This window comes from Podarcis pityusensis (assembly GCF_964106645.2).
Source record: "Podarcis pityusensis genome assembly, chromosome: 1".
NCBI lineage: Eukaryota > Metazoa > Chordata > Lepidosauria > Squamata > Lacertidae > Podarcis > Podarcis pityusensis.
In genome coordinates, this window is record NC_138028.1 from 132723684 (window position 1) to 132867072 (window position 143389).

The 143389-nt window shown below is 44.3% G+C and overlaps 2 protein-coding genes across 8 annotated transcripts in view; both read left to right on the plus strand.

Annotated features, from left to right (window-relative positions):
- The first annotated feature begins 677 nt into the window (after nt 1–677).
- Nucleotides 678–93350, plus strand: PIKFYVE (phosphoinositide kinase, FYVE-type zinc finger containing). Of its 5 annotated transcripts, XM_081015145.1 has the most exons (45): nt 679–927; nt 1311–1471; nt 6706–6882; nt 7592–7773; nt 10355–10540; nt 22918–23033; nt 24055–24226; nt 25733–25940; nt 27718–27807; nt 29786–29921; nt 31844–32001; nt 35169–35280; nt 35507–35554; nt 41713–41860; nt 42302–42469; nt 45241–45303; nt 47301–47430; nt 48215–48395; nt 50012–50086; nt 50960–51067; nt 52885–53025; nt 53869–53995; nt 55172–56349; nt 57459–57559; nt 59774–59845; nt 61591–61762; nt 63725–63903; nt 65859–65972; nt 67127–67235; nt 69373–69527; nt 70428–70518; nt 72478–72538; nt 73908–74063; nt 74599–74719; nt 75742–75837; nt 77194–77277; nt 78798–78889; nt 80136–80300; nt 80724–80783; nt 82833–83009; nt 83872–83975; nt 84254–84382; nt 86179–86440; nt 87648–87722; nt 88980–93350. In XM_081015145.1, the coding sequence occupies exons 4-45, from the start codon at nt 7602–7604 to the stop codon at nt 89093–89095; spliced, it is 6408 nt and encodes a 2135-aa protein (XP_080871271.1). In that variant the 5' UTR covers nt 679–927; nt 1311–1471; nt 6706–6882; nt 7592–7601; the 3' UTR covers nt 89096–93350. The 5 variants fall into 5 exon arrangements, with proteins under 5 accessions (XP_080871272.1, XP_080871271.1, XP_080871270.1 ...); XM_081015146.1 differs by lacking the exon at nt 1311–1471 and having other exon boundaries at nt 678–927; nt 80178–80300; XM_081015144.1 differs by lacking the exon at nt 1311–1471.
- Nucleotides 93351–98489: 5139 nt separating this feature from the next.
- PTH2R (parathyroid hormone 2 receptor) overlaps nt 98490–143389 on the plus strand; it is a 46350-nt gene continuing 1450 nt past the window's right edge. The window contains exons 1-13 of one of the 3 annotated variants that reach the window (XM_081017428.1): nt 98490–99418; nt 104713–104818; nt 107202–107312; nt 107404–107525; nt 108480–108577; nt 109858–110044; nt 113868–114021; nt 119448–119508; nt 129164–129230; nt 131204–131298; nt 133965–134103; nt 138875–138916; nt 140471–143389. The exon at nt 140471–143389 is cut by the window's right edge and continues 1450 nt beyond it. In XM_081017428.1, the coding sequence (XP_080873554.1) occupies nt 99353–99418; nt 104713–104818; nt 107202–107312; nt 107404–107525; nt 108480–108577; nt 109858–110044; nt 113868–114021; nt 119448–119508; nt 129164–129230; nt 131204–131298; nt 133965–134103; nt 138875–138916; nt 140471–140890 (1668 nt within the window). In that variant the 5' untranslated portion in view covers nt 98490–99352 and the 3' untranslated portion in view covers nt 140891–143389. The remainder of the gene's footprint in view (nt 99419–104712; nt 104819–107201; nt 107313–107403; nt 107526–108479; nt 108578–109857; nt 110045–113867; nt 114022–119447; nt 119509–129163; nt 129231–131203; nt 131299–133964; nt 134104–138874; nt 138917–140470) is intronic. The other 2 variants (XM_081017429.1, XM_081017430.1) reach the window with 2 other exon arrangements.

Here is a 143389-nt window from a genome sequence, read left to right on the forward strand (position 1 = left end):
AGATGGAGCTGACAGACAGCCGCCCTGGATACAGAATTGACCTGCGCCTCCATGGACAGCTGTGAGTCCAAAATGACTCCCAGGCTGCACACCTGGTCCTTCAGGGGCACAGTTACCCCATTCAGGACCAGGGAGTCCTCCACACCCGCCCGACCCCTGTCCCCCAAGAACAGTACTTCTGTCTTGTCAGGATTCAACCTCAGCCTGTTAGTCGCTGAGACAGGAGTGCGAAATGGGATGGGGGAAACCAAGTGTCGAGATCTCTGCTGTGTTGCAAGGGGCTGGACTGGATGACCCACGGGGTCCCTTCCCACCTATGACACCCCCCCCCCCGCCCCGCCACTTGAGAACTCTGTCCCATAGCTGTCAACTTGTCCCTTTCCTTGCGAGGAATCCTATTCGGAATAAGGGAATCTCCCTTTAGAAAAGGCAAACGTTGACGGCTATGCTCTGTCCATCGAAGCAACTGCACTCGAACCGACGGCCTGCGTGGACGACGACGATCGCGGGGCTCGTTTGCTCGCGCCTGCGCCGCTCGCCGCATTTTGCGTCGATTGCGTTGCCTGCGGCGGCGGCGGCGGCCCCCCCCCTCCTCCTGGCTCTGTCTCTCGGGGGCCGATTGCGTTGCCTGCGCCGACGGTAGCTCCGCCTCCTCCTCCTCCTCTTGCCCGTGGCCGGCCCAGGAGTGGAGGCCGGAAGTTCATGCAAAGGCGGAAGCGCCTCCAAGTCGAGTCAGGTGCTGCCTTTGCCGGGCGTCCCGCGCTCCCTCTGTCGCTGTTATTGTTATTATTATTGTTGTTGTTGTTGTTGTCGTCCCGCTGGCGGTGTTGGTGTCGCCTCCCGAGTGGGAAGCGCAGCCTGCTAAGGGAGGCGGAAGGCAGGGGCTGCCTGGCTGGGAGACAGGGAAGGAGAGAGCGGCAAGGGCAGGTAAGATGCTCGCCGCCCCCATCCTCATTAAATAGCATTAATGAGTATTAATAGCATTAATATCCTTCCTATTCCCGGCAGCGGGGTCTGGAGGGCGTTTCGTTTCTGAGCCAAGGCGAGGCTGCCAGTTTGCCCTCCTGCCTGCGTGGAGTCAAGCAAAGAAACCCCACTTGTCCACCGTTTTCTAAAGTGGCGTTTGTTTGCTTTTAAAGTATGCAGGTGGCTTATTTTGTATGTGTGAATACTTTTTTTTTGGGGGGGAACATTTTGATTCTCACAATGTAGCTTTTTTTTGGGGGGGGAAAGGTTTGATAGAACACCAAACTAAGGCTAAGAAAGGAAACGAATGAACCCAACGGCTTGTTTTTACTTGTTTTATGCAGCCTACATACGCAACTCGGGTGTGTAGGACGTGGTGTTCGAATCCTGGCACCTCTGCCTGGGTCCTCCGGAGGGGAAAGTTGCAGTGTGTGTGGTAGTGATGTACCTTGCTGCCTCGTGAAAATGAAGAAGGCAGGGGGCTGCCCGACACTCCTGCGTTAAGGTGGACAGGTGCAAAGGAAGAGAGGGCTGTGATAACCTTTGAGTATTGAGTAGTACCGGGAATGTTTGGTTATCATGTGGGATCCTTCACCCTTGTAATGAGCTGCACCTGGCATTCCCCCTATTAAAGGTGCAGGAACACACTTTTGTCACGCTTTTTATACAGAAAGTGCTGTGTAAATGACTATCTTGTACCTCTGGTAGTATATAATTTATGGGTGGGGAACTGATGCTGAGAGATGACTTGTACAAGGTCACCTCGTAGGATGATTGGGAGAGGATCTGAGTCTGGATCCAACACTCGTTAACTTGACCGCAATGACTACAGCACATTTTGTAGTGGGGGCACTCTGTTATAAAACTTGGGGTGGCCAGTGTGAGAACTCCACCCTTTAAAGCTGAAAGTAGGGCAGCAATTTCAGGAAAACTCTTGCTTTGGTTAAAAAAGAAAGAAAAAGAGGTGTTGCTACTCATATATTGATATAGGTGCCATGGGTGCCAGCAGAAAGTGGCTGGGCAGTAAGAAAAAGAGGTGTTGGTACTTTGTACTATTGAGTATTGTCACAAAAAGAGCCCCAAGGTCGGATAATTGTTGGAACCTGTCTTCAAGAGAGTAGCTGGTCTTAAGATGCAAGCCTGGAACAGTTTGTGTAGAGAAGTGTAAAATATGCATGTGTTTTTTCTCCTTTGAAGAAATATATCCAAGTGACCCACTAGTAGGGCAAACTGTAGCAGGAAAGGAGGAAGTGGCTGTTGCTTGAATCAAAACCTGCTACAATCTTTGCTTTGTTGAGCTTGTAAAAAAAAATTCTCATGACTATATTAGACAGCATCAATTGCTTGGACTAACAATGAATGGAATCTTTATTTTTAAGGTTGCTGAGAGTGTGATGAAATATTATCACCCTGTTGTGTTTGCGTGTGAGAGAGAGGTGGAGAGAACATTACTTTGGTATATGTGTTGGAAATCAACAGGATTTATCCAGTGAATGTCCTTAAATTTGCTAGGAATTGTTCTGTGTTACATCTTTATTTTTTGGTGAGTGTTTACCTCTGTGTTAAAGCCTAACATGCCAGCAATGATTAGCAACATGCGGGAATTTATTGGGAGGTACAGTATAGCGTACCCTTCGGTTTCTAGAGACAGATGTCAGCTGTCTCAAGTTAAGTATGTTGAATAGCTCTAAGCATCTAATAATCTAAGCGTCTAATAGATATTAATTAATATCTTGAAGTGGTCTTGAATTAAACTGAGAATTAAATTAAAATCCAGACAAAAATGGAATCCCCTTCTCCCCTGGCTTGAGCAGCGCACATACTTTTTCATTCCTGGTAAAGCAGTTACTGCAGTTTAATTGAATGCATTTTTGAACTATTGACCAGAGCAACCATAAATCTCATTAATCCTTTCAGCTTTGATAAGCTATTGTTGAGAGTAATGAGAGATTTAACAGGGGTCCCTCTGCAATTTACTTAATTGTCATATAACTTCTTTATGATGACCTGCATTTGCTGAAACTGCCACATCTGCATAACAAGTAACTTCATGTGGCAAGCAAGAGGGTTGGCAGAGGAGGGTAGTTCTTAAATGTAGGACTAAATTAGTGTGTATAAAAATATGGGCTAGTGTTTAATACTTTGGCTTTTGATGCTTGGGATGTATATTTTTAAGACCCATTTTATTTCTGTGATTGTAAGTTGTTTTAAGCAGTTATTAATACTGCGTTTTAATTATTGTGTAACCTTCCTTGGTACCTTAAGGGGGAAGGGCAAGTAATTAATAATAATTAATAATTGCAAGGCTTTGTTGAGCTGACTTTTAAGAAGTGGCATTCAAATGATTATTCCTAGTGAGCGGGGTGAGACTGATGTAACTTCACACTATAAGAAAAATGGAGTTTCTGGCTCCTCCAAGATCTCACTTGTCCTGAAATCATTACATTGTGTAGTTTACCTCCCATTCCCATATCAGCAGGCAGTGATGTGGAGCAGGGCTGAGAGATGTTCAGCGTAATGCCGGCCCACGAGTTAAGCTCTTCTATTCATAACCTGTTGTAAAACTTATCACAAAGTTATGGTTTGGGGCTGCAGCTGTGTGCATCTTAAGTGGGCAAAACTGACCCCAGTTTTGCATGGATAGCTTTGTTCTGTTTCTTTTTTTCTGAAGAGTCGGACACGACTAAACAACAACAATTCATAACCTGTTGTAAAACTTACTACAAAGTTATGGTTTGGGGCTGCAGCTGTGTGCATCTTAAGACGGCAAAACTGACCCCAGTTTTGCATGGATAGCTTTGTTCTGTTTCTTTTCCTTAGAGTCTCTTGGGCAGGACAGAATATTCCCATGCTACACTTAACTATTGGACGCAGGTGGCGCTGTGGTCTAAACCACTGAGCCTAGGGCTTGCCAATCAGAAGGTTGGTGGTTTGAATCCCCGCGACGGGGTGAGCTCCCGTTGCTCGGTCCCTGCTCCTGCCAACCTAGCAGTTTGAAAGCACGTCAAAGTGCAAGTAGATAAATAGGTACCACTCCGGCGGGAAGGTAAACAGCTTTTCCGTGTGCTGCTCTGGTTCACTAGAAATGGCTTTGTCATGCTGGCCACATGTCCTGGAAGCTGTCTGTGGACAAATGCTGGCTCCCTCGGCCAATAAAGCGAGATGAGCGCCGCAATCCCAGAGTCATCCGTGACTGGAATTAATGGTCAGGGGTCCCTTAACCTTTACCTTTTTACACTTAGCTATGTTTTCCTGACCTATGCTAGCTGGCACATGAATTTCCGACCTTGCACTAGCAGTCCTACGCTGCCTCGCTTGATGAAATTGTTCTGGGCCTGCTCTAGAATTATGGTGAAAGGAAGCTATACTGGTGTTTCGGGAAGAGCTTACACAGCACAAAACAGTTCTAGAGTTTGCACGAGTTTGGTAGGACTCTGGTTCATCTGCAGTTTACTAATGCAGAAGTCACTTCTGACTAAGTGATCCAGTTTGCCCTGTCATCCTCTATCGGGGAAAACAACCGGCTTAAAACAGTAACTATGGAAATTGTGATGTAAATTGTGTTGGTGGTTGCTCCATATTTAGGTGTTTTGTTTTGTTTTCCGGATGGCTGTCTTGTCAGCTAAGCCTGATGGTGAGTTAAGCCATAGCTGTTCCCAATATGAATCTGCAATTGTATAGGAATATTCAGTTGAATAGGAGAACAAATGAGGAATTTGTTGCAGCTGCCCCACCTGTCTTCCCCCAACCTGCACTTGTGTGCCCTTCTATGCACTCACATCTTCTTCCGACCTCCTTGTGCCTGACCCTGCTTCTCCCTGCTTCTCTTTTCCTTCCCCCTTCCCCCTTCCCTTTCCTGTGTCAGCAGCTGACAGAATGCTGTAAGGGGTGCTATCCTGTGAGCTGTTACACAGCCTGACAGCTTGGTGGTGAGGGCACTTGAAGGGATGAGGAACTGATCCTGCTCAACTTCCCCAATTCCTGAAGATAGAGGAAGGCAGGGGGAGGAAACTGGGATCAGAGTTCCCTGCTCTGGCAGGCTGAGTGAGGACTTGTGCCTCTCTTCCATCCTCTGTTCCTGAGCACACAAAGGAGCAGCACAACTTCACAGACAACTTGTGTGCTGGGTTTTTCTTGGGGGTGGGGCAGGCGTTAGAGGAGCCGACCCTTTATCTTTGTCTAAAGAGAGCTTGAAACTTTACCATCTTGTAGCTTGCAGAACTTCCCTTTTATGTGTGCATCTGAACTTCAGAGAGATTTATATAGGCTATCTTAATAGGATTATTTAGATTTATTTGAGGTACATACATGCTGCCTTTCAGGGGAAGCCCTCATAGCCCACCTCCCAAATAGCTTATTCAAAAGTTCCAGGAGGAACGCCCACATCTCTCTTGGTGCTTCGGGCCACTGCAAAGTATGTGGGTACTTTCAGTTGTTTCAGGAGGCTTTGAAGACCTGCCTGTTTCAGGTGGGCCTATGCACACGAGCGGCATTCTTGGCTGAGTTGCATGCTTGGTTTTTAGCTGTTTATTATACTGGATAATTAATTAATTAATTAATTAATTGTGGAGGGATTGCAGTAGTGTTTGTCTTCTGTATTATTGATAATTGTATTAGCACTTTTAGAATCATAGAATCATAGAGTTGGAAGAGACCACAAGGGCCATCGAGTCCAACCCCCTGCCAAGCAGGAAACACCATCAGAGCACTCCTGACATATGGTTGTCAAGCCTCTGCTTAAAGACCTCCAAAGAAGGAGACTCCACCACACTCCTTGGCAGCAAATTCCACTGTCGAACAGCTCTTACTGTCAGGAAGTTCTTCCTAATGTTTAGGTGGAATCTTCTTTCTTGTAGTTTGGATCCATTGCTCCGTGTCCGCTTCTCTGGAGCAGCAGAAAACAACCTTTCTCCCTCCTCTATGTGACATCCTTTTATATATTTGAACATGGCTATCATATCACCCCTTAACCTCCTCTTCTCCAGGCTAAACATACCCAGCTCCCTTAGCCGTTCCTCATAAGGCATCGTTTCCAGGCCTTTGACCATTTTGGTTGCCCTCCTCTGGACACGTTCCAGTTTGTCAGTGTCCTTCTTGAACTGTGGTGCCCAGAACTGGACACAGTACTCCAGGTGAGGTCTGACCAGAGCAGAATACAGTGGCACTATTACTTCCCTTGATCTAGATGCTATACTCCTATTGATGTATATATTTTTAAATGCCATGTTGAAAGAGTACCCAGAAAGGTAGCTCATAACTATTTCACCATAAGCAACTAAACTTCTATAATAAATAATTCCACCATTTGGGGCATAGTTAAGGAAAAGAACTCACACCATGTCCAAAATGGAGGGGGGAGACCTTTTTTTTGGAGCAAAAGATGTATGTATGTGCATGTGGGGAGCTGAACCCATCCCAAGTTATGCCTTAACTCCTCGCAGTTTCCCCCCGGTGCTTTTTCCTTCAGCTGAGTTTTTGTACCCAAAGGAACTCACATGTGTGAAAAACACTGAAAGAGAGGACCTGGGGGGTGTTTTCTTCTGCATGCCTCCTTTGCTCTGAAACAGCAGTGAGCAGCCTGCAGAACTGATGGTGCCCACCAAGTCTCCCCATTTGGTCTGTGGCACCACCAACCTGTCAATCCCCTGACACCATACAGTGTTGGGCATGGACCAGCTAAACCAAACAGGAAGACTTGGGAGCACACTCTGATATATGCTATGTATTCTTCCCTTCTAGCCCCCGGTAGAATTCAGGGCTTTTGGAATTTGGTGCCCTTTTCTGTCTTCTGGGAAGAATCTTCCTTTGCCACTGCGGCTTGAAGTCACGATGGAGCTGTGAAGGAGGAAGGGAAAGAACTGGGAGTGCACTTGCAATGCACTCCTGAGTCTTCATTTGCAAGCCTCAGGTTTAAAGGTGAGTTGCATGGCATCACATGATGTCAAGTGATAGACAGGTGTGCAGCCCCACCTTTCTGACAGTGGTGCACAGAGTGAAGGGGAGTTCTGGATCTGGCTGGCCGTTCCTGTAACAGGAGACTATAGCCTAAGGTAACTCAGATTGATAGATCAATCCTTGCTAACTTAAGCTACAGTTCTCTTTTGTCAGCAACTGGGCACTATGGTCTGAATTAATCAGGATCAGGCCCACTGCCCCTGTGTCTAATTTGCGCCCAACTTGAAACACAAACTGGTTTCTCTGGACAGTTTTACTATGTTGTTCAAATAATGGACAAACTTCACTTCCTTATTGCTATGAGACAGAGTCTTACTTTTCTTCTGAATCATCTGGTTTTAGTACTTCCTCTAAAGTCATGAATGTGCTTTTTCAAAAGTGAATAATTGTTTAGCTACTCTGTTCCAATTTCTTCCCTATTTCTGAATTCACTTCTGACTGCATCATATTTGATGCCTGTTCTAAGCTGACTACCTGTTGCTCCTCCTAAACTGGATCTCGTTTGGAATTTATATCCCACCCTTCAGTGTTACCATACCGGGGACACTTTAAATAATATAAAAGTCATCAGAATAAACTCTGAAAAGCGGAATTTTAAAGCAGCAGGACAGTAACATGCAGTGGCTTATGTTTCATTGGGGCATTACATGTGCATCTTCAATTTTCTTAGGATCCATGAAATGGCCACAGATGACAAAGCATCTCCGACGTTGGACACTCTGAACGACCTGCCCTACTCTCCTGGCAGCCCGTCTCACCTTACGCACTTCAAACCTTTGACTCCTGACCAGGATGAACCGCCATTTAAATCTGCCTATAGTTCTTTCGTGAATCTCTTTCGTTTCAGTAGAGGTAAGTACTAACTTCCTTCCATGGCTGTACGTTGATTGATTAATAGTTATGAGTGAAGACTTGCTGCCCAAAGTGGGAACAGCCTACACAAAAGCATGCAAAAACCACATGCCATTGGGCTCATTAACATGTAACACTAAACTAACTGCTTTATTGAAACAAGCCAACTTCACACTAGCCACAGTTCCTGGTTAGCATGTAACACGAAACTGTGGTTAGATGAAAATTGAGTGAAAACTTCCAATCTCTTCACAGCAGCACCAGAGGAAGAGGGAGAGCCCATGAGCACACACAACCCTAGTATTAAGCGCAATGCAGTCATTTTAGTGCAATGTAACATGGACTGCACATTGTTGTTGTACACACAACCCTAGTATTAAGCGCAATGCAGTCATTTTAGTGCAATGTAACATGGACTGCACATTGTTGTTGTAACCAGCCTTGTGCAGATGCCCATTTTGTGAAATGAGTGTGTTCTAGGATGGATTGATCTTGTTCCCACTGCCGCTGCCCTCTACTTCCAAGCATTCAAGCCAAAGTGGGTGACTTGTTTGCCAAGGTGGATAATCGTATCCAGTGTCTGGCTTGCATGTGCAGGTCTGGGTGCACAAATATAGGTCCCCATGTTACTGAGTGCTGGAACTCTGAGCACGCCCCAAGACTGTGTTTGCTCTGAGCAATGGCTGTGTCATTGTGGTAGACCATCAAGAGCCCCTATGGTGGCAGATGACATTGATCCCAGGCACGAGGTTGTAATTGCCTAGTTGATCTCCAGTCCCAGGGCCATATCTAATACAAACAATGCCTGTAACTGTGTCATTAATCATCCATTGTGAGTTAATGGGTACCAGTCAGTCAGCATATCTTTCCTTGAGTCGAACAAGTGTCTGTTCTTCTATATTTATGAAGAGGCTCACATGCGTCCTCTTTCAGGAGAGAAATGAGCATGTCACTAAAGTAAGACCTGACAGTCAGGGGTGCCCCTGTGTCTTGCTTTAAGTCCTCAGGCAGAAGACATAACTCTTATGACTCTGGCTGATCTAGGAAAACTCATCAACTGTGTCTTTTGTTTAAAAAACAACACTCATGTGTAGCCTGGACCTTTTCAGATTCACGTTGAGGTTCACTCATGAAGTATTCTCTAATCAAGTGTATGTTGCACCCACAATTTGTTTAACTTTGGGGGATTTTCACCCAAAGGTACTCCACACTGCCTTTTTTTGCCTCCTCAGATGTCGGACCCCCCAGTGATTGACTGTGGAGCTGGAATCTCTGTTTAACTTTAGCTAGAGCTTCTCCTTGTCACCTCTTTCCTCATTCCCCTGATTTCTAAACTGTGTTGGTTATTTCGCTCAGCCAGTGCTGTTCTAAAGAGAAAAGTTTTTTCTATAGGAATAAGGAGGTTCAATGGAACCCAAAATAAGATTAAAAGTGGAGTAACTTGAAGAAGTAGGTGAAGTAGCTCATCCTTTTTGAGAGTATTGGTGGATGAAAAGAATCATGGTTTGGGAAGGCAGCGAATGAACATCTCCTTTGGTTAAGAGACCTGGTCTCGCCTGACAACGCAAAAGAAATTCTCACTGTCCTAATTTTTTGTTTAATAAAGTGAGTCACAAGTTGTGCTTTTTCCTCCAAGTATGACCAGCCCCAGTCAACAGTAAGCTTCCAGGTTGTGATGGTAATTCTTGTAGGCATGAGAAACAAGTGGCCAAAGAAGGAGGGCCTCCCAGACCAAAGGAACTGGGAGGTACTGAAGCCAAGAACTAGTTCCTCATTGCTTCGTAACTTGTGGGTTGCGATCCCCCAACACCTGAATTTATAGCTATAAGCTGCCTAGAATGCCATTGGCCTGGAACTTCCTGCTGGAAAGTCTGATGTGTCTTTGCACCCTCTGGAGGTTTGGCTCTGAAACTGGGGCTTGGTACTAGCAGTTATGAGAGGCAGGGTGCAGACCTACTGCTCTTGCTCGATGCAGTTTGTAGTTCCATGATTCCTTTCCCCTGTTACTTAAAGTGATGGACAGTGGTAATTGTTGGGATCAGAGTGAGGGGACTGTTTCCTTGGAACTGTCTTTGAAGAACCATAAATAAGGTTTGGTCCTGATTTTCTTCTCTCTTTTGCTAATAAGAGTTGTAGGTGAGCGCTGGCAGCCTAAGCACTGTTTGTGCTGGCAATATATAACAGGCTGCTGGCCTATGATAAGTTTTTAAAGAGGTAAGCCCAGTGGGACTTATTTCGGGAGGTGGGAAATGCCGAAGATTGGGCTGCCAAAGAATTCTTTCTTTAGATCTAAGTCTTTCACTATGACTCAGTGTGGGAACTGTGGTTCTAGAGAGATTTATGAGAAATCTGGTAAACACTGGTATACTTGAGAAGAGGCTGTAAAATAACGACATTTCTGCTTTGCGTATATTTTGTACACACACCTATTCACCAGGTGGGACGATCTTTCTCAGGTTCATAAGTCATGTCTTATGAGTGAACAAACGCTAGTGTCTGATTTATTTGAGAATAATATAAAAAGGTACTTTTCCAGTTCACGTATCTCAACATTGATTAGACTAACACTTCCTCTTTCTAGACGATGGTCGTCTTGCTTCCTCCGTGGAGAGAGCAGAGGCAGGACAGGGTGATCAGCAGACGCTGAATGCAAGTTGGTCAAGTCCGCAACATACTTTGAGGTCGCAGTCGCTAAGGTCATCACCTGTACCTTACAAAAAAACCCAGCCCTCTGGGGAGTTGCAGAGAAGATCTTCAGCATCTTTAGGTAAGAGATCAGAGTTTGAAAAGAGGTGGTCTGTGCTTTATAGGGCTTTGAAATTTTCCAAGCCACATTCAGCTCAAGAGATGCTTCCAAGGAATCTTCTAACGCTGTTCTTGCTTTAAAAAACTATACACTCCTAGATTTGGCAATGTGAAAACTCAGTTTTTCTGTGTGTGTGTTTGGGTGGTTTTTTTTAAATTCATCTAAGCAAGAAGGAAAACCTGCATGTGTTTCCTGCTGCTTTTTTTTGTTACCCTACGTGGGATTTCTAATGTATACATTTATGGAATTTCTAATGCCATCTTTTTTGTTGGGAATGTGGAAAACAGGAGGGAAGTACGTATGTGAGAGCAGATGGATGAATGTCTGTCCATGGTGACTTGCTTACCTTTGTGCCCACTGAAAAGTCCTACTTTCCAGACCTCTTTTCCATTCTTGGTGTAAAGCCAGAAGAACACATGAAGACTTGCATTTTTCCACCTTATTATAACTTCCAATGATCTGCAGAGTGGGGGATGGTGCAATTTGAGTCTGGGGCCATGAACACTTAAAAGTGTTAGCAAATGATACGTAAATCGCTGGCTCCTATGCGCGGTCCTGAAGCCCTGATGTGGGCATGCAGATTTGCCATTCCTTGTTGCTGCCTCCAGTAGATGTGAACAAAACCCTGGTGTACAAGATTCAGCTGGCATTCCAAGGTCGCATAACAGGGCCGTGACCTAAGTAGATTAGATTTCAACTGTGCCCAAGTCTAAAAGTCCAAACAGTTATTTGAAGTGAAATGCCCTCTGTTCTGTTAGGAATCCTGATTTCCACCATGGGCTTCATTTTCAGGGAGAGAATTGAGAGCTGAGCCAAAACTACACGTTACACTGAGAGATTTGTGATTAACGCTCTGACTTCTGTTGAATCAGATGGTCCCACAGGAGTAGGGTAGTGCGTGGGACTGCTCATTTGTTGGGGGCAATAGCATGGGGCCATTTAACCCTGGTCTTATGCCATTTCCTGTTATAGAATGCGCCCCCCCCCCCCGATAAGTTGCTCTTTGCTCTGGAAGGAGGAATACAAGCACCTCTCCCCTACTGCAAAGCAAATATCCCCTGGGAGAGCATTTACATTGGGGGAACTGGTCGATGTGGGACGGGGTTAAATCCTGCTTTCCCGATCCTAGTAGCAATGGGAAGCCGGCTAAACTCAGTACAAAAAATATCAGGCAATTAGTTTTTGTTTAACTTAGCCACAGAAAGCTGGAGTTGTTAGCTTTTCCAGCATTTCAGATAATCAGGCCTAGACTTATAACTAACTGCTGAAAAATATTGAAGAGCAGAATCAGGGTGTGCTTCTCTTGTGACAGATAGCCTCCAGGGGGCACTCGTGTCAATTGGATGCGCTGGTTTCTTTTCCTTGTCTCCAATAGCGTTTACAGAGATCAACATTAGCCTGTCTTGGATGAAAAGTGCTTAACCCCAGTAGGAAATAATGAAGATCATCATTCTACATACATAGACCAGGTTTCTCTGATTCCAGAACAGAGAAAGCAATAAGGGGAAAGTTATTTTAAGCCTACTGAGACTTCGCTTTAATACAAGATGCATTTGCATAGGCTACAGCTACTTTGGCAGACTTTAGATGTTCAAGTGCAAGGAGCAAGGAGCACAAGAAACGCTTAACGCTATTCTTATTCTCAAAGGGGCAGCAAGGGCCAAGATTCTGAGGGCACTCCTGTGTCCATCTACGTTGCTAGAGGGCCAGGTGACTCCAATGGCTAGGAGTGCCTTTTGCCAGCTTTGGTTGGCAAGACAGCTGCGACTGTTTCTGGATCAGAAAATCCAGACCATTGTTCTCTATTTGCTGGCACCCTCCAGAATGGATTGCAATGCTGTCCTCGTGGCTGACCTGGAAGGTGCAGCTAGCAGAAAATGCAGCATCTCAACTGCTCCCTTGGGCAGACTATCACTGTCATAGTAGGTCACCGCTGAGAAAATTGCACTGGCTGCCCGTTAGCTTCTAGATAACATTCATGTTGCACATATTGGTGTACAAAGTCCCATACAATTGGAGACCAGAAAACACGTAATGGATAGGCCACAGATAGTGGTGGAGTTTTCTAGAAATCTTTCTGTCAAGCTTATGCCTGCAGTTTCCCCCTCTTAATTACTGTCTCAATCCTTAATTTCTATGAGATGGAAGTTGTCCCCTTTTCCCCCTGTTTCACTAAAAACGTAAGCGATTGCTATGTTACCGTTCACATAAATTATACACATACTTCAGGATTTCTAAAGTAAACAGCACATATTATATTATAGTGTATGTAACTGTATAAAAAACAAATGTATTAATATAAAACTTCACTGTGAGAATAGCACAGCATGCGGCTTGACTCTCTTATATCTATAATACGGAGTGGGTGTATTTTGCATATAATTTTAATATAATTAGTTGGGCTTTTAAAACTCCCCGATGATGCACGAGTGGCTTAGACACAAGCAGGCGCTTGATACAAGAGGAAGTCTAATGCAAGCAAAGCTCAGTCAGTTTTGGACAGTCAAGTTCTGTGTATAAATCTGGTTAAAATGGATTCCTCACCCCCAGCCATAAGTTTCCCAGCCCTATTAGTGTTGTGCCGATATTTTGCTTGCTTTTAAAAAAATCCATCCATGTGAGGGATCAGCAAAAGTAAATAATATGTGACCTTTGGGGGGGGGATTGTGTGTGAATGGTCATGAGAGGTTTTGCCTATTGTTCTTCCTCTAAAATCATTGACCTTAAATAGCCTCTTCGCTTCTTTAATAAAACAGTCTCTGGAGACCTTCAGTGCTGGTCTCCTTGGGGAAACCTCTGGAGATGATCTTGCAGGCAAGCATTCCAAGAAGCTGGGAATGGGAGAAGCTGGCTCAGAAGCTGATGCAAAGTTGCTGTGATTTTTTCCAAATAATAATATAATATATGCATCAATCACCCACCTTGTAGTGATTTTGAGGTCAGAGCAGCAAGCAAGCTTTTCTCTCCCATACACATGAACAAGAAAGTTGAAGTGTGTGTGTGTGTGTGTGTGTGTGTGTGTGTGTGTTGTGGAGGGACCTCTTTTGCCAGTAGCAAATACATTGGTGAAATGCAGGGACAGGGAGACAAGGATTTGGCACCCTACAATCTGAAATCTGTCTCTTGCTGCATTTGAATCACCAGTGTTGTTAAATACTTCAGGTAGGATTCCCCTGATCTGTCTCTGAACAACTCTTGAGAACTCTGCTCAAGTTCTCCAGGAGGATTGGGGTGTGCAAAACAAATGATAAGTTCCACAGAGTGGGAGCCAGATGGGTTTGCGCTATAGCATAAAGGCAGTTTTGTGAAAGCTCAGTTACATGGCGGGAGAGATCTGCTTCCGGGCTCTGCCACTTCAGACTGCAGACGAAGGCCCACAGGACTGGATGCTCCTTCATGCAAAAAGTATTTGTTGGTCACTGAAAACTGACATGTTGTGGCAGCAGGAGGCTAGCCCTCTCTGGCATACTCAAAGCTCAGGGATTTAGCGTGCAGAGATTTGTTTTAAATGGAGCCATCCAGTCATGCAAGCCCCAACAGTCCAGGAACAGTGGTCCGCCCCCCCCCCCCCCAGTCCAAACTAGGTGATGGGGAGCAGAACTTTTCAGTGCAATGCTTGGCTGTAATAAGAGCCTAGAGGCAGAGTAGCTGCATTCAAGCTTAACCACAGGCTTGTTGAGCAAGCCAGGATGCAGCTTGCAATTTCTTTGCTCATCTGTGGTTTGCTTCACTTGGTTTGTCTCTTCCCACCCCCTTCTCTGTGAATACTTGGACTGCTACCCAAATGCCTGTGTGGCACTTGAAGACTGGCACGGCCACCTCATGTCACCAGTTCTCATGCTATTGGTTGGCTGCAGACATGGGGCGGGGGAACATCAGTGATCTCCTCCTCTGAACTCTTCATTTGTTCTCAGCAAGCCCAAGCCAACCACAGTCCTAAAGCTTCCCCCCCCTCCGTATTTCTAAATGTGGTGGGTAGAGACTTGCTGGCTTTGTTTCTTAACCCCTTGATCCCAAACTTCCTGAACAAAAGGATCTCTCGCTGCAAGACTCTGCCTGCAATTTCATGGTGTGTTTTTTTCTAGTATCCCCCAAAGGCGAAGGGAGTTGTGAAAGCTCTCTGTTAGATTCTCAAATCTCTGAGACAAATCCCCCCCTTCCTGTCTTCAGCCCTCACTGCCTCCCAGCCTCCAGCCCAAGCCTAAATGGATTTTGTCATCTCTTCCTATCAGTTCACCCAGCAAACCCATATGACTGGCACGAATCCCTAACCTGGTTATCATCTCCCTAGCTGTAAGAGGTGTAAAATGCACTCCTTTCCACAGAGGCTTGACAACCATATGTCAGGAGTGCTCTGATGGTGTTTCCTGCTTGGCAGGGGGTTGGACTCGATGGCCCTTGTGGTCTCTTCCAACTCTATGATTCTATGATATGTTTGCACCTACAAGCCCTAGTGCCTCCAATGCATCTGGGCACAATTGAGGTCAGCATTCAGCTACCTGAGAATTCACCCCGGACTCCCATTCCTTGCATACCCTTACCTCGCCAGCTGTACCCACCCATCCAATAAAGACACAAGTTTTAGCTGCACTCGTACCTGTGGTACGAAAAGGTGAAAGTACATAGAGGCTTTTTAAACCATATTTTTAGAGGGCCAATATTCCAAGTATGGGAAAGAAATAAAAACCTATTGGAAAGGAAGACACCCTGGTGGATCTCACCAACAGAGGTGTTAACGGTCAAAAAAGTTAATATGGAAGGGAAGAATCCTACCTATGAAGAACTGACTAGGAAAACGGATCAAGGTATAAAACTTAGACCCTATGAAGAGATTAAAAACTCATTTACTGGGTGGCTGCAATACCACCAGGTAAATGACCTGTTAAAAGAAGATAAAAAGAAAATAGGATTCGAAGATAAAAAATCTAAATTCAATGTGGAAGTTGTTGAAGGAAAGAACAAAATACTGTCTAGAATATACGATATTTTATTGGAGTGGTATACAAAAGACGAGGAGGTGAAGGAGGTTATGACTAAGTGGGCAATAGACATCGGCTATAACATTGATTTTGAGAGATGGCTAGAATTATGGAATATTAACATGAAGTTCACGGCATGTATGGCATTAAGGGAAAATATGTGGAAAATGATATTTAGGTGGTACCTCACACCAGTGAAACTGGCTAAGATCTATAGGTTAAAGAACAAAAGATGTTGGAAATGTGGAGAAGTAGATGGTGACTTCTACCATATGTGGTGGTTATGCAGCAAAGTGAAAGGCTTTTGGGAATCGATTTATAATGAGTTTAAAAAAATTTTTAAATACACGTTTCCCAAAAAACCCGAAGCCTTTCTGCTAGGAATGACAGGTAAAGAAATTAAAAAAGAAGATAAGGTACTATTTTTATATGCCACAACAGCCGCAAGAATCATGTTAGCACAAAATTGGAAAACGGACGCCATACCTAATATAAATGATTGGCAGATCAAATTAACAAACTATGCCGAGCTCGCTAGAATAACAGGAAGAATAAGAGATCAAGATGAACAGAAATTTCATGACAATTGGATTAAATATTGGATATATATTGGGATCAAACTTTAAACGACACTGGCGGGATTGGAATAACTCTAACAGTAAAAGGTTATTATGCAAAAAGAGATAAAATACGTGAATATAAAGTCTATTTGATACTTACCAAAGGAGTGGAAGGAAGTTCAAGGCTTGGCAGAGCCTAAAATTAATGTATTTATGATTTATGGAATGAATATATTATGTGTAATTTAAGTATTGGACTTTGTATAAGTTCATATGTATATATGTACAATACCAATAAAAATTTATCAGCAAAAAAAAAAAAAAAAAAAAAAAAAAAAGACACAAGTTTTAGCTAATTACAGATTTTTACTGGTTAGCCCAGAGAACTACAGGAGAAGCTATAACAGGGGCTCGGAAACAGTCGTTCTGGCTCGTGCTGATGGGAGTTGTAGTGTGAAAATATTTGGAATGCACTAGGGATGGCTATCCTTCATGTGCAGAAACAGGCTGTGGTCCAAATCTGGGAAACGTCGGGGTGATTGTCCCCAAGGAATTGGCCTGAAGTTCTTCTGATGGCCTGTGCCTGCCTGACAAAGGTTGGCTGTTTCAGAACAAGCTTTAGGAAAAGCCACAGAAATGCTGTTTACCTGCGGCAGGCAGGTAGCCAGCCTAGGTAGATAGGGGTCGTCCCCCCTGGAGGATGTCCTCATGTACCCACAGGTGAATAGGTTGCAACGTGCCACAATCACATCAGCAACAGGGTCTTTCTGAACATTTAGCAGAAAGACTAGGGACATGTAGACATCCTGGCCTGGCTTCAGGAGTAAGATTAAGTTCATTTTTCGTACGCCCCAAAGTTGTATGTGAACTACAGCTGTAGATGATATGCCCAGGTGGGATTTGAAATGTTCAAAGCGGGAGTTATGATTCCTGTGCTACTTAATACTAAAGCTTTTTGTATGGTTGGGTAGGGAGGTGGGGCAGGGGGCACTGCAGAACAGACCCTTTCGTGCATGTTCTTGATTTTAGCAGATTTGTAAGAGATTGCAAAAAGGCTTGAGGCTTGGTGCCTCTGGACTGCTGGTTTTGGGCACAGTGCGCATTCCTTCATGCTCTATGAGTTCATAATGAAAAATTGCGTAAGTGCAACAGTGTATTGAGCTAGTCTCCCCACCCCCCAGCTTCCGTTCTCCTCAACGCCAAGTATAATTGCAGAGTTAGCATTTTAAATATTAACAGGATTACTACACATGCACAAGTATTCTGTGTAAAAGGAAAATCAGAATGGGGAAGCTACAGAAATTTGATACTGGTACTTAAGCGTTTATCAAGGATGGCCAAGTGATTTTAATTAAATTAGACAAAATGGTAGGAGTTCTAGTTCCTCATAATTCATCTGATGATTAGCAGATTTTTATCTGTATAGTATGTGTTTGTGTGTGTGTGTGTGTGTGTGAGAGAGAGAGAGAGAGAGAGAGAGAGAGACCTTCTATTTTTTCTTATTTATTTCATAAAAAATTAAACATCACTTAATTGTGTGTTTTTTTAAAAAAAATCTGTTTTTTAAAGTACCTCCACAATCACGTTTGTTGTTGTTGTTTAGTCGTTTAGTCGTGTCCGACTCTTCGTGACCCCCTCGACCAGAGCACGCCAGGCACTCCTGTCTTCCACTGCCTCCCACAGTTTGGTCAAACTCATGTTGGTAGCTTCAACAACACTGTCCAACCATCTCATCCTCTGTCATCCCCTTCTCCTTGTGCCCTCCTTCTTTCCCAACATCAGGGTCTTTTCCAGGGAGTCTTCTCTTCTCATGAGGTGGCCAAAGTATTGGAGACTCAGCTTCAGGATCTGTCCTTCCAGTGAGCACTCAGGGCTGATTTCCTTAAGAATGGTGCTACTGGAAGGATTTTTTTTATTTTGACTATGGCAGACCAACACGGCTACCTATCTGTTCCTTAAGAATGGATAGGTTTGATCTTCTTGCAGTCCGTGGGACTCTCAAGAGTCTCCTCCAGCACTATCACGTTTGTAGGCTTGCTTATTATAGTTCAGCATTTTTATATGTTTTTATATGTTTTTGGGGTTCTCTGCATACAGAGGATGCAAGCAAGAAAGGATGCAGAGGAAAGGGACAAAAATCTGGAGCATGTGGCCTCCCTCAGCATGGTGGCCTCCTGGTGTTTTGGACTCCCAACCTGTAAATGTACTAAATAATCAGGGGTGATGAGAACTGAAGGGCAACAGGTTGGGGAAAGCTGATTAAAGCATGTCTAAAAGATGAAGCAAAGATCTTGAGCTGCCACAACATGTCTGTAAAGGACAACTCCATTTGTACAATCTTTTGTGTGTATGTGTTAAAGAGCCATTGCTACATGTGTGTACCAAACGCTCACTTGTGTTTTCTACATAGGGAAAAACCTTAATGCATAACAGTTGCACTGCGTATTCCCATATACACCAACTCACAGATTAGCATATTAAGTGGGCAATCTCTTGCAGGTTCCCGCACCATATTAGGTTAGACAGGTGGACAACAGACTTAGAGGACCACACTGCTGGTGGCATAACATCCCAGTCGTGGAACGCTCTCCATGTTCACCTGGCATGTACCATAAAAAAGGTAAAGGTAAAGGACTCCTGACAGTTAAGTTCAGTCACAGACGACTCTGAGGTTGCGGCGTTCATCTCGCTAAGCTGCTGCTTCCAGAGCAGCGCACAGAAACGCCATTTACCTTCCCGCCAGAGCGGTACCTGTTTATCTACTTGCACTGGCGTGCTTTCAAACTGCTAGGTTGGCAGGAGCTGGGACAGAGCAATGGGAGCTCACCCCGTCGGAGGGATTCGAACTGCCGACCTTCCGATTAGCAAGTCCTAGGCTCTGTGGTTTAACCCACAGCGCCACCCATGTCCTGGCATGTACCATAGTGCCAGGCAAAGACCAAGTGCTTTAGATATAATACTGCTCCCTGCTTAATGCCGCTATTGTGACGTTGGTGGTCTTTTAACTATATTTTGATGACATTTATATTGTACTTGTTCTTAGCCAGTTTTGCAGATCACCCTGGGAATAAAAAATGGCCTGTGTAGGTAGGCAAGGTATATACTAAATAAACAGACATGGTGGCCTAGGGCCCTTATATTTACGGGACCGCCTCTCCTGGTATGCCCCGCAGAGGATCTTAAGGTCCATGAATAACCATAGTTTAGAGGTCCTGGGCCCTAAGGAAGTCAGACTGTCCTCCACCAGGGCCAGGGCCTTTTCAGTGATGGCTCTGACCTGGTGGAATGCTCTGTCCCATGAGACTAGGGCCCTTCTGGATTTAACCACCTTCCATTGGGCCTGTAAGACAGAGCTATTCTGTCTGGCCTTTAATTTGAATTCAGCCTGATCTTTTATTTCCCTTCTCTTCCCTCCCCCTCCCCTTTTATGAAGATTACCCACTCTGAGACCCCACAGATAATTCTCCCCTGGCCTCCTTGCTGGCCCAAGTAGGACTAATTCAGCCAGCTAGCCCTGGTGACTTATCTAATGCTTTATTAGATGGATTTTCCCCAAATTGATTTCTGAACTTTGAATTTTATTCTTATTCATGTTTTTATACTGTATTTTATGCTGCTTCTACAATTACCGTATTTTTCGCTCCATAGGGCGCACCGGACCATAGGGTGCACCTAGTTTTTAGGGGGGGAAATAAAGGGAAAAAAATAAATCCCCCCCCAGCCCCAAAGAGCAAAGAAGCCAAGACAGCGAGCGGGATCCATCTCGCTGGCTGTCTTGGCTTCCTCTTTAGCCACGCACAACCTCTCCAGCTGGGAGAGGCTGCGCGCGGCTTTGGCAGAAGCCAAGACAGCGAGCGGGATGGATCCTGCTCGCTGTCTTGGCTTCGTTTTTAGCTGCGGGGCTGGGGCGGGGGAAGCCCGAGCTTCCCCTGACCCCAGCCCCCAGAACAGGACCGGGAGCGGCGGCAAGCTGCTATCTGCAAGCCTTCGGAGCCCGGCGGGAAGTCCCGCTGCACTCCGAAGGCTTGCGGATAGCTACCTGAAGCCTGGAGAGCGAGAGGGGTCGGTGCGTACCGACCCCTCTCGCTTTCCAGGCTTCAGCGAAAGCCTGCATTCTCCCCATAGTACGCACACACATTTCCCCTTCATTTTTGGAGGGGGAAAAGTGCATCCTATAGAGCGAAAAATATGGTAAGTGTTTTAAATTTGTTGTTGAGCCCAGTTTTCTGAACTGGGAAGAGCAGGGTATAAATAAAAAATTGTTGTTGTTGTTAATATTAATGTGGGGAGTTGCTTGAAGTGGACCTAAGATGATGTTAGGTATCATTCGTCACGAAACAGGAAAAGGGTGCAGATAACTTTAAGGATGTTTTCTATGAGTTCTGGGTGTGGTTTTCCAGGCTAATTAGGCACAGCTGGTGATGTGTATAAAGATAGAAGAAGTTGCATTTTGCAACTGCCTGCAGAAAGAGAACACCCACATTGCTTTGTGTTTGTTGTTTGTATAGCCATAATAAAACTCTTGTTTGAGTATTTTACATCAGTCTCGTGTTTCTGTCGTCTGCCGCCAGGGAAAAATCACCTCCAACAGATGATACATGGTTCCTCATTTGAAATCCGGGGTCAACGCTTTGATCTACCATGAATGCATCTGAAAACTGAAATACAGTGGTGCCTCGCAAGACGAAATTAATTCGTTCCGCGAGTTTTGTCGTCTTGCGATTTTTTTCGTCTTGCGAAGCACGGTGTCGGGAAAGTTTTGGAAAAGCTTCAAAAATCACCAAAGTCTTTAAAAACCTCAAAAAAGGCTACCACACCGCGTTCTATGTGTTGCTCCTCGAAGTCAAGTCGCAACTGTATTAACGGTGTTAAGAAAAAGGAAACAAACTTGCAAGACGTTTCCGTCTTGCAAAGCAAGCCCATAGGGAAAATCGTCTTGCGAAGCAGCTCAAAAAACAAAAAACCCTTTCGTCTAGCGAGTTTTTTTGTCTTGCGAGGCATTCGTCTTGCGAGGTACCACTGTATGCTTGGACTTTCCCCAACACTTGTGGTTGAAAGCCATGATACAGGAATTTTAGTACCTGGTAGAAATGGTCACGGTCAATTGCAGAACATCTCATCTCCATCCCATACCACAACCCCTTGCCTCAAATTTCCTTAGGAAATGAATTGTGTTGCCAGGCAGTTAGATACTTGCTAGAAAACGACCCGTAGCCGCAGAGTGTTTCAGAGGTCCTGCTATTACAAAGGCAAGCTGTTTCCTCGTCCCTCCGAAACTGGGAGGTTGGCTGTTGCACAGCAACAGTTAACTTGCTTGCTTCTGGTCTCAGCTGCCAGCATTCCTGCTGACATCAGTGATATATAAAGCAGTACGTACAAAAGGAGCCATGTTTGTTCCTCTTCATCCAGGGAGCGCCAATTAAAATGCATGTCCAATGGAGAGCGATGCGCTTGGTGAGAAACTTGATGTTATTGTTATTATTTTAAAAAGGTTTTACAAAGCACCTGTTTAAAAAGGAATGCCATGAAAGGAGCACAGTTAGCAAATCTGGGGCGCGTACTGTTTCCAAGCGTGTTAGAATGGGAAACTTCGTATAGTGATATTAAGAAACTTTGCTAAAGTGTACACACCCTTTTATTCTATAGTTAGCAAATGTTGCTTTGCAATGGATTGCAGCTTTTTAAAGTGTGGGTTTCTCTTCAGATCGTATAAACCTTTTGCTTTTTAAAATGTGGGTGAGTAGTTTTAGTGCGTTTTATCCACAAATGTTGACCTGTTGGGTTTCGTATGAATGAAATTGTTGTATGTGAAGCTACTTTTGAGTTCAGCAAACATAGAAAAGGGGCATGTAAAATAAGCTTGACTTACTAAAATGAATGCAAGTTAGTACTTTGGTCATGTAACTGTTCTCAGCTCCTGTTGAACACTTCTAACAGTGAATTCCTGTGATTTTTATGGATAACCATGCAGCTGAAGCAGAGGGTTGTAGTGAACCGCTGAAAAATTATCCAGTAAATTTGTTAAGATGTGTGCTTTATAAATCTGTTTTTGAACAAATTTCCAAATGTTGATAAAAACACAATATGGTCAAAACTCCTATTACTGTATTCTGTTTGTGGTGTATGCTATTATACCGTGAGGAGGACTTTTTGCTAAATACCTCAATATGAATGTTGCAGTAACAGTTCCAGTGAAAGCGACAAAAGGAAGCTTATTCATATACATAGATTTGGTTTTTAATTCCTCAAGGTGTGTATGTTGAGGAATGTAATACAGGCAAGTTTTTAATATGCTTCTTTCAAGTTACTTATCCTAACACTCAAAATAAACCGAGAAGCGCTACCTATATTTCTGAACTTCTTTAAAAAAATCCCTGCTGATCTCATGGAAGCCAGCCATACCGTTAACAGAATAATGGTTCATGGCTGAATGTGAGGGCTGTTTTCCTAACTTATGCTTTCTTGAAGTTAATTTTTTTGTTAAAATCAGTCAGGCTTTCTTCTGAGTAAGTGGGTTCAGATTCTGTACTATTAGAACTTCCATGTTGGAAGCATGTTTTGATGGATGCCAAATTTTATACCTTTTGGATCATTGCAAAATGCCCATTTCTCATGCAAGGAAGCAACTCGGCTCTGAAAGAGCTCCTCCAATTGTTCAGTATTTACTGTAAAAAGTTTGCATCAATGTCTCTTTAAGAGAGTTGAAGTTATATCTTCTGCATTCTTAAGAGATGTCCATCGATAGGCAACACAAAGAGAATACCTATCTCAAATGGTAACTCATGTCTCTTGTCCTCAGACAATCGAAGAAAAGAACCTCCCCTTGGCGGTCATGATCCTCGAACGGCTGTTCAGCTTCGAAGCCTCAGTACTGTTCTAAAACGTCTAAAAGAAATCATGGAAGGAAAAAGCCAGGTAACGCTTGAGGAGGAGGGAGAGGTGTTAATATGATGGAGCTGCTACGAAACACATGTCGTGTTTGGTGTTTACGAAAGACTGTCCTGTTCTTCGAGTCAATACAGAGATCGAAACAGCACTACCTGCTGCTGCAAGAAGTTCCCACAAGCCCTTAAGGCAAGATTAAGCCTCACTAATTTCAGCAGCTTCTGGATGAAACAAATTTCTTACGAAGTATTGATGAAAATGAGCTTTTATTTAAGGCTTTCAGCCTAATGAGACGTGCTTCTTACAAAATGGTGGGTTAAAACAAGGTTGAGAAACCCTTTTGGCCTAGTGGTCCATACTTTTCCACCAACTTGGACAGGTGGGCGATGCCACTCACCTGTCCGTCATCTGATGTCAGTTGACTGGTGGGTGGTCTTGCTCACTTGTCAGAGTCAACCCTTGGGGGTGGGGGAAGGGGTCTGCCTTGCCAGTGTATTTTGCACTGGAAATGCTCTGGTGAAACACCACCCAGCAGGAGTAAACTCTCTGTTCACTTGGCTTACAGGCAAAATTTGTCTTCCTGAGATGGTAGGAATCCTTTACTGGATCAAATTGTATAGCTTTAATAATAACACCTGGAAAATTATTTTGGCTTGAATAAACCATGCCTGCATATTAAAGAAGAAGGCTGCCTTTTAAAGGTTCGGTTGAATGGAGGGAGGAGTCCCCTGCTTAATGCCTTTAACATTACATATTTCTGCTAGGATGCTCTGGAGGAATTGCCTGAGTGTGATCAGAACTTGTTGAACGGCTGGGCCATTGTCTACTGGACTTAAACTTTTACTTGATAATCTAGAGACTGTGCTATCGGGCAATGTGTCTAAGAAGGACTTGCCTTGGGAAATCTAATTAGCCAGTTACTGAGGAAATGTAATCTCATCACGGCCTTGTGACTTCCCATGGTATTGTTTTAGCTTCGGAGATAGAAATTTCCTACATAAATCTGTTGCCTTGTGTTGTGACCAGGCTAAATACTTAATTCCCTCCCCAGGACAGTGATCTGAAGCAATACTGGATGCCGGACAGCCAGTGCAAGGAGTGCTATGACTGCAGTGAAAAATTTACCACCTTTCGCCGCAGGCACCACTGCCGGCTGTGCGGGCAGATTTTCTGCAGCCGCTGCTGCAACCAGGAAATCCCTGGGAAATTCATGGGTTACACAGGTAAGGCATGAAGCGTTCAAAGTCTCAGCCTTTTTAGGGGAGGGGAGAAAGTTGCCTTTGTTTAAGGGCTGAGCATGGAGCCTTTCCACATGGGAAGTGTGCTATGATGGGCTCCTTCATCTGCTTCATTCACAGTTCCATGCAAAGTTAAAGGTAGGACACTGTTAGTTGTGTTTGCAGGTCTTTCCCTGCTTCATACCTACCTCTGAAAGAATTTGCTGCCTTGCATTCATAAATGTACATTATGCAGTTATTTTGGTGGGGATGTAGTTGACTTCACAGCATGAGGGATGGCACCTTGAGCAGAGCAGTGGCATAAGGCGAAGGAAGACTTCCTCATACACACATTAATGTGCCCTTCCTTTGTGCTCTGCCTTCCCTTTCTTTCAAAAAAAATCACACTATAGCTTCTTGTGATGTTTCTGGGGTTACTGCACCAGGATAGCAGCCCACCTTGCTTTTAAGCATGAAGAAGTCCCACCAGGAGGCTTTACTCCCCATTTTTATGCCCAACCTGAAGAATCTGTGGCAAGAGCTGTGGGGAAGCCAGGTCAATAAGCTTCCGTAGTTGAAATCACTGCTCCTTAAGATCAAGGAAGGAATTTGTCCTGGTTTAGTTATGTATTGTGCACAGGAATCAGTGAGGTGAAGGGACCCCTGACCATTAGGTCCAGTCGTGACCGACTCTGGGGTTGCGGCGCTCATCTCGCTTTATTGCCCAAGGGAGCCGGCATACAGCTTCCAGGTCATGTGGCCAGCATGACTAAGCCGCTTCTGGCGAACCAGAGCAGCGCACGGAAATGCCGTTTACCTTCCCGCCGGAGCAGTACCTATTTATCTACTTGCACTTTGAGGTGCTTTCGAACTGCTAGGTTGGCAGGAGCAGGGACCGAGCAACGGGAGCTCACACCGTTGCGGGGATTCGAACCGCCGACCTTCTGATTGGCAAGTCCTAGGCTCTGCGGTTTAACCCACGGCCTGCCAGTAAATTTTCTGGCTGGTGGGCTAGATTGTTATCACCCTTCTTCTTGGCAGGCCAAACTTGATGGGTGGGGCATGATGTCACGATGGTGTCAGGTGATGTTGTGCTTTGAAGTCCCAGTTGCTGGGACTTCAAAGGGCAATGTTGCTTGAAAGCTCTTTTGCTGTTTGTAAAAGGCTTTCAGACAGCAGCACCCCCCTTTTCTGTTAGAGCCTTTGAGGCTGAAACTGGAGCGAGGAGGCAATGTCTGAAGCACTTCACCAAAGAAACTGTTTTTCTTTCTTCCCGATCACCTGATGGGGAGGCGGGGGGGGAGTGCTTTTTGGAAGCAGCGGCTGCTCGCGGAGGAAGCCTCATGTACAGTGAATGCTTCCCGGAGGAGGGAGCTCCTTTCAACTCCCAGCTTCTCAAATCGTAGAAAAGCCTGGCAAGAAAAACAATCTCAGAAAGTAGACTTTCTTTCGGATCCTTAGTTTCCCTGCTGTAGAGGGCAAGGCTGTTCAATCTTTCTTGTTTTTCGACAGGTGACCTCCGAGCTTGCACTTACTGCCGTAAGATAGCCTTAAGCTACGCTCACTCCACAGAGAGTAACTCCATCGGGGAAGACTTGAATGCTTTGTCTGACTCTGCCAACTGTGTGTCAGTACTGGATCCTGGGGAACCGCGGACTCCGGTTGGCAGCAGAAAAGCCAGCCGCAACATATTCCTCGAAGAAGACCTTACCTGGCAAAGGTATCAATATATCTGGTTTGGCGGGGAATCCACTTAGTTTTAAGTGTTTGGAATATCTTTTGTCCATCCAGCCACACAATTTGTCTGCAATATTCTGCTTGAATGCAGTGGTTCAATCACACTGGCTGTTGCTATGGTATTGTGTTGATTTTGCACACCAGGTTTTGATAAGCCATGGCTTCTGTCAGTAGCGGAATGGCTTAACTGACTTTGCCATATTGTCTTCTCGCCATAACTTTTGTTCCGGGAACCCTAACATTAGCAAGACAGAGCAGGCAGAGAGCCTTGTTTGTGTATCTGAATAACTTTGTGTGTGAGAGAGACTAAGAGTTCTGCAAAAGATACACAACTGGGGCAGCTGGGGGCTGGATGCCACCTCCCATCTTTCCTGCCGTGTTGCATCTTCCTCTGCAGTTAGGTTGTTAAAGCCTTCTATTGTGTCTGTCTCTCCCAGCAGATGCAGTCTCTCTCTACACCCAAAGGCTTAAACATTAATTGTGGCGTAAGCTTCCTTGAATGAGAGTCCACTTCATCAAATGCCTACAAAACCAGACGCCACAATAAACCCATTAGTCTGCAAGGTGCCATTGAGACACTTTCATCTTCTGACCCCAAAGGGCTTCCAATCTTATGATAGACACAAGGAAACAACAGCGGAAGGGGACAAGTGGAAGTGGGCAGAGAACATGCTGCAACTAAGAGAACCCTCAGCAACATCTGTAGGCAAACACTGAAGTTGCTCATCAGTGATAAGCTGTAGTAAAACATCTGACCTGTGGTGTGAGGGATAAATCCTGCCTTGTTTCTTTTTCACTTTCTAAATTTGAATGTAGCACCCTCTGCTGTCTGTGAGTTGAAAATGATTATTTTCAGTAGTGTCGAAACATTGAGAGATTGGCGTATGCATTCCCCAGCCAGCATACTTCTGGAACTGAACTCTCAGTATAGAGGAATGTCTCTGAGCATGTACAGACTGCTTTTCCTTAGCAGCATTGGCCACTGTAAACAACTTCTGTTCTCCTGGAGGGCATTTTGATGTAGGTGGCACCTCCTTCCACATCCCTAACCAAAAGAAACTTGGCTTGCAGAAATAATTGAGAGCAATTCTGGGTGGCCAACAAAACAGATTTCATATTTCACAGCCCTGGATTACTGGGATTTGTAACCTGCCCTATTCTTTTCAGACTCAAATTTGTAAAAAGACTTTAAAACCTCATATTCCCGACTGCAAAATTCTAATGATATTATACTGTAGAGTGGGCAACAGTGATGCATAGAGAAGATTCTTGTTATAGTCGTACCTTGGAAATCAAATTGAATCTGTTCCAGAAGTCCGTTCGACTTGCGAAATGTTCGACTTCCAAAGCGTGGCTTCTGATTGGCTGCAGGAAGCTCCTGCAGCCAATCAGAAGCCCCGTCGGATGTTTTGATCAGGGGTTTGGATCTTTCAGGAGCCGGAACGTTCAACTCCCAAGGTGTTCAGGAGCCGAGGTATGACTGTACTTTTAAATGACTTTGTTTTTCTTATCCTTAGTTCTGCCTCCCACTTGCAGAATTGCAATGTTGCACAGCATTTGAGAACTTGTTGCTTGCTACAGCTTTTAAGGAAGCACTTTAAAACCTTTCTCCTTTCAAAGAACAATTGTAAAGAATATAAATCCGCTGCTTTTTAAGTCCTGGGAGAACTCACTGAGTTGTAGCGTAATCATGATGGCTTGCTTTAATTGCAGTAATTTGGTGCTAATTGCTGCTTCAAAACAGTGTCATTTACTTGCAGCTTGATTCACCCAGACTCTTCATCCTCCACGTTATCGACACGTCTTGGATCAGTTCAGGAGGAAGCAGGGAAGTCTCCTGCTCGGAATAGGTGAGCCACCCACTCTCAAGCTTATGTGTGTATGAAGTTGCATCTGTGGAAGTGGCACACTGCGGATCCCGTGTAAAGTTTATTTCTGCGTACGAAGTCTTAAAATGACATTGACTTTCTGTCGAAAGACGATCGTGTCCTTTGGTTATGGAGCGACATTACGACGATATTCGCTTGTGTTGTCCTCGATAGATGGCAAGAGATCTGCAAACACAGCGTGAAGTCTATAGTTCAGGTCTCGTGCTGAGTGAAATGACATCAGAGATGTTGGACATGTGGAATAAATTTTCCCTATCGCTGGTCCTTTCTCTGGGTGGTTGGGGGATTTACTGGGCTGTTCCAAAAGGTTGATAGTGGCTCATTTTTGTGGACCAGGGGTGTTCTTGCTGCTCCAAACCTTAGCCTTGCTAGTGACCCAGTATTTGGGGTGGGTGAGCAATTGTATGTGTTGCTGTGACAAATCTTGATATTTGGCCATATACGTCATATGTCCTCAGGATTTTGGGGAGGTTAACTTCCAGGGCTTGTTTCTTCTCTCCACAGTAGAAGATGTACAGATTATCGTATTTTTCGCTCCATAAGACACACTTTTTTCTTCCTAAAAAGTAAGGGGAAATGTCTGTGCGTCTTATGGAGCGAATGTGTGGTCCCTGGAGCCGAATTGCCCAGGGGCAACAAGCAGATCATGCTTTTTTTTTTTTTGAAAGAGGGAAGTGGGTGTTGAAACAAAGCCGCTGATCATCTGTGGGGAGAGAGATAAGGGACGCTAGAGATAAAGGAGGCTGCCTGGGAGCGGGGAGGTAAAGACAGCAAACTTGCAAGGAGGGGAGACAGGAAGACTAAATCAATGAGGAGAGAAATTAGAAGAAAAGGAGGAGCAAAAAACTGCTCCATCTAAGGAAAAGACACTAAGGCAAACAAGAGGGAAGGGAGTGTTGAAAGGAAACAGCTGATCGGTGGGATCAGAAGAGAGAGAAGGGACACTAGAGGAGGCTGCCTGGGAGGGTGGAGGTAAAAGCCCATGGATCCTCAGGATTTTTACATTGGGTCACCCCAAATTCACCATCAGATCACATAGCATGTCCATGGCTACAAGCCTGTGGCAAAAAAATCATGCACCCACTGTTGCGTGGGGCCACAATGGCGCAAAAAAGTGGTTACAAAGCACGGATCCACATGGATCCTCAGGATTTTTGCATTGGGTCACCCCAAATGCACCATCAGATCACATGTCTGTGGCCACAGCATGAACCACAAAAATGATAAATCCACTGTTTTGTTCAGAATATTTTTTTTTCTTGTTTTCCTCCTCTAAAAACTAGGTGCGTCTTATGGTCAGGTGCATCTTATGGAGCAAAAATACAGTACCTTAGATACTTAGGTCAGCTGGAAGATCAGTGTCTCTCCAACTCCTTTACTCTTGAAATAGTCAAGGCCTGGTGATTTACTTTCCATTGCCAGACTTACGGCAAGGAAGCAGTCTTGCCAGAGGCATTTATAAGAGGTGCCTTCACACAGAATCAGGGGGTTGTAGAGTTGGGAGGGACCCTGAGGGTCATCTAGTCTGGGGCTCCAATTTGCTCCCAAAGTCTTCCCGTCGAAGGTTGCCCTAAAATGGAAGTTGGTCCTCAGAATTATTATTAAGTAGACTGATCTTAATTTCCCCCATATTAGAGTTAGTGGACAGGGGAGGGGATTAGTATATCAAGCAGGCTCCTCCTCACTATTTGAGGAAGGGGAAAGAATTTCACTTGGGACAAATCAGCTTAATAGTTTTGCACTGAGATCCCAAAAGCTTATTTCCAGTTGCGGATTTTCAAAACGCTACATTGGCTTTGAGAGAGAGAAAGAGAGATGGGCATTACTTGGGAGGTTCCTTACCTTAACTAACGTTGTAAAATCTTGGACCTGCTCTGTTAAACTTTAATTTTAAAGAGCTGGAGTGAGCTTAGAGGCATTGTTTTCTTTCTCCTGCCAGATCAGCCAGCGTTACTAACCTGTCCCTGGATCGCTCTGGATCGCCCATGGTCCCTTCCTATGAGACATCTGTCAGTCCACAAGCTAACCGCACATACGCCAAGGAGGCCAACGAGGACGAGCGCAAAATTCTCCTGGTACAAGCCAAGCAGTTTTTTTAAAAAAAATTTCATTCTTCTTGCAGAAATCTGTAGTGTCTTGCTGCTTTGGGGGTCCCTGTTTCTTAGGTGCAGTCGCCTTGTGCTGTTCTCTGGCTGCAGTTTATGAACTGTTGTAATGCTATTTGCAACCCACCCTCATGGGCTATCCCATTTTATCTTCATTAGAATCCTATATGTATGTTTGAAAAAGTACTTTTATACGACTACCTAGTTTTTGAAGAGATGTAAGAGTTTTCAGCTTCAGCATGGAAAGATTAGCAACTTCATATATATATTTTAAAAACCTTTAAACCCATGTGTCGTTACGTCTGAGAATGCAACTGTGGTGGTTGTTTGAACCAGCTGTGCAAGAGAAAACGCTAGCAATTTCGTTTGTCTCTCTCTGTGTGTGCGCTTCCATGCCATTTTCTGACTTTCTATGCCGTATAAGACTATTTACATATTTAATTTAATGCATTTATATCCCACCTTTTTCTCCCAAGGAGCTCAAGGTGGTGTAACTGCTGCTCAGTTAATCCTCACAACTACGCTGTGAGGCTGTGATTGGCTCAAGGTCACCCAGTAAGCTTTGTGGCCGAATGGGGATTTGAACCCTGACCTCCCAGGTCTCTAACCACTACACCACACTATCTTTTTCTAGGATACTTTTGCTTCAGTATCCTAGGACTGATTTATATGCAAGCATGCATATTGCACTTAAGTAAGAGCTCCTCTCCCATATGACTTTCAGCTAAATATCTCAACTACTTCTGTTGAAAAGTATTTTGTTTGAGATGACGTCTCAGACAGACAGGTGCTTGCTTGATGTTGCCACCCTGGACTCCTTTGGAAGGAAGGGTGGAACAGAAATTTAATAATAGTAATAATTTGTATATAATTTTTGAATGAGTGTGCATGTCTGAATTATCCCTGATTATGATTTGTAATACGTTGTGGTATTCACTGCTGCTTCAAAGGCCTGCCTGATGTAAGGGAGAGCCAAGCAATCTCTAGTTAGCTGTTCTAAGTGTGAAGAGCACAAAATGTTCAGCAGAGCTTTGTTTATTGCTCTATCTGAAGACAGAATCAACATACATGTCTGCTGGTGAAGAAGGGAAGTTCGACATTTTAATCTTTCTCCCCCTTCGGCAAGCGCTTGCAATCAGAATAAAAAAAGATAACAATAAGATACTGGCCAAGTTTTCTCCTGATACAGATACGTACTCAGGTACGATGTGCATACTGTATTTTTCGCTCTATAGGACGCACCTTGTTTTAGAGGGGGAGAACAAGAAAAAAAAAATCTCCCCCTCTCTGCTCAGCGTCCCTTCAGCGAAGCGGCAGGAGAAACGGAGCCCCTTCCATTTCTCCTCCCGCTTTGCTGAAGGGGCGCTGCGCAGCTCTCCCTCTCTGCTGAATCCAGGAGAGTCTTGCTCTCCCGGCTTCAGCAAAAGGAACCCGAAGCCTTTGGAGCGCAGCGCGAGTTCCCGCTGCGCTCCAAAGGCTTCAGGCAGCTATCCCTGAAGCCTGGAGAGCGAGAGGGGTCGGTGCGCACAGACCCCTCTCGCTCTCCAGGCTTCAGCGAAAGCAACGCGTAGGAGGGAGCGCTCCCTTTGTGCTTCGGAGGCTTAGCGTTGCTGTCGCTGAAGCCAAGGAGCCTGCATTTGCTCCATAGGACGCACACACATTTCCTCTTAATTTTTGGAGGGGAAAAAGTGCGTCCTATAGAGCGAAAAATACGGTACATAGCCCTGCCTTTTTACGAATGTGTATAACAGAACACTGCCTTCGGTGCATCGCGGGGTGGGGACGGTGCAAATCACTTGCAACAGATGTAAACAGCACTTCCCAAGACGGCGGGAACACTTAAGCCCACCAAACAAATGCTATCTAAAAGTGTCATCACTCTTGCCTCGCAGGACTCAGTCCAGCTAAAGGACCTGTGGAAGAAAATATGCCATCACAACAGTGGCATGGAGTTCCAGGATCATCGCTATTGGCTGCGAACGCATCCCAACTGTATCGTGGGGAAGGAGCTGGTCAACTGGCTCATGAGGAACGGCCATGTCACCACCAGGTACTGGGCAACCCTGAGTTCATGACTGTCTCATTATTTCATGGCTCAGGGGATTACTGGGCTTTTATGAACTAGTTATATCCATGAAGGGAATGTGTTCTCTGTATTTATTTTTTTAGATTACAACCAAATTATGAAATGCAAATGGTATTATAAAGCATAAACCCTCAACCCACCCACCCTCATCCCATTTCTAATCCAAGGTAGAAAATGCTACTCTGTTATCGTAAGGTAGTTGTTTTTGGGCTTGTTCTAAATCGGTGGTTCTCCTTCTGTGAATGTAATACAGTGGTACCTCGCAAGACGAATGCCTCGCAAGACGGAAAACTCGCTAGACGAAAGGGTTTTTTGTTTTTTGAGCTGCTTCGCAAGACGATTTTCCCTATGGGCTTGCTTCGCAAGACGGAAACGTCTTGCAAGTTTGTTTCCTTTTTCTTAACACCGTTAATACAGTTGCGACTTGACTTCGAGGAGCAACTCATAGAATGCGGTGTGGTAGCCTTTTTTGAGGTTTTTTAAGACTTTGGTGATTTTTGAAGCTTTTCCAAAACTTTCCCGACACCGTGCTTCGCAAGACGAAAAAAATCGCAAGACGACAAAACTCGCGGAACGAATTAATTTCGTCTTGCGAGGCACCACTGTATAAGCGCCATTCCTCAAATTATTAATTTGCTTTTTCTGCTGAGTCCCAATATGTTTTAAACAATTATTCCTAATTATTATAACCCCTTGCCGTCTGCATTCAATTAGAATGTGTGCGGTCCTCCACTTTCCTTCCTTCCTTCCATTTCGCTATGACCTAAGTATGCTGTAATTGAAAAAATAATCAGCTTTTAAAATAAGAATCTTGTCCTGATAGGGAGTGGACCAGGTGACTCTCAGGGTCCCTTCCACCTCCACAATTCTGTGATTTAAAAATATTCCAATATTGCTAATGTGTTGTAGCCTGCACGTTCATATTTGTGTTAATATTGTACTGCTTCCAAACAGCAGAACACACAGAGTGTTCTAAAGTGAAAATGTGTTCCTCTCCAATGAAGATCCTTCCAACGTTGACCTTTTATGAAGCATGCTATGTGGACCATTTTTATTTTATTTTAAAACATGTACCGTATTTTTTGCTCCATAAGACACACCTAGTTTTTAGAGGAGGAAAACAAGAAAAAAAATATTCTGAACGAAACAGCAGATATATGATTTTTGTGGTTCATGCTGTGGCTACAGACATGTGATTTGATGGTGAGTTTGGGGTAGCCCAATGCAAAAATCCTGAGGATCCATGTAGATCTGTGCTTTGCAACCACTTTTTTGCACCATTGCGGCCCCATGCAACAGTAGGTGCGTGATTTTTTGGTGCAGGATGTAGCCATGGACATGCTATGTGATCTGATGGTGAATTTGGGGTGACCGAATCTAAAAACCCTGAGGATCCATGGGCTTTTACCTCCCCCCTCCCAGGCAGCCTCCTTTATTGCATCCCTTATCTCTCTTCTGATCCCACCGATCAGCTGCTTACTTTCAACACTCCCTCCCTCTTGTTTGCCTTAGTGTCTTTTCCTTAGCTGGAGCAGTTTTTTTACTCCTCCTTTTCTTCTAATTTCTCTCCTCATTGATTTGGTCTTCCTGTCTCCTCTCCTTTCAAGTTTGCTGTCTTTACCTCCCCCGCTCCCAGGCAGCCTCCTTTATTGCTAGCATCCCTTATCTCGCTTGCGATCGCTTGTGATCAGCAGCTTTGTTTCAACACCCCCTTCCCTCTTAAAAAAAAAAAAAAAAGGACGATCTGCTTTTTGCCCCTGGGCAATTCGGCTCCAGGGACCACGCATTCACTCCATAAGACACACAGATACTTCCCTTTACTTTTTAGGAAGAAAAAAGTGCATCTTATGGAGCGAAAAATACGGTATATGCCATTTATCTGGGAAAACCCATCCAAAACAATTTATAAATTTTGCTTTCATCAGTCCCAGATAGGAGTTGCTATTCTAACCATCTGGAGAGAACCAGATTATGGAAGCCTGGCTGAAGGCTTCTCCATACCTCCACTTGCCCTGTCATTTCCCCGTGGGGAAACCCGAACGTTTGCACTGAATTGGAACAAATGGCTATTGGGTTTCCCATGGATTTCCGTTTGTTCTGATTTAGGGCCCAGGAGAGGCCTGTCCCAGGGAAGAATGTTGTGGCAAAAGCAAAACCACTCGGACCAGGGCCTAGAAAGTGTAGGTCAAGTGGGTAACTGCTTGGAGCTATGCTTTTTAGATTTGCTAACTTACTTGGCTAAACCTTTATTAGGAATTGCAAATCAAGCTGATGGACAATGCTGAGATGGCAAAGCTGACTGGAAAACTCAGAAACCAAGAGGATAAAAACTTTTAAGCTACTTAGGAGACCACTGTAAGCAGATGGAAACAAGAACAGGATTTTCATTCACTTGTAGCGTAAAAATCACTATGGAAAATATGGTTTGATATAAGAATTGGAACATGGATGAATATGCAGTTGTAGATGTTTGAAATGAGACCCCGTGGAGGGGATGAGGGGAAGTCCTGAGATTTGGAAAATCTTTTTATATAGATATGTATGTTTGTTTTACTTTTTGCTTATCTGTATTTTATATTTGTAAAATCAATAAAAATGAATTCAAAAAAAGAAAAATATTAGGCATTGCAAAAATGCCTAATAAAATGAATTGCCTCATAAAACATCCACGTATAAAATTTTAAAATCCCGTATTTTTTGCTCTCTAAGACTCACTTTTTCCCTCCTAAAAAGTAAGGGGAAATGTGCGTGCGTCTTCTGGAGTGAATGCAGGCTGCGCAGCTATCCCAGAAGCCAGAACAGCAAGAGGGATTGCTGCTTTCACTGCGCAGCGATCCCTCTTGCTGTTCTGGCTTCTGAGATTCAGAATATTTTTTTTCTTGTTTTCCTCCTCCAAAAACTAGGTGCGTCTTGTGGTCCTGTGCGTCTTACAGAGCAAAAAATACGGTATATGCAAATAAACAACCATGTATAATAGTAACAACGAGGATTTTCATTGGAATTTCTTCCCGCTAAATAGTGTCTTTTACAAACAATAAAGACTGCAACTCCATATTTGTGAAGCTTTCACTTTGGGCTTATAAATGTTTTTGGTAACTCACTTGCGATTCGAAACCTATCTTTTTTTCCAGAGCTCAAGCTATTGCAATTGGTCAGGCTCTGGTAGACGGGCGCTGGCTGGATTGTGTCAGCCACCACGATCAGATTTTCAGAGATGAGTATGCGCTCTACAGACCACTGCAGGTATGGATTTTGTGTGTGCGGTGATTTCACACGTGAATTGGGCTGCTGAACGAATTGCTTTCTGCTGCTGTGTAGTGGTTTTTGACTTTTTGTTCACCCAGATATAAAGAAAATCCTAATGGGCCAATTTCCCCAAGGCTGTGTATTCAGGCCGTGCATTTGCTTGTTTGAGAAGGTGTGCAAAAGCAACTCTGATAAGTCACTAATGTAAACTAATTCACTTAAGGTCAAGAAATGTAGCAAGAAGGCTGTGAAACCTTCCGTGAAAAGAAAGGTAGGCATCTTCCAGGTAACTGGAGAAGAGAAGTTGGTGGATCGGGAGGAAACGGGTTGAAGGGGAAGTTTTTAACAAAAAAAGTGACTTTTAGAAATGAGACGTATCAAGCACAGATCAGTTTCGGCTGTCTCAGAAAAAGGTGTCTTGTATTAGATTGTTTGCCCCTCAAAAGCTTTCTCATTAAGGGCTTTGCGACAGCCTTAAAGACACCCGTAATGCAAATTCAAGGAAGAGGCTGAGCAATTTAGGTATTGCTAATGGCCCAAATGTTTGACAGTAGTGGCTTCTTCACTATGGGGGTGAGGTGTAGAGGTTGCAGCAAAGACCCTGGTAGCTTTCTGACAAAGTAGCATAATTTATGAATGTACCAAAAAGTGAGGCATGATAGTAATTGGGCAGGTACTCAATGAGAGTCACTGTTTACATCTAGGAACTTCTGGCTTGCTCTGATGCATTGTGCCAGTACTCCGGGCTAGTGGGGCATCTGGAAGGGAAGCATAAATCAAAATGAGTCATTTCTTGGTGGGCAGTCCCCCTCCCCCCGTGTCCTGGAGAAGATAATACAACGCAATCAATGGGCGGGGGGGGGGGGAGAATTCACCCACTATTGGATTTTTCTGCAATCTTTTTTTAAAAAATGAAATGCCTATAATGCAATGCTGTTGTGGGGGAATATATCCTGATTCGTTTAGCTGCTACTTTCTCAAGTTGCACTCCAGTGCCACAGCCAAGACTTTCATTTGGCTGGATGTAAGTGCTGCTTGATGGGGACGCAGGTGGCGCTGTGGGTTAAACCACAGAGCCTAGGACTTGCTGATCAGAAGGTCGGCGGTTCGAATCCCTGCGACGGGGTGAGCTCCCGTTGCTCGGTCCCTGCTCCTGCCAACCTGGCAGTTCGAAAGCACCTCAAAGTGCATGTAGATAAATAGGTACCGCTCCGGCGGGAAGGTAAACGGCATTTCCGTGCGCTGCTCTGGTTTGCCAGAAGCGGCTTAGTCATGCTGGCCACATAACCCAGAAGCTGTACGTCAGCTCCCTCGGCCAGTAAAGCGAGATGAGCGCCGCAACCCCAGAGTCAGCCTGACTGGACCTAATGGTCAGGGGTCCCTTTACCTTTACCTTTAAGTGCTGCTTGAAGACTGGAGTTGAGCCATTTCTGGTGCTTTAGTCGTCCCTGGTTCACATTGCTGTCGTGAGATTGGACAGGGGCAATGTGGGACTATGTGGAGTGACATGGGATCTGCCTTGGGTCTAGGACAGGCATCCCAAACTTGGCCCTCCAGCTGTTTTGGGACTACAACTCCCACCATCCCTAGCTAACAGGATCAGTGGTCAGGGATGATGGGAATTGTAGTCCCAAAACATCTGGAGGGCCGAGTTTGGGGGTGCCTGGTCTAGGATGTGCATATACGGCAGTACTCAGTGAGGCAGGGTGGAAGATGCTGTCTTTGCTTTCCCAAAGCACCTGGCTGCTTCTTTTTCTAATCTCTGTAGCAGCAGCTTGGGGACAAGAGCCAGTTCACATGTAATGCCTTCGTAAGCCAGATCACAGCTTAATGTGAGCAAGCAAACACTCCAGGACTGCTGGAGTGAAGATTGTGGCCACTGGGCCTCTTCCCTGGTTGTCCTGCTCCCAGGGCTGCTATCCAGGGCTGAGCCATGGTTTGGCTTGCATTACATCTGAACCTAGGCTCATGGTTTGTCTCGCTCCAGGCAAACCACAAACAGCAAACCAAGAACAAACCTTGATTACAGATTCTGGTTTTTCTGGAGCAAGACAATCCACAAAACTTGGTTGGTTGTGATGCTAAGCCAAAGAGTGGCTCAGCCCTGGGAGAAGCTCCATTTGCTCCTTCATGCCAACCCATGTTTTCTCTTAGTGTGTAAACCTGTTTATAGTATGCCAGCTGATCTGCCTTTATGTTTGCCTTAGTTGCAGGTGTAGAATCAAATCAGTTTGACTCAGGGTGAAATCTGCTGCCCGGTGGTTGTGCAAGTGCCAAAAAAAGTCCACTGTCATTTAAATATTAGAAATGAAAGTGCTGGAATGAAAATGAACTTTTTTTAGAGGTGGTGGGGAAATGGGGTGGGGAAAAGTAAGGGACCCCTTTTATTGTAATGCTGTGAAAACCTTAGTAAACTATAGATAAAAAAGACCTGTGTGATAGTGACTTTAGCTCTTATCTAAAAGAGAAGGCGTTTAGCTTCTTTGGTTGCCAGAGAGCTTCTTTGGTTGCAAATGTGTGAATAATTCTGGACGGAAACTTGGAAGCTTGAATGGTTGCTGAATAAGGGGTCATATGTCAATGGATAAGCCTTTACAGCTCCTTGTTGCACTCTCTGTGTACCAGAAATTGGCTGAAGCTACAATCCTGTATACATGCCCATTAAACGAAGTAGTCCTTGTTTCCAAACAACTATGCAAAATGGGGAGAAATTATGTAAAACTTGCTTAATTTGCATCACCAGCGAATGCAAATACGAAGCGAATTCTGCCTTTGTTTGTTGCAGACTTGAACTTACCTTGGTGCGGGTTTTTTTTAAAAAAGAAATCCTTAGTTCAGAGTTCCTATAGCCCTACTTATTTATGGCAGTGTTAAGAGAACTTATGCTTGACAGACCCACCTGGGAAGGAATAAAGCCATTTGAATCATTTAAAGTGTTTCAGGAGCACTGAACCTGAATTATATACACACATAATTTGAGTTGAATTGCTTTTCGTGTTGAAACATGGTTCAAGTGCAATTCCTGGAAGGTCTAGATCTCACTTTAGAACTGCATTTGTAGAGTTAATCTGTGGAAAGGTCAGAGCTGGCATTGTAGATGGAACAGATTGATGTCACTTTTTGTTTGGTCAGCTAGAGAATTGCTCAAGTACTAAATGCGTATCTTTCCTCCATGGGCAGAGAGTACTAACCTTGAGGCAAAGGCTGCATTTCAGCACAACACCTTGGCTGTGTTCCCAGGATTTGAGGAGCTGCTAGCTACTGTTTAGGTATAGAAGGGAGCCTGCCCTGCTAGTTTCCTATGAAGTTTCTTATGAATAATATGGGTGTGAAGGGAATGAGAAATCGCCAGTGGGGCTCTAAAGCCTGTAGAAAAATGTGCATGTTTGGGGCAGGTGGGAAATGTGGCCAACTGAATTATTGGTTTTTTACTTAAGGGATTTTGTTACAGAAGTATGCAGTCGGAGTGTAGCTGTTGTAGTTGGAAACCCTGACATGCTTTCCTGGTACCCCACCTAGAAGTATCTAAAGGGGCTGCATATAAGTGCAGTGGGTGGCGCTGTGGGTAAAACCTCAGTGCCTAGGGCTTGCCGATCGTATGGTCGGCGGTTCGAATCCCCGCGGCGGGGTGAGCTCCCGTCGTTCGGTCCCAGCTCCTGCCCACCTAGCAGTTCGAAAGCACCCCTAAGTGCAAGTAGATAAATAGGTACCGCTTTATAGCGGGAAGGTAAACGGCGTTTCCGTATGCTGCGCTGGTGCTGGCTCGCCAGAGCAGCTTCGTCACGCTGGCCACGTGACCCGGAAGTGTCTTCGGACAGCGCTGGCTCCCGGCCTCTTAAGCGAGATGAGCACGCAACCCCAGAGTCGGTCACGACTGGCCCGTACGGGCAGGGGTACCTTTACCTTTACTATAGTTTTCAAGATTACAGGATAATTTGGATGCCATATTTGGTGCCTTCTAGCATGAACATGGTCGTTTATACACCTAAATATATATGGTTTTCATGCACATTTTAATAGCCTGAATGATTTATTGGGTGGATACAGAGATTTGCTCTCCATTCAGATTGACAGGAGAGAATTTCCAGTACTGGAAAACAGACAAGATGAGACAAATTTATCCAATGCAGAAATACTTCATTTGCTTTAGTCTTCTGATGGGCCACAGTGTTCTACAACAAACAGTTATCCATCTCTGTTTTTTGGAGAAAAATAGATGAGAAGCCATTCCTATAGAAGACAACCCTAGTATAACCAGGTTTCTTCAAGTGATTTGAAACGTGTTTTTTCTCCTGAGCTGCCAGAATTATCTACTTAGATTAAAGTCTTGCAATTTCAATGGCTACATAGCTCTTTAGTTTACTTTTACTGTCCAAAATATTAACAGTTCCTTATTTATCACTAGTCCATGACTAGCTTTTTTTTTTTTGCATATTCGACACTGAATTGTCATTGTTCCTTTTTTCTTTCAATTTCTATTAAGTTTATTTTACAACACATACACACACACTCATAAAACTAAATATAAAAGTAATAATACACAATCAAAAAACAAAATACAAATACAAATAAAATATAATAACATACGGAAACTTACACAGATCCAATAGTCAACACTCTCTCTCTCTCTCTCTCTCTCTCTCTATATATATATTTCAGTTCTTTTCTTCCAGTTGTCTTCCTTCATCCTCAACACAGTTCTCTTTTTATTTTTGGTAAATTGCCTCCTTCTTAGTTCATTATTACCCCATTTTCTTTCTGTTTTTTAACTTTTATACCATAATTTATTTTGCAGAAGTTAATCGAAACAAGTCCAAGTATTAATTTGAGGGCACTGCTTTTTAAGGTATTCTCTATAGTTTCCCAATTCTTTTTGAAATTTTTGCTTGGGCTGACCCCTTCTGCCAATCTAGCGAATTCAATATAATTAAATAATTTATGGCTTCTGCCAATCTAGCGAATTCAATATAATTAAATAATTTATCTTGCCACTCTTTTTTTGTTGGTATTGTTTCTTTTTTCTAATTTTTGGCAATTAGTGTTCTCGCAGCCCCTGTAGCATAAAGGAATATTTTCTTATTATCTCTGGCTATATCTGTGTCTAATATCCCCAATAAAAATGAATTGTCATTGTTCATGGTTTCCTGAATATTATATGTATAGATTCCAATTAGCTTATATTTTGTCAACATATTTGTGCTACATATTTATATGAAATTCATGTGACTTAAATATATATCTATGCACACTTAAGTTTTACAGACTTTTAGATTTATCCCTTCAGAGTAAGCTTACATCTAGCTCTGCCCCCCTCACAATCCCGTGCAGTTCCTGCTCTTTATCGTATTTCTAGAACTCTTTATTTTTCCTTTTGCAACATTAACATGCGCAAACACAGTCAAATATAGAGAAAGTGGAATTGCTGCTTGCAGAAAAATGGAACCAGATGTGGCTCTCCAGATGTTGCTAGACTTCTCCAGCTCCCATTACTGTGTCCCCAGGTAACTTTCAAGTGGTGAAAAAGCCCCACTTAATGGGCCATCGGGACCATCAAAGGCCTGCTACAATAAGTTCACCTGAAGGCAATATCATTTGTCTCCATTCTGATATTGATGCTAATAGAGTCTCTGGTGAGATGTCCAGTTCTGTGGGGTAAAGTTTTAGTGATAGAGACCTGAGGATGTGAACAAGGTGCTTTTGTCTGTCCATTGTATCATTGGCCCATCCTGGGGGCTGACTGGGTGGGTCCAGGGGGTGGTTAATGGATATTTGCATGAGCAGGTTGTCCTGATTGCCTTGGGGGGGGGGGAGCCCTTTCTACTTATGTACAGTGGTACCTCGGGTTTCATACGCTTCAGGTTACAGACTCCGCTAACCCAGAAATAGTACCTCGGGTTAAGAACTTTGCTTCAGGATGAGAACAGAAATCGTGCTCTGGTGGCGCGGCGGCAGCGGGAGGCCCCATTAGTTAAAGTGGTGCTTCAGGTTAAGAACAGTTTCAGGTTAAGTACGGACCTCCGGAACGAATTAAGTACTTAACCCGAGGTACCACTGTATTGTTTTTATGATGGATATTATAGTTGTAAACTGCTTAGAATCCATTTTTTCAGGTAAGTGGAATATAAATTCAGCAGCAGCAGCCCTGGCCGTTGATCATGGTGGCTGATGGAAGTTGAGAGTCCAACAACATCTGAACAGCCACTTCCCCACTTTTGTGCTTTGTGGTCAATTAACATTATTTTGAAAGTTACACTTACGCTTAATTGTTCACATTTATTTTGGCTCACCTGGTATAACCTAATCCAGTACCTTCCAAAGCAAATCGTAAGAACAAAGTCTTGTATTCATTTGTATATTCTAATGAAGGAATTGTACTTAATCCAAGGGTGCTAGCAAATAGAGTGAGAGAAATGTGTGTTTTTCCCGCAGAGCACAGAGTTTTCTGAAACTCCTTCTCCAGACAGTGATTCGGTCAACTCTGTAGAGGGCCATTCTGAGCCATCCTGGTTCAAAGACATCAAGTTTGACGACAGCGACACAGAGCAGATTGCAGAAGACGGAGATGATAACTTGACCAGTGAGTGTTTGTGTCCGTTTTCCGAGGATATCTGTCTTAATAGCAAGTAAAAGCTCTGCCTTGCCGCTGCCTGCTGCTGTTGTAGAAATAAACGCTTTTATCTATTTCTTTTACGGAGATACAGTATCTTCTGTGTGTTTGGCTAGATTTCCACACACACCCAGATTCCAAATTGGCATAAGGTCTGCAGCTGTTTGGGCATCTTGGTCCTAACAGCAGCCCTGCTTTAAAAAAAGGAGCAAATGGCCTCAAAACACCATCCAAATCATGAGAAACGCCAATATGCAAGTGGATGAAATTACTGTCTCTCTCTCTCTCTCTCCAACATTGCACACGGTTTAATTGAGATCATTTCTCTCCTTTCCTTGATCCCCCGTGAATACCTATTATTTGAACCCCCCTTCTCCTTCCTGTATCTCCCCCTCTCCTCAAACCTAAAAGATTCTGCCAGTCCTAGCAAGCGCACCTCAGTCAGCAGCTTCCAGTCTGCCATGGACAGCGACTCAGCTGCTTCCATCAGCCTGAACGTGGAGCTGGACAACGTGAACTTCCATATCAAGAAGCATTCCAAGTACCCCCACGTGCCCCCTCACCCTGCCGACCAAAAAGGTATGCGGTAGTTGCCACTCGGAGTCACACGTGATGAAAAGCGGGGCCTAGGCATCCGTCTGCCCAAACACCAGCTCCTCCTGTCCCCCCACTGGTCTTATTTTCTACTCCTCCTTCCTCTCGCATTAGGCCACTCTGCTTTTGAACCAGCGTAGACAACGCGTTTTCACATAGCTTTTTTGACAGGCCATCTTTTGGCCGCAGAGAGCAAGGATGTTTTGAAGGACATCTTCTGTTTCTCAGTCATTTGTGCTGGATGCAAATGTCAGGCAGGTCTGGTCCCAGGGCTGGTTTGGTTTTTTTGCCGGAACTCAGTTCCGGCACCTCTCAGGTGGGCACCATTGCCATTATAAGAGAACAAGGGAGGTATTCATGTTTTCTAGAACTGGCTGGTACCATCTAGAGCTCAGTCTAGTTGGAAAGACCAGAATTCTGCTGTATTCAAGTACTGGTGTTGAATGTGGCAGGCTTGGGTTCAGGCCAACTTCACCTCAGACCATTGTCTGTCTTCATAGACAAGATTTTATGTCAGTTTGATCTACACCTTTTAAATGGTAGAGAAATTACAATCTTGTATCATGTTAAGGGGGAAGCAGGTGGTGCTGTGGGTTAAACCACAGAGCCTAGGGCTTGCCGATCAGAAGGTCTGCGGTTCGAATCCCTGCGACGGGGTGAGCTCCCGTTGTTCGGTCCCTGCTCCTGCCCACCTAGCAGTTTGAAAGCACGTCAAAGTGCAAGTAGATAAATAGGTACCGCTCCGGCGGGAAGGTAAACGGCGTTTCCGTGCGCTGCTCTGGTTCGCCAGAAGCAGCTTAATCATGCTGGCTACATGACCCGGAAGCTGTACCAATAAAGGCCAATAAAGTGAGATGAGCGCCGCAACCCCAGAGTCGGCCACAACTGGACCTAATGGTCAGGGGTCCCTTTACCTTTACCTTATCATGTTAAGGCTTCTGGGCTGCTTTATATTGCAGTTTTACATGTAGCAATATTGATATTCCTTCAGCTTTTTTGTTAAAATAAAAGTCTGAAAATAAGGCCTCTTAAGTAAAAATTATAATAAATGTTTGATTCTTTTCCCTTGCCCCAAGTACTAAAACTCTGCTAGTGGTATTGATCTTAATATGACCTTTTCATCTTCCTCGTTTCTTTGTCATCAGTTCGTGACAAAACCACAGTGGAACCTCTGGGGCTTTGCTTCTGTAAAATAATGTGTATAAGAGGAGGTAAATTTGCCTGTGCCCACTCTTGCTCACAGGTAAAGAGGGAAGTTAACAAGAGTAACTTTGAGATACTGTAATTCAGCATGTGGCTGAACTCCTCCATGCCTAATAACATTATGCAATAAACACCTGCTTACTAAAATTCTTTATTAGTTGCTGTGTGGTGAAACTAATTTCATAAAATAGCTTTAGTAATAGAAGTTCTTTTTTCTGGTTTGTGAATTAACATACTGTAATCCCCCCCCCCATATTATTGCATGCTTGTCATGTATATTGAATGCATCCGGAAAGTTCTGTGTTCATCAGGAAAACAAACTGTAAAAATCCGTAGTATTTATGCATTATGCAAAACATCTAGGAAATTCAGTTCCAAGTTCATTGTTAACGTTTGCATAGCTGCTGTTTCAGATTGTGTGGGAAAACAACAAATCCACAAGGTAACTGAGACTATTGAATTTAATGCTGGGGTAGATCAGGAGTATCTTTGCAAGATGAGCAGAAGCTTGTAGTAAACCTCCCCAGCAAGACCAGAACGCTGCTAAAATGGTACAGGGCACCTGGAAGCAACGTTTTACCGCAAGACAGTGATAAATTAGCCTGTGGCGTCCCTTGTTGTGATTTCTTTTTTCGTCTCTCAACTTGCACAAGGAATCAGAAATATGTGCAAAATGTTGAGTGAAAGCTTACTCAGATGCTTTGTCACTGGCGATTACATTTTTCTTTCTATAATGAGAACTGTAGATATTTTAGGAAAGCACAAAACACAGATAAAAGTGCCTCTTGAAAGTTTGCAATAGGTTTGATCCAGAACCTGCTTTCTTGAAGTGAGGCACTTGACTCCTGCTGCGCTGCTGGCAGACTTGACCACAAGTATAGAAGGAATAAGACCAGAGGACGAGGAACCCCAATGGTCTAACTTCTCCATTCCTTCTAAGCTGGTCTGAAGGTGAATGGATGAGATAGGCAGTGACCATGAAAATATAATTAATACGGGCGTGCATATGAAATTATTGTGGCTGGGAAGAATTAATATTATGCACCTGGCTTCTTTACTATACAGCTTTTGGGCAGTGCTGAAGACACGCCTGTTTATCCTGGCCTTTGATGACTGACATGTGTGCTTTCAGGGCCTACGCTATTCTTGCCACTGTTCTTTGTATGTTTTTAATTCTGAATTTTACATTGTAGTAACCCACCCTAGGACCTGTTGGTGAGGGGTGTATAATAATAATAATAGTAATAGCATCTTCATCCTTGCTTGGCCTCCATGTCAAAAGACCATGAAGCTGTGGAACATGTGTAAATTGGCAAATGGGCTCTTCCATGTCAATCTGGTTCCAGAACTGCTTTAATGCCTTGTTTGACACGTCATCAAAACAAGGAAAGAAAGCGAAGATTCCCTTCACTTGAACATTTTGGAGTTGTTACTACAACAGTGACTAAAAATACAGCATGAGTCATGCCTCTCTTTCTCTTGTGGAGTGGGCGTGTAAGCCATATGATTATAGCCCTGTGTCCTTCCATCTTCATATTTCTTTCTCCTTTCAGAGTACCTGATTGCCGACAACGGAGGGCAGCAGATGATCTCAATAAGCGACGCTTTTATCAAAGGTGAGTTGAATGCCGGAAGAATGTTCCCCCTTGGACATGGGTTTGGATGTTGGGTGAACATCTCTCTCTCTCTCTCTCTCTCTCTCTCTCTCTCTCTCTCTCTCTCTCTCTCCTTTTGCTGAAGGGTTTTGAACACGTCAAATGATCTTGCCCCAAAGCTTGATGAAATCCGTACAAGTCTCTGCATGTGTCTGTGAATATGATGAAACAGGATGCTTCTGGGAGTTGGGGTCTGTTTTTCCAGTCCGAGTGATCGTTCTGTTTTAAGCTTCTCTCTCTAAACACACAAAAGAAGCTACCTAACACTCGCTTGAACTGATGACTTGCGCTTGAGATACATTCCTCCCCCTTGTGTCATCCAACTTACGTTAATATCTATTTCCGGGTTTCATCAGATGCTAGCCAAACAAAGAAGCAAGTGCCGTAGGCTTTTAAGAAACCTGCTTGACTTCAGCTTAAAAAGTTGTCCTGCAGAATAGTTGTAACTAGAAGAATGTCTTAAAGAAAGACTCTTCTGTCTGTACGGTTATACTTTTTATATCCTCTCCTTAATACACAAACATACCGCAACCAATGTTTTAAAACGTGTGTATTATTAGCTGCAGTGGGTAGTATATTTTCGACAACTACTTTTTTTACATATAAAGATCCTTTCCTACCACAGTAGCCCCTTTTGAAATTAATCTGGATTTGGAGACCATTGTTGTAAGCTCTTCGTTTGAATTGCATGGTGCTTCTAGACTGTTCTGCTAAAATAAAAGGAAATATCCCTCTTTGCAGTATTCTCTTACCCCTCTTTTTTCTAGCTGCTAGACATATGACTGTTTTCAGACACCAGCAAAGTGGAAAATGTGTGTTGTGAGGAATCATCTGGAAGCCATTGTGACATTCCTGTGACATCCTTTTTCATTTTTATGACCTGTATCCTCCTCCAAGAAGGATTTATCCACATTCTTGTAGCAACCGTTTAAATCAGGCACCCCCAGACTCGGCCCTCCAGATGTTTTGAGACTACAAGTCCCATCATCCCTAACAGGACCAGTGGTCAGAGATGATGGGAATTGTAGTCCCAAAACATCTGGATGGCCGAGTTAGGGGATGCCTGCTTTAAATGGTATGATTTAGCATTATGGGAATCAGCCTAAGCAAGCATTGGGCACATGTATTCTTTGCTCCTCCTTGTGCAAGTGAAAGGGATGGAAAGCTTCAATTTTAGAACTAATTACCATTCCATCCATATATAGCTTGCTCTGACGATAGCCAACTGAAACAAAACAGGCTATTAAGCCATGGTCTGATACCTTGTGATTTTCTAACTCGCCAATTAGAATAAGACTTACAGTTCTCTTTTTTAAAAAAATACTTAATTGAAGTTAAATTGATTAAAAAAACACATACTGTAGTGTGGTACCTCCGGTTGCGGATGGGATCCATTCCAGAGGTCCAGCCAGATCCCGAGGTTTCTGCAACCAGAGACCCCGCTTCTGCGCATGCGGCAAAACCCCGGAAATATAGTTCCAGGTTTGCCGCTTACGTATCCTGAAATTTACGTAACTGGAGGGATACGTAAGCGGAGGTACGACTGTACAGTGGTGCCTCGCAAGACGAAATTAATCCGTTCCGCGAGTGTCTTCGTCTAGTGGTTTTTTCGTCTTGCGAAGCAACCCTATTAGCGGCTTAGCGGATTAGCGCTATTAGCGGTTTAGCGGCTATTAAAGGCTTAGCGGCTTAGCGGCTTAGCTGCTAAAAGGCTATTAGCGGCTTAGCGGCTTAGAAAAAGGGGGGGGCGAAAAAAAATATCAAGACTCGCAAGACATTTTCGTCTTGCGAAGCAAGCCCATAGGGAAATTCGTTCTGCGAAGCAACTCAAAAACGGAAAACCCTTTCGTCTAGCGGGTTTTCCGTCTTGCGAGGCATTCGTCTTGCGGGGCACCACTGTATATGGATTAAAGTGTAATCTTACCACCTCCCTCCCACCCACCACTTGTGTTTTTTAGAGTCGCTGTTCAATCGGAGAGTTGAAGAAAAATCCAAAGAGCTGTTTTTCACACCCTTGGGCTGGCACAGCAGCAGCCTGGACCTTCTGAGGGAGGAGAATGGGGAAAAACAAGCCATGGAGAGGCTGCTGTAAGTTGGGTTCCCTTCCCTTGCCTGCAAAGACGGGCTCTGGCAGATTGAGCAAATGATACCAATAGTCAAGAAAGCAGGGAGGGAAGTGAGAGGCAGCTGGGGCTCATCAGCCTGGGAAGGTAGTCTGTCTAGGAGAAGGAAACCTCTGCTGCCTTGTGGGATATCTTCTGGAGAAGGAAATGTTCGGTAGATTTATTGCTTTATTGTTCGGCGCCCAGCCACGCTTCCCCTGGGAGCCTCTGTAGATCGTAAAGCAATTAGCAGAGTTACACAGCGGCGTGTGTCGAAAGAGCAGTAAATGAGTCCCAAACGTTTCTTCTGTCCTAATATCCCTTTATTGGCACAAAAGTAGTGTATTTACAAACTCCAACTTCCATCTGATTCAAGCTGCATCTTCTCCCTCTGCTTGCAGCGACGCAACAACCTGCTTTCGATTTTCACTCAGTACACAGCATTCCAAGCTGCTTTCGTCAAGTCCTGGCTTACTTCCCTTGTAAGCCCATCCCCTCAGTCTCGAGACACAGAAGGTTAACCCTTCACTACACCCAACAGGAAAGACTAAACCCTAAACAAATCCAGAACGGAGCCCCTAAATTTGTGAATCTGCCCTCCTCTTTGCTTTGGGAGCCCGGAGCGATTATTTTGTGGATTTACAGCTTGCTCTAGCCACTTCAGAGCCATAGTTCACTGTCAGGCAAACAGGTATCTATGGCTCCAGAGGATATTCCCTCCCTCTGCCATCTCCTGAACTTTAACCATGTTTTTAAATCTCTCTCTGCAGCTCAGCTAATCACAACCACATGATGGCGCTGCTGCAGCAGTTGCTCTACAACGAGTCCTTGTCTCTTTCCTGGAGGGATATGATCGTGCCCGTGGTCTGCCAGGTGGTTCAGACGGTCCGACCCGACGTCAAGAACAGGGACGATGACATGGACATCCGTCAGTTTGTCCATATCAAAAAAGTGAGTTCAAGTTACAGGGAACCAGGCAGAGGGCCTTCTCGGTAGTGGCGCCCACCCTGTGGAACACCCTCCCTTCAGATGTGAAGGAAATAAGCAGCTATCCTATCTTTAAAAGACATCTGAAGGCAGCCCTGTTTAGGGAAGTTTTTAATATTTAATTCTGTACTGTTTTTAACATTTGATTGGGAGCCGCCCAGAGTGGCTGGGGAGACTCAGCCAGATGGGCGGGGTATAAATAATAAATTATTATTATTATTATTATTATTATTATTATTATTATATAACGGAAGGTGGCTGCTTAAGGCTTGTGCTGACTTTCAGAATGATGGCACCTCCATATCCCAAAACTAGCCCAAACCTGCCAGAGAACTTGCCACCCTCCAAGCCAGTCGCTTGATAAACCTCCATTTCTTGGTGTCTGCCTGGTTGTACGAGCGCAGGGCCATGTCAGCAACTTGCTGGCTTAGTGGGTATATGTTTGGGAGGCAACTTGCCAATCATTCACACCTGAACTAACCCTTGATCATTTTTCAAAACTCTAGCATTCAGCTCCCGTTGCTTCTGTTTAACATTATTGTAAGTGGCAATTATTTGCAGCTTATTTCCAGCTCCCACCAAGTGTCTCATGTTTAATTACATTGACTGGTATTCAATCATCTCTTTGTTCTGACCTCATTTTGAATTTAGATTTTCCTACCCCCTTTTCCTTTACCGTTTTCTAGGCATAATATTGAACTAAAAGAGGTCACTATGCTAAACATTTACTTAGCATGAACATTTTTAGACTATCCGTAATAAAGGTAAATGATAAAATAAGATTTGATTAGTCCAGGAATAAAAGTGGTATGTAGCTAAAATTCATGTCCATAAAAGGCAACCTACTTTTGTAATAGAAAGGTGTGTTTTTTAATGGTGAGGACCTGTCATCAATTTGGCATTTTTTTGTACTCCTGTGCTTAACAGCAGGGGAGAGCTATTTTTAAATATGTGTTTGCATGATTACACTTCATGCAACATTTCAAATTCCAGCGGCCTCCTTAGCTAGATGTTCCTGGTTGACAATATATTGCAGTTGTGAGTACAGTGGTACCTCGGGTTACATACGCTTCAGGTTACATACGCTTCAGGTTACAGACTCCGCTAACCCAGAAATAGTGCTTCAGGTTAAGAACTTTGCTTCAGGATGAGAACAGAAATCGTGCTCCGGCGGTGTGGCAGCAGCAGCGGGAGGCTTCAGGTTAAGAACAGTTTCAGATTAAGAACAGACCTCCGGAACGAATTAAGTACTTAACCCGAGGTACCACTGTACTGGGGAAATGCCATATTCCTAAAAAAGTAGTACTTTCCTGGAATAAATCATTTGAATTGTGTGCTACAAATGAACCTAATGTATGTACTGTATTTTGTTCTCACGATAAACTGGATGCCTGAATTACCCATTTGAGCTTCATGCAAGAAATAATGGAAGCTAGATTTATCTGGGCTGTTTCTAGTTAGCTTATTGATGTTAGGAGGGAAAAGAAAATACTTTTTTTTAAAAAAGGAGTCTTGCTTTTTAACACAAACTGGGAAAATTAGGAGATCCATGGATAATAAAATTCTTACTGTTTTGACAGATTCCAGGTGGGAAAAAATTTGACTCTGTTGTGGTGAATGGCTTTGTTTGCACCAAGAACATAGCACATAAAAAGGTATGGTGGAGCTATGTTAGTTTATACAATATGGTAGCATGGATGACTTGGAACGTCTAATGTTCGATATACTACCTAATCAACTAGTTTTGTAACAGTTTTTGCTCTTAATCTTCCCTACCCCACTACGAAGTTGTTTGTTTGTTTGTTTATGCCCTGCCCTTTTCCCTGACAGGGACTCAAGGCGGCTTACAGATAAAATTAAGAACGGCTAGCAACATAGAAAATACAGTGGTGCCCTGCAAGACGAATGCCTCGCAAGACGGAAAACCCGCTAGACGAAAGGGTTTTCCGTTTTTGAGTTGCTTCGCAGGACGAATTTCCCTATGGGCTTGCTTCACAAGACGAAAATGTCTTGCGAGTCTTGAGATTTTTTTTCCGCTTTCCCCCCCCCTTTATCTAAGCCGCTAAGCCTTTAATAGCCTTTTAGCAGCTAATCCGATAAGCCGATAAGCCTTTAATAGCCGCTAAACCGCTAATAGCGCTAATCCGTTAAGCCGCTAATAGGGTTGCTTCGCAAGACGAAAAAACCGCTAGACGAAGACACTCGCGGAACGGATTAATTTTGTCTTGCGAGGCACCACTGTAGGTTGTTGGCATAATGTAGGTTCAGATTCAGACAGGATTAAGGAAAGCAGAATCCCTCACAAGGATTAACTGATATCGTAAGGTCCAGAGAGGGTCTCCCACTTGGCTGATTGTGGCTCATTTGAGCAAAAACATATTGAGTTTGAATTCACATTCTAATGTTGCCTTTTCACTCTGCCACTGAGTTGTTGACTCTTCCTATTGCACCTTCTAAGGGAAGGTATTGCTCTGTCTTTCAACATGAAATAGTGAAGGGATTCATTTAACAACCTTTTCTCTTTCTAGATGAACTCCTGTATCAAAAACCCCAAAATTCTGATGCTGAAGTGCTCCATCGAATATCTCTACCGAGAAGAAACAAAGTTTACCTGCATAGATCCCATTGTCCTTCAGGTTGGGATAGTTTGCTTTACCATCCTATCAGAGTCTAATGAGTTGGTTTATTCGTGACTGCAGTTGGCTAGTTCTGAATAATTGCAGGGAATATGTGGTTTGCCATAGTCTCCATGCTTCAAGTCAGCAAAGCACGGAGACTATGGCAAACCACATATTCCCTGCAATTATTCAGAACTAGCCAATTGCAGCCGATTTGAAAACAGACTGGTGCTTTGCTCAGTTCATTATGACATGCTTTTAATAGTCTTCTACATTGTGAAAGAGGGATGCCAGGTAGCGCTCTGGTCTGAACCACTGAGCCTCTTGGGCTTGCTGATTGGAAGGTCGGCGGTTTGAATCCCTGTGACGGGGTGAGCTCCCATTGCTCGGTCCCAGCTCCTGCCAACCTAGCAGTTCGAAAGCACGCCAGTGCAAGTAGATAAATAGGTACTGCTGTGGCGGGAAGGTAAACGGCGTTTCCGTGTACTCTGGCCTCCGTCACGGTGTCCCATTGTGCCAGAAGCGGTTTAGTCATGCTGACCACATGACCCGGAAAACTGTCCGTGGACAAAACCAGCTTCTTTGTCCTGAAAGCGTGATGAGCACTGCAACCCCATAATGGTCTTTCACTGGACTTAACCGTCCAGGGGTCCTTTACCTTACATTGTGAAAGCTTACCTAGCAAATGAGAGAGGTTTTTAACGATACCAGTATGCAAGAGCCATATGAGGATCTTGGTATGCGCACATATGACACAGTCCTGTACTTGTTTACTGAGAATTTAAAAAGTACTGTATTTTTCGCTCTATAAGACGCACCAGACCATAAGACGCACCTAGTTTTTGGAGGAGAAAAAAAAAATATTTTGAATCCCTCTTGCTGTTCTGGCTTCTGTGATAGCTGCGCAGCCTGCATTCACTCCATAAGACGCACACACATTTCCCCCTACTTTTTAGGAGGGAAAAAGTGAGTCTTATAGAGCAAAAAATACGGTAATTTTAATCTGTTTTAGTATTTTAATTTTCATATGTTTTAAGGCGTAGTTGTGAATTTTTCTTGATGTCATTGTTTTGCCTTTTTGTAAACGGCTTTGATGTCCTTTACAATTAAGCGGTGTGTGAATTTTATATACGGGGGCTTGCTATCTTGTAAGTATGCTTAAGATCGCAAGCCTTGCTATTTCTTCCCCAGCTCCAATGGTAAATTGTCCAAACACCAGCTTTGCTGGGAAAACAATGCTGGTCTAGTGCAGATGTGAGCCACTCTTGATACAGCTTGAAGCTAGAATTTGAAGTTGGGTTTTTCAGTTCTAGGTAAAACTAGCATTGACATAAGAGCATGTCATAATATTGTGTCATGGTTAACTCCAGAAACTGGGCAGGGGGTGAAGAGTAAGCAGACCACAGGATGTTTCTCATCTTGAAGGATATTGTAACCGTACATCTGCTCTGAGCAACTCTGACTATGGAAAACATTTAATCTGCAAATATTGTAACCAAGTTGTTTTAGTGCTTCTTAAAAAAATTTTTTTTTTCAAAAAAATTAAAAACACCAATGGCAGCACCATTCTGCATACCAAAGTACTAATTTCAGAATTGCTGAAATTCATGAGCATTGTGTCTCATTGTTTTATTAGTCAGTCAGTAATCCAATGCTCTGTTTTAGTGCATAAAACCTGAATTAGGTTAGTGTTTACTTGAACTGTCAGTTTAGTTTTAAGGGGGGGAAACTGCTCTTGAGTAAGCATGTTTTAAGTTTGCAGCCTTAGACATGCTTTTAGTCCTCATGTAGGGCCTGGTATCTGATGATTGCAATACTTGCTTCTGCCATGACAGGAAAGGGAGTTCCTGAAGAACTATGTTCAGAGGATCGTGGATGTCAGACCAACTCTGGTCCTGGTTGAAAAAACTGTGTCCCGTATTGCCCAAGACATGCTGCTGGAACATGGCATCACTTTGGTCATTAACGTTAAGCCGGTAAGTGCTAGAATTCTAAATGAAATCGTGGTTCAGCAACAGGTTTTCCCTCCTTTTTTTTGGTGATGTACACAATACTTTTTCTCCCCCGTTTTGTTTTCTACATGGGTACTATTTCCTGTTTCTTCTCCTTTTTTGTGTCTTATTCAGTGCACTTCTGATGTTCTACTTTATATTTTCAATAAATAATGTAAAATTTAAAAAGCCTTGGGAGTATTTCCACATCAGTATAATTTAACAAATGCTGATAGTGGTACTTTGCCCTGAATAGGATCAAATGCCATGAGGTAGATCTGCTGAGGGACAAGGGTTCTCTGTCACCTGTTCTTTCTCTTTGGCTCTGTATCTACAGAGTGTGTCATGAAAATTGGTCTCTCAAATATTCCTTTTTTGTCTTAATGGTTTGTAGATTTCATGGTTTCATAAGGTGTGGATTGTTTTTTGTCAGATCAGACCTCCGAAGGAAGACTTAAACAAGAGATTGGGGTACAGTTTATGGACTGCACAGCATCTCCTTGCCATTCCTTCAGTTAACCAGTATCTTACCTGATTGTCACCTCTCTCATTCTCCAGTCCTTGTCACGACATCACAAATGCTGCAAAAAAAGCACAGCAGATTAATTTCCAGAAAATGTAGAAATGATCTAATCATGCACGCGGGTGCTGTTGCCTGCGGGCAAATCTCGGATTCTTAATTTACATAAAACCATTTAGATTTCATTGATAACTTGCTTTTGGTTGCAGTCTTATGCCATAGCCTATTCTCTCTCTCTCTTTCTCTCTCTCTCTCTCCTGGATTAAGTTAAGTAAGTGCATAGCATTTTTCTTATCAATGTTTTGCAGCACGTCTTAGACAGAGTAAGCCGGATGACTCAAGGAGATGTGCTAATGTCAATGGATCAGTTGCTGACCAAACCACACCTGGGAACCTGCCACAAATTTTACATCCAAGTGTTTCAGTTGCCTAATGGTGAGTGATCCAAGTCCTAACCTTGTTTGTCTGGAAACAGGGCCGGCTGCGCCTCCTTTTTAACAGAATTGGGCTTCTTTGAAATACGGCGTCAGGATTAATGTGATAACAAAGTACCGTATTTTTTGCTCTAGAAGACTCACTTTTTCCCTCTTAAAAAGTAAGGGGAAATGTGTGTGCGTCTTATGGAGCGAATGCAGGCTGCGCAGCTATCCCAGAAGCCAGAACAACAAGAGGGATTGCTGCTTTCACTGCGCAGAGATCCCTCTTGCTGTTCTGGCTTCTGAGATTCAGAATATTTTTGTTGTTGTTTTCCTCCTCCAAAAACTAGGTGCGTCTTGTGGTCTGGTGCGTCTCATAGAGTGAAAAATACGGTAAATTCTATAGAGCTGGCACTAATAATAATAATAATAATAATAATAATAATACGTAGCATTTATGTAGTGCTTTTGAGTGTCCAAAGTGTTTTGTATTTTGTATTTCTTACCCTAACTTTTGGTAGGTTGCTACTATCTGCTGAGAGAGTGGCTTTCCCTCAGGCCATGTCGTGAGTTCACAGCAGAGGCAAGGTTTAAAATCATGGGTTTCTTTTATTTTATTATTTTATTTGTCACTTGGTTTAATAATTTTATGTAAATTTTGTTTCAGTTGTCATCAAACTCCTGCTTTTCTAAAGGTTTTGATCAAGGCAGATTTCTAGCACTTCCTTCCTTTCTCACTAAAATGATTCTTCACTCATCTCTTAAGGGAATATTCCTTTACATCCATAATCTCCTGGCTTTTTAATGGGTTTTTATTGTATGGCTTTATGCAGAGGTGTTGTAAACTATGCTGATTTTTTTAAATGAATAGAATATATTTAATGAATATAAATATTTTAATAAAGAAATGAATGAAACCTCTGCTAGTTTTGCATTTGGCTCGAAGTGCATGAACAATTTTAATGAGCAGCTTAACTGCATTACTCCTTTATGGAAGTGGCCGCAGGGATCCGTATGGTTTGACACATGACTCCAAGCATTGGGGAATGTGGGGGAAGGCCAGCCTACATTCTGAAAAAGATCTAAAGCCATTTGTAACTCTGGGATATATATACCAGCTGACCACTTAAAGAACCCGCCCAGTTTTAACAAAAAGAGAGAAACGAGCACAACTTTATCTTCCTCTTTTTTCCAGAGCAAACGAAAACGCTGATGTTTTTCGAAGGCTGCCCCCAGCACCTGGGCTGCACCATCAAGCTGCGCGGCGCGGGAGATTACGAGCTGGCTCGAGTGAAGGAGATCCTCATTTTCATGATCTGTGTGGCTTATCATTCCCAGCTGGAGATCTCCTTCCTTATGGATGAGTTTGCGATGCCTCCAATGTTGGCCAGACATGGCTCTTTCCACTGTCTGCCTGAAGGGCAGGAGGAAGAAAACGGACAGCAAGATACTTTGAACAGAGAAAGCAGCACAGCAGGAAAAGATGCAGACGTGGTCCCCAACAAGCTGCCCGCTATCTCAGAACTGGTGTCTTCAGATGAGATGGGCTCCCTGGAACAAAGGACTTTGACAGAAGAGGACGGCCAGGATACGGGCGATCTACAAGCATTTGCCCCCCAGAAACAGCATTTGCACTTCTTAATGAATTCTGCATATAGAGCCCCTTTTGTAACGCCAGTTTTGGTGCCAGAGACATTGTTACCCCTCGAGCTGACTGACCAACACTTGGGGATTTTGGACAGTGAGCCTCTGGAGAGTCTGAGGCACATGGATGACTTCCAGGAGCCCAAAAGTCAGATCAGGGAATTTCGGGACCCTCTGCAGGATGACACTGGATTGTATGTTACAGAGGAAGTGACGTCTTCAGAAGACCGGCTCAAAACCTTCTCTTTGGCTTTTAAGCAAGAGCTGAAGGACATTATCCTCTGCGCCTCCCCGGTGATCAAGTTCCGCGAGCCCTTTCTGCTGACGGAGAAAGGCATGCGCTGCCCCACCAGGGAGTATTTCTTGGAGCAGGTCTATGTGTCTCCTCGGCTCAGCAAGGAGTACAAGGAGATGGACAGCAGAAGGAAGAAGCAGCTGTTAAGGGACCTGTCTGGCTTGCAAGGCATGAATGGAAGCGTCCCGGCCAAGCCTGTCCAGATATTACCTTCCCACCAGCTTGTCAGCACCCGGATCGCTGAGCATCTGAACAGCAGCCATAGTCTGGCCAGGATGTTGGCCGACTTCCGGGCCAGAGGAGGAAGGATTGTGCGAAAGGACTCGGACCCATTTGCTCAGTCTTCTAAAGAGGCATCCGGCATGAAATTTGGACTCAGGAGTGATGACGACGACAGAGGGTTCATTCAGAACGAATCCTTATGGTCTCATAAAGTGAGCACTTACAATACACTGGGGTTGTTGTTTTTTTGTCTAGGGTTTTAGAGGGATGGCCTGCCCCCTTCATCACAAATCTTAAAAGAAAGCAGAGTTTGATTTTAGACAGAGATGCTCAAACTCCAGCTGCATTTCTTAAACGTCTTGAAACCGCCATGCCCCCCACGCCCCAAGTTGCACAGAATTTTCACACACAACTCTGTGCACGTGTAAGGAAGGATCTGTGGATGAAGACACTGTTTCCACACCAGATTCATCCCACAATATCTCCAGGCAGGGCTGGGAAAGATTCCTTGTCTGAAACCCTGGAGAACTGTTTCCGGTCAGTGCAGATAAGGAGACTCAGTGGTCTGACTTGATAGAAAGCATCTTCCTATGTTCCTAACTGCTATAAAAATAAATTTAAATGCAGGGAAGCTGAGGGTGGGGCAGATTATTCACATGCAAGTGAAAAATACATTTATGCTTCATATTTATGTTTGTATAGTCTATCAAAGTGATAATTTCCAAAATCATTTCCCTGTTTTCATAAAACCTGTCAATAGAATATATAACCTTGGGCAATTTTACAATTTAAGTTACAATGTCCCCACCCCCCAAAAAAAATCTGGCTTGAATTGCATTGGAGTTAAGGCCATTTGTTACTTCCTGAACGATACTATTGCACAAGTGGAAGTGGTGTGTTCAGTGTTAGAAACTCCCACTGCTATAGGCGCATTTTACGACAGGGAATTTCATTAGCGCGAACAGTTTCTGAGCTCTGGGCTCAGTACTGTGCCAAAGATTTCAGTTTAAAACTGCAGAGTGGAAGGAAAGGAGGACCCTTTTCTGCCTCCTCACTTCCAGCTACTCTCTGAAGACTGGAGAAGAGACCCTTTTCAGAATACCAGGGGGGTAGGCAGGGGAAGGACTAGACCATGTGAAAAATGAACGTAATATTTTAGCTGCAGTTCATTTTCAGTTTTGTATTCTTCTTATAAAAAAGAGCGCCTAGACATTCCGTTGTTGCACCCATAACCTCGGTTTAAGGTGCCACTTAGCTCTAAGCTTTCATATCTCAGTTTCTAAAGTGTGTTAATTCTTTCTCCTGGGATGTGTCTTGCCAGGTGGACTGTCTTAGCCCTGCAAACCATCAGAGGCTCTGCGTCTTGTTCAGCAGCTCTTCAGCCCAATCCAGCAATGCTCCAAGTGCCTGCGTTAGCCCATGGTGCGACATTGGTTTGCTTTTGCTTTCCCTCTGACCTAATTTAAATGTTTCCTAACTATCAGTGAGTTTCCCCCTTTCTGTGTAAAGTGGAGGTGGGAGCCGTGCAGTGGGTAACTGGTGCATCACCCTGGGCAGGGGCAGTGGCGGGGCGGGGGGACTGTAAGGGAGCACAGACAGGTATTTTTTATTGGATTAGGGGACTTGCACAAAGACCTGGAAGACCTCCAACTCTCCTCCCAGAGCACTCTCAGTTAGGGAGGATGTTGAAGGACAGGCAGTGAGGAAGTTCACCCTGTGTAGGGGATTTGAGCCACTCCTTCCACCCCTATTTCCCAGTCTGGGAAGTAAATCATGCATTCCTCACTTACTGCTTTAAGAGTATAGTCAGGAACCAGATGGGTGGCACCCTTTAAAAAAATCTGCCTAAGACCTAAAACTTCCTAAAGGCTCAAATGCAAAGCAAAAGTGTACAGGCAACCCTTTCAATGTTAATTGGAGAAATAATTGGTTTTCTAAAATCAAGCCGTTTCTAAGATTAGGGCATACTTTTGTATCACCCAGGGACGCGGGTGGCGCTGTGGTTTAAACCACCGTGCTGCTTGGACTTGCCGATCGGAAGGTCGGCAGTTTGAATCCCTGTGACGGGGTGAGCTCCCGTTGCTTGGTCCCAGCTCTTGCCAACCTAGCAGTTCGAAAGCATGTCAAATTGCAAGTAGATAAATAGATACCGCTCCGGCGGGAAGGTAAATGGCATTTCCGTGCACTGCTCTGGTTTTGCCCGAAGCGGCTTAGTCATGCTGGCCACATGACCTGGAAAAACTGTCTGCAGACAAATGTCGGCTCCCTCGGCCAGTAAAGTGAGATGAGCGCCGCAACCCCAGAGTCGTTTGCGACTGGACTTAACTGTCCTTTACCTTTACCTTGTATCACCCAGATCAGTAGTCTTCCCTGGCCTCCCATCCTGGCCTCCCCTTTAACTCAAGCATACAGTAGGGAACTCTTATCTTAATTGTTCACCTTATATTTTTTTTGGTGGCATTGTTGACCAGGTAGCGACCAGGCAGTGGGTCCTGACCAGGGGCGACCTGAGGCAACACCTCTTGGGGTTTCGTCACCTAAGACCTTAGTCCTGAAAGCCAGTGAAAACACAATTGCATGTTTTTGTGCTTTGGCTGCTTGCAGCTTGTGCTACCTTGGAGTCCCCTTGCTGCTGCTGCAAGACTGCACCCTCTGCTGGTGGAAGTTCAATATTGCATCTCTGCCGTTGCAGCTGGAAGATCCAGTATAGCTATTTCCAGATGCAGTGCATTTATTACCTGTGCCTTTCACATTTAGGTAGAGTGTTCTTTCCAAATGCTGCATCTTCCATGCTTTCTTCCTCATTGTAAGGAAGGATGGGATAGCCCCATTGCTTCCACACCATGCTGTAATTTAGACCAGTGTTCTTCAACCTTACAGCTTCTGTATCATGATATTATCCCTAGATAATGGCCATGGATGATGGATGTAGGGAAATGGCTCAGCAGCTTTGCAGGTGCTAAATTGTGACATAGTTTAATGCTGATAATTAATGGGGAGTAAGTTCAAGCTGTGTCTGTGATTGATTCCCCCCCCCCCCATGGCTTTTATGGAGCCTGTGCCTGTCTCTGGAACCACACTTTGGTCAGAAAAAGTACAGGCCTCCCTCCAGAGCATTATAGGAATGTATTTAGTAAAGATGCTTAAAGAATTATGAAAGAATATTATGATTATAAGAAGCTGGTAAGGTTAAGACTTAAGTTTTAAACTTTAAGGTTTATTTTACTATAGAAAGATAGGATTAAAATAGTCTAGGGTAATGTAATGATAGAATTTTATGAAACATGGAAAGGAAAGGATTTGCTGGGATAACTAATAACTAGGATACAAAGGAAGGGAGGTGGAGGAGGTCTAAGAAAGAAGGCAATGAAAGTTAAGGGTCTGAAAATAATGCACTTGTTTTTAAATGTTTTTTTTCTTTTTTTAAAAAACCTTGGGATTTTTGTAATTTTGTCACTTTTTTGTTTTTTATTTGGAATTTTCTTTTTTCTTCTTTTTTTTCTTTTCATTACTTTCTTCTTTTTGTAATATTTTGAAAACTCCAATAAATATCTTATAAAAAAAAAAAAAGGAATGTATTCTTCAACCATTCTCAAACCACCCAAAGAATCATTGTTCTGCTCTCGGTCACTTTAGGATGGTGGTTATGGAGTTCTATGGAAAGAATGACCTCACTCTGGGTGTTTTTCTAGAAAGATATTGCTTCAGGTAAGAAATTTCAACTTTCTTAGATTTCATTCATTTCATAAAATTTATACACTGCTTGAGCGTATATAAAAAACCAGCAAAGTGGTCCCTCTAAGTACCATCTGTTCCTGAATATAAACAATGGAACCGTAGCGGTTGAACAGAGGAGAAGGCTGAGGTGTTCTTCAGTGCTTGGAGGAGAAGGATGGAGACAGTAAGCAAGTAGAAGGCTGCCATAATGTGGAGAAGACACAAGCAGGCCTCCTGAGGCAAGGTTCTCTCACGCTGTACAGACACAGCTAATATGCCACTGTAAGGAAGTGCATGGGTCATCTTCATAATACAAAGAGGCACAGCATCAAATAAAAGAAGAAAGCAGCGGACCCTTCAGAGCTCTCTGGTGGCCCTCCAGATGTTTTGGACTCCCAGCTTCCACCAGGCGCTGCCAGCATGGCCGGTGGTTTATTTTTATTTATTTAGCAAAGCATAGATATGCCACTTAAATCAGGAAAAAGTATCTCTGAACAGTCAATAATAATAAGTATCAATCAAACGCAGATAAAATCAGCAAAGCTGAAGGAAACCCCAGAAATTAATGTAGTCTTGCTAAAATAAAGCTTCCGGCTGGTGTCCAAAACAATATAGCTAGGATGCCAGCAACTCCCATCTCTTGCGGGGGCGCAATTAGTGCCAGCACCATCCTTTAAGAGTTTGGGTGTAATCTTCGACACCTCCCTTTCCATGGAGGCGCAGATTACAACTATAACAAAGGCGGCATTTTTTCATCTCCGCCAAGCTAAGCAGTTGGCTCCTTATCTCTCTCGCCCTGACCTAGCCACTGTGATCCACGCGACGGTCACCTCCAGACTGGATTATTGTAACTCGCTCTACATGGGGCTGCCCTTGAGACTGACCCAGAAACTCCAGCGGGTGCAGAATGCTGCAGCGAGACTCCTTACAGGGTCCTCGCTGTGAGATCACATTCACCCGGTGCTATACCAGCTGCACTGGCTGCTGGTGGAGTACAGGATCAGGTTTAAGGTGCTGGTTTTAACCTTTAAAGCCCTATACGGCCTAGGACCCTCGTACCTACGGGACCGCCTCTCCTGGTATGTCCCACAGAGAAACTTACGGTCTTCAAATAAAAACATCTTGAAGGTCCCAGGCCACAGAGAGGTTAGGCTGGCCTCAACTAGAGCCAGGGCTTTTTCGGCTGTGGCTCCGATCTGGTGGAACACTCTGTCACAAGAGACTAGGGCCCTGCGGGACTTGACATCTTTCCGCAGGGCCTGCAAGACAGAGCTGTTCCACCAGGCCTTTGGCCAGGGCACAGCCTGACTCCCTCCTTTGGCAATCTTCACAGAACTCTAGCCCAATGGTTGCCATCAATTTGATTTTAATTAATTTTATAACGAAATGATTTTAAAATGTTGTATTATTTTATTGTTGTTAGCCGCCCTGAGCCTGGCTTCGGCTGGGGAGGGCGGGATATAAATAAAAAAAAATATTATTATTATTATTATGTCAATAAGCAGGGAGTTCACAAAGCACAGCTGCTGCCACACTCAAAGATCTGACTCCTCACAAATGCAGGTGGAGCCGTTTGTGGCCCTTGCAAAATTGCAAGTTCCCCAGTGTCAAAGCAGTTGAGTGTTGTAGTCCAGCAACTCCTGGGGATCCCTATGTTTCCTGCCCCTGCAACAGACTGAAGAGGATTGCCAAGTGAAAGATGTTTGCTTCACATTTTTGCCCTTTGTTCTTCCCAGGCCGTCCTACCAGTGCCCAAGCATGTTCTGCGATACCCCAATGGTGCACCACATCCGTCGCTTTGTCCACGGGCAAGGCTGCGTCCAGATCATACTGAAGGAACTGGACTCCCCAGTGCCGGGCTATCAGCACACGATTCTAACCTACTCCTGGTGTAGGATGTGCAAGCAGGTAATGAGAGATCTCTGTTCTGCGGTGGTGGTTTTGTTTTGTTTGGGTGAGTCAGTTATCACAAGCTTTTGTATCACGAAGTGGACTTTGAGTGTGGATGCTTGCTTAGCAAAGGTGCAGGCAGGGGCCAGAAACATGGAGGTGGGGTCCAAGCTGAACACACAAAAATTAGACAAAGGCCACCTTTCTTCTGAGTTCCTGCCTTTAATTCAAAGTAATCTGCGAAGGGCAAGGTTGCATGTCCTTCATTAAGATGTCTTTATTGTGATTCAAGGCAAATTTAAGCCTTGTACCCTTCATTCTCTTGTCAAAAACTTTGTTTAATCGTACCAAATACCGTTTGTATTGTTTTACTATCAAGTTAATAGTGACTACCTACAGGACTCTGTTAGGAAAAGACTGCCCTTCTCAAGAAAAACCTCCAATTTATCCCTTTCCCCTAGCTTAGTGTTCAAATTTGCACAGTTCTAACCAGGGACGCGGGTGGCGCTGTGGGTTAAACCACAGAGCCTAGGACTTGCCGATCAGAAGGTCGGCGGTTCGAATCCCCGCAACGGGGTGAGCTCCCATTGCTCGGTCCCTGCTCCTGCCCACCTAGCAGTTCGAAAGCACGTCAAAGTGCAAGTAGATAAATAGGTACCGCTCCGACGGGAAGGTAAACGGCGTTTCCATGCGCTGCTCTGGTTCGCCAGAAGCGGCTTAGTCATGCTGGCCACATGACCCGGAAGCTGTACGCCGGCTCCCTCGGCCAATAAAGCGAGATGAGCGCCGCAACCCCAGAGTCGGTCACGACTAGACCTAATGGTCAGGGGTCCCTTTACCTTTTTTAACCAGGGTTTGAGGTGGGTCTGCAAATCCAGGCTTTAAGAGGGAACCTGGTTAGTGTCGCGCAGTGGGGTTCTAAACCGATATGAAGCAGAATTCCTGCCTGTGGGGCAAGGAAATGCTGCTTTTGGAACTGGCTTTGCAGCCCACGAGACATGGATTGGACTTCTTGACAGACCTTTGTTGTGGGAGCGGGGGAAGAAGACCCTCAAAGATGGAATTTAAGAGCCGATAATTCATGAACTGCTGGGGCAGCATTCTTATCCACTCGTGATGGGTGAAGATCACCCTTCTTAAAAAGAGATGCCTTCTAAGTAGAGTAATGGTAAAGGTAAAAAAGGTAAAGGACCCCTGGATGGTTAAGACCAGTCAAAGGCTTGTGGTGCTCATCTCGCTTCAGGCCGAGGGAGCCAGCGTTTTTCCACAGACAGCTTTTCCGTGTCATGTGGCCAGCATGACTAAACCGATTCTGGCTAATAGCATTTGTTAGAGAGACTTTGCATTTCCACGTGAAATCATTTCTGTTACACTGTATACAAATACTGCATTTGAACTTAAAATTAAGTTAGTAGGCCTGAATATGATACTTTGCATTTTTGCTACACTGTTTACATACTCTAATCTTCTGCTGTACTTCATAGTTCTTAAAGTAGTGTGTGACAAGGAACAGTATACCCATAATACAGGTGGGCGACTGAGGCTGGGCGATAGCAGCTTGCCTAAGCCCCGTCCTATATGTTTATGCGCAGAAGTGAGATTTCAACTGGAGACCTCCTAGCAGCAGCATAATAAATCGATGTGAACAGACTGCACCAGCAGTGCTTTCATGCTGTGAAAGAGTGTGCCACAATATGGACTATTTGTGCTTTTTGAGAGTTGTGTTTTTCTGCAGCCAGACTTCCAAGTCAGCAGTTTCATTTGCTACCTCTGTCCCAGTGACACTGTTATCTAGAGGTGTGCTGGCCTTGTTGTTTTGCTGACTCCTTCCTATATAAATCAAAGCTATGCACGGGCGTGTTGTAGATTCTAAATCACACTCAAGAACTGCTGAAACTCATGTTAAGTCATAGATGTGGCTTGGATGGATTTTTCTGCGTGTCGCCAAAGTACTCAGATAAAACCACTAACTTTTTCCAGGTAACACCAGTAGTTCCGCTTTCCAATGACTCCTGGTCCATGTCCTTTGCCAAATACCTTGAGCTGCGCTTTTACGGGCACCAATACACCCGAAGGGCCAACGCGGAGCCATGTGGCCACTCCATACATCATGACTACCACCAGTACTTTTCTTACAATCAGATGGTGGCCTCTTTCAGGTAAGAAGGCTTTTCCTCCAAAGATTTATTACCTCCCTCTGCAAATTCAGGAGATAAGTGGCCTGATTTTATTTTATTTACTTTTTATTTTAAGATACAGTGGTACCTCGGGTTGCATACGCTTCAGATTACATACACTTCAGGATACAGACTCCTCTAACCCAGAAATATTACCACGGGTTAAGAACTTTGCTTCAGGATGAGAACAGAAATCGTGCTCTGGTGGCGCAGCGGCAGCAGGAAGCTCCATTAGCTAAAGTGGTGCTTCAAGTTAAGAACAGTTTCAGGTTAAGAACAGACCTCCGGAATGAATTAAGTACTTAACCCGAGGTACCACTGTACATACACTGTACATACAGTGGTACCTCCGGATACGAACGGGATCCGTTCCGGAGCCCTGTTCACATCCTGAAGTAAACGTAAGATGCGACTGCGTGCCTGCGCGTGCGCAGGTTGCGTTTCGCCGCTTCCACGCATGCGTGTTACGTCATTTTGAGTGCATGCGCGAATAGCGAAACCCGGAAGTAACACGCTCCGTTACTTCCGGGTCATCGTGGAGCACAACCCGAAAATAGTCATTCTGAAGCTACTTCAACCCAAGGTATTGTAGCCTTATCAGGCTTTGCCTTCGGGTGGGAAAAAGTTTTGAGGCCTGGTTGGGGGGGGGGTGACTTCGGACCTAGGTGGGGTCACCTGTCCTCACCTCCTTCATTATGACTGTATTCGTATAAACCCCTGCAATCAAAAATACAATAAATATATGGAGTAACTTGTCATCCTTTAAAAATAATAATAACTTTTATTTTTAGTAGAATTAGCCAGTAAAGCAAATAAGGGTGAAACATAGTCAGAACAATTGAAAGAAAACAATCAAACACAATTAGTTTTGTTAGGATGTGTGGAATACCAAATCATAAAGCCCACAAGCCATAACCTTAGTGGGTCAGCAAAACAGCATCACAATATTTTATAATTCTAAATTTCGGTGATCTTTTGATGTAGGTAATTTTTACTTTCATCTTTTGTTTTCATGCTAAGAAGAGTTGTAACCTATCCACTGCAGCGATGGTGTTGGGGGGTGGGGAGGGGCAGGCAGAATGGCATGTAGGTGTCTTCCAGTGTCCACTGATGGAGAAGAGGGCTGTTGGGTCGGGCCTCACTGTGGCAGAGAACCAGACTCTGCCCAGGTGGTCAAAAAGCTACTGTTTGCAGTAGTACATGACCCTGAAACAGGGCGTTTTGGGTGTGGAGTGCTGATAGCTTTAGATACCCCTAGAAGACCAGTGCTCAGGCCCCTCAGCTATGCCAACCTAGAGTTGGCCTAGCACAGAGGAAGAAAGAGACACCCACCAGCCTTCTGCCTTGGCAGGACTTGATCTCAGGCAGTGGATCCATTTCTTCCTTCCTCCTCGGCTCCATATAGGATTGCTCTGCTCAACATGCTGTATTGTGTTTTTAATATATGAATGGGAGCCGCCCAGAGTGGCTGGGGAAACCCAGCCAGGTGGGCGGGGTACAAATAATAAATTATGATTATGATTATTATAACATAAACATTCAAGTGTGGTTTTTTAAACCCCGCTCTTGTTTTTAATCTGGTACACAAAGAACATAGTTTCTAAGCTACACAAAGAAGTTTCTGGTACACAAAGAACATAGTTTCTAAGCTATCCCCCCAGAAATATTCTTCTTTATTTGTCCTGAATAAAATATTAGCACCCAACAACTCAACATATCTCTCTATTTTCCCATATTTGAGCAGGAGGCATGATCACCGTTAGCAGAAACTGGTGTTTTCCAGTCCTCCTCAAATCATCGTTTCTGATTCTGTCTTACGGGCAATTCACAAGCCAGCTTGTTAAAATTTAGGGGTCCTGATTTTCAGACACCATACAAAACGACGTCTGCGTTAACAATGTGGCCCAGTTTGAAGATGCGTTATGTTCTCTTCCTAGTTATTCTCCTATACGGTTGCTAGAAGTGTGCGTTCCGAATCCGAAGATCTACATAAAACGTCAGGTTCCGCATAAGGTTGCCATGCTTCAAGACCTGAAGGATTTTTCTCAAAAGTAAGTATCTGCATCTGTTCTCTCCCCTTCCTCCTCCAGATTAGTGTATGTCTAACCTGATAATGGCATTTCCATTATGGCTCTTTAACTGCTATTGCCTTACATTGGATTGGTCATGTTCTCATGTTGCAATAAATGATAGTTCATTGCTTGCCATGAGACGCCTCCTGCTTTCCTCTTTCCCTTAGAGCAGGTTGGAGCAACAAACCGCGGTCCTTTGCTTAACATTATGCCTGAACCGGCGATTGCAGTTTGTTTTGCTCCAAAAGAAACTCAGTGGTTTGTTCCTGATGTGGCAGTTGTGATTTGTGTTCCAGGATATTCTGAGCTGTTCAGGGATATTCTTGTGGGCACAGCTAGGTCATGTAACGCTGACCCTATACAGATTCGGGGTTTGATTATGAAAAGTAATTACAACGTGTTGACATATTGCAGTCGGTAGAACTTCACATCCCCCTTAAGTTCCTTCTTCCAGCCACTTCTCAGCAAAGAGGCAGTGAGATGGACTGACTTGGTGGGGAGATGTGATAAGCGATAAGAATGGTGCTTGGCCCTTCCCCTAGTTCAAGATCCACATTTGCATCTCAGAAGTGTACCTCTTTGTTGTGATAGTTGTAAAATCTAAACTTTGAGAGCCTTCTACCCCAATGCAAGAATGTTTACATCTGATAGGTGGAGTCTTTGCTTTGACATGCCTTATAGTTCCTTTAGACAACAGCTATGATGTATTCAGGGCTGTGTATACACTATATTTTAAAAAGCTGAAATTTTGCACTTGGACAAAATCCAAGTTCTGATTACATTTATGTAATGCAAAGGAAATCAAGCATTTTGTTTTGTTTTAACATTTTGCATAGTTCTGCAAAAAAGTTCTGCAGGGCAGTGAGGCATCTCACCTCAAAAAAATCAAAGCCATGAGCTGCACAGATGTGCTATCATGTGTGTTTTACCATGTAATTACATTTCTGTGAGGATAGCCATGATTTTGTGCTATCTCAAAGTATCGTATATGCCATGTGTGAAGCTGCCTAGAGTAGCTCAGGCTCAACAGGTGTATAATCACATCCCATAGTATTCAAGATTAATGTGGGTATATTGTGGCAAAACCTGAAAGGTGTGCATTTCCGTTCCAAACTTTGGCCTCATTGTTTTAGGGTGTCTCAGGTATATATTGCCGTGGATGAGCGCCTCACCTCTCTGAAAACAGATACTTTTAGCAAAACAAGAGAGGAGAAGATGGAGGATCTTTTTGCCCAAAAGGAGGTAAAATATTTTTGATGTATTCTGTGGAGAAAAGCACGCTAATTATATGCAATGTTACAGGTTTGCTAAACATAGCAGGCTTCCGATTCTTGCATCACAGCCAGCAGATCCAGGGTGCAGTTTACATGAGGCTGAAGAGAATGCCGTGTGGAGAACAGCAGTTCTACACTCTCAGCCAGCCTTTCTCAACCTTGGGTCCCCCAGATGTGGTTGGACTACAACTCCCAACATCCCTGGCCACTAGTCCTGCTAGCTAGGGATAATGGGAGTTGTAGTCCAACAACTTCTGGGGGAGCTGAGAGCACTTTGGGAATTGTTCGTGAGTTCTCTCTCAATAAAGAGTAGTGGGAAATGATATATTATTAATTGAAAAAGATGTTTAAAATAACATCTGTAAAAAAAGCCAGAAGCTTTCCTCTTGGGAATCATAGGGAGAGAACTAGTCAAACTATATGTATGCCACTACGGCAATAAGAATGTTATTTGCCCCAAAATGGACAGAAGAAGCCCCGATGGAAGAAGAATGGATACAAAAACTTATGGAACATGCAGAAATGGCAAAACTTACAGGAAAAATTAGAAATTAAGATAACAAACTTTTTATAAAAGAATGGAAATGGTTTATTGAATATTTACAAATAAATTATAAACAGATAGGAACCCTGGCAGGATTATTGTAATAACCTGCAGTTTTATAAGCGTATACATTTAAAGTACAGTGGTGCCTCGCAAGACGAAATTAATTCGTTCCGCGAGTTTTTTCGTCTAGCGAATTTTTCGTCTTGCGAAGCACGAAATCCCATAGGAATGCATTGAAATTCAATTAATGTGTTCCTATGGTCAAAAAAAGTCCAAACAAAGCCAAATTTGGTACAATAAGAGTTTATTAAGTGCTCTTTAAAGTCACACATACTGTAAAGAGCATTTCAAAAATTGAAGGAACAATAAATTAAGTTTCTAAACATGACAGAAAAACATTTAAAAATCAACAAAGTGTACAGTACATTTTCTAAGACTCTGGGGGACAACTCGAAGAAGGTTCCTCTTCCACTCTTTGCTTCTTGCTGAAGAACCCCCTCCCCAACTGTTCCCCCAGCCGCCCACCACACAGAAATTCAAATCCAGAATTTTTTTTAAAAAACAGCAGAGTGGCGCAATGGTCACAGAAAATCATAAAAATGCAGAAAAAAACCACACAAGCTTCCAGATTCTTGCAAACCCCTCCTCAACTGTTCCCCCAGCCACCCACCACACAGAAATTCAAATCCAGATTTTTTTTAAAAAAACAGCAGAGTGGCCCAATGGTCACAGAAAATCATAAAAATGCAGGAAAAAAAACACACAAGCTTCCAGATTCTTGCAAACCCCTCCCCAACACCAAGTCCTTGAATTCCAAACACCCCAACCCAAAATCCAACCCCCTCCAAAAAAAGTTTTAAAAGTTTAAAAGACGTTTTGGAAAAGCTTCAAAAATCACCAAAGTCTGCAAAAACCTCAAAAAAGGCTACCACACCGCGTTCTATGAGTTGCTCCTCGAAGTCAAGTCGCAACTGTATTAACGGTGTTAAGAAAAAGGAAACAAACTTGCAAGACGTTTTTGTTTTTCGTCTTGCGAAGCAAGCCCATAGGGAAATTCGTCTTGCGAAGCAGCTCAAAAAACGGAAAACCCTTTCGTCTAGCGAGTTTTCCGTCTTGCGAGGCATTCGTCTTGCGGGGCACCACTGTAGATGAATGAATGTTTAAGTTAAATTAATTTGGAATATGCAGAAAATATAAAAAATAAATTTAAGGAACCGCAGAAAGAGGGGGGAGGAAGTTGAGTTTTGAAATGTTAAAATGACTGTAAAATTATTGAAATGTATAAAATTGAAAATCATGAATAATTTTTTTCTAAGAAAAGAGTAGCGGGAGGGGCAGAGTTGTAGCTGAAGTACTTGGCCACGATAATGATAAATCTTTCTGTGCTGTTTTTTTTATATATAAAAGAAAAGATGGGTTTTGCCTACTCAGTATTCCCTTTCTTGGAAGTTTGATCTGTGTTTGATAGCTTGCTAGGAGGAGACATTGCAGACAGGTCATGGGTAGGTCTTTGCCCGAGAAGAGCCATTGCAATGTTTGTATCCCTGTCTTTGGACAGATGGAGGAAGTCGAGTTTCGCAACTGGATAGAGAAAATCCAAGCTAGGATGCTTTCTTCGTCCCTTGACACTCCTCAGCAGCTACAATCAGTTTCTGAATCTCTAATAGCCAAAAAACAGAGCCTCTGTGAGATGCTGCAAGCTTGGAATAACAGGTGAGTGAGTGGCAGCTATTAAATTTCTGGTGCTCCTGCGATCACCAGCCATGACACAGCCCCCTGCAATTTCCCCCCTCCATTGGATAGCCCTGGCTGGTGCGTAATTTCAGTACTGTGGCATAGATAGACTTTCTCTACAAAGTATTTTCCCTTTCAATTTGTCAGTCGCAGGCGTTGAAAAGTACTGGATTTCTTTGCAAATACTATCAAGTAGCCCCTAGTGTGAATTTGAGAGGGATGGCATTACTGTAAACATACAGACATCCTACTCACAGATAGGCCACACAACCACTGAAATATATGTTTGAATCAAAGCATTTTTAATGTTTACCCTGTTGTAAACATTACGGTAGCGTGGGGCTACTTTTGAAGGTGACCCGGAAACCGCAGTTAATCCAGAATGTGGCAGCTAGACTGGTGACTGGGAGTGGCTGCCGAGACCATATAACACCGGTCCTGAAAGACCTACATTGGCTCCCAGTACGTTTCTAAGCACAATTCAAAGTCTTGGTGCTGACCTTTAAAGCCCTCAAAGGCCTCGGCCCAGTATACCTGAAGGAGCGTCTCATCCCCATTGTTAAAGCCAAACACTGAGGTCCAGCGCCCAGGGCCTTCAGGCGGTTCTCTCAATTCGAGAAGTGAGGTTTCAGGGAAGCAGGCAGAGGGCCTTCTCGGTGGTGGCAACCGCCCTGTGGAACGCCTTCCTACCAGATGTCAAGGAAATAAACAACTATCTGACTTTTAGAAGACATCTGAAGGCAGCCCTGTTTAGGGAAGTTTTTTAATGTTTGGTCTTTATTCATATTTTTAATATTCTGTTGAAAGCTGCCCAGAGTGGCTGGGGAAACCCAGCCAGATGGGTGTGGTATAAATAATAAATTATTATTATTATTACAGGTTACAAGATCTCTTCCAGCAAGAGAAAGGGCGGAAACGCCCCTCAGTGCCGCCTAGCCCTGGGAGACTGAGGCAAGGTGAAGACAGCAAGGTAATGGTTTCTGTTCTTCATAGTAATGAATTTGAAACTGCAATTCTTCTTAGGCCAGGGATGGGGAACATTTTCCAGCTCCAGGGCCCCCACCCCCTTTCATGAGTAACCTTAGAGAAGCCACCTGGCAGAGGTGCATAAAGCAAGGGGCAAACAGTGGAGAGAGGAACAGGTGCCGATCTCACCTGTGTACAGTAGGAGGCATTCCAGCCATGGAAATGTCACAGGTTTCTGCAAACATACAGGCACATATCTCTCCATCTGTCCAGGCCAAACAAGAGGCGTTTGCGCAGTTGAAGGACACGCTCCAGCCAGACAGAAGCACCTGGAGAGAGCCCAGAGCAGGCTAAGGAGAGCCTGTGGCCTGAGGAGAGTCTCAAGAGTTGCATTTGGCCACCCGGGTTCAGGCTCCCCACTCAGGTTCTAGGCCTGCTGAGGCACAGCTCCATGCAGGAGCAGCACACATTTCTTGGGGGAGACCGGTTTGCATGCGCAGAATGAACAAGTGTTGCTTGTGTCTCCTCCCGAGCTTCCAAAGTGTCTCTGGAGGGGACATGTGACACTGGCTGAGCTTTTCCAGCACAGCTCCTGAAACATTGCGCACACTAGAAGTTACTGTATTTTTCGCTGAATAAGACACACTTTTTTCCTCCTAAAAAGTAAGGGGAAATGTCTATGTGTCTTATGGAGCGAATGCACTGGGCGTCAGAGGGATCCCTTGGCTACCACTGCAGTCGTGAGCTGAGGGATGCCTCTGCAGCTGGAACCGTGGCTGCCGTCTGCTGCTCTTGCTCTGCTGGCTTTTCAGCGAAGTGGGATGAGGGACGGAAGGGGCTCCGTGTAAGGGTTCCCTTCCGTCCCTCCTCCCACTTCGCTGGGAAGCCAGCAGAACAAGGGTGAGAGCTGCGCAGCGCGTCTGGCTTCTCTGCTGGCTTCTCAGCGAAGCGGGGAGGAAGGACAGAAGGGCTCCCTTCCGTCCCTCCTCCTGCTTCGCTGGGAAGCCAGAAGAGCAAGAGGCGCTGCGCTGCTCTGGCTTCTCAGCGAAGCAGGAGGAGGGACAGACGGGAGCAAGCAAAGCGAGAGCCGCTTACATGGCTTCTCTCCCGCTTTGCGCAGCTCTCACTTTGGTTGCCCATCCCTCCTCCCGCCTCGCTGTAAAGCAAGCAAAGCACCTGTCGCTGTGTCTCCTCCTCCTCTTTTACAGCGAGGTGGGAGGAGGGATGGGCAAGCAAAGTGAGAGCTGCGCAAAGCAGGAGAGAAGCCATGTAAGCGACTCTCGCTTTGCTCGCTTTAAAGCAAGAAAAGCGAGAGCCGCTTGCATGCTCTGCACGGAATATTTTCTTTCTTGCTTTCCCCCTCTAAAAACCAGATGCGCCTTATTGTCAGGAGCGTCTTATGGTAGTTGCGTTCCCACCATGCAGGTGCTGATGAGCTGACTTGCTGGGTGATACAAGTAAATGGGCTGACAGATTGCATGACAGCCTGAAACTCCAGGGATTATTTCGTCTTCTGAGTTTATGGCTCAGTGCTGAGCATGATTCCTGTTGGAGGCAAGTCCCACTGAGTGAGTCCAATGAGAGGAACTCAGTTTCCCCATGGCCTCTGATTGAACCCTGTGACAGCAGGATGCTGGAGTTGACTGATCTTTTGTCTGATCTAGCAGGGCTTTCCTTGTGTTTTTATGTACTTGCTTGCTTCCAAATAAGTGTGCAAAGGTGTGCAACCCTGAAGCCCCCTGCAGTTTTCACAGTAAAATGAATAGAGTAACTTTTTTTGGTTAGTCTTCATCGGAGTTAAGGATTCAGCTTGTGAAAGAGGGAAAACCAGAATTAGGCATTGCTTCTTTAATCTTCAAGGTAACTTTTGGGTAGCAAGTATCAGTGTAAGTTTTGGTATCCGTATTGCCTCCAATGAGTCCAAGGGAGAACAGGCAAATGCAGATTACTTTTTATTCCACAGATCAGCTCAATGGATGCCTCTCCTCGCAATGTTTCTCCAGCACTACAAAATGGCGAGAAAGGTATGTTTGCCTTCTCTAAGAAACTTCAGCTTTTCATTTACTTGTTAGGCTGCCTCTGAATGCCCCTCAGTAAGCTTGCATCCTGGAAGCTGTACGCCGGCTCCCTCGGCCAGTAAAGCGAGATAAACACCGCAACCCCAGAGTCGTCTGCGACTGGATCTAACGGTCAGGAGTCCCTTTACCTTTACGTTACTATTATTCTAGGCTAATAGTCCTTGGGTTAGATGAGGAAAAGGAAATGTCTCGTGTGGAAATGGAAATGTCTTCTTGCACGGTACCCTTATGCTTACTTAAATCCGCTTTTTGAAATGCTTAGCGTCCCCACAATATCACACTGATTGATTTCCATTGCAGTATGCTGTCACTCCTTTCATATTCTCACAAAGCAAGTAAAAAATTCCTGAAAATTCCAGCCAAGAATAAAGTCAGACTCCTTTGAGTGTCTGGCTGGTGCAGAGATTTCACTGGTCAAGAGTTCAAAGGGCCAATTATTAGCTGCGTGACTCCCCTCCCTTGCCCCATAATTTGAACACTGCCTAGAATTGAGCAATAGGTTCATTCAGTGTCTCTGTTTAAGCTATACCGACACAACTTGTGACCCACTTAGACCACTGCAGTCCTGGGTTGGCAGGAAAATTGGGGGGAAGGGGGCTGCTGAATACCTGGCAGGCTGCCATTTGTGGCTACAGTGAGCTGCAATCATCTTGGCCTCCAGTTGTGCAGGCCTGACAGGGAGCTGAAGAAAATGCCCATTTTACTCTTAGTGCAACATCACTGAGATCTCTGTTTTTAAAATAATTCAGTCCCCAGATCTTAGATTGCAAGGTTGTTTCAGTGTAATTTGACTGTTCTGTCATGCGTGGTCAGGAGTAAATAAGCTGGTATCAGAAGACCCAAGCCTAAGTCTCAGCTCATTTTCTTTTAGTTTCCGCATCTTGGTTCTCTCAGGCTAAGAAAACGCTCTTACTGATATCCCTATGAGCTTATTTCTCTCTCCTGACTCTGGCTGTTACCTTTTTTTAAAAGTCCTCTTTATTTAAAGTCTTCAGATCGTATAAATCTTTCGCCTTTTACTGCAACATTCATTTTTCTACAAGTTTAGCTATTTGGAATTTTAAGGATAGAAAGATAGATAGATAGATAGATAATAGGAAGAATTGGCTGGTTCCTCTTGCAGATGAAGGGTAATGCAAGTGATATAAATGGGAGGGATGCTTTTTGTGTGTCGATTTTCCTTTTTCCAACCTAAATAATTTGCAAGAGGCGAATAGGGAATGCCTTCAGAAATATACTCCTTGTATGTTGGGTCAGCTTTTAAGTAATTAACTGGGTGTATGGTTCTTCCCCCCCCCCCGCCCCCATTTTGCAGAGGACCGTTTCTTGACAACCTTGTCGAGCCAAAGCTCCACAAGCTCTTCCCTTCTCCAGCTCCCTACCCCTCCGGAAGTCGTGTCGGACCAGCTGACAGGAGGAACCTCTTTTGCCAACGCACAGTCAGAAGCAGACATGGCTAGCGGCTCGGAAGGTACCATCCTCAGTAGTGCCTTTGTTTTGCTTCCCCGTCCCCTCCTGCCGGCTGAACCACGTAACCAAAAATGCATTTATTCAATGAATTATCTTCATGGCAGGCTTGGCATTTCTTCCTTTAGCACATGCCCTTTCTACGTGTACTATGTGAGCAAAAATTGGGTGTTGAGGAGGGAGTTGCATTTCAGCATCACTGAGAGTTTTGCCATTTTCAGCATTCAGGTTTTGTAGGCTTATGCCTTCTTTTTCCAGAACTGCAGAGTTTTTTTAGACATGTACATTTTGTTCACGTTGACCCAAGCACAAGACTATCAAAAGCCCCGAGACTGATTTTTGGCACCGTGAGCTATATTAAAATCATAGTGATCTCTTTGCAGTCATCTTGCTAGAAGCAGTGGCTTTACTGGATAATAGCTGGACCAATCAATACGATAGAGATAACAGGTGACTTCTGAACATCCCCAGAATAAGCAAATCTTGGAACTCTGGTGTTTTAACAATATTGAGAGACGTATGTTTTATTATTCTTCCAGATGTCTTTGATGGGCATTTGCTGGGGTCCACAGACAGCCAGGTGAAAGAAAAGTCCACCATGAAAGCTATCCTAGCCAATTTGTTACCTGGAAATAGCTACAGTCCCATCCCATCCCCTTTGTAAGTACAATCAACACTACTTAGGAGCAGTGCACCATGTATTTTTCCAGGTAGCCGAATTTTGCTGTCTTGACTGTGTTGCATGTGGCTGCTTATCTTTATACATTTGATTGTGGGGTGTGTGAAATGATGTTCGTAAACATTCCTATGGAGTAATAGTCAGAGGTAGCCAACTGAATGCTCTTAGGCCAAGCTTAGCGCAGGGATGGCTGCCTAGTGGCCCCTACTAACCGCCACTAAAAGGTCTTCTGTTACAAAGGCCTCCTTTATTACACACACACACACACACACACACACACACACACACACCACACTTTCATACAAAAATGTCACGAGGTGGAAAACAAAATACACCAGGTTGGCAAAGGATCTCAGGTTTGAAAGGCCTTTAGAAAAATCCGATGGTCCTTGTAGCTAGTTTAAGAAGGGTTGAAAAGCTGCACCGCTTGCATATTTTCTGCAGCCTTCCTCTGCAAAACACAGCACACTCTCCTGGGTCAGTTGCAAGGGTAGTTAACAACACCCACGAAACACAATCAGCATAAAAACAGTACAGTGGTACCTCTGGATGCAAACGGGATCCGTTCCGGAGCCCCGTTCGCATCCTGAAGCGAACGTAAGACGCGACTGCGCGTGCACGGGTCGCTTTTCGCCGCTTCTGCGCATGCGCATGACGTCATTTTGAGCGTCTGTGCGAGCAGTGAAACCCAGAAGTAAAGCACTCCATTACTTCCTGGTCACTGCGGAGCGCAACCCGAAAATATTTAAGCTGATGCATATTCATCCCGAGGTATGACTGTAATCAAAACACACATCCATCTGTAACATGAATAGAAATATATATATGTAGCAAACCATTACAGTTTGACAATTCAGCTCTACTCCAGTTATGTTGCTGCAGCCTGAACAAAGAAAAGTTTATTTATTGGCTATCTTTTTGGCTGGCAGATTTGTTCATGTAGAATTGCTTGTTCTTGAACGTATAATATATTATAGCTTAATCTGTTGTGTTCTCAATGCAGTGAGCCTGACAAGCATTACTTAATGTATGAGCACGAACGTGTCCCTATTGCCGTCTGTGAAAAGGAACCAAGCTCCATCATAGCCTTTGCTCTCAGGTATGTTGGCTTGTTGCGTTTTGGTTTACAGCGTCTTATTCGTCTTACCTCCACGTCTGGGAAATGAAGTGCTTCCTCCTCTGTATCCTTTCATCTGCAATGAGGAATATTGCTAAGATTCATAATATTTTAGAGACATGTATATTAGGTACATTAGCAGGTGAGGCTAATAGTACTCTTTCCTTTGACAATTAGCCAAGCCTGAGCATTTTTCATAAACACCCAGTGACCTTTTGATGGCTGGCTTTATGTCCAGTGACTTTAGCATGCTTTGAAGAGTGGGCTTTCTGATGTTCATTTGACAGGTGTGCGTGTGTAAAAAAGCTTGAACGTTTTTTGATGAGGCAGGCTAAAAGTAAAACCAGTAACACTTTTACCCCACAGAGCCTAGTAATCAGTAACACTTTTACCCCACAGAGCCTAGCAACCAGTAACACTTTTACCCCACAGAGCCTAGGGCTTGCCAATCAGAAGGAAACCCCCCAAGTTTTCTCAGGAAAACCCCCAATTTATCCCTTTCCCCTAGCTTAGTGTTCAAATTTGCACAGTTCTAACCAGGGACGCAGGTGGAGCTGTGGGTTAAACCACAGAGCCTAGGACTTGCCGATCAGAAGGTTGGCGGTTCGAATCCCCGCGATGGGGTGAGCTCCTGTTGCTTGGTCCCTGCTCCTGCCAACCTAGCAGTTTGAAAGCACGTCAAAGTGCAAGTAGATAAATAGGTACCGCTCCGGCGGGAAGGTAAACAGCGTTTCCGTGCGCTGCTCTGCTTCGCCAGAAGCGGCTTAGTCATGCTGGCCACATGACCTGGAAGCTGTATGCCGGCTCCCTTGGCCAATAAAGTGAGATGAGTGCCACAACCCCAGAGTCGGTCACGACTGGACCTAACAGTCAGAGGTCCCTTTACCTTTACCTTTTACATGCAGTTAGGGCCTCCAGAGACACAGCACTAGCAGAAGCTCTTAATTGTGTCTTAATTAAGCAGTTAAAAATTCTCCCGAGTATCTGGGTCCTTATCACTTCAGGTTGAATGAGGCTCACATGGTTGAATGTTCTTATGTACCTTCTCCCCCACCCTTAATAAACTCCCCCCCCATTGAAAACTAGCATGCCAAGAAACAGTCTCATTAAACCTTCTCTCTGACATGCCCATTTTTTATATGGAGGCTCTGCAGTGGGACATTGCACCTCGTGAGCCCTCACCTGCAATCTGAAATGACACAGCCCACACACAAGTGTGCTTCTAGCTCAGGACGCAAACCTAAATCCTCTTGTCTTTGCCTGCCACACTTTGAGCTGCGTTGGACAGTTGGTAGAACACACTGTATTTGCTTTACTCTTCTTTACTCTGCTTTACAGCTGTAAGGAATACAGAAATGCCTTAGATGAATTATCCAAAGTATCTCTGAAGAGCAATCCTGAAGAGGGACTCCAAACTAACAGGTGAGACAGTCTGCTATCTATCCACTTGCAGCGCAGTGAAGTAGTGCAGAAGTCCCCTGACACCGTTCAGATTTACTAGAAACTTCACTTTTTGTTCAGTGTTTTATGGTCAGTGTGCTGAACTTCATTGTGACCAGGTTTTCTTCACAGCCACATTTTTCTATAATAACAATAATTTATTATTTATACCCCGCCCATCTGGCTGGGTTTCCCCAGCCATTCTGGGCAGCTCCCAACAGAATATTAAAAACACAGTAACGCATCAAACATTAAAAAACTTCCCTAAACAGGGCTGCCTTCAGATGTCTTCTAAAAGTCAGATAGTTGTTTATTTCCTTGACATCTGGTGGGAGGGTGTTCTACAGGGCACGTGCCACTACCGAGAAAGCCCTCTGCCTGGTTTTCTGTAACCTCACTTCTCGCAGTGAGGGAACTGCCTGAAGGCCCTCGGAGCTGGACCTCAGTGTCCGGGCTGAACGATGGGAGTGGAGACGCTCCTTCAGGTCTACAGGGCCGAGGCCGTTTAGGGCTTTGAAGGTCAGCACCAAGACTTTGAATTGTGCTCGGAAACGTACTGGGAGCCAATGTAGGTCTTTCAGGACCGGTGTTATATGGTCTTGGTGGCCACCCCCAGTCACCAGTCCAGCTGCCACATTCTGGATTAATTGTAGTTTCCGGGTCACCTTCAAAGGTAGCCCCACGTAGAGCGCATGGCAGTAGTCCAAGCGGGAGATAAACTACATCTTATCACAGCAGATGAAGTGCCTCCAAGGACATGAGTTTGGCATTGTTCTCTCTGTCAATTCAGTATGGTTTTGATGCCTGGTCTCTGGCTCTTCAGGGTTGCCTCCACACGAAGCTTGAGATTAAATCATTGAAGCATATCTGCCTATCAACAGCCATTTCTTAGCTGAACCTCCAGTTCCAGAGGCAACCTGCTCCTGAATGCCACTTGCCAAGAGGGCAAACAAAGGGAACGTTTTTGCTTTTGTGCTCTCCTTGTGAGCTTTGCAGAAGTACCCAGCTGGCTGCTCTTATGAAGGGCGGGGGCGGGGGCGGGAGAATGTGGGGTTTGATGAGACCTTGGTCTAATTCAGAAGGGCCCTTTATATGCTCTGAAGGAACTTTTGCCATGACCTTGGAGCCTGGAAGCTGCTGGTGAGAGCCAGCGTGGTGTAGTGGTTAAGAGCGGTGGACTCGTAATCTGGTGAACCGGGTTCGCGTCTCCGCTCCTCCACATGCAGCTGCTGGGTGACCTTGGGCCAGTCACACTTCTCTGAAGTCTCTCAGCCCCACTCACCTCACAAAGTGTTTGTTGTGGGGAAGGAAGGGAAAAGGAGAATGTTAGCCGCTTTGAGACTCCTTAAAGGGAGTGAAAGGCGGGATATCAAATCCAAACTCTTCTGCTTCTTCTGGTGAAGACTGTTCCTTCTTACAAGCGATGACAATGTGGTTGTATTTACATCAGCTGTATTGTAAAAACATAGTGACCCAAAACGCTTTTTTTCTGCCCCCTCTAGTCTGGCTGAAAGCAGAGCCAAGAACAGCAGTCCAGTTCGACTACCTGAGATGAATATGGGGCAGTCAAGCCAAACAACTGAGGCAGAGCAGCGTAAGAATTTAAAGAGTTTGTGGTGTCGTGTTTTTAATTTGGAGGTGCAAACAGTGTAGCTTCAGGACTCGATGGTTTAGCAAAGCAAACCGAATATTGAAAATCAAATCTCAGCATATGCTAGCTGAGGCATGCCTAACCTTTTATCATTACTCTGTACCAACCTTGCAGTGTTTATAAATCGTAATATTGATGTGAAAAATCCACCTATTGCTAGCTGTGTCCGAGTAATTTTTCTTGCAGACACCGCTGTGGTGTGGGTCTTCCGCATTGTGATGATGAATGTGTTCAGCAACCGTTAAAAGAAAAATAGTTGCTGACTTAGAATTCCAGTACAATGCTTTGAAAGAATAGAAGATCCTGAAAGCCTTTTAAGACAGAGGGGGGTTTTTTTTGGTGGGGGGAGTGCTGCTTTAAGAAGCTAGGAAATTTCCTGTTCTCCTGTTCACTGCAGAGTGGATTCTTAGCTTAATGACATGGTGGATTTTTCAACTCCTTTGCAGTACAGCTGCTTCTGGGGTACCTGCTTTTTCCCAACACGGCCTCACCTCAAAAGATATTGGATGGATTAGGGCAGAAGACTCCAACAAGTCTAGTGAGGGTCATAGTGGCTCACTGGTATTATGGCCGTCATTTCCTTCATATTCTGTCTACTCCAGAGCTAGTTTCTCTGAGTGGCTTTGAGCTAGGGCTGCCACATGTCACCCGTCATATAGATTAACTGGTGAAAAATCTTTCAAAGAGATGCTGGTGAGTGATTGGCGATACGCTTTTAAAAATGGTTTTTAAATACAAGTTCTACTTAACTTGAACCACAGGTAGCAGGTGACCTCTTCGAACGATCTTCTTGCCATCATGAAATTTCCTCTAACATTCAACCCAAATCTACCCACCTGTTACTTAGTTCCACTAAATCTAGTCCAGTCTTTTAGGTATTTGGACTGGTATTTGCAATGTTCATTTCACACCTGCATTGTGAAAAAGCCACTTCCTTGGCTTACTCAGCTACAGATTATCTCATCTCATGTCTCTGGTGGTTAACAACACACACACACACACAATTTTCCTAAGACCCACAATGCTTTAAGAGCAAAACACTTCCCCCAACAATTCTGCAAAGAGCCTTTTGCAACAACCTAGATATGCTGGAAGTCTTGGGTGGGCTTAGGGCGGCCTCATTTGGCTTTGTGATGGAATGAATGAGGAGTGGGCTGCACCAAATGTTTTGTCCTTACTTTGGTTATAGCAAAGAAGCCATATGGAGTTCTGTCCTTCTTCCGTGGTACAGGAGGGAAGAGCCCCGACCTCTCTTCTCAGAAAAAGGAGACCTTGCGGGGAGCAGACAGTGCCTACTATCAGGTTGGGCAGACAGGCAAAGAAGGGGGAGAGAGCCAAGGTGCAGAGGCGCAAGGTACAAGGTTTTAAGTCTTCTTCTCGTTTGCACTTCCTTAAACGGATCCTTCATCTTCTGCAAATGACATTATAGTTCCCTTTTCTCGAGATGGGGAGGGAATCAACTTTAAAAGTAAAACAGAATACAAGGTTGACACCCCTGAACCCTAAAATGTGCTGAATCTCTTGAATAATTTGTTGAATTAATTAACGGTGTATGGCAGGGTATGTTGTAGCGACAATCCCACTGACTTTCATTCCTTGATACCTTCTCACATTTTTTTTCCATTTTGACTTTTGCTGCATCTAGCGACAGTATTCAGTTTTAGCTTTGGGAAATGGTCAGTGTGTCTTTTTGCTGGAGAAAAATAGGGCCTCTGTTGACCTGCAAGAACAACTGAAAGGTTGCATCCCTGGTCCCATTTTCTGTTTGCTCTTTTAGATGAAGCAGATGGAGGGGATGCGCAAAAGAAACAGCTGGGAAACCCACATGTTGAACTCCGTAAGTAGGAATCTGTTTTGGAGCCAGAATTGAGAGCGGGGAGCGCAGAGGCAGATGCGTCGTCTCTGACAAGTCCCTTGTTGATCAGAATTACAGATTCACTTTCTAATCTTTAATGTATTTCATTGAACCCAGTTCCACAAATATCTGAAAGGGGGCAGCGGTGTTTCTAAGTACATTATGACCACATTCACACCATGCATTTAAAGCACTGTGGTACCACTTTAAATAGCCATGGCTTCCTGCAAAGGATGCTGGGGAATGTAGTTTGTTAAGGGTGCTAAGCAGGGCTGGCCCAATACATTTTGGCACCTGAGGCTAACCTTGAAATGGCACACATACCCCAGCCAGGGAAGAAGGGGTGAGTGAAGATCTACACCAGGAGCAAGGGTGAGAGGAGGTCAGCAGTGCCTCCTGTTGCCCCAAAGGCCGCTGTATCTGCTGCCCCTGGGGATCCTGTGGTCTGAGGCAGTCGCCTCACCTTGCCCCATGAGTGAGCCCGTCCTGGTGCTGAGAGTTGTTAGGAGACTGCTGTTGCCGTCTTAGAGCTACAGTTCCGAATGCGGTTTAACAAGGAATCCCTCTATGCAGGAAACACTGGGAATTGTAGCTCTGAGAGCAGAATAGAAATCTAACAACAACTCACAGCAGCCTTAGCAAGCTACAGCTCCCAGAATTCTTTGGAGGGAAGCCATGACTGTTTAAAATGGCATCATAGTGCTTTAAATTTATGGTGTGGATGTGGCCTGCTTGGATAAGAAGTTGATTATTTTTGCCACTTGCAAACTAAGCATAGCTCTGTAAGATATCCCTTGCTTATGCACCAGAGCTGTTTATTCCCGGTGGCCTCTCAGAATCAGAAGACCGAGGTGTATCGTAAACTAGCAGCAGACTTTGCTCAGGACTTGCCATCGCATTCTTGAGTCAGCCAGAACTGCTCACTATCCAAGTGAAAGATGTGTCTTGTCAGCTTGGCTTTCCATATGGCAGCTGATAAGATGATTCTGTGACCCGAGAAGTCTAAGCTTTTATTGGCTTTTAAGATGCACACATCTCACTGCATTGGGCTATCTGAATAAAGATCTGCAAAGATTTGTACTGGTGCATGTAGATATTTTTGCTGCCTTATAACGAAGGCTCAGAGCAAGCTTTTACACTTGCCGTATTTTTCGCTCCATAGGGCGCACCCAGTTTTTAGGGGGGGAAATCAAGAAAAATAATCTTATTTCCCCCCCAGCCCCAAAGAGCAGCGTACAGGATGCGCGCAACCTCTCCCTGCCGGAGGGGTTGCGCACGGCTATGGCATCCCGCTGGCTGCTTTGGCTTCCTAATTAGCCCCACGCAACCTCTCCCTCCCAGGAGAATCTGTGCAGGGCTAAAGAAGCCATAGCCCCGTGCAGCTTCTCCCTGCCGGAGGGGTTGCGTGGGGCTAAAGAGGAAGCCAGGCTTCAGCGAAAGCAACGCGAAGCTTCCAGAGCACGGAGGGAGCGCTCCCTCTGCGCTTCGGAGGCTTAGCGTTGCTATCGCTGAAGCCAAGGAGCCTGCATTCGCTCCATAGGACGCACACACATTTCCCCTCAATTTTTGGAGGGGAAAAATTGCGTCCTATAGAGCGAAAAATACGGTAGATATTTGTGTTGCTTGGCATGCCAAATAATTGGATAAACTCCAGCCACGACAATGCAGCCTCAATGAAATGCTTTTGCTGCAGTCTCTACAGTTCTACATTTGTGAGGCTCCTGAAAATATGTTGCAGCATGTCATTGTCATATAAACTATCTAGACCTGAAGATTGTGGTAGAATATAGTGACTGAACCAAAGATCCAGCTGCACAAGTGGCAGATTCTGGCCCAGAGGGACACAAGGTCGTCCAGCGGAGGGTTCCTGTGGGGCTCAGACGTGTAGGAGAATCTGCCACCAACTGGAGTAGGCAAGGTTAGGGTGGAGGACTGTAAGGATTTTGAAAAGAGGAGACCTTAAATATGGGTGAGCATCTCTTCTAGGAAATGGATCTTCCATGGCCTCTCTGCCTCCGTGTTTTTCCACAGAATTCTCTGATGCCAATGCCAAGTTCTACTGCCGGATTTACTACGCGGGAGAGTTCCACAAAATGCGTGAAGTGATACTTGGGAGCAGCGAAGAAGATTTTATCCGTTCCCTCTCTCACTCTCTGCCCTGGCAGGCACGGGGAGGCAAATCTGGAGCTGCTTTTTATGTGACTGAGGGTAAGTGACTGGCCTCTCGCTTGTCCCTTTGCGTAAGCGCTTACTCTTGTCTTTTATTCCACGTGGATGAATCGTGCAAGGTGTAATGAGGTTGAGGGAACGTTCTTTCATATGTGGTGGACCTGTAAAAGGGTAAAAGAGTATTGGGAAATAATTGATAATGAATTGAAAAAAATGTTTAAAAGCACTTTTCCAAAAAAACAACCACCAGAGTCCTTTCTGTTGGGGATAATTCAGATGGAAATTCCCAGATGTCAAAAAATGTTATTTATTTATGCCGCTACTACAGCCTGTTTTTTGTTAGCCCAAAAATAGAAAATGAGCGAGGTTCCAACCAAAAAAGATTGGCAACTTAAACTGATGAAATAAGAGCAGCTTGCGGACCTAACCCATAAAATAAGAGAATAAGAAAAACATATGTTTAAAGAAGATTGAAAAATATTAATTTTAATATAAGGAGGGAAATTGTGTACTTTTGAAAACGTGGGCAGCATTAAGATAATTCAACAGTGTAAATAAGTTTTGATGGATGTAATAATGGAATACTGAATGGTCTAGTTTATATAAAGTCTGCAGGGATTTGTGTTATGCAAAATGGACCACAGAAAGAGAAGAAGGGAAGTGATTGATATTTTAAGGTTGTTTAAGTGAAGATTTTAAATTGTAAAACAGAAAATTTAATAAAAAATATGTTTTTTTAAAAAAGAATTGTGCAAGGTCAGTACATTCTGAGCCAGCTCTCTGCTAACATCCTAACTACCTAAAACTGAAACTATAGTTTGTGAAAGGGCCAGACAATTTTGCATAGTGACATTTGTTTGTTTTAAAAGTACATCATGCATCAATGCACATTCTCCCCTAGATGACCGATTTATCTTGAAGCAGATGCCTCGCCTTGAAGTCCAGTCCTTTCTAGACTTCGCCCCACACTATTTCATGTACATCACTAACGCGGTTCAGCAAAAGGTAAGAGGCATGGCGTGTTCTTCCTTGGCTTTAATCTTGATACTTGCCGCCTGGCTTTGGTTGTTGTTAGACTACAACTCCCATCATTCCTAACTGTTTGCCATGGCTGTCGGAAATCATGGAGGACAAATCTAGGGAAACTGCCCACATTCACTTCCTCCAGATCCTTCCTTGCCCATATCCCTACCCCGTGCTGTATGTATTTAGGTGCATTTCATTTGTGAGCTGAAACAGGAACAACTTTTCACTCGGCAAATCAACTGTCTCCTCTATCTCAGAAGCCAACGGCTTTGGCCAAGATTCTTGGGGTTTACCGGATTGGTTACAAGAACTCTCAGAACAACACAGAGAAGAAGCTTGACCTGTTGGTCATGGAAAACCTCTTCTATGGCAGAAAGATGGCTCAGGTGAGAAAAGGCTCACTGGCAAAGTGGCAAGCTTGCCCCTGCGTTGGAAACTCTTGCATTAGGAGAGGCGGCAAAGCTGCTAGCAGCAGTTGGTTACACGTGGATCTGTTCTGTGCTTGCCTGCATTATTTGCATTGGACTTTGTCCGTCTTCCTCCTCCAAAGGTTTTACACCAGTCACTTGGCTTTGAGGGCCAGCCATACCTCCTCACAGCATTGTGACCCCCAACATGCACATGTGCGTACATGAAATAAGTCCTTGTTTCATGAAAGCAGACACAGCTTCATAGTCCCAGGGGAAAATATCTCTCTCCCCGCCCCTCGCAAGCAGTTCTCTGCCCTTAATTTGAAAGCTACCTCTGACCCTGAGGACAGCGAAACAATACATATCGGTTGCTAGTAGTAGCTCGGATTCTGCATTCCCTTCCAAATGGCTGTTCTGATTTCCTTAAACTTCAGTATGTGGCAGCCAGCATATTCCCTCTCTCTACACACACACATACATTTTATATTTTTAATGAAATTAAAATAGCAGTGGCTTGAATTCCTGACGGGAGGTGAGGAATCTCCCTGCTCTTCTGTCAGAGGCTTTCTGTCAGCAGAGGGGATAGCAGCCACCCAAAATACTTAGTGGATGCCAGGCTTGGAATTACCATGAGAAATGGTTATATTTCTCTGGTCTTTTTTCGTTTTGTGGCTGGAAGACCAGAGGCTGCTGGTGTTACTTTTTAAGTCCCATGTTCATGCATCTGCAGCTGTGCAGAGGTTTTGACCATGGTGTGCAGCCGCTGGGATTCTAAAGAGGTTTAATTTCACCCCCGAAGGCACACTCCATTGTCTCTCGAGGCAAATTGATGCCATCAGGGCACTGCCCACTCTAACTTCACCCACTCTGATACTGAGGGGAAGCAGTTTGAGGTGCTAGTTTAGAGACTTGCGATAATACTGATAATAGCAGTAGACCTACTAATAGATATTAATTTTTTTAATGAATTTCTCAATAAAATAGTTATGTGTAACAAACCTTTCTATTTCCCCCCCTGATTAAGGTAGTGAGGAGTTGGGGGACTTCCCTTATTAAGTTAACCAGCTGCCGTTGCCCTAGGAGTGCTGCCATTCTGAGGCAGTGTTATAAACTGAGACATGAAAGCTAAATGGCACCTTAAACCTAGGTTATGGACGCAACAACGGAATGCCTAGGTGCATTTTTTAAATAATAAGAACACAAAGCTGAAAATGTGAACTGCAGCTAAAATATTATGGTCAATTTTAGCATGGTCTTCCCCTTCTCTGGCCCACCCCCCTAATATTCTGAAGAGGGTCTCTTCTCAAGTCTTCAGAGAGTAACTGGAAGTGGGGAGGCAGAAAAGGGTCCTCCTTTCCTTCCACTCCACAGTTTTAATCTGAAATCTTAGGCGCAGCACTGCGCCCAGAGCTCAGAAACGGCTTGCGCTGATGAAATCTCCTGTCACAAAATGCGCCTAGAACAATGGGAGTTTCAGACATTATTCTGAGGGAAGTCATTTCAAACTCCCCTGTCACAGTAAACGACAGTTTCTAGTTTACTGTGAACACAGAGATTGCTGCCTACCTTGCTCCTTCCTTGCAGCCAAGATTTGTTCTTGGCTTACTAAGCCTGGTTTGGAGCGAGACAAGGCACTTTTCCTGTTGAGACCCACCACTGAGCCAAGTACCATGGTTTGATGCTCCTGCTCACAGTGGGGGAGGAGCAAAACAGGAGGCACCTCGCAGGATAAACTGTGGTTTACCATAACCCGCTGTCTCTTCTGCTGCTAGGTTTTTGACCTGAAAGGCTCCTTACGGAACAGGAATGTGAAGACGGACACAGGGAAAGAGAGCTGCGATGTTGTTCTGCTGGATGAAAACCTCTTGAAGCTTGTGCGGGACAACCCCTTGTACATACGTTCTCACTCCAAGGCCGTGCTCAAGGCTTCCATCCACAGTGATTCCCATTTCCTTTCCAGCCATCTCATCATTGATTATTCTCTTCTTGTGGGCCGGGATGATACCTCCGACGAACTTGTGGTTGGGATTATTGGTACGTAACCTTTCGACCCCAAAAACCCATGGGGTGGCTGCCCATGCGAGCAGATCTTCCCATCTTGACGACCTTGACAGATTAGAGAACTGGGCCAAAACAAACAAGATGAATTTTAACAGGGAGAAATGTAAAGTATTGCACTTGGGCAAAAAAAATGAGAGGCACAAATACAAGATGGGGGACACCTGGCTTGAGAGCAGTACATGTGAAAAGGATCTAGGAGTCTTGGTTGACCACAAACTTGACATGAGCCAACAGTGTGACGCGGCAGCTAAAAAAGCCAATGCAATTCTGGGCTGCATCAATAGGAGTATAGCATCTAGATCAAGGGAAGTAATAGTGCCACTGTATTCTGCTCTGGTCAGACCTCACCTGGAGTACTGTGTCCAGTTCTGGGCACCACAGTTCAAGAAGGACACTGACAAACTGGAACGTGTCCAGAGGAGGGCAACCAAAATGGTCAAAGGCCTGGAAACGATGCCTTATGAGGAACGGCTAAGGGAGCTGGGCATGTTTAGCCTGGAGAAGAGGAGGTTAAGGGGTGATATGATAGCCATGTTCAAATATATAAAAGGATGTCACATAGAGGAGGGAGAAAGGTTGTTTTCTGCTGCTCCAGAGAAGAGGACACGGAGCAATGGATCCAAACTACAAGAAAGAAGATTCCACCTAAACATTAGGAAGAACTTCCTGACAGTAAGAGCTGTTTGACCATATGTCAGGAGTGCTCTGATGGTGTTTCCTGCTTGGCAGGGGGTTGGACTCGATGGCCCTTGTGGTCTCTTCCAACTCTATGATTCTATGATTCTATGATTTAGGTACCACACAGAGTCCGCTTGGGGCTGCCTAGACATGGGAACTGCTCCACACTGCAGACTCAGATCCCATGCACACCACACGATTAAACCGCACCACTTCCTCGAAAGAATCCTGGGAACTGTGGTCACGGTGCTGGGAACTGTAGCGTAGCGCTGTGAGGGGTAAACTGCGTTCCTGGGATTCCCAGGAATACGCCACATTCCCTCGGTGCATCAAGGCGATGAGCTTGAAAACGATATGGGTGAATAGCATTGCAGAAGGTGCGGGGAGATGGTGCCATATAGACAGAAGGAACTGTGAAAGGGTAAAGACTGTTAATGGTACCGATTCTGTGGAGCATCAAAACTTCTGTAGCTCACCCATGCTTCTTATCTTTTTGTTACAGATTACATTCGCACATTTACTTGGGACAAAAAGCTTGAGATGGTAGTTAAGTCAACAGGCATTTTAGGAGGACAAGGTGAGTCTTAATTCTTAGCTATCAATACATACACTGTGATTTGTTCCCCTTCGCCTCTTATTCCAGTTCTCCTGTAAGTATAAATATGCAACCGTGTGTGTGTGTGTGTGTGTGTGTGTGTGTGTATATATATATATATATATATGAGTGCCAAATGCTGAATAACCCTTTTAAGTAATACATTCTTAAGGGTAACATTTAAGGGCCTGAATTTATTTTTATTTTTCCATTAAGAATAAAGATTCCTAGTTCTTCCACTACTACCAGCTTTGGTGTTCAAAACTACTTTGGTGTAGTTGTTTTGAAATCAGGGGTCCATGTCTTTTCACCAGATTACTAAGGAGGGGGAGCAAGAGGCCCAGACCCATTATTCTTTGTCCTTTCTCTCCCCCCCCCCCAAAAAAGGAGAAAAAAAGATGTGGGCTCCAGAGAGGTCATGTGAATGAAATAGAAGGAAAGTTGGAATATGGGAGTTGAGGGTTCGATTAAGGGTCCCCATACCTCCCCCTCCACAAATAATTTGAACGCTCATCCAGATCCGTTACTTCAAATATTGACTTGGGAGCATTAATCAAAACAGTTTGGAGGATACCGTAGATCTCCTTTCCTGGTGGGGTTGGGGTGGAGGAATAAATTTGCTTATTAGAATTCTTTCCTTGGCTCGTCCTAAATACTTCCTTGGAAGTCCCGTCCCGTCAATGTGACATCATAACCTTTGAGCAGAAGCACAGTGCTTCGAAATGTCATGCTGCTAAAAATGGTTGGATACTTAGCTCTGTTTGATAGAGATGGCAATTATGTAAAGCGCAGAAGATATTTCTTAGGCATGGCTGTTGCCTGCAGCCTAAGAATAAATATGGTTCCAGTTGTCAGGTTTACCACAAAATATGTGCTTATACATTCTCTAAATGGGGTGGGGAGCAGAGAGGGAATAATCCTCTGGGATTTTTGCCCTGCCGATGTGGATTTTACAGTCCTCGTAACATGAGGTCTTGCGTTTTGCAGGCCCCTTGTCAAAGAGAATCTAAAGACTGGGTGGTACTGAACATTTTGCACTAGCACAATACGATTTCCCCTCTCTCCATCCCCTCATCAGCTCCTGAGGGAAAACCCAGAACAGATTTAGGTGGTGGGGGGAGGGGGAAGAATGTTCTGCAATTCTCCACTGGGATGCAACCCGTAACTTGTGACGTATACGACAGATTAGTTATTCCTAAAGTTAATTTCTAAGACAATTTTTTTCTCTGCGTAAATTAGGTAAGATGCCAACGGTAGTATCTCCAGAACTGTACCGGACGAGGTTTTGTGAAGCAATGGACAAGTATTTTTTGATGGTGCCAGATCACTGGACAGGGCTGGGCCTGAACTGCTAAGGTAAGGCACGTCCTTGGGGGATGGGATGGGACGCCGCCTTCTGATTAATTAGTAAAGAACTCGAGCGAAGGCTGTCCTTCCACACATCCAGCCCCCAACTCAGTGTCTTCAATAGCAGCTAAAAGATCTTCAGCCACTGCCTGCAGAAACTGGCGTATCAAAAGAAGCAAGTCTGCCCTTTAGGTGCTGGAATGTTAACGGAAGAGGCCGGAGGAGAGTCTTCAGAATCTGAGCGGGACTCTATCTTTGGAAAGACACAGGCGATCCCATCAAATAGATCGGCCAGGATGAGCCTTCCACAGATTACGGTAAATCCCACTGGAGTTCGTGATGACGTTTTACACGGAAGGCTCTTGCACCACAGAATAAAGTGTCTTAATAGGAAATAACAGTGGGCATGTTGTCCCCAAATCAGACTGTTGCAGCTTGTTGCAGTGAGGATATTACAGTCATGAGGAGTTCTGTACATCTCTTACAAATGCCGCTGCTGTCATAAGGTTTGATTTTCTGTTAAGCGTTCTCTCTGTTATGCACTGATGTTGTTTTGCAGGTTTCCATGAGCAGTATTAGAGGATTTTACTAGCATTCCACTCCCATCATCTGAAGCCTTGCTTTTCTTTTAATGGTGTCAAACTTCCAGGCAGTCAAATATTTCACTGAAGGGCAACTTCAGTAATGGCAGCTTGGATTTTAGTGTATGGCGGTAAATAGAGCTGCCCTCTTTTCAAATGAAATACAATAGCGAAACAAATTTTCTCCAGAAGAAGGTCCTTGACTAGCTACTGCATTTGTGTATTGAAAAGACCTTCTCCCCCATCCACGAGTTGCACTTTGTTGTTTTTCGTTAGTACTCCCCCTCCCCCCTTTAAATGGCTGCCTTAAAGAATCAAGTCTGTAGTGTCCTTCTCCCTGGTTTGGTTTTGTTTTTCATTTCAGCACCATTTTGTAGAACATAATGGGTCTCTCTACTGAACACACACAGGTTGTGTAAACAGACCTGGCTGATTAAACAATCATTCCTTTGACACTAGGTGCTCTGAACAAACAGCTGAACTTAGAAGGTGTGAGTCAGCCGTAGGTATGTGGAGATTGGGGTGTTTTTACTACCTGAGAATAAGCACTTACGATTAGTTTTTTTGTAAATAGGAAACATTTACCTTATTTTTTACATAATAACGGCCAGTAAAAATAAGGGTGTGTTGTAGTTAAGGAGGCACGGCGAACATTGTCCACGAACCTTAATAGTTGTCTGGAATATTGGTTTGAGCACAGATTGTATGCAATGGCTGAGATTAGTTTACCTTTATAGTCCCTCTTCTCCCTGCAGCAGGATTCCCCAAACCAAGGATGGAGAGGATTTTGGCCCTCCAGATATTGTTCCCCTATGACCCCATCCGCTCCAGCTGGCATGGCCCGTGCTCAGCCACATTGGGAGTTGTTGTCCCAGCATCCTCCGGGTTTCCCAACCCTTTGGCTACAAACCATTATGAGTGAAAAGTCTATGGCCATAGTAAGCAGCACTGCTGCGTTACCTCCCTGTAAAAACCTCCCACTCAATACCCCCTGTATCATGTAAAGTGGGCAGAGTTCTCTGTTGAAAGCCAAGAAGCCATCTTAAAAGCACATCCATTAAGCCAGGCAGGCGTATAGGGTGAGAACGTTGACCTCTGTACATCAGTTAGGAGTTTAGTTCTGGCTTAGGTTGACAATGAAAGCACACAGCTGTCATATCTGGGGTGTACGCTGGCCTGTGACAGCCTTCCCCAAACTGGTCTGCCCCAGATGTTCTGTACTACCAGCACCCATCAGAACCCAGCTGGCACGGCCAATATTCAGGGGGTTGTACTCCAAAACTTTGGAGGGCATCAGATTGGGGAATTGTGTGGGTTTTCTTTTCCCCCCAGTGTACACCTCGGAGGAACGGTCCAACTCTTAATTTGATTTCCAGCCATTGTATTATTTTGCTTTGTTCAAGTCTGCAGTTGTAAGACCTTATATATGAAACCTGATAACCAGTTTCAATAAATGAGAATTGTAGCTGAGCTTCGGCCGCTTTTACATTCCCTATTTCTCTGCTGACCTTCAGCTTTGAGTGCTTTGAAAATATTCCTTAATTAAGAAAGATGCTGTCATCCACCCGAGTTTCTAGTTTAATTAGCAGTATTAACACCAAGCCAGAACAAATGTTAAAGTCGGGGTTGACTTGCTGCTTGAGTTTTCAAGAACAAAGTCACCTTCCTGGGAGAGGGGAGCTGCTTCCAAAATAGTTTTGGTAACTGGCAGGTTTATATGCTATAACTATATTTGTTATGGGCCGGGCTGCGTGTTGCAGGACAGTTTATTTCATTCATATTTTGATCCTGTTCGTTTGAGAAGCTCAGGGTGGCTGTGGTATGCCTTTGCTCTAAGAGCTGGGCTGGTAGAAAACTATTTGAACCGTTGGAGGGCTGCAAGTTGAGTTGAGTTGGAAAGGTCTGGCTTTGTCATCTCCCACCCTCTGCATGCTCCAATTCATGTAGAGAAGGTTCTACTTCACATGCGAATAGAGCAAAAATGTGGCCAAATGATGTCTCGTTTGAGCCTAAGAAGCAGACCTCTGCTTAATGCTGACCAAGTCAGGTGTGTGTTGCTGTTAGCTTAGTGGTTGCGCTGAAGAATCAAATGGCAAGTCCTTTGAGGGCAGGAGGAAGAAGACATGCTTTCTTTGATTGCAAAGGCAGGGATATGGCATGCAAGAGGCACTTGTCTCTAATCGCATTGACTTCACCAATGAGAAGCATTTTCACCAGCTCTTCCCATGTCTAAAAATGTGTGCCGGTTACAACCAGGGCAACTTGCTCTGAGAGAGAGGAGCAGGGTTCCTGGAGCATTTCCGCATTTTTTCCATGGTCTTATCCTGACAAGTAACATACTGCTGGTTGTTCGGATGCTGCCTTCGGATAGAGCTTTTGTGGGCAAGACTTGGGAGTGTTCAATGGATTTCTTAAAATGCATAGTGTGAGAGAGATTGATTCAGAGGCCTGGTCTGCACACACAACAGAAAGTGATGGTGGAATCCTGAAATAGTATCACCTCAGACTGAAGATGAGCTGCTGGCGGTCTAACTTCACAGCGTGTCCATGTTAAAAAAACAAAACCCTGTAGGGAGAAACGTAACACGCCAAGGCAAGAGGTCCAGCTCATCTTTTCTTCCCTGACCTATAGCATTGTTCACTCTGTTGTACACATAAGCAGACACCTGCACACAGAGTCTGTAATGAATATCTCTCTAGGACGAAGGTTGGTCACTAGCACAATCATTGCTGGCTGAGGATGGACAAACAGCTGAAACTTGACGGCCTCTTTTTGTAACTTTTGCTAAGAAGTGGTGGGCTGGGGTTTTGCATCATCATAGGAACATACTAAATACAAAGCAGCTGAGTTTGGCTAGGTTAGCTTAGCTTTTCTTTTCTAAATTGGCCTTTCCATTTCACGTTCTCCAGTACTGACCATCTGCATTTCCTATATGTAGAGTGTTGTTAAATATTTCCTGTTACGCATTTAACTTCCATTGCTGCAAGGAGATTTTGAAGGACAGCCTACCTGTCCCAACGGGAACAGGCCTGATATTTTTAGTGCCAAGCACCTGAAACTTGATGGGTTATTGTGAAATTCCTGGCTTGTTTTTTGGGGGGTAAAAATCAGGTGCTAGCACAGCAGTATTTTCTAGAAGCATTTATGTTGTACAGTGTTCAAGTTTTGGACGGTGCAATAGGTTCCTTTTAATCTTGCCATGTGGATCCCACATATGACTCCGTAAGAGTAAATAACTGTCTACAACTTACTGAGCAGACGTGTTCTGTTAACTGTTGTTTTGTTCGGAGAAATAAGAATGGGCCATTTAATTTTGTTTGAGCTTTTTTGGCCTTTTTATGTTATTGTCTGTATAGTTCAGTCTGTAAATGGCAGGCCATGCTTCTCTGGAACGTGCAGAAAATGGCATTGTACTGTGTATGAACAGTTGAGGCCCTGGGGAATGTTGCATTTGTGTTAAGATGTCACAAAATGGGGAAGGAGTAGAATCAATCCCTTTAAATACCGCACACTAGCTGTAAACTATATTGAAAGCACTTATTTAATGTATCATAATGTATATATTTGTACCCTACGTTGGTTATGGATGTATTTTTATGATATTGTCATGCTAAACTAATTTTGTTGGCTCCTTCATTTACTAAATTGTACATAGACAGGAAATAAAGAGTACCTACTGTACCTTGCTGCTTTTATTTCATTACTGTCTCCGTGTGACAATCTACTTTGGACAGATGGGGTTTGGCTTAACTCCTGGGGTGCAAGAACCTGAGTTGCTTGTACAGTTGTACCTCCGCTTACATATCCCTCTAGATACATAAACTTCAGGATGCGAAGTATTTTTCCGGGTTTCACCGCGCGTGCATGCGCAGAAGTGCTAAACCGCACCACGCGCATGCGCAGAAGCAGTCCTCTGGTTGCAAATTCCTCAGGATGCGGCCAGACTTTGGAATGGATCCTGTTCACAACCGGAGGTGCCACTGTAATAACCAGAACATGATATTCATTTTAAAAAATGTACACTTGTAGTTTGTGTGGGTGCTGACAGATACCGTACAGACATATTAAAATAGGAGCCTCTATGAAGCAGACAATGATGGCAGCTGTAATAAAAACACATGTCAAAATCTTTCTAAGAATCTAGCCTTAAGGGCTTTCCTGACACAAAGTTAATTTTAACTAATGAAATGATGCATTAAGCCAACCTTCTCCAGTCTGGTGGTAATTGTATTCCAAAACATCTGGAGAGGCCACCAGGTGGGTGAATCCTATGTTAGGCACTAGTATACAGACATCAAATCTATTTTTCTCTAGTATCTATGACAAAAGCAAAGGACATTTGAATTTCACAATCTGTTGCCACCAGCGCTGCCATTTCACGCTCTTGTTCTGGCAGTCCTTTGTCCCAATTTTTCTCCGAAGTCTCTGTGTCCTCTTTAATTCCACTTCCCATTTCATCCTTCTCTGGTCCACTTTCAAAATTCACCATTTCATCTGTCTGAGCTCTTTTATTTGCTCATCAAACTTTTGCTGAAGGATGCCCACAGTCGATGGAACGTCCCAACAATGTATTTGCCATACCAAACACTCTTGAACCTACTAACAATTCACTCTCTGCCTTAAGATGAACTCCGGTGAACAAAGCAAGGGATGTTTGAAGAACTCCACTGCAGATGTGTGCAAAGGCACTACGTCAACCATTATATTTTATACTGTTTTCTTTCATTTCTGTGTTCAAATGTGTAGACATATTTTGGAAATGTCTATATGCATTTTTTTTAATGTAAATGTTCATGCATCTGTATGGATTGTTTATGCCACCACCTCATCTTCTGGACAGAAGCCACCACTGAGCTTTAGGACTTGACATTCGATGTTGCCATAGCTGCATGCTCTTCACCAGTGTGCAAATGTCGAAGTGCCAGGTAATTCTGAGCCATGATTTCCAGAAAAAAGCTGTACTTTGATGCTGGACGTTTGATACTTGGAGCCATTCACATGTCTGCAAACTAGCATATTGAATATATAAGCAGATTCTTTCTAATTTACTTTTCTTTGGTGTGCACTAAAAACCCTAACCATTACAGTGGACGTTTGGGTTGCAAATGCGCAGAAGTGGGTTTGCGGCATGCGCAAAAGTGCTCTGTGCGCATGCACGGAAGCGCTCTACAGCACCGCATGCATGCATGCACAGAACAAGCGAAGATTTCAGGATACGGTTGGGCATCTGGAACGGATCCCGTTCATAACCGGAGGTACCACTGTATATTACAAAATCTCAACTTTTCCATTCTGCCCTTAACGTATCTTAAGTCTTAGTGACTGTAATGAAAAATCACGTGTGTGTGTGTATATATACCATCAACATTGGGAACAAAAAGCCAGTGGGAGTTTTCTCTACAGACAACTGCTCTAGGGTTCCTAAATGTGGATTTTGAAACAATTGTGGGGAACCTTTGACGCTCCAGATGTTGGACCATTAGGTCCAGTCGTGATCGACTCTGGGGTTGCGGCACTCATCTTGCTTTACTGGCTGAGGGAGCTGGCGTACAGCTTCCGGGTCATGTGGCCAGCATGACTAAGCTGCTTCTGGCGAACCACAGCAGCGCACGGAAACGCCATTTACCTTCCCGCCGGAGTGGTACCTATTTATCTACTTGCACTTTGATGTGCTTTTGAACTGCTAGGTGGGCAGGAGCAGGGACCAAGCAACGGGAGCAATGGGGATTTGAACCCTGACCTTCTGATAGGCAAGTCCTAGGCTCTGTGGTTTAACTCACAGTGCCACCCGCATCCCTAGCAATATGCTTGAGGGTGACCTTTATTTTCACTTGAATTAGGAAGGTTTCCGGTAGCAGAATGTGCAGCTATATGTATTCTAAAGCCTCTGATGTCGCTTGATCTCATATACCATTTTCACTCCAAAGTCAAAATCAGAGCCTAGGAAACTTTGCAATGACCCCCCTCTGGAAATTCATGTCACAGACACCTTTGAAGTTTGCAGAGACTTTTGCATTAAACATTCATCTTTTGCATTAATAAGGAGTCAACCTTCTGTTGGAATGTATGCCACTAATTAGGTGACTCTATAATGATCTTTCCATCTTAAGAGGTTGGCTTGCAGTTGAAGCAGGGATATAATTTTACCTTGAGGTAGGAGAAGATAAAGAGCCTTGCAGGATCAGGTGAAAGGCTTATCTAGTCTGGCATTCTTGTTTCCCACTGTGGTCCAAAACATGCCTCTAGGAAATTGGGGGCTAGGCAATATCACTCTCCCTGCTTGTACTTCCTGGCAGCAGGTATTCAGAGGCCCATGGTCTCCCTCTGTGATAACCATCATGCCTAGAAGCCATTAAGAGTCTTATTCTCCATGGATTTGTCTAATCTCCTTTTGAAGTAATATGGCAGCCATCGCTACATCTTTGTGGTCACAAATTTCATCTTAACTGTGTTGTGTGGAGATGTACTGCACTTCCTGTCCTGGATCTCCCAAAAATTCATCTTTATTGGATGACTCCAGGGGATATTATGAGGGAGAAAAACTTATCAGCTCTCCTTTTTCCAGACCATACATAATTTAAGACTTCCCTGCTTTTTCCCCAAACTAAGAAGTTCTCTCTTTTTTTGGAAATATTTTTATTTTTTTTTACAAACAAAAAGTTATAACAATACCAAATATATAACCTTATATTGAGATTTCTCTGAATCTCCCAACTTCCTGGTCCTTCCCTCCATGAGTCCAATTGTCAACATCTTGATCTGCATATTATTTCACAATCCATGTATTGTATCTCTTCATATTAACCACAACGTTGGTTACATTACAAGTGTTATTAAAATCCTGCTAATGCTTTTATGTGCTTGCAGTGGTCTCGTAGGTCAATTTTAAATTTTTCCCATTCTTAAAGTTTTTGTTGTCTTGGTTTCCTGAGTTTTGCCATTTTGGCGGACTCCCAACAGCTTAATTTGCCATTCCTCTCTGACAGGGACTTTGTCTTCTTTCCATCTTTGGGCTAATAACATCCATGCGGCTGTTGTCATGTACATAAGTCTTTTCTGTTCCTTTGGTATATTGGTACCTATAATTCCTAATAATAAATCTTCTGGTGTTGTTTTTTTACAAAAGTTATTTTAAACATTATTGCCAGTCCATTATATATCATTTCCCAGAATGCTTTTATTACCTTACATGACCACCACATATGATAAAAGGCACCTCCTTTCTCTTTATATTTCCAGCAAGTATTTGTACTTCTCTTATACATTTTTGGTAGCTTAAAAGGTAAAGGTAAAGGGACCCCTTACAGTTAAGTCCAATCGCGAACGACTCTGGGGTTGCAGCGCTCATCTCGCTTTACAGGCCGAGAGAGACGGCGTTTGTCCACTCCACAGACAGTTTTCCCGGGTCATGTGGCCAAAATGACAAAGCCGCTTCTGGTGCAACAGAACACCGACACCAGAGCAGTGCACGGAAACGCTGTTTACCTTCCTGCCGGAGCGGTACCTATTAATCTACTTGCACTTTTTGGCATGCTTTTGAACTGCTAAGTTGGTAGGACCTGGGACTGAGCAACGGGAGTTCACCCCATTGCGGGGATTCAAACTGCCAACCTTTTGATCGGCAAGCCCAAGGCCTTCAGTGGTTTAGACCACAGTGCCACCCGCGTCCCTTTTTGCTAGGGGTCAAATACCACTGGTACATCATTTCCATATAATTTTCTTTCAGTGTATAACAAGCCATGAATTTTAAGTCAGTTTTCCATAACTTTTCCCAATCTGAAAATTGAATATTATGCCACAGATCTCTCTCACCCAGTGTTTCATTACAGATTTAACTTGTTCATCTTTTGTATGCCACCAAACTAAGAAGTTATAAACCCTTTTAAATTTTCCCATAAGGGACTTGTTCCATTTTAGTTGCCATTCTATGCACCTGTTAAAACTCTACCATACCTTCTGGAGTTGCGGCAATACCGTTCCTAGGGTGACTCCAGATTGTAAACTATTTTGCAAGAGGGATTCAAGCGTATACTGGAAGGTTTGCACTTTTGAAGTGGATCAAAGCGTTCTATCGACCTAGTGCTGAAAGCCCAACATAAAAAAATAAAATTCCTGGACTTTTTGTGGTTTGGAACGTAATGAAGAAATGCATTGAAAAGCATGTGATGGGTAGCAGGAAGATGTGTAAACACCTCACAACCAAATCCGGCTGAATGCTCAGTGTCATATGAACCAGTTAAGCAAGGACTGGACCTAGGCTGACCACCACGTAAGCTCTGTACAAGCCCATCAGGATGAATGCTGGAGAAGCAAGTTGGCTGTAAATTACATTAATATGTAATTTACCCTTTTCACAGGTGCCACATGTTTAAACTGAGCCATCTAGGAAGACTCCAAGATCTCTTTCCTGGTCAGTTATGACCCCATAACCAGGGCCAGATTTAGGTTTGATGAGGCCCTAAGCAACTGAAGGTAATGGGACCTTCATATGTCCAGCTGTCCTTTGTCAACAACAAATTGTCGCTGTTTTTTGTGTTGAATATATGCTATATGGTAATTTATGGACCTGATAGGTATCTAAAGCCATTTGCACATAACAAAATATGTATTTTATCAAAGTAATATTTATTTTATCTTATATTTTGGAAATGTACATCCAGTTTTTCCCCCTTTATTTTTTTGGGGGCCCCCCAGGAGAGTGGGGCCCTAATCTACAGCTTGTTTAGCTTATAGGTAAATCCGGCATTGCCATAAAACAAAATCTCTCTCTCTCTCTCTCTCTCTCTCTCTCTCTCTCACACACACACACACACACACACACACACAGAAGCTCGGGTTTTCCCCTGCCCCAGTGCGCAGTCATTTTGCACTTGTTTTGCTCCTGTGCTCCTTTTTCTAGGACTCCTGTGTTGCCCGCCCTCCACTCCAGCTTTGCCCGCCTTCGCAGAGACCCACGACCCCATAGTACCCCCCAAAGGGATGGTGGAGAAGCAGCCTTGCCCATGTGATATCCAGCGGGCTCCTTGCAGGGGAGCCTGCGTCTTTACGCGCCTCTCCATGGTGCGCGCTGCACATTTTATTCCTACCATCCTCTTAGGTCGTATCCCTTGACTTCCACGTTTACTCGGCACTCCTCGGCCAGGGCTTTTCCGATCCCGGACAGGGTCGCCTTTCTTATCCCGGGAGGCTGGCTAATTGCTAGCAGAGGAAAACCCGCCGCGGGGGAATCCTAAACCCGGATTTCCCGCCTCCCGTCTAGGAAAGGCGAAAGCCGGAGAGGCGACGCGCGCATCCGCAGCCGCCTCCTGCTTGCCGGACGCGCGTTGCTGGCGCTCAGCGCATTTGCGCGCCTCTGTGGGCAGCATCTTGAACGCACCTGTGCGTCTCCCTTGGCTAGGCTTTGGGCAGCAGCAGCCTTTTCTTTCGACCGGAGGAGAAAGACTGGAAGGACCCGAAGCCGCCGCAGCCGCAGCCGGAGGCTCTCGTTTCTTTGCTGCGCCGATTCTTCCCCGCAGAAGAAGCCCAGACCTGCTCGTGGGATCGGCCTTGGGAGGGACTAGCAACTTGCCTCCGGGGTTCCCCATCTTAGCCATCGAGTTTCCTCGGCGCTTTCCTTTTATTCGACGTGACTTTTGCTCGGAGCCCGGAAGCGTCTCCAACTTTGCTCTCCGGTGGCGCGCAGGATGCCAGGCTCCTGGGGACTCCTGGCGGTGAGCGGCTGCTTTCTGGCTATGGCTGCATCGGCACAGGTATTATTATTATTATTACTACTATTACTATTTATTAACTTCCCACACCTCCCGCCACACGAGGATCACAGGGCGGTTCACAATATAAAAGCACAAAAAGACACACCAAACAAAAACAACGCCCCGCACCCGACACACCGCTTAAAAGCTTCATTAGCCAAAGGTCTGGGTTTCCCAACTTTGCGCACTTTCCCCCATTACTTGCTCAGTCTTGCCCGGCTGCGGGTGGGAAGAGAGGGAACCGACGGTTTGGGTAGTTCCACCTTCCAGATCCAAGCGAGCTTTGCCGAATTGAGCGTTTGCAACTTCCAGCGGGGTCGGGCATTCACTGCAAGCGAATCCTCAAGTTGAGCCACGCGCAAAGGCAACCTTTGCATTGGAACAGCGCAGGGTTCGATCCCGTCCAAGGCTGGGGCTATAAGAAAACGCGATAGGAACTTGCTTAGACCCCCCTAGCATTAGTTTCATAGAAAATACATCTCTCGATGTTTTGCTGTGCGGTTGAATCCTTAAACGGGTCTCGGAATCCTTCCAAATCAGTATTCTGGTTGAAAGTTTGTGGGTTATTTGAAACGCCTCCAGGAGGCGCTCACAGCTATGTTAGTTTTCATTACACGGCTTTTCAGCCAAGGAATGGGGGACCGAAAAACCCCTTTCAGGCAGCAAAATTTGTAAACTGATGCTGTTGGTAAATAGGATTCTGCTAGTTTGAGCGAGATTCCCTGGAAATCCTCATTTCTGTTGCATCGGTGGCTTGTCCCGTTTTAGCCAGATGTTCTCGGTTGCTGCTGTCAGTCCTTCTCCTCCTCCTCCTCCTCTGAGCCAAGAGTGATTCAGCTCCGGGTTCTGTCGGAAAGGGAGCTTGACTTGCTGTTTTGCTGGAATGCTGGCTGGTATTTTGTGCTACACTTTGCCATCTGGTGTTTTTTTTTAACCATTAAGTGTAAATCAGTCTTTTCTAGAGGATTACATGTTTTTTTTTTCTTTAAAAAGCATTTAAAGAACCATGCAAGATTTAAGATATTCTTGGCTGCTGTTCATGTAAGCAGCTCTATACTGTACTGAGGCTTAGATTAGAATTTGGCCCTTTCTGTCCCACCTGTAGCTTGTCTGGCACTGAACTGGATTGTTGGCTTTGAGGCCAGATTGAAGGCAAGATGTCTCCATCTCAGACTCCCGTAGGAGCCTGGATGTTGTGGACTACTCACATGAAACAAATTTTGATGTGTTTTGAAGGCACTGCTCGAAATTATGATACCTGAAAAAGTGAATGTGGGGCAGGCATCTTTTAATAAGAGTGTTAAGAAAACAGCTTGTAACCTACAATTGCAGGAATATTCATGGTTGCCAGTGAAAGTCTCCCCTGCCCCATCCAAGGGCTGTTCCAAGTGTGTGAAGGATAAATCTCATGCCCCATTTGACACTTAGGGGTCCTGCCCAGTTACCAGCATGAATTTCTACCCCCTCCCATAGGAGCCTTACTGAAATTTGTCGAGGGGGGAGAGAGACCCAGAGTTGCATTTAATGCAGCCATGGGGAACTTGTGTCCCTCCAGATGTTGCTAAACTTGAATTTCTGTCACCCTTAGCTATCGATGCTGCCGGCTGGGACCGGTGGGAACAATGTCAGGAAGGCCACAGCAGAGGCCGATTTAGGGGAGTGTGGCTGGTTTGGTCGCACTGGGTGTGAAGTCTCTGGGGTGCCGCAACTATTATGTAGAATGGAAGGCAAGAGGCAGGGAGGGGCAGCAGATTTTGGCTTCACACAGGGTGCTGCTGAAATTGGAGGTCCACCGCTGGCCACTGATCTGCAGTGTTAGAAATTAGCCAGGCGCCTTGTGTGTTTTGCTGCTGGCGTGGGTCCAGGAAGTTTGGATGAGCCCTTAGAAACATCCATTTGAAGCAGGATATATCTAGAGTCTAAATGACTAAAGAAAGGAGTCTAAATGGAGTCCCCTCCACACCTCGTAGAACCACAGAATTGTAGAGTCGGAAGGGACCACGAGGGTCATCTAGCTCAACCCCATTGGGGGGGTCCACCATACTGCACTCCTCCCCCCTCCCCCTCCTAGTATGCTGATCCCATTAGAAGCAGGCCAGAGTGATACATGAGGGGTCTAGACAAAGAGGGGCTCCTGGTCACCCCGGTGAGGAGTGGTGGTGCCTCCCTTTAGGGGAGCTGGGTGGCTGAGTTAGCAGCGTGCTTCAGTGGCGTAGCGTGGGGGGTGCCAGGGGGGCCAGCCGCACCGGGCGCAACATCTGGGGGGGCGCGCTCGCTGCCTCCGGAGTCGCCGAAGAGCCTCGGGCGCAGGCTGTAGCAGAGCCCCATGTCTCGTGGAACCGACGAGCTGTGCGCGCGCCCGGGCTGAAGGCGTCCGGCAGGCAGCGGCTCTCAGCCCCGCGCGTCAGGGCCGCGGAGGACGTGCCAGGCAGCCCCTCCTCACAGCCCCGCCTCCGCTGCTGCTGCTGCAGCTGCTGGGCCATGTTGCATTTTCCTCGCCTCTCTGCCCCCCTCCTCCTCCGGGCAAGCGGCGTGGTTTGGGCGGCAGCGCCAGCAGCAACTCGACTCAGATCGGCAGGTTAGGGGTTGGGGGGGGCGCAAATTACTTGCCTTGCCCCGGGTTAGGGGGCGCAAATTACTTGCCTTGCCCCGGGTGCTGACAACTCACGCTACGCCGCTGGCGTGCTTAACTGTATCACACAAGCTGGGAGGCGCCATCATGAGAGGCCACTCTGTACTCATCGTGGTGGTTATCTTCTCCTTCCAAGTTGCACGAATACAGTAAAACTCACCGGCTGCACATTCCAGAAGTAAAAGGTGTTTTACTCTTATAGTGCTTACTCAGAATCACTTAGCTGATACAGTGGTACCTTGGGTTAAGTACTTAATTCGTTCCGGAGGTCCGTTCTTAACCTGAAACTGTTCTTAACCTGAAGCACCACTTTAGCTAATGGGGCCTCCCACTGCCGCCGCGCCGCCAGAGCACCATTTCTGTTCTCACCCTGAAGCAAAGTTCTTAACGTGAAGCACTATTTCTGGGTTAGCGGAGTCTGTAACCTGAAGCCTATGTAACCCGAGGTACCACTGTAAATGGGTGCTTCTTCCCCATTAGTGAGTTGATGCTTGAGGGGGATGGAAAGTTCTAATCTAGGTTAGTGATGGAGCGTGAAACCAAGGTAGTTATTTTAGATTAATTCACATCAGACAAAGGCGACATTTTTTTGTATGCAGCTAACAACACGCAAACACTCCAGTCAGCTCCCCACCCCTTGATATTTTATTAGCAGAGGCCCTGCAGTGACTGTGGCTGAACTCACAACCCCATGCATGTAAATATCTCTCTATCTCTGTGGCATTATTTAAATTGCTTTGTGACAGGTGCTATAAATCAAGAGAATTTCATAGGAACATGAGTCTGTTCTGGGCCGTTTTTCCTCCTCTGCCTTATCTTGCTGTCTGCAAGTATTTAACATATGCCTTGGCAGCCTTTGCTTAATACAGTATTGATTTTTGCCAGTGTTGGAGTCAGAGGACAGCTCTGTTGGCTTGGGCAGATCTGCACTGCTAATTGTGCTTTCCAACTAGCAGCTCCAGGCTGGCAAGCAGGAGGTCAAGCAGTTCGTTTTCCCTGGGACTTAAGAAACCAGGAAGCCTGACTCCATTAAGAGACTTTCTCCAACAAATATTTTAGAAGCGTTGTTTATATTAAGAGGGCCCCTGCAGAGTTTGTGGGCAGTCCATCCATGACCTGTAAATTCAGGAAGGGAAACAGTTGCCCAAACCTTTCAATAATTACAATCTGGCAGTCGGCTGACTCATCCATCCCCAATGAGGATGAAGCCTAAATCTAGAATAGAAAGCCGGGGGGGGGGGATGATGTGAAAACATGATCTCACGGGCAGTTTGGGAGGAAGGTGTTGTGTTTTCTGCTTGCTGTCAGAAGAAAACTGCCCTTTCCATAATGAGATTGATAATGGTATATTGCCTGTGAAAGTCTCCAACGGCTAAGCTGTCCATACCAAAATGAAAGGCTGGTGGGAATGCCCTTTTTACATTCAAAAGCGTCTTCCATCTCCTACTAGTGTACTAGAGAGCCAGTGTGGTGTAGTGGTTAAGAGCGGTGGACTCGTAATCTGGTGAACCGGGTTCGCTTCCCCGCTCCTCCACATGCAGCTGCTGGGTGACCTTGGGCTAGTCACACTTCTCTGAAGTCTCTCAGCCCCACTCACCTCACAGAGTGTTTGTTGTGGGGGAGGAAGGGAAAGGAGAATGTTAGCCGCTTTGAGACTCCTTTGGGTAGTGATAAAGTGGGATATCAAATCCAAACTCTTCTTCTTCTACTAGGATTAGCTCAAAATAAACTGCAATAATAATCTACCACTACCAGGTTTCTTCAAAGTGAAGGGTCTTCTCCCCACTGCTTCAGAAAGCTCATATCCATCTTGCTGTCCTCATTTATTGCAGTAAGTGGAGGGTCAGGCAGGCATCTCTGTTCATTATCCAAAACAATAAGTCTTTTTTTCAATAAGAATCCTTCCGCTTCTTCCCATTTAGCAATAGTAACATTTGTTGAGCAGTAGCTTAGCAGGGGGCTGGGGGGGGGGGTCATGGCCCTGGATACCAAATTCTGAGGGGCACAACCAGGTGCCCCCATGCAGGCGCTGACCTCCATGGGGATCCCCACCCCTCCCTGGCGAAGGCGGCCGAGCAGCTCAGGCCCACGGTGAGCGGGCATGGATGGCGGGAAGTCAAATCAAAGTGACCTGCCCGGGGCACAAATCTGGGCAATGTGTATGGAGGTCCTGGGCTGGCCAGATGACAAGACACCCCCCCCCCCGGCCTGACTGTGTCCCAAGTGGCAGATTAGGGGGACAGTGTAGGGGCACACAGACCGGTAAGAGAGGGAGTTGTCACTGCAGGCCTTTGCCCACTGTAGCAAAATGTGTAGATCTGGCACTGCTTTGATGTTGCAGAGCAGAAAGCACATGAAGCAGATTCTTAAGTAACTGGCTCTGCTGGAACAAGCTGAAATGTCTGCCTCTTCATAAGTTTGGGAACTGTTACTAGGAAACCTGAGGTGACACAATCAAAGGCAGATCAGGTTATGTAAAGTCCTGGTGTCTTAACCATGGCCAAAGCTCTGGGTATTTATTACTTTAAAATGTGTCAAATACTTCGGAATGAAAGTGCAGCCACGATGAAATATGAAAGCTTTGGTTGTTTACCTTCTTTCCTCTCCTAAAAGAAGATCCTTCTTCACCAACCTTATTTCTGCCTGGTTTTGTATTTCACAGGATGATTTCGATGACACCGTTACGATGGAGGACCAGATTTATCGTCTCCTGGAGGCCAAACTTCAATGCGAACTAAATATCACGTCTCTGCAACAGGAAGAAGGAGGTGGCGTTTCTAAATAACTTGTTTTCTTTTCCCGTCCCGTTCCAGACAGCATTTCTAAGGTCTTGTTCACATTCTTGCTTACTCTGCATCCAATGTGCTCCCACTGCTAGTTTCCAAAGCCTCTTACACACCATGTTAGCCACAACATGCCTATCGTTTCTTGACAAAAACTGCAGTTTGAGGTGCTTCCCCCCCAAATCACCGTCAGTCCAATGAAGATCAAAAGAGAGTAAGACGACATTCCCTTTTATTTTATTTTTATTTTTATATTATTTTAGAAAATTTTAGCATACAGTATTACAGTGGTACCTCGGGTTAAGTACTTAATTCATTCCGGAGGTCCGTTCTTAACCTGAAACTGTTCTTAACCTGAAGACCACTTTAGCTAATGGGGCCTCCTGCTGCCGCCGCGCCGCTAGAGCCTGATTTCTGTTCTCATCCTGAAGCAAAGTTCTTAACCTGAAGCACTATTTCTGGGTTAGCAGAGTCTGTAACCTGAAGCATCTGTAACCCGAGGTACCACTGTATTTGCATTAATCCATAACAAATTCAATATCTTTATAGGGTTTCTTCCGACCCCCGGACTTCCCCCCACTCCTCTCCCCGGTTTCCAATAATTGTCTCTTCTCTTTTCTGTGACTAAATACTTTTATCCAATCTATTAAATTTCCTTTTTCAATACCCTTTATCAGAATATATTACAAGTGCTAATCCAATCCTGCTAACGTTTTAAAATGTTTACAATGCTCCTTCATATATTCTATAAAGTTAATCCATTCATTTCTAAATTTACTGTCCTCTTGGTGTCTAATCTTCCCAGTCAATTTCGCCATTTTGGCATAGTTCATCAGTTTCAATATCCATTCTTATTTCGATGTGGTTCTTTCTCCTTCCATCCCTGGGCATATAACATTCTTGCCGCTGTCATCGCATACATAAATAGGACCTGAGAGTAAGACTACATTCCTATGCAAACTGGGAGTGAACCCCAATCAGAGTGTAGTTCTGTGTAGACACACACAGGACTGCACTGTGAAATAATAATAAATTCCAAACACCAAGATAAAACTACATTTTCAAATTAAAATAAAGGAAATGGAAGACGATAGTTAGCCAAAACAAGCTTTAAGAGCTTTTTCCCTCCCTAAAAGGAAGAAACTCTAAAGCAGATTTAAGGTTGGTTGGGAAAATACCATTATAGCTTCAACTACCATTAGAGTGCAAGAAATAATGATAACAGGAGGAGGAGGAGGAGGAAGGTGTTCAGAGTAAGGTGGGCTGGGAGACAGGGACAGAAGAGAAACAGCAACTTCATTGTGTAACAACTGGGCAAAGACTTGATGAGGAGAAGCTAGAGGAATAGAAGGAAGGAGCATCAGCTTAACAGTTGGAAGAAATGGAAAGAGTGAGAATCAATGGGGATGGGGAATATTTGGCAGAAGAAACAGAGGGAAGCATGAAGAGAGAGAGAGAGAGAGAGAGAGAGAAAGAGAGAGAGAGAGAAAGAGAGTCTGCAGAATATATTTTTTTTCTTATCTATATCTTGAAACTGTTTTATATTTCTCTTTGCTGAGGCTTTTGTTAAGAAAATGCATAACGGCAGTCAATATGTTCCAGGTCTCTGTTCACTATCCTGAGGCAACGGTGTGGATTCAGTCCACAGAAAATGCATATCAACTTACTTAATTCCAGGGGAAACAGCAATTTTCTTGGGGGCAGTATCAACCTAGAAGCATTTGAGACCATTCTTGAAATTTGTGTTCACTCTGACTAATTTATTTGTTTGTTTGTTTGTTAATTATTTGAATTGCTTTACCATCCTTCATCCAAGGATCACAAGGAGGTTTATAATATAAAAACACAAAAATACATAACATAGAAACACACAACAGCAACTCCCCCAGTTTAAAAGGCCATTGATTGTTTAATTAGCCAAAGTGCTTTCGCCTGGTGCTGAAAAATATGCAATGAAGGTGCCAGACAAGCCTCCCTGGAGAGAGCGTTCCACTAGTCGGGAGCCACCACAGAAAAGGCCCATTCTTGTGTTGCTGCCTCAGATGATAATTGCAGGATCCAGGGACCAGTTGTTAAATTGTCATATAACAAAATAAGATGACCCAAAGATATGTGCTGTTGTAACTGCCTGCAATATGAAAAGTTGTTTCTTTGCAAATCTGAGCTGCTTGAATGCTCACATTGATTCTGACACAAATTGGAGAATATTTTTAGCTTCCGTTTAGGCAGAAAATGCTCTGTTCTTGCCTCATTTGGAGGGAAGTAATTTGAAAGCATTAAAAAAAACCCCAGAGGATCACACACTGTGCTCTTTCCTGCTTTTTCTCATGTTCTTCATTTGCAGCTTATTTCTGCTTTCCCCCTACAGAAGGCAACTGCTTCCCAGAATGGGATGGTCTGGTCTGCTGGCCCAGGGGGTCTGTGGGGAAAACATTAGCTGTCCCATGCCCTCCTTATATATATGACTTCAATCACAAAGGTACCAGCAACATGTTTCACGTTGGATTTTATCTTACACAAAACCTAGCTGGGGAGAACCTTCTCATGGGAGCGCCTCTTCTCTCTTCCAGGCATGGCTTTCCGACACTGTAGCTCAAATGGAACGTGGGTCTCTGTGCAAAGTTTGAACCGGACATGGTCTAATTATTCAGAATGCTTTGACTTCCTGCAAGCAGAAAACAGCCCAGGAAAGGTACATGCTCTTTCACCAGCAAAGGAGCAGAGTTGAAAAGGTGCGGGTGCTTGAGGGTGTTTTAGTGCTGAGAGTGTTGGGGAACCTAACTGGCTTTTATTACTCATTAATCCATAATTTTAAGGGACGCGGGTGGCGCTGTGGGTTAAACCACAGAGCCTAGGGCTTGCCAATCAGAAGGTCGGCAGTTCGAATCCCCGCGACGGGGTGAGCTCCCGTTGCTCGGTCCCAGCTCCTGCCAACCTAGCAGTTCGAAAGCACGTCAAAGTGCAAGTAGATAAATAGGTACCACTCCGGCGGGAAGGTAAACTGCGTTTCCATGCGCTGCTCTGGTTCGCCAGAAGCGGCTCAGTCATGCTGGCCACATGACCCAGGAAAACTGTCTGTGGACAAAAGTGGGCTCCCTCGGCCAGTAAAGCAAAATGAGCGCTGCAACCCCAGAGTTGTCCGCGACTGGACCTAACAGTCAAGGGTCCCTTTAATCCATAAATTAGAGGGTAGGAAGAGCTCAGTCTATTTTAGTCTTAATTCTTGCAATTAGATTGCACTATAAGGAGAGGGTGCATACATCTTGATAACGATTAAATATTGTAAACTGTGCCAGAAACTACCATGATTTGAGAAACGTCACCTTTCAGTCGTTCTCCAGGACATGGCAAATCTCCAACATGACCGTGAGGGAGGGGGCACTCAGAAGAAATGTTGGTCACCCCAAAACAATGCATAGAAATAGTTTAGCATGGCCGTACGGATTGGAGCATACCTTCCCAGAATGGGTAACACAATGGGGTTGCAGGTACAATCCTGGCTTTACCTCCATGCAGAATAGGATTGTGTTGGTCTGTAAATGACAACAGTTGAGCTCCAGACTGGATTCTCTTAAAGGATGTATTTTAGAACTTCTCAATTGTGCGCTGAAGGAGAAAATCCTGGAACATCTTCTGTTTCCTCCAGAGGGAATTCTTTGAACGCCTCTATGTCATGTACACCGTTGGGTATTCCATCTCGTTCTGCTCTCTGGCTGTGGCGATCTTCATCATGGGCTACTTCAGGTGAGTAAATCACACCTCTAGAATCTGTCCGTCCTCTCTTAAACCTTTTAGCCAGTCCTAAGACGACATAAGGGACACGGGTGGCACTGTGGGTTACACCACAGAGCCTAGGACTTGCGGATCAGAAGGTTGGCGGTTCGAATCCCTGTGATGGAGTGAGCTCCCATTGCTCGGTCCCTGCTCCTGCCACCCTAGCAGTTCGAAAGCACGTCAAAGTGCAAGTAGATAAATAGGTACCGCTCCGGCGGGAAGGTAAACGGCGTTTCCGTGTGCTGCTCTGGTTCACCAGAAGCAGCTTAGTCATGCTGGCCACATGACTGTACGCTCCCTCGGCCAATAAAGCGAGATGAGCGCTGCAACCCCAGAGTCGGTCACGACTGGACCTAATGGTCAGGGGTCCCTTTACCTTTACTTTAAGATGACATAATGTCTGCAATTTCTACGATGACTACCCCTCGCTTGCCACTCACATTCTTTCCCTCACAATGGCAAGTGGATAAATTTAATTGCAGTGTAAAATGGAGTGGCTTTCATGGGCTAAACACCTGAATCCAGTCAATATCATTGGGGAAACTGAACATTGTACACAATTGTGAGTAACAAAGCCCAGGACTTTATATACGTATTACATTAAAAGCTGCCTCAGCAGGCTGAGATTTAAGCCAAGAAAGGGCATGGAGAAAAATGATTAATTTTTTCCCTGCTGGCTGCATCTATATTTGTGATGGCAGATACACATCTAGAATCCCAGTGGGGGAAAGATGCTGGAGGACTTAATTCTGAGCAGAAAAACAACCGGTGGGGAAAGGATTAAGTAGTTCACACAGAGCTGCTTCTCTATTAAAAATGTTAGCATCCCAAGTTCTTTCTCATTTTTTTTTAAACTGTTTGAGCCCCTTTTCACTCATTTGCATGCAATGTTTAGTTTGCCTCTCTCTTTGTTATGACACTTGAAGGGAACATAATACACTGGAGCTATATTTAACATGCAGCGACGCCTCCTTAAGGGCCTGCGCTTATATTACAACTGAAACCATCCTATTGCTGTCACGTTTTAGAATGCTTACCTGCGCAATTGGTAGACCATTGTAACCTGCTGTTCAGGCAACATGCCCACCTGATATCTGCCGCCAGTGATGCTCTTGAAACAACTGGAGGTTTCCTTTTCTGACGCGGTAAATTCAAGAGCTTTTCAAGAGTGCAAGACTGGGTCTGATTCAGCAGGGCTCTTCCTGAGTTCTTATGCTCCCTTTAATTAGGTTTCCCCCCCTTGCACACAGGAGACTTCACTGCACCCGGAATTATATACACCTGCATCTGTTTGTCTCTTTCATGCTCAGAGGTACCAGCATATTTATAAAAGACAGAGTAGTTCATGCTCATATCGGAGTCAAAGAGCTTGACTCGCTGCTCATGGGTGACCTACAAAATATCATAGCGGCTCCAGCCCCGGACAAGTCCCAGTACGTAAGTACTTCTCCCCTCCTCTTGCTAAAGTTCATCCATCGTTACCTAACAGAATCACTGTTCAATATTCTCTCGCGCCCAATCCGCATCTGAGAATACTATCACGCAGCTGAAGCCAAAGTGACCCAGCAGGCAGAGACTGTGAGTGAAATTCAGCGTAGTGCTTAGTGGAGCATGCTCAGTGGGACCTTTCCCCTCTCCTTCCCCTGTGGACCCTCTAAACCTGTTCTGGGGACTAGCAAAAATGTATAGAGTAAGTAATAAATTGTGTTGGAAATGTCAAACAAAAGATGGTGAATTTTTTCACATGTGGTGGACTTGTGAAAAAATGAAAAAATATTGGGACATGATATATAACGAAATGAAAAAAACTATTTAAATACACTTTCCCAAAGAAACCAGAAGCATTTTTGCTAGGGATAACGGGATGAATTAAAAAAGGAAGATTACAAACTATTCATGTACGCAACGACTGCTGCTAGAATTTTAGTGGCTCAGAAATGGAAATCCCAAGAAATCCCAACTTTAATGGAGTGGCAGACAAAAATGTTTGAATACATAGAATTGACAAAATTGACTTATAACATTCAGAACAAAAAGAACGAAAAGAAAAGAAGTAAAGTTTGAAAAGGATTGGAGTAAATTTGTTGAATATACACGGAGTAATTGTAAGAATTTAAAAACTGTAGCAGGATTAATGTAAATCTTGTGATGTGGACGGAGTGTAAATGAGAAACTGTAAGAAAAGATTTGAGATATGAAAACCGTTGAAGGGATGGAAGGAAGTCCGGGCGCAATAAGGCGCAGGGTAAATAAGAAGACATACAAATTTTTGAATGTAAGAGTATTTGTTTTATTTGTTGTTGTTACAAAAAAGCAATAAAAAGTATTTGGGGGAAAAAATAAACCTGTTCTGGGGATTCCTCCAACCCTCCAGAGCATATTTAGGGCACAGGGGGACCTCATTCCGTTACATGAGTGGAACTCATCATATGCATGCAACACCTTCGTTGAGTCTCGCCCCTTATGGTTGGTAGCAGGAAGCCATTAATATTTCCCGTGCATCCAAATCTACTGATTTCAGTGATGGTCCCTGAGCCTTCCTAGTTGCTCAAACTTCAGTGCTGGACTCCTGAAAGAGTTGCATTTCAGCTGGTTCAGAATGGGCCCAAGTCACCCCACAGGAGTCCACAGGAGTCAGCCAGTACATGCTGAAAAAGTAAATATATATAAATACATTCCACACTTGGATCCTGGGTTCCTTCGAGATCCTGGGCTAGAAATTCAGTAAATAATACTGGAAAGAATACAGTTCAGTAAAGAATACTGTCATTTAAGCCAATTTATTTGCAGTGTTGCTTCCCAGCTTCAGCAGAACTGTGAAAAAATATCTTAGGAATAATTGTATAGGTTTCAGTGTGACCAGTCAATACCACGTATTGCTACTACTACTACTGTTATCCTTAATTAAATTTCACCCAAAGATCACAGGGCAACACTGTGTATATTGTGTTTTACAATACATTGGTACCTCAGGTTACAGACGCTTCAGGTTACAGACTCCTCTAACACAGAAATATTACCCTGGGTTAAGAACTTTGCTTCAGGATGAGAACAGAAATCGTGTAGCGGTGGCGCAGCGGCAACAGGAGGCCCCATTAGCTAAAGTGGTGCTTCAGGTTAACAACAGTTTCAGGTTAAGAACGGACCTCCAGAACAGATTAAGTTCTTAACCTGAGGTACCACTGTATAAAAACACAAAAACACATACCATAATAACAAACAAAAACCACCCCCACCCCAGTTTTAAAGGCCTACCACAAATTACGCAGCTGAGTTTACCGCATTTGGGTAAATTGCAGAGATCAGCACACCTGTTTCATCAATGGATGAGCCTCACCTTGGGAAAGCCATCTTTGTGACTGCGGTATCTCCCCTGCTACATTTATTTTATGTTAGCACTAGAAGACAAGAAAGGCTGATTCTGATACCAGACTGTGAGGGGTCTACTTTAGCTGATTGGAGCACAGAATTGCAGACTAGGAACTAGGAAATCGGACAAGTGGCCCACGTAGTGCCGTATTTGTCTTCAATGATTGGCAGTGCTTCTCCAGGACTCCAGGTGAGGGTCTCTCCCATCCCTAATGCCGGAGATGGAACCTGAGATCTTCTGCATGCAAAGTGGATGTTCTACCTCTGAGCTATGGCTCTTTCCTTGAATACCGGAGTGAGCAGCAGTATTGGTGATAGAATAGATAGAGAAGTTCTGATCCATTGAGAGCATTCAGGGTGGTCCCTCAAAGGTCTTCCACATGAGCAAATGTCCACAGGGAGTGTCTAGGAAGCAGCTTGACTATTGGCCCAGCCCTTTCTGCTGACCACCACCAATATGCTGTGTGTATAAAGACACATACGGCATGGACAGAAGCCCTTAATGAGCTGCAGCTTCCTGATGGGTCTGTCTGGGTATGTGAGGAAGCACGCCTTCAATTCACAGTTTTTGTGTCACTGCGCAAACACTGATTGTGGCACTGGTGGGCAGCACAACGGCTGCAAAAGTGTCGATCTGGTGGAAGAGACTGTTTTTAAGTACAGTGGTGCCTCGCAAGACGAAAAGAATCCGTTCCGCGAGTCTCTTCGTCTTGCGGGTTTTTTCGTCTTGCGAAGCAAGCCCATTAGAGGTTTAGCGGCTTAGCGCTACAGTATTAGCGGCTTAGCCGGCTTAAAGATCAGCTGATAAGCGGCTTAACGATCAGCTGATAAGCGGCTTAGCATCAGCTGTTAAGCGGCTTAAAGATCAGTTGATAAGCGGCTTAGCATCAGCTGTTAAGCGGCTTAGCCATCAGCTGATAAGCGGCTTAGCCATCAGCTGATAAGCGGTTTAGCAGCTTGGGAAAAGGGGGGGGGAGGAAAAAAACCCTGCAGGAACTCGCAAGACATTTTCGTCTTGCGAAGCAAGCACATAGGAAATGCGTTTTGCGAAGCACCTCCAAAACGGAAAACCCTTTCGTCTAGCGGGTTTTCCATCTTGCGAGGCATTCGTCTTGCGGGGCACCACTGTAGCTGGCAATAATTGTGTAGCTTTTAAAGCACATAACAGACTCCCGTTATTTTCACAACCATTACATATGACTCACAATTTAATACAGAATTGAAACAATTCTTTGTGTGGGGACGACAAAGAACAGTAAAACTTACTGAACAACGTTAGTTAACATGAGTCATAGCCTTGATGCCAAATTAATAAGGCCACTGAAACTGGAAGACTAATTGGCGGAAATGACTGGCAGAATCCGAGACCAGGGAGAAGAGTCGGTGGAAGAAGATTGGAAGAAATTTAAAGACTACTTACAGAAATATTGTAAAATGTTAGAATGATGTTGGATTGAAGTTAAGTGGTTTCTAGCTGTAATGGTATAAAAGAATATGGAAAAATTGGTTTTCAATACGTAAAAACTTAATGTTATAATATATTAAGATTAAAGATCAGGATTAAAAAGGAGGGAAAGGAATTGCTGGACTAACAAATTGAATTGGAATACAAAAAAGGGAGGTATGAGGAGGTCCGGGAAATAAGTAAATGTAAGAGAAGTGATGAAAAGATGGAATTGTTTTAAACTGTTTTTTCTTTTTTGTACTTTGTATTTTTTTTTGTTTTGTTATTTTTCTTATCAATGTAATCTTTTTCTTTTGAAATTTTAATAAATATCATTTTTAAAAAAAAGAAACTGGAAGACTAGGATAAATATGCAAGTATACTACCACATTTAACTGTTTCCCTGACCACCACAACTGTGCTGCTTTATTTTGAACCGATTGACAGGTCTGGTGCAAAATTACTGTGGTGATGTTTATTTACTTCTTGACGACCAACTACTACTGGATCTTGGTTGAAGGCCTCTATCTGCACAGCTTAATATTTGTGGCTTTCTTTTCGGATACCCAGTACCTGTGGGGTTTCATCTTAACAGGCTGGGGTAAGATACATTTGTCTCTCATTGAAATCTTTCCATTTAAAGCTAGATTAGTGCTGTCCATTCTAACATTAACTCTTGGGCAATGCTTTTCTATTTTTTATTTTAAATTCTTTTTGCAAACCACAAAATCAGAAGGGGGTGGTTTACGTATTTTCTCAGTTTTGTGAGTTAGGTCCAAACTGACAGTGCAATGCTGAGGATGCTTACTGAAGAAGAAGCCCCACTGTGTTTTGCAGAACATTTTCCCAGGTAAGCGTGCAAGGATTGCAGCCAAAATAAGTTTCGGGTAGGTCCTAGTAAAATTGGTATGGGTGATACCCAGCTTATCGGTTTTGCTACTGCGAGGATAGCCATCTGTCATGGATGCTTTAGCTGAGATTCCTGCATTGCAGGGGGGTGGACTGGATGACTCCCGGGGTCCCTTCCATCTCTACGATTCTATGATTCTAAGGAGTTCTAGTTGTGCACTGGAACTCGCTACCTCTCTGTTGGGATGCACCCAAGGGGACGGGGGCAATTGGCAGGCCCCCAGCTGGCTCCAGCCCACCGGCCAGCATCCGGGCGAACTCTGGTTCTTGGATCAGCACGTAACTGCGACCTGAGCTTCAGAAGCCATCAGAAGCTGGACAGCCAAGCCAGCAGAGATAAGAACTCTTTGCAACGGAAGGGCAGAGAGAGGCTGTATAAAGCGTATTTACAGGCATTTTATTCAGCATCAGGACAAAGGAAAAACATGTCTGCTCTCCTTTGTGTCCAAGCAAAAGGGCAAAAGCTATACACACAAACGGAAGTTCCCAGCAAGCTGTGCTGTGCTGGAGTGTAAACAGGCATGTGACACACAACAGTCATGCCTGTTCCTCTTAAGGTGGAACGGAATATTCTAACACTCTCCTCTCCCTGCACACACCCTAAATTTGTTCTGGGGGAGTTCCCTCAACCCTCCAGAGCAGATTTACAGGACGTGCAGGACTGATGGTGCTGTGACTTAAGTCACAATGATTTCAACAGGACTTAAGTGGAACGAACATGCAGTGAAATTGTATGCACGCTTACTCAGAAGTTCAATAGGATTTTTTTTGTTTGTTTAGTCGTGTCTGACTCTTCGTGACCCCATGGACCAGAGCTCACCAGGCACTCCTGTCTTCCACTGCCTCCCGCAGTTTGGTCAAACTCATGCTGGTAGCTTCAAGAACACTGTCCAACCATCTTGTCCTCTGTTGTCCCCTTCTCCTTGTGCCCTGCATCTTTCCCAACATCAGGGTCTTTTCCAGGGAGTCTTCTCTTCTCATGAGGTGGCCAAAGTATTGGAGCTTCAGCTGTACTTCCAGTGAGCACTCAGGGCTGATTTCCTTCAGAATGGTTTGTTCTTCTTGCAGTCCATGGGACTCTCAAGAGTCTCCTCCAGCACCATAATTCAAAAGCATCAATTCTTCGGCGATCAGCCTTCTTTATGGTCCAGCTCTCACTTCCATACATCACTACTGGGAAAACCATAGATTTTACTATACGGACCTTTGTTGGCAAGGTGATGTCTCTACTTTTTAAGATGCTGTCTAGGTTTGTCATTGTTTTTCTCCCAAGAAGCAGGCATCTTTTAATTTCGTGACTGCTGTCACCATCTGCAGTGATCATGGAGCCCAAGAAGGTAAAATCTCTCACTGCAATAGGATTTACTTCCATGTAATTAGGATTGCAGCCTTAGCCTAGATACAAATTTATTTCATGAATATTTCACAAAAGAATGTCTCCCAAATGCTAAAACTTCTAATCAGATAATCATTGTACTTAAAAAATAGTGAATAGGAGCAAAATGTTAACAATATTTATTGTTCCAACGTAACACAAACTTTAGTGAGAAATCTTTGATCTTTTGCACCGCCTTGCAGTCTCAGAGTCGTATATAATTTGTCATTTTTGCTACAATGGCAATGTCCAAATCTTTTTAAAAAAAAATCAACCCAAAAAATCATCAGACGGGAGACTTTATAATGTATATCAGGATCCAAATCTGATTTGTGGCAAATCGCCCATCGTCCAGCAACTCCCTCTTCCTCATCTCCTGTCCAGGACGGCCCACAGCCTTGCAGAAAGGCTTTAGGGATACAAGTGTCTGAAGGGAAGGAAAGAAACATCCCTTCCCTCTGTGAATTTCCTTGAGTTAACTGTCTTAGGTTTCAAGCCCACCTCTGCTGCCGCAACCCTCTGGTCTCTCATTGTGGTGTAAAATCCCTTTTGTGGACTTGCCACTGAAGACAAGAGGCTCACAGAATGGCATGCTGCTTCGCAGAAAAGCACCTAGAGAAGCCTGCCATGTCTAGGAGAACCCTAGACCTTTTCTTCCTTACGTTTAGTTCAGGACCATTCTGTCATGTGAGACCTCGGGCGCTGCCTCAAATGGTTCAGTCCAGACACAGCTTTACCACCATTTGGTGAAAATGAGGAGTCTGTTGGTCTGTAGTTTGCTAGCAGCATCCGTGTCTCATAAAGGATTGTTTGGCCTCTGTCTGCCTTGTTCTCTGTTCTATCCATGCCTCCGCACATGTCGCAGTTCTCGCTTGTGCTTGAAGAGCTGTCTAGCTAATGAGACACTTGAGGCAGGAGGCAACCCACTCCCTGTCTCTGCTGTGTCAGTGCTGCTGGGTGCAGGCTTGATGTGAGGGAAGTTTCTGTGCACAACTTAGACCCCGAGTGATTTACGTTAACAAGCTCCCATCAGAACTAAGGCTGCTATATTTTGTCAAGATGCAAGGCTAGGAGTTTCAAAAAATGATGTGAAGCAGGGACCGTGACTAACTGTAAGTTTTAATTCCTTTGAAAGCGAAATGCCAAATTCACCTGGTTCTTTCACTGTTTGGGGAGGTGAGGTACACATAATAATGTGAAACTGGCTTACACTGAATCAGACCGAATCAAAATAGTGTTTGAATCTAGCAGGATAGAGGTTTATTTGATCATCCCATTCCTTGCTTCTGACTATTGCCTCTGCTTAATACTTCTGAGAGACTCTGAAGCACTAACATAACCTGCAAGTTCCTGTTCGACCAGAAACAACAGATTAATTTCAATTTGCCTGGAGGCAGATTTCATTAAAGACAAATTTTAAACGCATTTTCCCCTTAAGCTTGGAGCTATTAAAGCCACAAAGTTCTGATTCAAGAGCTAAATGATGGCCGCTTTTTTACTCTCAAGCTCTCTCTTAAGTCAATTTAATGTTGGCAGAAGATCTTTTAAAATAAACACTATTATTATATTATTCTAGGCTGGTTATAAATACCTTACTAGGAAATATGTCCTATTGAAATAAATTGAACTTATTTCCAAGTAGACTACTAGGATCAAACCATGCACCAAACAATGTCCCCTAGAACTCATCTAGATCAAGGGAAGTAATAGTGCCACTGTATTCTGCTCTGGTCAGACCTCACCTGGAGTCCTGTGTCCAGTTCTGGGCACCACAGTTCAAGAAGGACACTGACAAACTGGAACGTGTCCAGAGGAGGGCAACCAAAATGGTCAAAGGCCTGGAAACGATGCCTTATGAGGAACGGCTAAGGGAGCTGGGCATGTTTAGCCTGGAGAAGAGGAGGTTAAGGGGTGATATGATAGCCATGTTCAAATATATAAAAGGATGTCACATAGAGGAGGGAGAAAGGTTGTTTTCTGCTGCTCCAGAGAAGCGGACACGGAGCAATGGATCCAAACTACAAGAAAGAAGATTCCACCTAAACATTAGGAAGAACTTCCTGACAGTAAGAGCTGTTCGACAGTGGAATTTGCTGCCAAGGAGTGTGGAGTCTCCTTCTTTGGAGGTCTTTAAGCAGAGGCTTGACAACCATATGTCAGGAGTGCTCTGATGGTGTTTCCTGCTTGGCAGGGGGTTGGACTCGATGGCCCTTGTGGTCTCTTCCAACTCTATGATTCTATGATTCTATGATTCTATGATTCTAGGTATATTTCATGTGCTTGCAAAATCTCGTTGCTAGAGTTTAATTTGAAGGAGCTCTGTTGTTGGGGGAGTTTCAATATTAGCTAATGGAATTATATAATTAATAAAATCCTAATATAATAACACTCTTACAGATGCCAACAACAGCTAAAATATGTAGAAAATAATTGCTGAGGTGTGTGGGTCCCAAAATAAATAAGCTTTGGACAAACTCACATTTATTTTGGGAATGTTTGAAGATAAAATAATATTGGAAAACCGTTCTGTGGTATATTCATCAAATTACAGGTTATGAAATTGCTCTGAATTCAGTAGGTGTGTTATTAAATCATCAAGTGCTAAGTGACACTGATTTGGAAGAAGCGATAAATTTATTCAGTAGGCACTAAGGTGACAATTGCTAATTATTGGGGAAAAACCTCTTCCTCCTTCAGTGCCAGAGTGGTTATATACAGTAGCTATAATGATGTGCAGGTACATATCTTATCTGTTCAGAGAGGAGATACCATGCAAAACAGCATTATTCAGAAATGGACCACGTTCTTTCAACCAAGTGCTCAAAAAGTGGAAAGAGAAGTACAAGGGGTCTGTTTCAAAGTAGGACATGGTTATATCCCTTAAGTTTAGAGTTACCTGAAAAGGTGAGTTTTTCAAGCACTGCAATAAACATGATGATGATGATGAAGATGATCATGTTAGGTCACATGCCTTCTTCTCCTTTTTTGATAGCATTATAACTCTTAAAGTAATGTATGGGTTTTTATTGCCATATTTCTTGGATGTGGTTTTTTTTTGGTTTTGGTTTTTTTACAATCCATTTGATATAAACACTTTTCTTGTATTTTTATGTTTTGTAAATAAAACATAGGCTTCCCCTACCCAAACCTCTGTATGAAACCTCAATAGCCGTCTCACAGTTCATTAATTCTTAGCATCATGTAATCCGGAATTTTTTGTTACTCCAAAGTACATTGATCAGAATACCCAAAATATCTTAAGTGGGATGTATTAGGCCAAAACTGATTTTATAGATCTAATTCAGATAGTATAAAGTAGTGTACTTTAATCCGAATCGTTCATCTGCACTAGAGCAGGTGTCAGGAAGCTGGCTTCTTTAAATAAACCCTAGTTAAAACTGACCATAGTTTAGGGTTTGCATGATGATATAAACTGGTTACCGGTCATTGAAATGTGAACTTAGTGGAGGAGGAGATGGGATGGGAAGCAGGTGAGCTTCAGGCTAGCTGCAATTTGTCATCAGCAGAAATTGAAGGTTTTTTTGCTTGCTGTGGATCGTGACCTTTCAGACATTCTGCTTTGTTCATGGGGAAAGGGCACTGTCTGGGTTTTTTTGTGCCTGCTCTTTCTAAACGCTTCAGTTAATATCCTCTGAGTGAGCAGAAAAGCATTATAAATTATTCTTTTGTTCCTCAAGGGAAATCTGTTCTAACGGTTGGCAATGAATTTTTCATATTTGTAGGGTTTCCGGCTGTTTTTGTGGTGGCCTGGGGAGTGGTCCGAGCAACCGTGGCAGATGCAAGGTAAGGGAACACTTTCAAGAGAGTTTACTTGAGCTTTCCTTTTTTTTAATCGATGGATGACTGGCACACTGCCATTCAAGTTCTGCATATATTTTGAGTATACACTGACATAGAACCGAAGGTAGCGGTTTGAAGAAAATATATCTGCAGTGCACCCTTCTGAGACTGTTAATGGAAAATATGCTCAAGGTCCCTGTTTAGACCAGGCCTCTCACATTGCCTCCATTTATAAAAGTTTTAAACAGGCAAGTATTTTGTAATGTTATTTATTTCGTGCAATTTATTCACTGCTTGATTGTAAAAGAGTGTGTGAGAGAAAAAACTATCGAAGCGGTTTGCAAGAGTGGCTTGGGCAATCCACTGACAAGATAAGTGGCATATAAATGTCAAAATTATTATTATTACATATATGTTCTATTGTAAACTGTCCATATTTGATGTTGGCTCATGTATCAGTGTGAACTACCCTGGAATCATTTGGCAAAGGGTAAAGGGACCCCTGACCATTAGGTCCAGTCGCGGAAGACTCTGGGGTTGCGGCGCTCATCTTGCTTTATTGGCCGAGGGAGTCATGTGTCCAGCATGACTAAGCCACTTCTGGCGAACCAGAGCAGCGCACAGAAACACCGTTTACCTTCCCACCGTAGCGGTACCTATTTATCTACTTGCACTTTGATGTGCTTTCGAACTGCTGACAACTACGTAATTGCTATAACTTTTTTGTTAATTCTGATCCCTTCAAAAACCAAATTGCAGGTAGCTACGGAGAACAATGGCACTATAAAACAAATTTATAGTAATTTTACTAAATGTTTTTTTCAATCTGGGTTTTTGAAAACTGTAGCCCGGTTTTTAAAATTTAATTCTTCCCCTGTTCTGTTCTGAACGTTGAATGGGGAAGGGGCTCCTTTACCTTTCACGGTTGTGTCGGAGAGAACTTCGGGCAGGCTTGGCTTGCCTTTCAAGACACAGAGGCTGAAATTCCCTCTTCTGTTAAGGTTGCAAACGCCCTCTCCTCTTTTGCTTCTGGAACACCCTATTTAAATGTCACAGCAATATCGATATATGTTTATCTCATTTGGAGCGGTGAGATATATTTCACTTATTGCAGACTTGTTTCTTTCCAACCCCTCAGACAGATCTTTGAGCAGTGGTGCTTTCTGAATGCACTTGGCTTGAGTTGCCTTGACTGGGGGCTTATCCAAACTTCCTCTTCCCCGGTTGCTTTCCCCCTCGGGAAAACTGCTCTTTGGCGAGGTTTCCATGGATTGCTGTTTGTTCTGATTTAGCACCAGAGAGTGGATTTTCCAGGGGGAAGCAGCGGGGCAAAGGCAAAACCCCTCACACCCCTGCTTTCTAGGCCTGGGGCGAGTGGAAGCATAGAGCCCTTAAGCATGCTGGCAATGTTTTATACTGGGGAAAATTATCCCAGTCACACACCCTTTGCCCCCCCACTTCTCCTCAGCAACTGCTTATTGTTGAAACTCAGTTTTCTTATTCACCACCACCACCCACTTGACATGTGGAGAAAACTTGTGGCTCCTGATCCAGCTGAAGACCTCACAAAAAGAGGGCAAGCATATCATCCTACCTGGATCAGGAGCCAAAAAGGTGGGGCTTTGAGGCAGTTTTTTGTTTGCCATTATATTCAGCGAGATAGCTATCAAAGGTGCAATCCAGCCAGAATTAAGCATTATGAAATTCCACCTTACTTCATTTATATCCCTCTTTTTCTGTGCTGTGTGACTGAAGATTCTGTACCTTGAGGATTCCTGAGCACGCTCCTGTCTAGGACTGATCACACCCGGAGCTACGTAGAGTCAGAAAGTAGCATCATTTGCTGGAAGGCCATGAGACCATTGATTAAAATGCAAAATTTAAGGATCCCATACTTAAACCTCTCCCACTTAAATCAATGGTGCCTAACAGTGCTTCATTAGGGCTGTAATGTGTCCAAGTCCATTCGTTCTCTCTCTCAAATTTGCCTCACAGAGATAATAAATTAGCAAATATCCGGAGAAAATTATAGAAAGCTCCCTAAGGATCAGACATGCCATGTATGATCAGCCAGAAGTCCTGCTGATATAAAAAATTGGTACTTGCTAGACTGGATTGCTTTGAGAAGGATAAAGTAATTGAAAACTTTTTATTTCTCTCATTAAAAAGAGAGCAAGATAACTGGTCATAAGGACAATTAATTCTTTTTCACAGGCCAGGCTCCTTGCTTGGACAGCCTTCTAGAGTGAGCTGCAGGCTACAGACAGATGCTCTTATCTATCAGCAGCTGAGGTTTCAGAAGTCAATCTAAGGACAAATAGCTTAGAATCATTGAACCACAGAATGGTAGAGTTGGAAGGGACCCTGTGGGTCATCTAGTCTAACCCCCTGCAATGCAGGAAATCTCAGCACACAGTCTCCCATCCAATGTGAAACCACACCAGACCCTGCTTAGCTTTGCAAATGTGCCAGCAGTTTTGTTCCTTGCCTCCGGTCCTCCGACTAGAGGGGAAAGGCCTTAGGATGGCAGGTTGGAATCAAGAGTTGAGCCCAGCCTGAAGAGAAGGCAGCCTTGTCGCCTGCTGCTATGTGCTGCAGGAACACACCCCTGTGCTCTCAGCCAGCATGCGTATTATTGAAGTGCATGCAGAGAGTCCCTTCACACACTGGCCAGGGATGCAAACAATGGGCATAAGCCCCCTTGTATGTTTAAATAGATAGATTCCTGCTCAGTTTGCTTGTTCTCACTTTGTCACCAGTTAACATTAAAAAGTCACAATTGCTCTTATTGCTCCTACAAGTTTTCCTTCTGTGGGCCTTCCTAACCTCAGGGGAGAATGATTTCCACCCCCTCCACCACCCCTTTTTGTATTTAAGGTTATTTTTTAAGGGAAATGACTGCTGTGCACACATTTTGTTGTTGTTGTTTAGTCGTTTAGTCATGTCCGACTCTTCGTAACCCCATGGACCAGAGCACGCTAGGCACTCCTGTCTTCCACTCCCTCCCGCAGTTTGGTCAAACTCATGCTGGTAGCTTCGAGAACACTGTCCAACCATCTCATCCTCTGTTGTCCCCTTCTCCTTGTGCCCTCCATCTTTCCCAACATCAGGGTCTTTTCCAGGGAGTCTTCTCTTCTCATGAGGCAGCCAAAGTACTGGAGCCTCAGCTTCAGGATCTGTCCTTCCAGTGAGCACTCAGGGCTGATTTCCTTCAGAATGGAGAGGTTTGATCTTCTTGCAGTCCATGGGACTCTCAAGAGTCTCCTCCAGCACCATAATTCAAAAGCATCCATTCTTCGGCGATCAGCCTTCTTTATGGTCCAGCTCTCACTTCCATACATCACTTCGAAAGGGTGGTGGTGGTGGAGGAATAATCTGAGTTTAGGGCTGTAGTACACACACACACACACCCCCCCCCCCGCTTTTCCCTGCACCAAGTAACCCACCCAGTTCTACTTCTCCTGTTCCATATATTCCATTGCAGTGATTTTTGAGTTGAAAGAGCAGGCTCACCCATATGCTACACTTAATGGACATTGTGTGCAAATTAGCTGGTGGTTTATCAAAAAAGAAAATGAAAAAGAGAGGGGATTTAAATCGGCCAGCCATTCACTGTTCTCGGCACTCAGAAAGGTATTTTTTGTCTCCTTTCCCACTTCCTGAGCTCCAGCAGCGGCTAACAAGCAGCTGATATAAATCCTCTCTTTTCCTTTTCCTTTAAAGCACCCATTAACTAATTTGCGCACGCTAGTCATTCCTCCTCTCCATTTATTTCCCACTGCTGGAAATTTACCCGATCGCTTACTAAAGGGAAACGGTGAGGAGGTGGAGAAAGAGGAGTTGCCGAAAGAGAATGGGGCAAAAGCTGAGCGAGGGGCCAACCGCCTCCTGTCTGGGATGTGGCACTGGCACATGATCTCTGGCTGTTTTAGGCCTTCCATGGATCCAAAAGCCCTGCAAGGTGGAGAAGTCTGGGACAGCACGGAGAAGCATAGTGCGACAGGACTACACCCAGCAGCCCTATGTTGCTCAGAGTACCAGCTAGCATTTACCAGGAAGTGCCAGGGCAGGCATCAATGATGGGCTTTGGGACTTAGGGGCACTGGCAGTGCCCAGGGATGTCAGCTGCTGACAGCAGATGGTATGTGCCCAAGTAGATAGAAAATGGAAAGCCCCTGACTGTCCCGTTGCAGATACCTGTTGCCACAAGGCAGACCAAGGCAGTGTTAGTATTTCACTCCTCCCATTGCAAGGATCATCTGATCCTCTTGTTTACTTTCTGTTCCGTGAGAAAGGAAGCCTGTCTGTGTGACTTCCATCTCTGGTACTATTGTACTTTTTCTTTCTGCTCTGTCTTGCGACGAGACAGGATGTCTGTATGAGGGCTGCTCCTTTCAGACGTGCTTATTATGTTCTTTAATCTGTTATTAGTAGAAATATTTCTACTAATTACAGATTAAAGAACTTAATAAACATTATGAGGAGGTGAGGAGGTATCTGGGCTGCTTTACTGTTAAGTGGTAGGTGAACATATCAGATGACACAGCGATTCTTCAAACAGCTCCTCTTTATTCGGAGGCCAGAACAGAACTGAACTGAAGGGCTCAGTCAGCCTGCTTATATAGAGCTCCAGTACCTCGTTACTGTAACAACTTTCTAAAACTATCCAATCACTGAACGTCACTTTCGATCCTTCATTTGCATAACTATCTACAGTATCCCCCTGCTGGCCCAGGGTGAGAACTTCAGTACATAACATTTACTATGCTAAGACCGGGTGCTCACAAGAGAGCAGCTGTGAGTCCCAGAACACCAGGACCCCTTCCCAAGAACGCTGCGTAGCTGTTCCAGTTGCCAGAGAGGCCGTGGGGCCTGCAGGAGTGTTCCATTAGGCAGTTGCCTCAGGTGGCAGAATCCAAGGGTGCTTCTGTGGTCATGCCCCTACCCCACTGCTTGTTAGGATATTTCCGTTCCACCTTAAAAGGGAGCAGGCTGTGAGTCACAGAGTCTGCGTATTTCCTGTTCACAGGATGTTTATGTTTTCTGTTGCTTTCGTTTCTCTCTCTGTGTCGTAGACACTAAAGCAGGCAGTCATGTTTTTCTGTGTTCTGATCAACGCTGAATAAACTTGTAAATAATGCTCTCCTGAGTGCAACTTTTGGCTGTGCATTATCTGCTGATAGAGTGTGCATGAGCTCTGGAATGTGGCAAGCTATCTTTAGAAACTCATGTCACTAATTGCTGATACTGCGTGACTACGGGAGATCGATGGATTGTCCGGCAGCTGGCTTGGGGGCCATGATGGACTTTGTCTCCCTGGCAGTATCCCAACACTGCTCCCACTGGGATCTCCCAATCTGTGTGCCCGCGAAGGCTGTTGTGAGGTTGCACCAGAACCCAGAAGGTGCAGCTGTTTGTCCCCAGCAGGAGCGCCAGGGTTCTGTCCAATATTGTGGGTGTTCATTGAGTGTGTGTGATGGCTGCAGCTCCGGTGGCTGACATCTGGGCAGCTAGGTGGGTGCTGATGGGCAGCCAGCCTGGTGCACGTCACTTACTCCCCCCTCCCCAAATCCTCCAGATGTGTGCCCAGGCACCAGCTTCCTGGAACAGGAACACCCCTCCGATGTAGGGTTCTTGGGCGGCCTGTCCACCCGCCGGGCACCCACAGTGGAAATTTTGCCTATGTTCTCCAATAAGTAAAACTTGGTTGGGGGTGGCAAGTGGGGGAGAGCACTGTGCACACTGTCTGACCAGGGCAGCACCTTCCCGCTTGACCTCCAGCATTGGATCATGCCCCTGTTAAATGTTTTCTTGCAGAGTATCAGTGCATCCTGGGGAAGGAAATTATAAGAATACAAGAATACATTATGAGCAAGAGTATTCCTTTAACAGTAATAATAGTTCTCCTCGCTATTACAGTGCCCCAAAGGTACCTCTGGAGACAGAACTATTCTAGAAAAGCTTAACCTTATACAAAATTATTAATCAGACAACTCACCCCTAATGAGCAATTACTAGCTAGTGGATGTGATGTGTCCTCAATTTCTTCTTCATTATGTGAAGAAAGCGTTGCATTTCCTTGCTGAAACAACCTCTCTCTGGTTTCTCTTCAGATCATATGAATCTTTCGCCTCTTTCACCTGTTGAGGTTTAAACTAAATGCTGTTTGCTTAGAAAGAAATGTTTCAGGCTTTTAAATTGCTCTGAAATGTTCGGCTACCACAAGTCAGCGGGCACAAAATTCAGTCAGTGCAGGTGGGTTGCAGGCCTGCTATATTTGCTCTCTCTCCTTCTGTGAAAGAGAAGGGCATGATCACACAGAAGTTGTTCTCCTAGGGTGATGGACTATATGGAATTGGCAGAAAGGACTGGCAGAATCCTAGACCAGGGGGAAGAGTCGGCGGAAGAAGATTGGAAGAAATTTAAAGACTATTTACAGAAATATTGTAAAATTAAGGAATGATAGAATGATGTTGGATAGTAATTAAGCGGTTTCTAGCTGTAATGCTTTAAGAGAATATGAAAAAAAAGGGTTGTAAATGGGTTAAAATCTAATGGAAAGGATTTGCTGAACCAATAAATCAAAGTGGAATACAAAAAAGGGAGGTATGAGGAGGTCGGGAAACAAGCTAAAGGAAAATAAGTAACTGAAAATATGTGTGTTTTTAACTGTTTTTATTTTGTATTTTTCTTTTTTCTTTTTCATTTCTATTGTAATATTTTTTTTAAAAAACCTTAATAAATATCTTATAAAAAAAACAGAAGTTGTTCTCCTAGGGCACAGCTGGTATACATAAGAGAAACTACAGTGGTACCTTGGTTCTCAAACTTAATGTGTTCTGGAAGTCCGTTCCAAAACCAAGGCGTGCTTTCCCATAGAAAGTAATGAAAATTGGATTAATCTGTTCCAGACTTTTAAAAACAACCCCAAAAACAGCAATTTCACATGAATTTTACTATCTAATGAGACCATTGATCCATGAAATGAAAGCAATAAACAATGCACTGCAGTCACACAATCAATCAATCATCAATCAATCAGTAGCTGAACTGGGTTTCACACAGTCACAAAAACAAAAGTGCAAAATAAATAGCAAAAACAGACAGACCTCAGTGTAACACTCAAAACGGAAGTGTGGCACTCAAATCAGAAGTGTAACACTCAAAACGGAAATGTAACACTCAAAACGGGAGCACATTTGGCTTCTGAAGAAAGTTCGCAAACCGAAACACTTTCTTCCAGGTTTGCAGTGTTTGGGTTCCAAGTTGTTTGAGAACCAAGGTACCACTGTATATTGCTCTAGTATTTATATGTCTGGATTCATAATCCATTAGCTTCCAGACCCAGTTCGAAGTCCTGGCTCTTAGCTTTAAAGCCCTAACCAGCCAACATCTTCCATATCTCAAAAAGCTTATTCTCCATTTATTTGTGGTTAGTCTTTAGAGAAGGTCGTCAGGGCCTTCTCTGCTGTGGCACCTATCCTTTGGAGCACCCACCTCCAGATCATTAAATTTGCTCCTTCTTTGGGCAGTTTCAACCACAGGTGAAAACTTTAATTTGCTAAGGCGATTGCCAGAGCTTGGCAAGAGAGCAGGTTTCAGTCTTTTGCCTCTGTATTTGATTTTACAGGGCTGGTTCTAGTATGCCATTATTGGACCTTAATGTGTGGAGCTGGCTGCCATTTGTAGCCTGGAGCTGTAAGCGCTTTCTAGCCTCGTGATCTCCATTTGCAAACAATGGAGGTGGGTGCAGGTTACAATGTGAGTAAGAATGTGCTGAAAGAGGCTTGCCCATCTTGGATTGGGGCTATTTTAATGATTCAGTAAGCAAAGAGGCTCACCTTTCTGAGCACATGCGCTCTCAAACACCCACACCATCCCTAAAAAAAAGCCCAGTTCTTTTGCTACAGGTGTCGGATTGGGTTAAAACAAAAGTTCTGTTTTCAGCTGCAAAATGCCTCTTTTCTGCTCCACTAAGCACTTGGAGATTGCCAGCATTTCAATGGGAAACCGATCCAGTGAGATCCCTGGGCCAGCCAACCGATGCTGCTCCTCTGTATATGACAGTCAAGTTTGCCACAATGGCTGGAAGTCACCCAGGGGTTTTGCAGCAAATGATTTTAAAAGAGAACTTTCTTTTAGCATTTTTCACATTTTTCACAGAAATGAATTTTTGAGTCGGGGATTCGTTTCCTGTCAATATGAGACCCTGTTGTGTGCTCTGCGCTCCTGTGCTATGTTGGAAATCTGGAATGGGGAGCCTGTAGCTGTTAAGTTGTGGGTGAACATATCAGACGACACAGCGATTCTTCAAACAGCTCTTGTTTATTCACAGGCCAGAACAGAACTGAACTGAAGGGTTCAGCCAGCCTGCTTATATAGAGTTCCACTAGAACGCAACAGTAACCATTTTCTGTAACTATCCAATCACTGAACGTCACTTTCAATCCCTTATTTGCATATGTGGACCTGAGTGAAAACTATCTGCAGTATCCCCCTGCTGGCGCAGGGTGAGAACTTCAGTACATAACAGTAGCCATTCAGATATTGGACTCCACCTCCCATCTTCCCCAAACAGCGTGTCCAGTGGCTGGGGATTGTGGGAATTGTAGTCTGATAACATCTAGGGTTGCAGGCTCCCCATTTCTGTCCTGGGGCGGATCTTCAAAGCAGTCTCGTAGCTGAGAAATGGGGATGTTTCTTTTTGCTAGGGTACTGCTTTGAAGACATGATCCCAGGAAAAATTAAATTGGAAGTAAAAGCTTGCTTTTGGACGAGATCCCTTGCAGGGAGCAGGCCTCAGTTTATTTGAGGACATCTTTGTGAAGGACGGGCCAGCCCGGAAATCTTTTCCACCTTGGGTTTTGCTCTACAAGCTTGTGATGTTTGCATCTGCTTCTTGGTTGCCAAACTTCTGAACCTTGCTTCTAGGCCTGCTGCCTTCTTTGCTAGGACTTCAGGACAAGGCAAATACCTCTTTATTTTAAAGGCTTGACAACCTTTGAAATTATTCTGCCAACCTTCGAAATTATTTTAAGCTGCTCTTTTCTTTGTCCTTTTTTGTATTACAAAACAAAGAAACAAACTATTTAATGAGTTGTCCTGGGAATGCTGACCGGTCACTGAAAGGCAGGACATAAATGTTTGAAATATAAAAATAAAAAACCCAACACAGTGAATTGAATGTGGCATTTAGGCTCAGAAGACTATGATTAAGCCCAGTTCTCACGAAAAAGATGGTGTGAGCAGCATGTTACTGGGCTTTACTGCTTTATAATTCAAGTGGTTCATTTATGTTCCCCCAGTTCTACCCTGAAGTAGCATAGTCAGAGTGGGGAGCCATTTACATCATCATTTTGCTGTTTCCAAGAACTGGGCCTCATCTTCATAATCTTTAATTATTGAATGGGTTGCCTTGAATTGTAATGAGAGTGGCAATTTCCACCCTGTGTGATACTCATTTGTTACTGCTCCCCAAAATCTGCATTTTTTTGTTAACAGTGAAGAATCTTAAAGCCAATTTTTTAAAAAGCCTGAAATGCTTATTCTGTGCACCCTCCATAATTAATAGAGCCTTACACAACTATGGAAAGAATATACTGTTTGGCCACTTGTTCCTGCTCTGTTGATTGATGTAGAAATGTTCTTGATTTCGCAGGTGCTGGGAACTCAGTGCTGGAGACATAAAATGGATTTACCAAGCTCCAGTTTTAGTAGCGATTGGGGTAGGATTATTCATATGTATTTATTTTTAGTGAACATTGAAAATAGCCTCTGTCTATCCATAATTGATGGCAGTAGTTCAGGGGTGATGTAAACAACCAGTACAAAGAAGAGATAGGGAGCCAAGCAATTTCTGCATCCTCCTATCAATCTTATTGACTATGAGGGTTCAGTGGGGGTGGGGGGGATGACATCCCACCATCCCAGGGTCCTGATGAGGGAAGACTCATTGAAATCCTTACTCTTCTCCCTTTTTGGTGTTGTTTCTTAAAGGGAACTTGAGAAAGGTTTCTTTAAGTCATTGCTCTAGAAGTTACACAGGTGATGGTGGGGAAAACAGAAAGAGATTTCTCCTCATTCACTGCACCGCCATGGGCAGCAAAAGCTTCATCTGCTGATCTCTGCCCTGCTATGGTCAATAGCAATACTAACAAGGGCAAGGTGTCCTTGTTATGGAAACAGGCTGGGCCAGCTTGAATGGCCTCTCTTCCCGCTTGCTTGAGGCTCGCTGTGGTCTGTTTTGGCAGGACTGAGCTGCAAGTCTATTAATATCTGATTGCAGGATATTTGTAGCTTGGATTATGTTGGCCCTGACCTGCCATTTGCTTTTAGGCTACAATCCGGACTTGCATCCTGGACCTAGCTGTCAACCATCCCTTATTTGGCGGGAAACTCCCTTATTCCAGCACCGTTTCCCGCTGCTGTCCCTTATTGATGATGTCCCTTAAATTTCCCGGGTTTCAAAGGAAGCAGCTCCTCTCCCTCCCTCCCTGCCGGCCAGGGAGGAGGCAGGCTCCAGCTGTGTTGCTTGGCTGCGTTGCTCACCCGATAAGGAGTCTAAGGAATGACTGTGGGGTGGAGCTTGCATGCCTTGTGCCGATCAAATCGGCCACATTGCCTGGGGACTCGCCTTTGCTCAGCGCTTCCCAGCGCAGAGGTGACGGTGGTTTTCCTTGCTGCATCCGCTTTGCGGGGTTGCTGCGCTGTGGGAACCACCTCTTGAGGCTTCGTTTGGCTGCTGGCTGGGATTTCTGCCTTTGGCTCGGAGGGGCTCAGAAGTTGAACATACCTGTGCTTGGAATTGGATGGATACGTCATTGACGGCCCACTCACCCTTGCTGGGGAAAAGGTCTGTCTGGAGTGGGGGCACATAGTGGAGGAAAAGGAAAGGAGCTGGTTGAATACAATGGCGGACGGTGATCTCGTGGGAGGGGGGGCTTTTGGATTTGTTTTGGAGGCTCCTTTGATTGACTGTTATGGGGGAAAGGAAAGGAGCTGTTTGACTAAAATCCCTTATTTTGGCTGCTGATCCCTTATTTTCGAGGCTGCTGGTCCCTTATTTTCAAATCTGTAAGTTGACAGCTATGATCCTGGACTATTAACGGATGCCACCCAGGGAGCGTCCCTAACTGCATCTGTTGGAGAGGCGTATTCTCACTCAAATGCTTCATTGAGTTTCTGTGCTGCTCATTCCAGTTTTCCACTTCACACGTTAGCCCATGGGCATGATGCCAAGTCAATGGAAGGGGGGTGGACTGGGAAGAAACTGGGGAAGGTTAAGTGCAGTAATGTCGGGAACTGGGCAGTTTGGAGCCTGGGCTTGTCAGCCTGGATTGGCTTAATGATGTAATCATCTCAACAGAAATGGAAACGAATGGAGAATCACGTCCTGGTCCTAAATTCCAGATGCCCTCAAAACCTTCCAGTTATCAGAGGCAGATTTAGGGCAGCACAGTCAGTTCCTCAAACTGGGCACCAAGCTGCGGGGGGGGGGGGGGGCGGCGCTGCAGGGCGTCACAACTATGACTTAGTGTAGGTGTAAAATAGAAGGCATGGGGGGGGGATTCTGACCTTGCACAGGGCACTGCTGAAACTTGAAAGACCAAAGTCTGCCTCCGCTGTTATAGAGGCAAGCAGTTGATATTTCTAAAGGGATAGTGGGAATAATAACACACACCTGTAAACTGCTTTACAGCTAAACTTTATTCTGTTCCTCAATACTGTACGGGCTCTGGCGACAAAAATTTGGGAGACAAATGCTGTTGGCTACGACGTAAGGAAGCAATATAGGTAAGCCTCTACTAAATTAAGTTGTGTCTTTGTTTTCCAGTTGCCCTCAGAGAGCTGAGGAACTGTCAGAATGCAATACTACTTCTGAATACGTCAAGGGCTATAACTTATTTCTTATGCTGAAAACATCCCCAGAGAAAAAACTAGTTTTGCGAACTCCCCATATGAATAATTCACTTCTTCAATGTATATATTAATGTAACTTATATGCTAATTGATTTCATCGTTCCCAGAGGCATCCAGCTCCAAGAATGGCTCTCAAGCATCACTTACCATAATTTTAAATCAGATGCATATATATTTATATGAAGATTTTCAAGTATGAATTAGGAATATAATCAATATTTGTCAGCTGTTTACTTCTGATGTGAGGCAGATTTCAAGAAGGCTGAAAAAGGAGAGCTGTTTAAAAATTGGCTAGAAGCATTTTTAAAATAGAATACTTCTCCACTCATCTTAAGCATCGCAACCCTCCCTGAGCATAAACTCCTTAATGTGAGTGTTATCCTGGGCTGAAGTATTCAGCTCTGACCTTTCTTGGAGAGGGAGGGAATAGCTTCTATAGATATCTGTCACTTTTAGAGGTGGCGAGCCTTTCTTTTTACTGATGAAAAAGGGATTTGCCAGAGGTTCAGGTGGTGGCTGAACTGCAACAAAAAGGCAGCCCTGCAGTGTCTGTAATTGAGAATGGCCCCGTGGGAATGACACTGCCTTGTTCTATATCATGGGGGCATTCTTGGTTGGTTGGTGTTTTCAAAGATGGCTGCCTGCAATGGCTGGTAAGACTTAAAGGCCAAGGTTTGTTGGTTTCTATTTCCCTCACTGAGCAGCAACTGCAGTCACAAGGCATTGTTTTGCATTCCACAGTCCAAGTTACTGTTGGATTCCCACGGGAATGGGAGACTGGATGTGACGTTCACTGGTTTCCTGTTTTTTCAGTGTTCTCTCGGTTTCTTTGTTAGAGAGACAGTTGCTTCTCTGCTCTCACAGAGGCAAGATGCATGTTTGTATTCTCTCAGGATAGAGTGGAAATAAAGTTAAGAATGTGGCACATACTGCTTATCCTTCTGCTGTGTGGACTACTCTGCTTGGGCTCAAGATAAGACGAGCCTGTATCAGCTTCAGATGGGCCGAAGCTGGTCCAAGCTGGTGGCCTTATTCAGGATTCCAGGATGCTCACATAGAGATCCAGCCTTAACATTCAGCCTTAACAAAATGGTATAGTTACCATGTGCCTGACTAGAAGTGGGAAGACTCGGGTTCAAATCTTCACTCAGCCATGAGGCTCACTGAGGTGGCCTCAAACCATCCATCAGCCAAACCTCCCTCACAGGATTGCTGTGAGAGTAAAAGGGGGAGGAAGTACCAGGTATGCTGCTTTGTTTATTGGAGGGAAGGTGGGATATAAATGGAAGGAAAGAAAGTGGGGGGGGGGGGCAAGAATAAAGCTGACCCGTACTTGGACTCCTAATTTGGCACTGATCTCTTTAAAATGCACCCTGGGAGATTGCGTTTCAAGTTAGCAAATGGACTTTGTGTCTCTGGGACCCCACCCCCTTCAAACCTCCCTCTTCGCCACTGTGAGCATCAACTCAAAGTGTATCCTTCTGTTTTCTCGTTGAAAACAGCCATACTAATTGAGAGAGCCTACAATAACTGCAGAGACAGCTTCATCTGCAGTCATATTAGTTCTTATTTGGAAGAGAGAGCCAAGCAGAACATAGTTTTTCTGTACTGCGCTGTAATAAGCTGTTGGTGTCTCTGGGAATGTACTGAGTTATTTCAGACCTCTTCTTCATACTAAAGATGATTGTTGAGAAGCAGAAAGAAAAGCAGAAGGAGGCAGGGAGAAATCAGCTTTGTTTCTGCAACACAAAAGAGAGATGTATGTGCATATGTATGTGTATATATATATATATCAGTGCAATTTTTCTAGAAAGAGGTGCAGGAACTCAGCACGAACATCTCCCTTGTTTTCTTATAAAGGCAATGGCACCCACCTGAGAGGTGCTGGAACTGAGTTCTGGTGAAAAAAAGCCTTGCTCTTTGTGGGACGTGCTCTCTCAAGAACCAGTGAGTCAGTGAGTTTCTCTCAGCCTTCCCTGTGCACAGGCAGCAGGAAGGAAAGATGATCGCTGTAGATCATCAGGGCTTTGAGCTTCCAAGTGGGATAGTGGGAGCCATTGCTGCTGATAGGATCTACAGGCGCCCAGTACTTATGTGAGAAAGTGAGGTAGGCCTCTGATCTCCAGAGCAGATAGAAGAATTGGTTCTAGGGACAGGGAACGTCTAAGGGGCTCTTGTCGGTTGTGCGTAATGAATTCTCATGCCTGAGACATTGTCCCGTCTGGCTGTAAATACAAGCCAGACAGTCAGAAACACAAGGAACGAAAAAGAAGCCCAAGGGCACCAAGAAATCCTCCAGTTTTCACAGGCGATGAAATTACAGGGGACTGGAGTATGCTATGGTCCTTGGGCAACTCCTACTGAATAAGATTGCATGTCTGCAATTCTGTTGAGAGTTAGGCTGATTATATCCTATTGTGCTCAAGGAGATTTAGGCAGCTTCAGGGATTGTAGGCTATGACTCTTTTCTGTGCAGCATCTAGCACTTTGTTGGAATGACTGATGGTGATAACGGCAACAACTTCTCTTCACTCTTCTAGAAAACTAGCCAAATCCACCTTGATCCTGGTCCTTGTCTTTGGTGTGCATTACTTTGTCTTCGTATGCCTGCCTCACACGTTCACTGGGCTAGGCTGGGAGATCCGGATGCACTGCGAGCTCTTCTTCAACTCATTCCAGGTGTGCTGATGTTGGTGCTTATAAGCCGTAACTGTTCACTTAGGCTAACTGGAGAGGAGGTTGTTGCTGGGAGGCAGTAGATCCTTCACAGGCAGCTGAATGTGGCGAGAAGGTATTTGTCCAAGACTCTGGAATATGCAAGGAGACCTCGTGTACCTCCGAGGGCTGGAGAACTGGAACCATTTTGGGAGAGTGCCAAACTTAATTGCGATGCTTGTGCTTCTTTAAACCTAAATAGCATCTGCAGGAGGGGCTGAACAAGACTGGGACTGTGGGGAGGGAGCATCACCTCTCTTTCTTGCTGTGGTCCTGGTAAAAATTGTACTTCCCCCCCAAATCTGCTATTTGCATTTGGAAATAGCTATTTCCCTTCTGATGCAAATAGCAGCTTGCAGAAAGATTTCTGCCAAGAGGGTGTTGGCCTTTCCCACTCCCACAGTTCCACACCTTCCTAAGGCCTCCTTGCCTGCAGCTGCTATTTACGTCTGCATCTTTACCTTTAAAGAAAGATGCATTTTAACTGCATCCATGCAATTAATCTTGTGCCTAGGTTAACTTTAAGAGTTTGCATTTGCTGTGCTCCCCCCCCCCTTTTGCAGGGTGAGCTCAGCATCTTTTACTATGCCGAAGGCAGGTGTAAATACCAACGATTCCAGTGCTGATTTAGTGACTGGTCTCTCTTTCTCTCTCCATGCCTGCCCCATCATCAGCCCTTCCCAGTTTAGGCTGTCTTGGTGGCTTCCTTCAGAAATGTTTTAAAGTTTCCCATAAAATGCTCATTTGCCACCATTTTAAAACAAGAAGTGCTACCGATTGTTTTGGGGTTTTTAAATTGGTATTTAATTGATTTTTCCCAATTATAAAGCAATAAAGCGATTTTAAAAAAGAAAAAGTGCTCCCCATTGTAATAATGTTGTGCAAAACTGCTGCAGGAACTGAAGGAAGATTTAGGCACCAGCCAATCAGTGCTGTGCAGAGCAGGCTTCTGCTGCAAACTCATGCAACCAGTTTTCACTGATTTTTTGGGGGGTGGGGTGGTGGTGTCTAGCTCCAGAGGTTGCTGGGCTTCAACTCCTGTCACCCTCACCCATTGGCCATGTTGGCTGGGGCAGATTCAAACTGGAGTCCAACTACCTCTGAAAAGCCACTGGGTCAGCACTCGGGCTGTAAATGCACCTTGAAATTTTTAACAGATGCAGAAGAGGGAAGACAAAATGAATATGAATCCAAACATTGCATCCTCTTTCTTCCTTCTCTTTGGCTCTCTGCTAAAGTGACACATGTTTAAAGCTATTATATAAGCCCCGTGTTTGTTTCCTGTGAGTCTGGTTTTGTTTTTTTGTAAAGTGCTGAACGAGCCAGCCTTTGATCATCCAAACTCGGCAGCAGCTGTATATGTTCATTTGCAGCAAAGATGTGCAGTCCTTCAAAGTAGGTGCTGCAAAACTCTTCTGTTGTTTTCTTTGTGGGTTGCCACAGGAAGGCCCTGTGAAGATCTACCCCTCAGATTCTGTTTGTCTCTTATAAAACCTGCTTCCTTTTCCCATCAGTCTGGGATTCTTTTGGTTTCTGGTGTTGGAGTGGCAACACCATGGAAATAGAGTAAGATCAATGCATTGCTTAAGTTCTTGTTTATTTAAGGCTCTTGCATACCTCTTTTCATGCGGCACACACATCATAATACATTTGATGTGCATGGCATGACTCGAAGAATCCTGGGGACTATAGTATGCTAAGGATGTTGGGAATTGCTCCCCCAACCTCCCCACCCCCCCAGCCCCCAGCCCATTTCTGGAGGCCCAGAGGGAGGAGAGGTGGGAAAGCAGAAGTCCTTGACTAGGGCTTCCGCTGATGGGATAATAATAATAATAATAATAATAATAATAATAATAATAATAATAATTTATTATTTATACCCTGCCCATCTGGCTGGGTTTCCCCAGCCACTCTGGGTGGCTTCCAATAAAACACTAAAATACAATAACCTATTAAACATTAAAAGCTTCCCTAAACACGGCTGCCTTCAGATGTCTTCTAAAAGTTTGGTAGTTACTTTTCTCTTTGACATCTGACGGGAGGGTGTTCCACAGGGCGGGTGCCACTACCGAGAAGGCCCTCTGCCTCGTTCCCTGTAACTTGGCTTCTTGCAGCGAGGGAACCCCAGAAGGCCCTCGGCGCTGGACCTCAGTGTCCAGGCAGAACGATGGAGGTGGAGACGCTCCTTCAGGTATACTGGACCGAGGCCGTTTAGGGCTTTAAAGGTCATCACCAACACTTTGAATTGTGCTCGGAAACATACTGGGAGCCAGTGTAGTTCTTTTAAGACCAGTGTTATATGGTCTCAGTGGCCACTCCCAGTCACCAGTCTAACTGCCGAATTCTGGATTAATTACAGTTTCTGGGTCACCTTCAAAGGTAGCCCCACATAGAGCACATTGCAGTAGTCCAAGTGAGAAATAACTAGAGCATGCACCACTCTGGCGAGACAGTCTGCGGGCAGGGAGGGTCTCAGCCTGCGTACCAGATGGAGCTGGTAAACAGCTGCCCTGCAGCTGACTCCTGCCCCATGCATTTTAAATGCGCGGTCCAAACGCAGCCTCAGGTGAAACTCACAAAGCAGATCACTTGAGATGATTACAACAATAAGCATCAAGTTTTTTTAAAGTTACAATATAATAGAAGAGATGACTTGAATCAATAGCAGAAATCTACAAATTGCGTTGGCAATTTGAAATTTCTCCCCCAGTCTCTTTCGATAAATAGAATTGAATGCAGCAGAAAGATCAATGGAAGCTGCATAAAGTTTCGTCTTCTTTGTGTATTTCCTTACAATATGGTTCAGAGTAAAACATTGATCAGTCCTTTGAACCACGCTTGTTCTACATGAATAACGATGCCATTTTGCATCCAGTCAGTTAATTGTTGAAGGAAATACTGTGCATATAGTTTGGAGGAGAAGTCTAACCAGCTAATTGGCCAATAGTTTTGTGGCTCCTTCCTATTCCCTTTCTTACAAATCACTAAAATGACTTTCATTGTCCACCCAGAGGGCGTTTAGCCTGGGCTGTTTATGCTGGTAAATAAGTCAGCCAGGATAGGTCTCCACCATTAAATGTAATCCTTGTAGAGCTCAGAGGGAAGCAAATATTATCCAGGAGTTTTCTTCGATTTCAGGCAGGAAATAAGGGCCTTTGTCTCATACAGGAGTTTAGTTGTGTTTTAGGAATGTTTGAAAAATCATTACACACTACTGGCATTACACACAGACTGACCACCACGTATATTGGAGAAATATTTAACCCAATCAGAGGCAGGAATTGAGACTTCCTGTGATGATCTCACTTCATTTAAACCCCGGGCCACCAGTTCCCAAAATTTGTCTTCTCTCCAACTTGTTTGTTTAGAAAATGCTATTATCACAAATGTGTTAATGACAACAGGGTTTGTGGGTTGTTGTGGGTTTTTTTGTAACCCATCGGATTTAGCCCACTCGTTTGTTGTGAATCGCTCTTGCATGGCTGGGGCAACATTTAAATCACCCATCCACATGTGGACTGGGGCTGATTTGCACAGACCTGCCAATTGCCCCATTTTTAGTGAGACATCCTAGATCATGGAAGCCATTCCCAGCTTCTGGTTTGATCCTGGAATGTCTCGTCTTTTGCTTTTGTTTTTTAATACTTTATTTTTGTTTTTTATAACAATGTTCATACAGTGGTACCTCAGGTTACATACGCTTCAGGTTACACACTCCGCTAACCCAGAAATAGTGCTTCAGGTTAAGAACTTTGCTTCAGGATGAGAACAGAAATCGTGCTCCGGCGGTGTGGCAGCAGCAGGAGGCCCCATTAGCTAAAGTGGTACCTCAGGTTAAGAACAGTTTCAGGTTAAATACGGACCTCCGGAACGAATTAAGTACTTAACCCGAGGTACCACTGTATACATTTAAATCATTTTCAATTTGTACACATCTGAGATTACTTAAATCCCTGGACTCCCCCCCCCCCCCATGGTTTCCAATTTTTTCTATTCGTTCTATTGCATCTAATTACATTTTTCAATTTCATGTTTATCCTTTTTTAACTTAAGTCATATTACATTATAAGTGGTATTACAATTCTGCTAGCATTTTTAGATATCTACAGTGGTCTTTAAGATACGCTATAAAAAAAATTCCATTCTTGACTATTTTTTTATCATCTTGGTGTCTGCTCTTCAGAGTTATCTTCGCCATTCAGCATAGTCCATCATCTTGGTTATCAAATTCTTCTTTGGCTGGGACTTTCTCTTTTTTTGGTTCAGTGCTCTGGTGCGAGTGCGAGATTTTGTTTCAAAGAACTGGTGATGTATTCTTGCACCCTGGTAGGGTGCTGATTCCATGGGAAAGGCTCTGGCTCTGTTGTTGAGTCCTTCAAGTATTCTCCTGGGTGCAAGAGCCAGTCATGGAGAAACGTCTCCTGTGCCAGCCCATCGGGAGCATCAGCTAACAGGGCATCTGAGTATCTTCCTTGCTTATGGTGTCAATTGGCTTAGGGCCAGCAGACATACAGGAGCTGCCATTTGGCTCAAAGGATGCATATGCATATATATATATATATATATATATATATATATATATAGTACTTACTACTGAAATATTAAAATATTGCATCTCACTTTTTAGCCCCTCGTTCACAAATTTCAGTTCAGCTGCATCCATGTGTAATTCTTGCTTCAAAGTGGAGATAGTGAAATGACTGATATTCTTTAATTGTTCTTTATTCTCCTGCAGGGTTTCTTTGTCTCCATCCTCTACTGCTACTGTAATGGAGAGGTAAGTCACTAGATGAATTGGGACAGGTGGCCTTCCTAGCTGTGAAATGGGGTGGCCAGTCAGCAGGTGTATTTGGGACAGTGAATGAGATTTTAAGAAGTTGCTACCTGTTCCAAGCCACACACACAAACACACATTTTTAATAAGGCAGATGTTTAGGTATAAAGAAACACATAATTATATATGTGTGATTGAAATGACCTGTAAAGCATGAGAGGAAGACTGTGCATGTTGCTTTGGATCCCAGCTTCTATTTATAATTTCGATTTCTCTTCTTATAAAATGCTTCCAATGAGATTGCATTGGTTTTACTTCTAGAGTATGGCACCCTTGGGTTCTGTCTAAGAAAGTGCAGTTTGTTAAAAACCAGTAAGGACTCTCTCCCCTGGCCAGCCATATGCCAACACAAGGTGGAGGCAGGAGAGAAAGCTTGTTTCCATTAGAAATGAGTGATAGGACCTCATTTGTAATTTACCAGCCACTCCTGTTGCACCTCATTAGGTGGTTTAATTAACTTACTGCCCTCTGGGCATTATTCTTCAGGTTTGCTAAGGGTGGGAAAGAAGGAGAGACAGAGAGATTTGAGTAATGACCATGACATATAAACACTTGAATAACTTTTTCTCTCTTAAATAGTTCTCACAAAGCGCAACGCAATAATTAAATTTCATGTTTTTAGGTCGTTGTTTTGTGCAGTGACTGGAACTAATATTTCATGTAGATTCCAGATAAGATCTCTCTATTTTAAAAAGGTTTCTAGACCTCATGGTGTTAGAAATAAGAGCTAAATAAATAAATTACCAGCTCTTGTTGCTTCAGCAGAGCTTCTGTGTCTGGTGTGGCTCTCTGTCCTTCTGTTGCATAGTTTTTTTAATATACTGTATATACCTCCAAAACATATATAATTGTGCTCTCCTACCTACTCACTCAGGTGGCGCTGTGGGTTAAACCACAGAGCCTAGGACTTGCTGATCAGAAGGTCGGTGGTTCAAATCCCCGTGACGGGGTGAGCTCCCATTGCTCAGTACCTGCTCCTGCCAACCTAGCAGTTCGAAAGCACGTCAAAGTGCAAGTAGATAAATAGGTACTGCTCCGGCGGGAAGGTAAACGGTGTTTCCGTGTGCTGCTCTGGTTCGCCAGAAGCGGCTTAGTCATGCTGGCCACATGACCCGGAAGCTGTATGCCGGCTCCCTCGGCCAATAAAGCGAGATGAGCGCTGGAACCCCAGAGTTGGTCATGACTGGACCTAATGGTCAGGGGTCCCTTTACCTTTACCCTGCCCACTCACCACAGCTTCCACTTGCCCCTTAATGCTTCTGCTGAAGAGAAGGCATGGCTCCTAGTTTAATTTGGCAGTCCAAGCAAATATTAATTGAATGAATGTTTCATTTTATTATTACTAACACAACTGGACGTAGTTGCAGTTGTTCTGGTGAGGAACAGGGGGAGCTGTATGTTTGTTCCTATATTCAAAATTATATTTTAAAGAAGATGACGACATTGGCCTAACACTCTTCCTTTGCGTTTTGATCCGGCCATTTTCTTCCCCTCCAGGTGCAGGCTGAGATCAAGAAGACCTGGGCTAGGTGGAACCTGGCTGTGGACTGGGAGAGGGTGGCTCCTTGTGGGAGCTATCGCTACGGCTCTGTCCACACGAACATGACGCACAGCACCAGCAGCCAGTCTCAGATGGCGGCCAGTTCCCGCATGGTAGTGATTTCCACCAGGGCTGGCAAGAATGTCACCCGGCAGAACGACACCCAGATAACTTTGCCCGGGTATGTTAGGAGCAACTCTGAACAGGACTGTGTGCGCTGGTGGACTCATGAAGAGGCTGAAAAAGAAGAAGAGGAGGAGGAGAAAAAGCTGGATGCTATTTCTCTCAAGGAGCCCTTTACACTACAGGGCCATTGCGCAGGCTCCCTTAACGAGGAGGTGACGGAGAGCAGGGCTGAAGTAGAGGCAGCACTTTAGCAAGCCAGAGAGGCATGAAAGAGAGGCCGGGAATTAAAAATAATAATGGGCAGGCCCGTCTTCTCCTACCCAAGTTACTAAGCTCTGCATCAGAGCCCGCCATCTTGGCTCATCTTCATCAAAAGCTTCCTCAGACACAGCTCATGTCATGTGCTGACTCAGATCTGTGTAGCCCACTGTCATCGACGGGCTCTTTGCTGTCTCAGGCCAAAGCTTCTCTCAGAGCTGCAACCAGGGCTTCCTCACCGTAGAGAGCAGGGGGTTTTCTGCCTGCAAAGCACATCTTCTACTGAGCTCTTCGTGACCCAGGAGCCTCACAAGCATTTCTGCACTGCATGATGTCCCTGTGTTAGCAAGAGGTTTTTTCTGCCTTAAAAACATCAGGGGCACCAGTGAAGTCGAAATTCAGTGGAGTTTAGGCAGAAGAGAATTATTTTGATTAATGGAAGCTTCACACACCATTCACACACACAAACTTATATATGAAGTCCAAATAATACAAAATCACAGCCATCATACCTATCCCCACTAATGAGGCCAGAAGTCCTTGCCAATCAGATATGTTGCAGCAAAGCCAAACTCATGTTCACATCCCTTCCAACATGTAACAAATGTCAGCACTGAGTCAAAGATGTGTGCGACCATAATGTTCCCCCTTAACTGTATCATATGTGCATTTCCTCTCATTGTTATGAATCTGGTCGATCTCCCCAGCCCCTCAAATGTTTGTTTATTTGTGATAATTGTAGGCTGCCTTTTAGGGCACTTGGCCTCACAAGGCAGATTCCATGAAAAGGAAAATACAATACACAAGTCAGAAATACAAACGACATATCAACCACCATTAAAACAATAACATATAGTAAGCATGAAAGATGACCACAGCGTTAAAAATTACAGTATCAGACCAGCATAATATCATTGAATCTACTTAAATGTTAACATTTCAATCCCAACATGTTTCTAGGAAAAGGCAATTCAGAATAGGTCGGTCTTTAAAACTCACTTCCAGCCCAAAAGAAGGGAGGAGGCGATCACACATGTCACACCCTGAAAAGACTTCCGCCATTATGGGGCTACAAACAAAAAGCCCCTGTCTCTCATGAAAGCCAGATAAATCTCAGTCATGGACATGTGTGAATGGCCTCTGGTGCTAATCTGAAAGCACAGGCAAATTGATGAGAGGGAAGCTGGTCTTTGAAATAACCTGATCCAAAACCATTAGGGCTTTAGAGAGCCACACCTGTATCTTAAATAAGAGCATAATAAGAGTCCTGCTGGATCTGTCCAAAGACCCAAATTCTCCTGTTCTTCTAGTGGCTGACCAGGTGCCTATTGGAGTCTGCAAGCAGCGCTTTCCCCACTTTGTTGGCAAGCAACTGGTATTTGGAGACCGCTGCCTGCAGTCTGGGAGGTAATACACAGCCTTCATGGCTAGCAGCTGTCGATAGCCTTATGCACTGTTCACTTTTCATGGTGAATGCCATAGCTTATGTGCTGTGTGGAAGGGAAAAAACCCATTTGGCCTCTCGTGCATCTCCCATTATTCAACCACATTGTGGAATTTGCCTTTTCCTTTCTTTTTTACAATTTTTTAATTGGTTTTTGCAGTTTACATTTGTGTTCAAATCAATCATAATCATAAAGGATTCCCTGATTCCTTGGACTTTCCTCTCCCCCTCCGTGGGTTCCTTTTTCAACTGCATCTTACAAGATTCTCCATTTTCTTAAAATTCCCCATTTCCCCATAGTTCTTGTTACATTATAAGTACTGTTATAGTCCTGCCAAAGTTTTTAGTTGCTTACAGTGTTCTCCAAGGTAACTTACAAATTTTTCCCATTCCTTATTAAAATTTCTGTCTTCTTGATTTCTGATCTTCCCGGTCATTTTTGCCATTTCGGCGTAATCCATCATCTTTATCAGCCATTCATCTCTGAATGGGACTTTGTCTTCTTTCCATCTCTGAGCCAAAAGTATCCACTCTGCTGTTGTCGTATACTTAAATAGTCTTTCCTTTGGTTTTTCTGCACCAAAAACGCCCAATAGAAAAGCTTCTGGTTTTTTTACAAAGGTTATTTAAAACATTTTTCAGCTCATAAATCATTTCCCAGATTGCTTTTGTTATTTTGCATGCCCACTACATATGGTGGAATGTGCCTGGAATTTTCCACAGCTGCCACAGTTCAACATTTTTCTTGTCTTATCCACCACTTGTCCTATCCTGGGACCCCTTGCCTTCAGAGCAGGTGCTTCAGCCTAGAGCTACAGCCCAGAACATCTAATCAGAACACAGAAACCAACCTTATAGCAAGCCTGACGGTTGATTCATCTAGCATCACCTTTCCAGGGTTTCAGACAGGAGTTTGTCCCAGGCCTATTTGGAGATGTTTGGACTTGATTAAGGAGCTTTATGCATGTAGGACGTTTGCTTTTTCCACTGAGCTACAGTCCTCATACTAAGAACAAAGTACAAAGCTTTCTAGGAAAAGTATGATGAG

What these genes read in the sequence shown, in the direction of transcription:
- PIKFYVE (XM_081015145.1), top strand. Translation starts at nt 7,602, where the DNA reads ATGGCCACAGATGACAAAGCATCTCCGACGTTGGACACTCTGAACGAC. An exon ending in AAGTCTCCTGCTCGGAATAG is followed by an intron (nt 27,808 to 29,785) that starts GTGAGCCACCCA and finishes TTCTCCTGCCAG; the next exon opens with ATCAGCCAGCGTTACTAACC. An exon ending in AGAACATAGCACATAAAAAG is followed by an intron (nt 50,087 to 50,959) that starts GTATGGTGGAGC and finishes TTCTCTTTCTAG; the next exon opens with ATGAACTCCTGTATCAAAAA.